Here is a 144,179-nt window from a genome sequence, read left to right on the forward strand (position 1 = left end):
CACTGCACCCTACTCTTATTGTTTATTTCGAAAACTCTCGTGGTCAGGTTCTACTATGCCTTCTTGCCATGGCGCCCTTCCTCAGCGGTACTGTGTCTCTTTCCCCGTGTACTTCAGTGATACGCGAGCCTAAATACATTGCCGGGAACCGCGTCCACCTGCTGCTGCTCATCGAATCGTGCTCAGAAATTGCGGAGAAATTGCAGAAAAGTGCTTCTGAACGTACTTTTTTTTTTTAATAATGTGTATAACTGCACTATAGCAACCATTACATACGCTGGTCCTCCATCGACAAGCTTGTTTATTGTTATTTATTTTCAAAGACGCGCCCCGTCGGTTTTCAGTGACAGTGTTAATTCCTCTTGTTTGCATTGATTTGGTTTATGGAGTTTAACGTCCCGAAAGTAACTCAGGCTTGATAGACGTCGCAGTGGAGGGCTCCGGAAATTTCGACTACATGTGTAGTTCTTTCACGTGCACTGACATCGCCAAGCAACATGGCCGCCTTGCTTTTTGCCTCCATCGAAAAGCGGCCGCCACAGCCAGGATTCGATCCCGCATCCTTGAGAACAGCAGTCGAGCGCCCTAACCACTGCGCTACCGCGGAGGGCCAGTTACTCGTTGCTGACACAGTACAAAGTTCAGAAACAAGATTTTGCTACGCATCGAAAGGTTAGACCATATCAGTATGTTGGCAAATGTATTTCCCAATATTCCACATTTCTCTCACAATTACTTAAAAAAAAACGCAGCCTGTTGGATCTTCTTCTTTTTTTTTTCTTTTTTTTTTTTTTTTTTTTTTTTTGTAGCGGTTTTGACCACTCGATGCAACCGCAGGAAAACCTTGAGAAGCAAATTTTCTAGACGTGTCGGAAGCTTAGACTATTTCTATCAACATTTGGATGAATTCTATGTCGGCTTCTTCGGGGGCGAGGAGGTGGAGCGACGATTATTGACGAAAGACAACTACGCTTTATATGAAGTTTATAAGTACACAAAACTTTACAATATTTACAGCACCTACAGCAAGGTTGGGAAAAACATGAATCTGGCTACCTCGGCCTAGCCGAAGAGGTCGCGCTAACCATAGCTCAGAACCGGTAGTGCTTAGAACACCCGACTGAGCTTTCAGGCTCCGTTTTTACGCGGGGTCAGGTCCATACTCGAATCTTAGCCATTCGCAGCAAGCATCAGCATGATTGCTTACTTGCTGCCTACCCCACCCCTTTTACTTTGCTAGTACTGATAATTCTCTCCCGAGACATATATACAAGCAAAAAGAGCAACAAAACAGTCATTGCGTTATGCATTGTAACGTACTGTAACGCATTGTACTCACTGTAAGTACGTTAAAACGGTATAGGACAAACAGAGACCATGGCCTCACGTCCGCGACTATCTTCAAAATAACGGCTTGAGGGGCTAATTGGTGCTGCATAATACCCAGAAATGTGGCGCAACAAACACAAACACAAGCGAAGAGACACAACACACGCACACACTACCAACTGTAATATGGATCTGAACACACACTTCCTCTTCACCACTCCTCTTCTTCTACACTCAAGTACATCTTCTCATCATCCTCTTCTTTGCCAAGGGGATAGTGGCACTTTCTTCCCCGCAGAACATTCCTCTAATTCAGGTAGTATGCATGCGACAAGGCACTGTCGCGTCTACGGAGGATTAAGTGCGGTAGTCGCCAGTCTCTTCCCTGTTCTTTATCACCGCATGTCTGTATGTGTGGGCTGGAGGCCGTTCTTCCGCAGCCTCTAACCAAACGGCTCTTCTTTTTGGCTTTGCCAAGGGAATGCATGAGAGTGGCCTCACATGAACAGCCATGAAAGGCATTCATTCGATCTATTGTCCCTCAGAAGTATTCTTCACTGTGTTCCCCAGCATTCAAATGCAGCGCTTCCTGCGATGTTGTTGGTTCTCGTTGTGGTCCCCATAGTAAATTCATAAAATAGAACCTTACCAGAAAACGTGTCTCCTTTCTGGCGCAGAAGTCGAATATGAGCATTTATGGTAACCATAAAACGGCTCCTAAACGACTTAAAATCTTATTCATTTTTAGAAATCAAAATCGCCTACCAAGCTAGGATGCACACGAAGAAGGGACACTTCCCTGAAACCTGTTATAGTCTATCACCGTCACGCAGTTTGTGCGTAATTTTTCAGCGCTCTTTGCTTTTGTTGGATGGCTCTCCGAGTCTCTATAGAACATCTATAGAAATGTAACATATAGAGCGAACTGGTTTTCGTCGTGGGTTTCTCCTTGAACAGTTTTTGCCCATTTATTTCGCGTTTTTCTCTTTTTGAGACAATAGCTGCATCGTCGAATCGCTTTGCTATTATATATATGTCCAGCTTTGTCGTAACCTACAGAGAGGAAGGTTTTCTTAACCCTATAATTTAATTTTGACACGTGGAAATGGAACGCTGACGTTTCACATTCTCGTGTCAATATGTTTGCACCCGATCCGGTGAGCTTTCGTCCAACTCTCGACTTCATAATTTAATTTTCTTTCTTTGGCTACATTTTGTTACCGCAGTCTGAACTCCTTCTGCTTGCGCGCAATATTATAGCTGTAAACCTTTTTTTTTTTTTTTTTTTTTTCGTTCAAAGAGAGTCTGGTACAGGTTATACGCCCTTCCTCAGCTCCCAGTGCCACGGGACCACAGTTCGGCAGCGACTGCTTCTTGCTCCTTCTGCATGCGGCTCACCTAGAGACGACGATGTATTTAGGCGCCATATCACAAGTGCCGAATTTTCGGTTACGGCATACTACAACGGGGACGTGGTTGGAACGGAGAAGTCCTATGGCCCGAGTTGCAAAGGAATCTCCCGCAAATGAATCGATTGTAGGCAGTTCGCGTGAGTCATGCAACTGTAGAGGTTCAAACTGACTCGCCGATCGCTAACAGCTGCGACGTCTCGATGCAGCGTCGCCTTTCTAGCGTGCTTCTTGACCTTTCAGTCTGTCGCGGTGGAAGAAACGCTCGCGAACAGTTGTGATTGCAACTATGTTAGTCACCACTGACTTACAAGCCATGCCGCAATACCTTTCCTACACGAGTGATGCGACGAACTGACGATATCGATGCCGCTGTATCGAATCATCAGTGCTCAGCGCCTGGGACACCTGCACAGAGTGCGTGAACGGAAGGCAGTGCAATGCGGCCTAAACATCCGCGCTGGCGGCAGCCGACTGGTTGCAAGGAACTTCTTGCTGGCACGCGCATGGTCGAATGGGCACTGCTTTGTTCCCAGTACGGATCTACAAGTCGAGCGCGGAACGCGCGTAGCACTGTTGACTTTCGCCGACACACGTAAGCAGATACACGCTACTCGTTCACATTAATGTTTGGTTTTGTGTTTACGGGGTTTAATGTCCCAAAGTGACTCGGGCTATGAGAGACGCCGTAGTGAAGGACTCCGGAAATTTCAACCACCTGGGGCTCTGACATCGCACAGAACAGGGGTGCCTTGCTTTTCGCCTCCATCGAAAAGCGGCCGCCGCAGCCGAGATTCAGTCCCGCATCCCTGAGCAAAGCAGTCGAGTGACCTAACCACTGCACCACCACGGTGGGGCTCGCAATAATGTATTAAGGTGCTGCCCTTACTGCAATGTGACTATATCTGTAGTATGGCAAACCAAAAAGCCCGATGTACGATGGATATCGTATTACAAGGTATTGTACAGCACTCCAGCGTTAAACTGTTATTCAAATTTGTTTCTGCACCGGGGGGGGGGGGGGGGGGGGGCAGCAACAGCGGCACGCAGCGACGGTTCAATAATTTGGGAGCTGTGTTCCCAGCATAAGGGTTAATCGTTGATAAACCGGACTAACCGAGACGGAGGAGGCTGTTTTAGAGAAAGGGTTCCCAACCACTGGCATCCATTACGTCTGTCATGTTGTGACTTTCCTCCTCAGAAGTATCCTACAAATGATGACGACCTCCCGGCAGCTCACATAAACAGCCTACGTATACTTACATCAATCTGCACTAAACTCCGCTTTCCGGAAGAAATCGGCGCTCAGCCTTCCGAGTCCCGCATCGCGCACGAGGCACGCGATGCGGGAGTCATTGGCCTTGGCGGTACGCGCCCTTTGTCCCCCGGTGTTGCAGAGGAGAGAAAAACGGATGCACCTGCTGCAGGGCTTCCCTCGCGCTTCTAGCGCTGGATGTGACGCGGGTGCGACGATTCGTCATGCGCGTCGCTTCCTACTGATTACCTCGAAACAGACGGAGCTCGTAGCTGCCGGCGCATTTGTTTATTGCGGGCCTTGCCCTTTCCCCGTTTCGCCGCAAGGAATCTCACAGCTGCGCTCTGTCTCTGTTCGCGCACAGCTACGCAATCGCGGCAGCTGGCGGCGCATTCGAATGCGAAGGAGGATGTTCGCCCCAGACGGCTCAGTTTATTCCGGAGAGTGGTTGGGTGGGGTGGGAAAGGCGCGTGGACAGAAACGAAGCTCCGCGCCACACATCTGGGTGTCTCCCGAGGCCCACTTCAGAAACTAACGAGAATTCAGGTCGCAATATACTAGCCTCTGATGAGCTCTAGCACAAAGGATTAGGTCGGTCCCAAGAGAGGAACGCGAAAATCTCTATCACACACACACACACACACACACACACACACACACACACACACACACACACACACACACACACACACACACACACACACACACACACACACACACACACACACACACACACACACACACACACACACACACACACACACACACACACACACACACACACACACACACACACACACACACACACACACACACACACACACACACACACACACACACACACACACACACACACACACACACACACACGCACACACGCACACACACACACACACACACACACAAATAGAACAGTGGGCACTCTAAACTTTCGGAGCAACTTCGATCAGTGTATTCTCCAATCGCGACCATCTCCGTGGGAAACGGCATTCTTGATAGCGGCGGCGATCTAAGCTGGGAAGTGTCGCATTTTCTATCACAGTGGCAGTTCAGTGGAACAGCAGCTCCACTTCCGTCTCCCCCACTTCCGTTCTCCATCATCTTTTGCTGTCGCCAGCCCTGGGAACTTCTGCTCTCGCTTCCAGCCCAGCTGGTACGGAGAGGTTGGGGACACCGGTTGTCGTTCTGTGCTAAGCATCTTCTTGATTCCGTGGTGCACTGTTTGAGGAGTCTTCATCAGATACAACGCAAACAGCCTCAGTGACCGAAGAACATGAAAACTGGTTTGCCTCAGAAAGCCGTTAGACAACGCTTGGTCTAATGCCGCCGAATGCTGGACGCCTGAGAACGAACGAAACTGTGTGCGGCAGCTCAGGTGCGGCCCTCGAGGGAATCTAAAGCAATTACTCGCCGCTCGCGAAAAGGCTTCAACAAATTTGTTCTTAAATTGTAGCATCTCTTTGAATTCAGGATTAATATTTTCTGGTATGCGGGCAATGTGAAAGTCGGTACGAGGTAAAGCGGTGAGAAAGGACATCATAGTAGGAACATGTGCTACTGCTTTCATCCAAGGTTGCGCCAATCTGCCGACGCATTGAAGAGAAGAAGGAAGGAGGCAGACTCAGTTCACCTTTCTGGCTCCAGAGGCGAACGCCATGCCGCTGTAGCGAAATGTAATTTGAATTTGAACGAATCCTCTTTCATTCTTTTTTCTATCCTAAACAGACAAAACACTGTTTGCAATTGCCGAAACACGTCATGCACAGCAGGTCCACTTGTATTTGTGCACATGCAGAACGACCAGTGATTTCGGCAGCATAAAACAGCGCACGGGGCAACAAAGTCGGGCATAAGTTGTGTTTTTTTTATAGCCTTGATTCTTATATCGATAACAGATTAATTACCATTACATTCATTAAATTGAGCTGGTAAAAAGTTTCTCGCCTTCTTAGCATCCTTTGTGCAGTCTTATGGCTTAAAACGATTTGTTAAGTCGTGCCGTGTTAAGACCGATTCACACGACGGTGTATTACATGGTCACACGTCACTACCATGTGAGGCACAGTGTCAGCCCTAGGGCGCCACGATTATCGACCCGATCCTGCCCTATTCGGGATCATGTGCACTATAATTGGACTCTGCGTGCCGGTAGCCCCGGCGCGCTACAATAGATAACTGTGCTCCAACTGTCGCCCCCATCAATTCCGGGCACGAGAGGCGCGTAGAAGCACAGTTACCAATTATTATAGTGCGCACTATCCTGACTGGACAGAGGCACCCCTGCATTTTGCAGTGCTGCAAATAGCTTCTAAAAATGGATATATTGGCTTTTTTCCGCGCGCACCTCAGGCTTTACTGACCTCCTCTGTTCAACTTCCTCCCTCCACACCCCTATTCCGAACAATCACTCTCACAAGCTGTTTACAGCACGGCGAAAGGCATGGGCCAGTCGGGATGATTGTGCGCACCCTTCTTGTGCTACTGCTCTCTTTTAAAATTTTCAGCAGAAAAGTTTTCACAATATTAGGGTGGGTTCATTTCCAAGCAGTAACTAAATGTGAGACACGTGAGTCATCTGTGTACACACTCTGACAGACCTTCTCCCTGCACTTGATCTACTTAACCTATGACAAAAGGACTCTGGTGAATCTAATCGCGTCTTCTCGTTCGATGCAATGGCTGGCTAGGACAATGCGCTCAGCGCATTTCCGAGAACCTAGAAGATGCAAGCACTACGTCGTTCGAGGAAAAGCACGTGTAGAAAACCCGTACCCCATTTGCGTTCGGCGAAACAGGCAAAAATGGCTGCCGAGGAGTATTCGCGCACGCGCAGGACGTTATTGGAAAAAGGTCCATTATTTCGTCACGTCCATGAAGCGAGAAATGTAGCGAACCCCTTTCACCATTTTCATTCCTGCGAAAATGGCGGCCCATTCACTTTTTGTATTTTGTAAAAATTGTGCAAAGCTCCCCCGGTCCTTTCTTGCTATCGCTCCCCTCTGTACTACTCCTCGATATTCTCTCCCTATCCCTTTTCTTTCCCGCCCTCCGCAGCCCGGGTCTTCGGGTGCATAAGATATTAGCAGTTGCGCGGCCGGCAACTCTTTTCTTTCCTTTTTGATTATTATTATTTCAATAAACCACTACCACCACCAAATGGGAACCGAGGAGGCTTCGCACGTGCGCAGTAGCCTCCCTGAAAAAAGAACCATTGTACATATCCATGCCTGGAAGGCGTACTACGAACTAATCTATCCCAAGCGCGGTAGGAGACGAAAGGGGACGAAAAGGCGCGAAAGTCGGCTCTTTCAAATTCTCTTTCGAGTAGCGAAGCGAGTCGCACTCCGGTGTGAGCACTCGGTGTCGAGCGGTGCCTGTAGCGGTGCGACGAAACTGTCGCGCGACCCTTCGCGACCTGCCACGCAGTGTGAATGCGCCTTTAATCAAGCCATACAAGCCAACGTGACGTGCCAGTGTGTGGCAGACAACTTTGTGTGGCTCTGTAGCGAATGCCACGCACAAAAGGGAAGCAATCAGTACCATTGCCGGACACAAATGATTATAAGCACTGTCTTCCTTTTCCTTCTTCCTTTTCTTACCTATAGAATCTGCCGCTTTGTTCAGGAGGCGAAAAAAAAAAAAATCAGCCCAGCGGGCAAAATAGCTGCAATCAGGTTATGAAGGTCATATGAATGGATGGAAGTTAAGAGTGGGCCCTTTGAAACGGGATGGTGATAGTCGTCACCACTCTCAAAACTTCTTTTTATGCTTCTTTAGGAAACCCTTAAGCTTTGTGGACTTTAGATGCAGACTTGGTACATTTTTAAGAACAATTTTTAATTCTGATTTAGCACCCTTACGTCCCCGCCCTGCCATTTAGCCACAATTCTTCCAAACACCCCTTGCTAACTTCTGCCGCAGAATACACGTTTCCTTTGCTGCCTCTAAACCTCAGGGCCTTGATGAGAATGAGTGTGCCCGCATCGACATCTGGATGTATACTGCCACACTCCAGTATAAGATGGTCAATTGTTTCTGCGCATCTACTGCACATAGCACAAGTTTTATCTTCTCGATTAAACTTATTTTTGGAGGTTAGTGTTCTAAGACATCCTTATTTACACCTTCAAAGAGAAGGCTGCTGCCCTTTTCTTTTCCTTCTTAATCTGCTTTTTCCATTTAATTATTAAAAGTTTGTTGACGCTCTCTTGACCTTGGAAAGATCTTAAAAATAACTTCTTACTTTCGGTGTATCGTGATTTTGCAATTATAGTAATTTGCTCCATTCCGTATCCTTTCAGGAAAACTAATTGATGCTCGTTACGCTTTAAAATTATCGCCTTTCTCGTAGCACATAATGCGTTGTGCAATCTTTTGCGAGACTACCGTCTTCTAAAGGGCACAAGGATAAATGAAGGTTTTTTTTTTTTTTTTTTAGAATACGGCAACTGCAACACGGATCGCAAATCTGGAGAAGCACCGGGGATAGCCTCAATCAGCTTACACAAGAGCCTTCTTACTGGGATTGAGCCATTCGAGACAGCTTTGGTTTCACCACCCTACTTCTTACCCGCGACTCTCGTGTAATCCTTTGATGGCCCCAACTACCCAATTGAAGACAAGTTCTTCTGACAAAACCTTGTTCAGCAGACTCAGTCCTCTTCCGCTCATTTTTCTTCTTTTCCTTTTTTTTTTTTTTTTCTTCACGCTTGTGCTTCGAAGATCAGACTTCATCGTTTTAGAAACGCATTTTTCGCAGAAAAGGCTAGTGATCGCAATGATCAGGGCGACAGTGGAGAACACCAAAGGAAGCCTGAGTTTCTCTCTTGCAAAAGTAAAAATGAACGTGTATAATGGACAAGAACAGACAGCGTTGAAAACGACACATTGCCAAGCAGCTGAAAATGAAAATGACCTCAACACAGGGACCAGATAGAGTTCGATTGCTGTAAATACAATGTCCAGCTCTATTAAAATAAAAATAACTGTTATACACAATTTTTTTATTTCGATTGTAAGCGTATGTTTCATCTTCCACACAACTCGAAAGTATAGCTGTGAATTGCAGAAAATTTCCAAATGTCGCGAATTTGAGCTGCGCGAATAAATTTTGCTGAACTGGGAAGATTTAGCTCGGATAATGCGGCAGTTATTATTTTTTTCTCCGATTCTTTCGCACTGCGGTAAGTGTACCTAAGTGCGTAAGTGCGTATATGCCGCAGCGTTTTCGAAAAAGGGTTTAATAATCCGCAGTGGTAGCAAAATTTATCACTTCGCTAAAGCCGCATGCACAGAATGGTCAAAGGGTGAATGAAAGATTATAACACCTAGATGAATACCACGCCGCGGTGGCTCAGTGGTTAGTGTGTTCGACTATCGAACCCGATGACGCCGACCCCGGCTGCGATGGCCGCTTTTCGATGGAGGCGAAAATCAAGGCGTTCGTGCAGTGTGCGATGTCAGTTCACACTAAAGAACCCCAGGTGGTCGAAATTTTCAGAATCCTCCACTATACGGCGTCACAGCCTGAGTCGCTTTGGAACGTTAAACCCTATTAACTCAACTAAATTAAACTATACAAAATAACGAAAATAAAAGCCAGAGAGAGAGAGATTTTTGTGAGAAATCGGAATATATATTCACGACGAAGACTTGAACTTGAAGTCGGCTATTGGGCTACATGAACTGTACTTTACATTATCTGCTTTTCTCAACCCGCCCAGCCTGTGTCAACAAGCACAGAGCCAAGAGGCTTTGTTTCTATGCTTTAGTCGTCTACTGAGCTCCTCCGAGTAACTAAGAAGCTCCTACCTTTCGGAGGTAGGAACTTCCCTCCTCCCCTTCAAGACATGTGGAGCTTTGCATAATACGTAACGATCGAGACACAGCACGTAAAAGTAAAGCGCTTCAATTCTAAACTTTTCATAAAGGCTGTGAAGGAAGGTAGATGCGTAAAGGGGGGGGGGGGGGGGGGGGGGAGAGGGGGTCGTGCAAATGTTTTCTGGCGCCCTGATCTCAATCAACGGTGCGTCGTCTAGCTGCACAGATGATGCCTTCTGTCATCCCCTCCCTCTTAATTCTTGGCATTCACGAGGGACTGGCGCGAGTTGCACACAGCGCAGGCACGACGTAGTGCGTTCGTGTCGGACGCCCTTTTGGAGGCAGAAAAACAGCGCAACTCATAATTCGCACCCATGCGCCCGGCTCGTGAGCTGCGCGCGTGCTTTTCGGAAGTCTCTCCCCACGCGCACGTATAAACTGTACGTCTGTGGTTCAGCGCTGCGTGTAGCTTCATCTGTTTCGCCTGTTCGAATGACTGTAACTTGACACCGGTAGATTTTTAATAGCCCACATCTTGTCTTGTTTTGGCTTTTGCTCGGCAGAGCCACTCCGAAATGAGAAAATGAGTAAAACGCGAAATGGCGGGAAAGGGCGGATCAGGGAGAGGTCGTGAACCTAGGATATTGAGCACCTGGCTGGTGAGAAAGAAGTAGCGCAACAAGTCAGCCCTGCAACCGTAGAATTAAGCAAGTTACAAATAGCAAGAAAGGTGGTAGCTGGGATCGAGCGAGAGATGTGCTGAAAACCTGACAGCGAACTATGACGAAAAGCTACTGATATACTATTGTTCTTATTTCGCGATTTCTGGCAACTTACTGCTAAAAAAACAAGGGATCAAAAGCGGCATTCAGCTTCTGACGACTTTTTATTTTTTAACTTTTCCTGTCAGCTGCGATACATCAAAACGAAATCGCTCCTGGGGATTAATAGGGAGCTCCTTTCGGCGTTTCTTGTGTATAAGGCCTCCCAGAAAGCAGGAATCAGAAAAGTGGAATTCGTTTATTCTCCTTTTCTGTTGGCTTTCGTTTTGGCATTGATTGCGTTTTTATTACCGCGCACGCGGGAAAATTGCGGCTTGTTTCATGAGATTAACTCAACATGTCAGTCGATTCACACGGTTCAGTTAGAATATTTACGACCTGTTTGGGCGAGTGCATTCGAGCATTCGCACATGATTGTGTGCGAGCCATCCGTCAGGGCGCCGAGGTGTGTTTGCATGTGTTCTAGACCCCGCTTTTGAAGCGCTTTCATACAAAAAAAAAAACAAACAAAAAAAAAACCAACCATGATACTTTTGCCAATGCTTTGTGGAGGGATGGACTAAACATTCATCCTCACCGCACTCGCGCGTTAGCCATGCAACGGTTCGCAGCAAGAAAACATCCAAAGAGTTTTTTTCCGCGCAATAGCAGCGAAGGGCTTTCGGCGTATTATCTCTCACGCGCTCGCACATCCGTGCGATTCCGAAAGAAACATTCAACAGGAAACCGGCAGCGGTGAGACCGCTAATGACGACGAGAGCTGTCTCTGTATGGAGCTTTCTTTCCGCTTGCCAAGCTTCACGACGGCTCTCCGACTCGGGCGCCATTGCTTCGTTGTGTCCCAGCCGATGATGGATCCCTTGTCGGGACCTCCTTGGTCGGGACCCTAGCTGGACGCCAGCCCAGTTGCGAACGGATCTGTCGTTAGAAGAATGGGAAGGGGGTCGTTTATGCCGCCCGCAGCGCCTCCTAGCTGTCTGTGACACAGCCATCATCCTTCATTCTTCGCAGTCTAGGTCCTAATGGAGGGGGGGGGGGGGGGGGGGGGGGGAAGGTGGCGCGCATTCTCCGACGTCGGCACCCAAAAAGTGGGTTGCCGCTGTTATTTCGTAAACCGCGTGAAAATATATCCGCGACCATTTGCGACGTCGCCGAGGCCGAGGAATCTCGAACGGCGAATAGATTGGAGGTAATGGCGGTCCTGACCCACTGAAGAAAAAAAAAATAACAAAGTCTGACTCTGATGCCTCTGCATGCTTTGTTCGGATAAAGCCGCCGAGTTGTGGTGTCTAGAGGAAAGCCCGGGTGCTTTTCCTTTATTTATTTATTTATTTATTTATTTATTTTTTTTAGAGAAAGACTTCTTTGATGCCACATGAAACGCTGCTTTTCTTCGGGGCGTAACAGTGCAAAACGTCACTGAAGTCGGTTTGAATTGCATTCACTAAACAACGCGGCACGTTGCTCACGTGGTTAGGGTACACCATATCTGAGACCAGAAGCACTGCGGAAGTACACGGAACTCGTGCCTCCAGCTCCATCCAGATGTATAGCTGCAGAGGCCATGTTCGAGCCCGGGTCCCCCGTCTCACTAGTCGAACGCCCCAACCGCTGCAAGTCCAACTTAAATGTACACACCTTTTAAGACAACTCTGGGGCATGGCAAGATACTAGGCAATTTTAGAGTAGGGGTCGTAAAATATATCATCATCATCAAAATGTTTTATTTTCACCGACCGATCTGTGACGTAAGCACAATGCGGTGGCGCTATTGTCGCCAGGCTGGGCCGACTGGGGGTTAAAAGTAGGGTTAGCGCCCATAGGAATACATGGAACCGAAAGATATCAAAGCAGTTTACTCATTTCACAGGGTACATATATGTAATGTCGTAATTTAGCACAGAGCAACCATGAACCTCGTAGAACAGATCGTGAAAGTATGAAATCTCATTACCGAGGCAAAGTATTTTTAAACATCGCGAAATGTATGGGTGTGCGAGTTTGGAGGGCGACCCATAACCGTTGAATGCCACCATTGAGTTGTCTACACTCGAATTAGGTTGGACCAGAGCTAGTAGGGCTCGAATTTTGATCAAATCAAATTTAGAGGACCAATTTTGGGGGTGTGGGAAAGCGTTTCCAGCACACCTGTCTTACACATACTTTCGTCGGACACCTTTCTCTCTCTCTTTTTTGCACTATGAGTCTATTAATGCTTACGCATCAATAAAATAACTGGCTCACGAGATAAAAAATAAACAAAAATTATGTAAAAAATTAAATTATGAAAAGTTTTTCTATAGGAACTATGAATAAAGACAAGAGAAAGCAACAAAGGAAGGTACACATGTCATCATCATCATCAGCCTGATTATACCCACTGCAGGGCGAAGGCCTCTCCCATATTTCTCCACTTAACCACATGTAGGCTTGCTTTATTAAGCAAGTCACAGAACGAACTGTGCAAGCACGGAACTCTTGCCGTAAACAAAGGTCCGGTTAAGAGAGCAATAAAAAGCGACCGTAGACGATATGCGGAACATGCCTCCAATCACGTAGTTAACTTTGCTTAGTCTGCATGATTTCAGCGATTGAAGCGACAAAAGCCATGAGAACAATGTATTTTTTTTTCTTGCTGACTGTGCATTGTTCCTGTCTGACGGTTGCTTGTCACGGTTACAAACTTAGTCATCTTTGCATACGTTGTGGCGCGAAAGGTCCTTGATCAGGGGCTGAATTACGCAGAGATGGCATTACATCACAAAAATTGTCACAAATGCGTCAATTTAGCGCCGCCCCGATTGTTAGATATGTCCTTCGACCAGAATGTAACAATCGGATCGGAGCGGGACTAATTTATCGGCTTGTTGCAGATGTGTGATCTGATCATTGTGTAATACGGTCAGAGGAGGAGCTGCGCTGGTTTATGAAGCTTGACGAAGTGGTACACTCCGCAGATCAGCGTCTGTCTGAAACAGTGGAGCAATGACTGAAACTATATACAACTGCACTGTTTAATTAAATTGCCCTGTTGATTCGCCGCAGTCTGTAAATTCTCTCTTGTAGCTGATTGTAACTCGTACTTAAGGGCTAGCAGGCTATGACGTGCATTCTTGGGCAAAAGTTTGCAGTGTGTAGATTGGCCTAAACCATTTTATTTATTCGTGGCTATTTCTCTTAAAGGTGTGACGTTCATGCATTCTCGTGCTTAGTAATGTAATGCGAATCCGGCGTATGCATACATTCTTTTTGTTAAAAACTCCATCAGATACGAAGTGGCCAATAAAAATGGTTGAACTTAAACTGAAAACCGCGGCGAGCTATGGAAGTTAAAACTCTATTCACGAATCAATGTCATATATCGATGAAAGGAATCCTCACCACGTGCCTTAACGTAAAACGAAACATTCCGAGAGATTCGAATCCTTTCTTCGCTTTTTCAGCGAGACCATGCGCAGTGATAGTTTCGCCAAGCATGCATCAGACATCAAATTAACGTAGCCGCACAGTTACAGAAGAACTTAACGTGGCAGCAGCGACATTTCATTCTTGGACAGGAAACTCGACTCTGCTTTCTGCCGGCTCTTATTTCTCATTTTCATCTCATTTTTCCTCTTTACGACCTATGCATGTTCTCATTTGGCTTTCACATCTCGGGGGGACGAACGGCACTTTCCGCAGTCGTCCACATATGCTGTGCGCAGCACTACATGGGAAGAAGAGGAAACTCAAGAGCAGTCCAGTTTGGGAACTCAGGAAGGGACACACATTGTCTTATCATGAGAGCGCAGCAGTCCCTTTTCCTTTGCTGCGAGGCAGGCAGAGCGGCACGACTGCAAACGGAAGCCAAAAGCGAGAGAGCTCCTCGCTCAGCTGTCCCGATAACAACGCAGCGCGAGAGTCTTGGCGTGCCTGCCAAAACGGCGGTGCCACGCCTGCGCCTCTGCGCCGTTCCCGCTGGTTTCGAAGAGTCACGTCACGTGATGCTGACGTCACGCTGGCTGAAACGACGGCGGCGGCGTTCGTTGGAAATCACGTGGTGTCGTGACGTTGAGGACGCTGGCATCCTTCCTCCTCCCTTCTTCCTCTCCTCCTCTCCGTCCTCGTCTCCTGTGGTGTGCGGCAGTTCGAGAGCGCTCTGGGTGCTCTGGTGGTGGGAGCGCCGTCGTTCGTTCCATTGCTGCTTCTGCGTGCTGGCGACGTCGAAGCGGCCGTGACTGATTCAGTGCCCGTGGAGGAACGATTGGACGACGCGCTCAGCCTGCTGGCAACCACAGTGCAGAAGATACGTCGTTTGCCCCGCGAGAAACTTGGTGGCGGCATTGCTTGGTCGCATCGTGTTGTACCCACCTCGCGCACGGAGGATTATTTGTGACCAGCTAGCGGCGCCAGCCGCTCAGGGTACGCCGTGAAGAAGTGGACCACGCCAGAAGCAGGATGTCGGGAATCAGCGACTGGCTCGGCAGCCGAATCCGGGTAGGTCGTTTTGTTGTTGCGTCCGCATTGCTTCTGCGCTGGGCGACTTCCGAGGAATGGCAAACACCGACGACAACAACGAGTTTGTTGAACGTGGCGACCACGACCTCTCATTCCGCGTCATGCTGTTCGGCTGGTGGCGCGCTCCGCGATGGACGGGGTTGTGTTGTCCCCGCATCTCATCTACAGCGCTTTGCCCTCGTGTTAAGTTTGCTTATGAAGGGGCTGGCGCTTGTCAATTGATGACCACGTCGTGTCGTGATGTGGAATGCGCTCACGTGCTGTAAGTTGTGCTACTCAGTTCCCTCTCGCCAAACAGTCGTTAGGCGTTGAAAGCGCTTGACCAGTGACCAAATCTCATTCTGCGTATCTTTTGGCGCTCCTGATTCCAGAGGGAACTTGCCGCCTGTCGAGCAGGGCTCTCGGAAAAGCTCCGGCAATAAAGTCTTGTTTGAAGTAAGCGGGACACTTGACATACTAGTCAATTCCTCCAACACAAGGACCCTCTAAATGTTGCTTGAAATTCGTGTCAATTTTATGATGTTAAAGAAATAATTAGCACTAACACTTGGACGAAGGTAACACATACGGCAATTGGCAAGTGCTTGTCAATTGTTGTGTGTGTTTTCTTCTATATTCGTCCAAGTGTTAGCGCTAATTTCCTTAATATGCGGAAACAACAAGCCCGACAACACACTCCTGAACTTTATGATGTTATTCCTTCGGAGTAGGTGTTCCATTCTTTAACTCCATTCCATCATTTAACTCGTGATGCGAGAGTCCATTTCGATGTGTCGCGCTAAACTTTTCGGCTACGTTGACAAAGCACCAGTTATGATACTGAAATAAAAAAACAAAACAAATACACGACGTTCCGGCTTCGAAATAACCATGTGTCGTTGCCAGGAATAGTTGGCGAGAGCCCACATGAATTAGTTTGGAGCAGCCAGCGGGGAACTGACATCGAACGTTTCTGCGGAAAAATAACAGCAGCGATCGTTTACGCTTCCGTCATTTCGGCGACGCAAGTGGCACCTGCGGGCACATTACGATAGACGTGCGGGTGTGTCGTTTGATATTCCCCTCAGCACGCAACCTGTGTCAACGCACGCGACTCCGGAGAAGTCGCGTTGCGTACTTCGTTTGTATCCAGAACACCTGCAGATACGCGTTGTTTTTACGTGGAAGTGGCACCACTGTCTTTACTTGTGACGAAATGCCGTAATATTTTGTGTGTCTGAAGAAAGTTTTCTGGCTTTGGCCCTCCGTTGTGAGTTTTCCGAGACTTTCCGTTCATGAGAGCCGACTCGGTTTGCCGGCCGACTTGGTTTGCCGGCCCTTAGCAGCAGGTTTTCTATGTGACGAGGAAAGCGGCCTCGCCTCTACAATCCACTGCCAGCTCCGCCATTATAAGCACGGTTGTCGTCATCGTACGCGGTGGCCAATTTCTTCGGTAGAGCCTTGGCAGGATGCATGTGTGTAGTCAAGTCTTCACTATACGTTACCCGACATTTTTCTGCGGCGCTGCTGAAACGTTTCATCATTAAGCCGTAGCGAAATGTAGTACACAAGACTATGCCAATCCATTACTTCACTTCTCTCTCTTGGTGGTCCGGAGCGTGCTGGTCGGACAACTGTTCTATCTTTTCTGGGAACGTGTTGACCGACCTTAAAATCCGAGGACAGATAGAGAAGGGAGCGGCGGCCTCTAAGCGAAGAACCAATATGCAAATCTGCGCAGATCCTTATCTTGTTTTGCCGAAGCATTCCTTCGACCAGTGCCCTGCCCACAGATCCGACTCTGTCGCAGTTGTGCGATTTGGGCTCGCTGTGAAACTGAACCACTGGTGCACGTTTTGGTTCGGGCGAAGAAAGTTGTGATTTTAGCAAATCAGCATTAATCGTTTCGGATTTCTCAACTACTCGGTGCCTAAAGTAGAAAGGACTTGCGTGCTTTGGCAGCTCGGTATGGATTCATGATATAATGCAGGGCTGCGCTTATAGTGCATCCGTACTTAGTTTGTCGCATTGAGTTAGCTCTTCGCAAATACTGTGAGGTTTACGTTTCTCAAAACTCGACACGTGTTGCCCGTTCTTGTCGAGAGACGCGCGCTTCACGTCATTTAGTTTCGTTTTTATTCTTAGGAATGGTGTCCTCCAACCACTTCGGAGATAAATTCTGTTGTGGAAATAACCGCCCGTGGGGGGGGGGGGGGGGGGGGGGGGGGGGGGGATCTAAGACCCCTTCCCAGCGCGATGTTTTTCTGGGAAATCAACGAACAACCAAATCTCTTCAACGAAAGAAACTTCGGGCATTCACTGCGCAATTACGACCACCCCTCTAAGCCTCGCCCAAAAATTACCCGCTGGAACTAACCAAAGGCAAGCTCGAAGGTTCAGCACACGAGTCTCGATGATGTGCACGGAACAATAATCCACGTTAAACGGCAGTAGCGGGTACGCCATTAGTCGCTCAGCATTTCACCGAGATCGCTAGATTCCCGCACAAAATTTCCCGGTAATCCCTGGCGCCGTCCGGCTTATGCCATGGGCTGACGTTTCACTGCATTCGGGCATTCGGGGACTTCGTCGAAGCGGCGGCGCCGGCAGCTATGAACAAGCGAGCGTGCCGCGGCCGCCGCTCATAACTGCGGCGGCAGAACCGGTTTCAAAGTTTTCTTTTCCCGCTTTGGTTTCTAAGCGCGCGCACCGAGGGACGCGGCGGTGCATATCGCCACCGCTTTTTTTGGCCAAGCCCGCAAAAGAGCAGGCAGTAGGCACTGTGCGCGAGACGAAGTAGCGCCGCGTCGGGCACCGTTACAAAATTCTTCAGCTCATTCAGGTGAAGTGTCCAGGAATTACATTCACGTGGCCTTTTTCAAAAGCACCGAATCATTCGCAGCGATAATGGTGATGCGCGGCTGCCCCTTTTATACTTGATGTAATTGGGTTTGTAACCGTCTACCCCCCCCCCCCCCCCCCCCCCCCCCCGCCGTAAGAAGAGGGAGAGGAGGCAAAGAATTCCACTAACTGCGTCCATAGCCAACCACGCCACTTAACGTCTTATATTTTTTCGGAATGACCACAGTTACTACCCAGCTGATACCGAAGTCGTCACTGATATGCGCACATATATATAGCAGCAAAGCTTGATATTTCGAAGGTACGAGCTCAGTTGAAGACTGTCCTCTTCGTGTTATAAAGATACCATTGATAGCTATGCTTGAAAACCGCGATACTCAGATCAACCTGTCTGGTCGGCTATGGTTGCCGATGCCAAGGTCATGGGTTCGATTCCGACCGGGTTGCTGCACTTCAATAGAGAGGGCATGCAAAGACGCCAGGGGTCTGACGTGAGGCTAGCCGAGTCGGCACACTCCATAGCGTCGTTTGCAAACCACAGTTGCTTAGCGCCAATTAATCGTGCGGTATGAGCGCAGTCTAGCGGCCGCTTCCACCTCACTCGTGGCTGGTTGGCTCGGTCACAGTATCGAAGAGAAAAAGGAAATTTGGGGCTAGAAACCTCCTCGCTTGCTTCCTCTCCCTCGAGGCCTTGGATGGCTGGCACGACACGGCGGTTAGCGTTTCCGGAGTAGCCAGGCGTTGCGTATTTTCCGTATTGTGTGTGTGGCAACAGCGACCGTGCCGGTCTGCGAACCCGACAGCAGAGGGTTGCATGGGAGCCTGTTTTTAAAACACTCGAGACGTGGCGGCAACGCGTGACGAACACCGCGTGCGTGTACGTCGCTGCCGTTGGTCGTCTCAACGCTCGAGCGAAATAATGAATTGAAAATAGAACCACTTCGAAAGCCGAGTAAGTTGAGGGGTAGTAACAATGTGTATAAGCCGGGACTCGGATCTATACCTTTACTTGCGGGCTCGATGTATGGGCCCCAGGTATTGAAGTTACAGGTAAAGCGGGACCTCATTAATACGCAAGACGTGGAATGAACCATAACGTAAGTTCGGATAAACCGAAAGGGCGAATTATCCGGTTTTCGCTGCATTCATTTGCTCCGAAATTGAAAGAGGTAGGTCCTTTGATTATCCGTTCGTGGTTTTTCGCTTACCCTCACTGCCGCCTGCTATTTGGCGGAAAACTTGCTGCAGATCGCCGATTGGAATGCGGCTTTAGTGAACGCGCCAAGCGGAGCGCCCAAGAAGCATTACAGGCTTATCTATTGACATAGTAGGATAAGAAAAACAGCAGTTGCTAACTATGGGCAGTGTGGTACGCGCCGCGCCGTGTTTACTACTCCGCTGAATAGTAAACAATCAGTTTTTAATATTTATGACAATACCAAACAATCCAGAGGCATTGTAATTGTTTTCTTTTTTTTTTTTTTTTTGCTCTGGCGGTTAGCTATTTATTTATGCAACCAGAAAAGTTAAACAACGGACTGCTTTCTGTCGCGGAGGAATTACTGCAGGCTTAATTGTGTGTGTAGGTTTGTGCATGTGTAGGCTACTGCAGACGTAAGTTCTATCCGACTAGAGCATGTGAATCTTCACCTGCGGGCTGATATACCCCCCCCCCCCCCCCTCATTTTTTTATTAATGTATCAGTTATGCCTGCAATAAAGGCATCATTTTAAGCAGTAAAACGATTAAATGAAAAAAAAAAAAAAAAGAATCTAAATTCAGACACAAAGCTAGAGAACTGCTTGCCAGGTGCCGTTAAGATGGCAATAATGTACAGTCGTGGAATGTTTTAGCGGGAACACGTGTCCCAGTGCAGGCAGCGCTGCCCAGCGTCCTCTACAAGGGACGTGAAGTGCGGAATTCGCGTAGCTATGACTGTTTTAGACTGGCGGATCCACTGCTTGATCACTGCTACGGGTTCTGTCGGCAACGCGTGGTGGTAACATAACAAAATACACTGAAGGGCTGTCTGGTCACCTTGATTAGTATATGCCAAATAGCGATATCTGACGGCGCTATCGAGCCAACAATGCAGATAGTTTCCCTTTATGGCTAGGGCGTGCCTCGCTGTAAGCGACGGGAACTAGAGGGGGCGCATACACACACACACAAAAAAAGGCACATGGTCTATATCGGCTATTTCTGCATCAGAATCGAAAAAAAAATATAAGTTCGGCATTTAGACGTTACGCTAAAATGTTTGTTGCCGGGCGTGCCTCCGCCGTGGTTCCGTTAGTGCATCTGTTCTTTCTCTTTTTAGCTGTTATCGCCACCGTAGGCAGTGAGCACGGGGGTTACCCAACATTCATGTGACCAAAAAATGAAAGCGAATGCTACCATTCGAGAAAGGTATCAATGCGAAAAATATGGCGCCGCTGCAGTGCAGTACTCTATATTTGTTCGAAGCAAGGCGGACAGGGCGCCGCCATGTTGAGAACGTTAACCACGCAAGTTCCACAAAAGCCGCGACGCAAACTGCGCTGTATTGCGTATAGTACGTACGACTCAGGGTTCGCGATTGCGTTCCGCGCAAATGCGCACTGCCATCCCCGCAAGCTCCTTCCGTACGTAAATCTCTTCCGTACGTAAATCTCTTGCGTACGTAAAGCTCTTGCGGACGCATGGCTGAAACTTCTAATCCGAAATGCCGAAAGTTGGGCTAGTTGGTTAAAGTTCATGACGGAAAATAGCGCGAAAAAATACACGAAGGACGGAAGGAAGACACGGACGGTAGCGCTTGTCCGATAGGTGGTGGTGGTGAAAACTTCTATTGTCCGGAAGAGGTGACACCGGAGTTCCGGTACCGCTCGCAGGCTTACAGGGAGCCCGATGTCACCCTAAGGGTGCAAGGTAGGGGTTAGTAGACGAAACGGTTTGCCGCTTCGGTTGCCAGACGGACAATGTTGGCCTGTGTCTCCGGGTCTTCGCTATGAAGCGCGGTCTCCCATGCTTCTGCGTCTTTGAATAAACTGTAGCCAGATGAATAAAACACTCGTGCGGTGATGATTAGAAGAACAGCTTAGCTGCCACTGTTTATTGTTGAGAACTCCGACTATTCATTGACATTGAAACTTCTTTTCGCGACTGCTAGGTTAAACTTTAAGGTCGTGTTCCGTTTTCTCGCTGCGCTTTACACTGATCGTCACTCGGCTGAAGTCCTGAGCCAGGGGATGCACTTCTGTTTCCACGTTAGGAATTGAGGACCATGCCGTGCGTTTCTTTTCCGCGAAAAGTTTTTATGAAGGCACTTTTTTTTTTTTGTATCGTGCCTTAAAACAGTACCATAGCAATCAATATATCGGCATATCCTGAAGATACATACTTATAGTTTTTCTGCTAGCTAAAGCAAAAGAGGAAAAAGGCCCCTCATTGATTTTCTGTAGCAGTCTTCGCCACCCTGTGCGAGTTGAGGACAAAGTTTCAACTTAAAGATTTGGCTATATGCTTCGAAAGGTGTAGGTCAACCCATCAATGGCGGCATTATAGAATATTCCACAGTTACATGATATTTAAGAAAAAAAAACAAAAACGCGCCCCATTGTTGTTCCATGACACTCTAAACTACAGGATGCGCGCAAAAGTAGAACATAGTTTAAAAGCGAGATTTTGCTACCAATTGGGAGGTTAGAATATTGTCATTAATATATTCATCCAGTATCTTAGTACAGTGTTCCGCAATTGCCTCCCTGTGAAAGTGATGCCTCGGAAAGCTGTACCTTTGATTACTTCGCTGCTTTCTTTTGCTGTGAACGTAAAAGTTCCCAAGAGTACTTTTGATTGTGGACTCAGAGACAGTCGGGCGGCGTAGATGATTAGCGAACCAGGACTAACTGATCACATTGTTGGTCAAAAGCCGCGCACGACATTAGTTCGGTTTAAGTAACAGAGCGCCGGCTTCGTTGCATTCCTTTGCGCCTTTGCGGCCATGACTGTCGCGCGGTACCTGAAGGCTTTAGTCGATTAGAGCTTCTGAAACTCGAGATTACTGCCGCTTGATATGCTTGCGCGCTTCTGTAACGTTCCTCGTACATAGTATTATAGTCAGCTTGCCTGACACTACCGCCTCGTCTGTTTTTTTTTTTTTTTCTTCTTTTTTTTTGTTTTTTTTTTCTCTCCTTTAATGCGATCCCTACTGCGCATGCCTAGTTAGGGCCTTGCAGGTGTATGCCAGGGAGAGCTGGGGGACTTCACTCGACTACAGCGTGTGTTCGACGAGCCAGTGGCGAAAGCTTTCAAGTCTGGGGTTCTGCTTGAGACGTTCCTTGCCTTCTCGCGATACTGCATGCTGCGCATACACTGATAGCTGTTGGCCAGCAGATACGTACGTGCCCTTGCTTATCATGAGACGAGCGTAAAGCACGCTCTTATCTTCGCGGAGATCATGGGCCACAAGTCCAGCCTCTCTACTGCCTCGATCGTGCCAGGGTGACCTTTAGAAGCCGCGGAAAAGTAAAATTGCCGTACTTTTCCTGTGCATTATGAGGGCATGTATTAGCACCACCTTTCATTGGTCCCCAAACTAACAGTAGTCAGACATGCCGGTAGAGTGATAATGACGTAATACAGATTAGGAAGGCGGAAGATTTTTCTGCACTGTTGTTAACATGCCTTTTTTTTTTTTTTTCCATGCATTCTTTCGCTAACAGCACCGAGTTAAACATCGGCACCGAACAGCGAACTGCTCTAGCGAGGATCATTTTTTTCTTTTTAGCTCAATCGTTAATGTTAATTGTGCACACAACGAAGCCGAAGCTTATGTTGTCGGCGTATATCGCTGACGCCCTTCTTCTGTTAGCACGCCTCTTGATGTGCGCTGCTGGTTTATTTTACTGTGGCACTCATTTACGTAACCTGCTCGCTTACGAAAGCGTGCTGTTTTGCCTACGAAAAAAACAGAAAGAAAAGCTGGTTCACACCAGAATAGGGTAGCTTGTTTTTCTGCCACGTGCTTGTGTGAAAGAGCAGTGCAAAAGTGTCAAGCCTTTCAAACTTGCTTGCATGCATCTTTTAAGAACGCGCCTCTGTTCTAAATATATGCCCTCACTTCTGCACCCCCCCGGCTTTTCACTGCTTTGGGCCTTGGCCCGCTCGCCTAGTAGCAGAGTTGTTATTATTACTCCATCCCCCACTGCAGCTGCCCCACTGTGGTTGACGCCTCGACACTTAGGAATAGAAGCAGTCTCGCGCTTGTCGTCCCGCGGTGAAGCTGCATTTCAAAGGCGTCCGTCTCGACAACGAGGAAATTAGAAACGTGAGTCGCGCTCGAGCACAGGCGGACGGTGCAATCTACAAGATGTATAAATTACGCCGATAGAAACGGTGACATAAAATACGCGAGGTCTTTTTAGAACGTACCGATACGCGTAAATACATGTATTTGTTTTCCTGGACCTTTCTGTTGTATACGGATACGGCTACTGATGCATGGTGGTCTCAGTATTGCGGTGTAATGTTTTGCAAGTACGTACGTACTGGAAATAATATTTTTGCACTTGCATAGCGCTGGGTGGTATCGAAACCCACACACCGAGAATTCTGGTCAGAAATAAGCGAATGGTTAAGAGTAATTGAGCTTGGATTCTAATCGGTAACGCCGCGTACAGAGCTACTTTTCCTACGTTCGTGTTGTGTGGCGGAAACGAAAGCGTATGCAGGCGTCGCCATCGAAAATGATCGAGTGCGGGTCGTGCTGTAATTATTTTATTTGAAGACCTGTCTCGTACATTAGGGCGAAATGGGCTCCTCCAGATGGCGGTTATTTTGTCCAGATCTTGACATGTTAACGGCTAGGGCGCACATCGTGACCCCCCCCCCCCCCTCCTCCATGCAGATATTGCCACATCATCATCATCATCTTGCCATCGTCGTTTTATGCGCTTCGGCCTGCAGGGCCTGCTTTCTTTGACACCGGTATCCTCTTTTTAATTCTATATCCAGCTGACTTTTTTTTTTTTGTTGTTCTAGGTAAAGATTCAACACCCTGCATTTTCCGGATATACTAACGTTTTTTTTTGTTTTTTTTTTTCACCAACGAAAAATGTATTTATGGCCGAGAAAATATAATTTAAAAACAGCCCCCAAAGTTGTGACCTAATGGTTACGGCGCTCAACTGCTGATCCCATGGATGCGGGATCGAATCCCGACTGCTGCAGCGGCCGCTTTTCGGAGGTTGCGAAATGCAAGGCGTCCGTGTGCACGTTGAAGAACCCCAGGTGGCCCCCAATTTCCGGAGCCCTCCACTACGGCGTATCTCATAACCTGAGTCGCTTTGAGACGTTAAACCCTACAAGAAGCAAACCGCAACTTAAAAATAATCTTGTATAGACGCTGAGAGGGACTAGTTGCAACAGCTCCTGGTTTCCGCCGTTTTGAAGTGAGTAGGTGCGGCATATCCTCCGGAATCTGCGATTATTCGGTGTCGACGCTCAAGGTTAGCCTGCGAGATCGGCCAGTGGGGACTATATATGGCAAATAATCGCAGTAGCCGCTTGCGCGCGAGCGACGCGAACTAGTTCACTTTTTGTATTTCGTAAATATATAATGTACCCGGATATGTAACAAAGCCAACTTGTATGCCATTTTAAACGACCACCTCCAGGTCCCGCCGTGCATGTGTCTCTTTGCTTTGATATACGCCTGCGTCGGGCGCAATGTTGCTTCGAAAGCAGTGATCTTGTTATAGCTAGAAGTGGGTGACCCTGTACAAAGCTCCTGTCCGTTCTTGCTATCGCTGCCCTCTGTACTTCTCCTCGCTATCCTCTCCCCATCGCTTTTCTTTCCCGCCGGACGCAGGTAGAGTGCTTAAGATGTCAGATTGCAGTTGCCGCGGCCGGCAGCATTCTTTCCCTCCCTTTTTGATTGTTTTCAATAAACCACTACCACCACTACTGTGTCACTGAAGCTCCGTTTTGGGGTGAGATAACTGAGAATTATATTCGTTGTTTCATCCAGGGCGCCTTTTGTTGGCAGACTTTTCGACCTCGTAATCAGTGCGTGCTTACACAAGCTGAGTGCAGGTGGCATAACTGATGCTGGATCTGTAATGATGATGTGAGGTAAAACTTTGAACGGGGTGGATGGGAAATGGGGAAGTGGAGACAAGGTTGGTCGGCTACCTTAGTCGAGGGCTTCGCTGTCTTTCGCTCGAATGCCGCTACGCCCGTTAATTTTGTTGTTGAAACTGAACACATATGCGCGCGGATGTAGCTTATCTTATCCCCGCGTTCTTCAGTTGCGCAGCGCGCTCGCCGCCTTGTTGACGCTGCAGGGCAGGATGTACTTGCATATTACATGCCACGATTGCGCGCACGTCTTTACTGTCCTCTTCTCCCTTATCTGCGGCGCACGCATCCCACAAAAGGTTCCGCCTATTTTTGCGGCGTTATCTATACGACTTCGCGGATTGTGCGCTGTTCTCGCAAGGTACTCTTCTTTGCGCGCAACGTTCCTCAGTGCGATCACACTGCCACGGAATGTAGCTTTTTCTTTTTTTGTAAACGATGGGGTTCCAGGGAAGAGTTCAAAATATTCCTAAAAATAGTGGCTTCGAAACAGCAGAAAAAAAAAAAAAATACTTCCAGGATCAAACTCACGGTCGCGAAGGACTCAGATTGCTTGAGTTACTAGAACTTTTCCTGATTGCACGGCTATCAATTGACTTAATTAACGCGCAGTCGGGTGATTAGTGCCAGTGGGGAGTTCGAGGCTGTAAACAAGACGATGCCACCAGTCTTCTAGAGCCCCAGAACATGGCGAATTCCTGCGTATTCTTGAGTGTATTATTTATTTCATTTTATTCAGAGTGCCCTTAAAGGCTCTCTTTCGAGGAGGGAGGTAAAAATACAACACACTGGTGACGAGCTAACACTGGAACTGAGAATTAACACAAGAAAAACAAATACAATGACGAACACAATGAAGAGATGTGAATCGCTATAAAGAAAAACCACTAAACAATGAATAACCACACTCGCTCCCTCGCATCTTCTTAACAGAGAGGGCAAGAAAGCATTAAAAGAATGCGGTGGCACCACATGGACTACATTCTGTCATGTAACATTGAAAGTGCGAAACAGTTCTTTAAATAAGTTTGGTTGCATCAGGTTCAGTAGCGATATGAGATGGCAAACAGTTCCACTCGTTGGTCGAAGCCCCACCGCGGTGGTGCAGTGGTAAGACGCCCGACTACTGTGCCGGAGTACCCGGGTTCGATCCCAACCGCGGCGGCTGCGTTTCGGTGGAGGCGAACCGAAGAGGCGTCCGTGTGCTGTGCGGTGTCAGCGAACGTTAATGATACCCAGGTGGTCGAAATTACTGCGCAGCCCTCCACTGCGGCTCCTCTTTTCACTTTCACTCCCACATCCCACCCTTTCCTTGCGGCGCGGTTCAGGTGTCCACAGAAACAAGTGTGACAGATACTGCGCCCTTTCCTTCCTGTGAATCAGTTATTATATTATTGATCGCATGTGGTATGAATGACTTGGAATAAAGTGGCGTGCGGCATGTGGCGCGCCTAACTTTGTTAGGATGATCACGGCGTGGGAAAATATTCGCGGATTCCTGAAAAAAAAAAAAAAAAATCTTCATGAAGCTATGGCTGGTGATAAACTTTGTGAAAAAGTGAAATACGGGCGTGTTTGCGGAGGGAAGATATAGTTCAGGCAATTTAGTGTGTGCTTTCAGTGCTGTGACGCTGGTGCGACATGAATAATCGGAATAGGTGAAGCGTACCGCACGGTTTTGGAAAGCTTCAATGTTATTTCTCTGAGGAAAGTTGTCGATTCCTAATTCCAGATGCGTACTCTACTTTAGGACGGATGCGTACTCTACTTTAGGACGGCGACCGCGCTTGTTCTCCGATTGCTGTACGCGCTGCTGCCGCCACCATTCGCAGCCACGTGTATACCCCCCCTCTTCTCTTGCGTGGCGGCGACGGTGTTCTTCGGTTGTCGAAGCGCCGGCTATGCATCAGCAGATCACGATACGATGCGTGCATCCCAAGAGCCACGTTGACTTGACTCGCTAGCGGCGTTAGCGGCATCAGTCAGTCGCTGCTATCTTTTCAGCGCGCAACGTTCCTATGGGTCCATGCGCTGCCTCCTGCGACCTCCCGATAACATAATTGCTCTCTTCCCTCCTCCAATGCCACCCCTGTGCAATCAGAGCGCCGGATCGATGACGGCGGATCTCGATATGTGCACCGCCTGAGCCGAAACGCATAGCCGGCGCCGTTCGCCACTGCCTTGCTCGAATTCTTTGCCTCAATCTATCAAGAGCTGGAACAGCTGATGAGCCGCGCACAAATTTCGCATGAGGAAATAACGTAATCGTCGACAATTTGTTTTTATTTTTGCTTTTGTTGCGAAAGCAATATTACGTCAGGTCTAACCGCTCATCGCTTTGTGCCGTGTCCGTGGTCCCCGAGCTGGCGCTGTGCCTAACAGAAGGAGAACAAGAACAAGAACGCTCGGTCACCCGCAGCTAATGCTTTCGCTCCATATTCGGTTCAGCAGCATTGAACCCTTCTAATTTTTCTTCATTTTCGCCGGCGACATTTCTCCTTCCTTTTAAACTCTCCTTGAACCTTCACGGCATAGTTTGGATGTCACCCTGCGCAAAATTCCTCGAGTCTACTTTGCCTTACTTCATAACTGATCAAAACTAGGCTGATGTTTCGTTGAAAGGGTACGAACAGCAAGAGTACGAAAAGCAAGGGGATGAGCGGTACGAAAAAAGGGTACGAAAAGCAAGGGGATGAGCTGCATGAGAGCGTGCGGGAAGAGTAAAGCATGGTTCGGGAAGATCGAAAAAAAGAACTATCATAGCTCGAAGCGGAAGGCCGGCCGTCTTATTTGGATCCCGGGAGATTTTGTTGCAAAACCTACTTGCTGAAATTCGCATAAAGTCATTGTTAATTTGCTCATTAAATGCTTGCTGTTCTTTGTCGTAGTTTCCTCTGGCGTCTGTCACTACCGTTCACCGCTGTGTGTACCCCCCCCCCCCCCCCCCCCCCCCCCCCCCTTTCTTCCGTGGCGGTGACCGCGCGTGTTCTCCGATTGCTGTGCGCGCTGCTGCCGCCACCGTTCGCCGCTGCGCCATTGTGTGCGGATCGAAAGGCAATGGCGAAAACAGGTGGTGGTTCTGGCACAGTGGGCAAGATGGAAGGAGGCCTTGCCCGTTTCTGGTACATGCCCAGCGAAGCCCAAGCCCGCGCATTCCTCCGGTCCGTCCGAAGGAAAACTGCTGGCCGCGGCACCTGAGCTGCGGCCGGTGGAAATGAAAAGGACAGGTAGAAGACAGGGAAAAAAAAAAAAAAAAAAAGGGAACGATAAAGAGAACAGATGCAGAGCTTTCTTGGCGTGTTACCTACATGGAGCAAATTTTCTTGAAAAGGTACAGAGGTAGACACGGGTGAAGGGAAGCAGGGTGCGCTAGGCCTTCCTGCGGCACGCTACCGACATGGGAAAAAAAAAAAAAAAAAAAAAAAAAAACTGAAAGAGGGGTAGGGAGTTGCTGGCGCAAAGCGTTCGCCGCAGGTGAGATGGAGCCTCGGGAACGGAACTTCGTGAATTGAAAAAAAAAAAAAAAAAAAAATAAAAAGTTACTTTCACTCAACGGTGCGGTGCGTTAGAGGCACCAATTAATCGTCATGCAGAACAGTTTGTAGCTGCCCTTTCCCCCTTCCCGTGGACCTCTGCACATTTTAAGCGTCCCATCGCCTGTCTTTCTTCCTTTCTTTTTCTTTCTTTCTTTCTTTCTTTCTTTCTTTCTTTCTTTCTTTCTTTCTTTCTTTCTTTCTTTCTTTCTTTCTTTCTTTCTTTCTTTCCTTCTTTCTTTCTTTCTTTTTTTCATTCCTGTGTAGGGCAACAACCCGGGCCATTGTTACATCGCGGCTTGTTTTTGCTGCGCCGGCGCTGGTCAGGTGCCTCGCTCGTAGTCGGGGCGTAAGTAAGCTTTGCGAAATGCATACAGAACACGGTGCAGTGCACTTCGGTTGGCAATCCCGGAAAGTCACGAGGGCTGACTAGTACGGTGCACGTGTGCGTGCGTGCGTGCGTGCGTTTGTGTGTGTGTGTATTGTCGTGACGCTGGGGCTACGTCGACCCGGCCTTCACTTGGTAGCGTGCAGAGACTCGGGGTTGAAGTAGGATTGAATCTTCGAAGTTGGTGAAATATGTACAAGCAGGTTTAATGGCACTTTGAGAAACTTATTTACAAGATTATTTACACGAAAAAGAAGGGTACATCAGCAAAATGGCAAGCGTTAAGAGTTCATAGCGAGAAGCGACTGGATGAGCCGTTTACCCAGGGCCCAGAGCGACATTTCGTGCTCTGCAGCGTCCTTAAAAACCCCCTATGTCCAGCCCCTCTCTGAAGATGCTGACCAACCAAATCCAGGGCACGCCCCTCAGGTATCGGCATCCAATCGAACACATCACTGCACTGATGGTCTGAAGCACTGACTGGTCCGGCATTCATTCGTTGGGCGTGATCACTTGTTGGCGGGAAAAGCTTGGGAACGGCGAGGAGAGGAGGTACATTTCTATTCTTCAGCAAAGAAACCACAGGCTGGTTCTGACAAGGGGTTTTACTTCTCAGAAACCCGAGTGCACGTGGCGCCGCATAGGGCTCCCAACATGGTCCCTTTTCGACAATTGCAAATCTTTCCTGCATTCCCGGGAAATCACTTAATGGCCGTATGAGTCATGCTCCTTTCTTGTCCTGCACGTCAGCGGACATGTCACTCTGTCGTCTCCTTTGGATAGGAGGCATTCATCACTGGAGGATAGCACTTCTCGACTGGAAGGGTGAACAAAAGAAAGAAAGCACTTCCTGCTATTTCCCTCAGGGGGACGTTTCTTTGTGTTTTTCCAGACGTTCTCTTGACAGGGTCAATTTGGCATTTGCAGGTTGTCCACAAAGCAAAACATGCTTACAAAACAGGATTCCTGGAAACAGGCTCACTTAGAGCCATTGGACCATCACCACATATTCACAAAACTTATCCATGCCCACAGGCGAACAATAGAGCGCGCAATTGCGGATGCTTGGTCGTAACAGCCTCCTCCCCCGCCAGAAGAGTCTCGGAGGGCAGCAGTCCCAGCTGCTGCATGAAGAGACGACTTAATGGCCTGCACGTGAACGCTTGAAGCTCGCTGTTGCTTGTCGCGTTGTCTTGATTGTTGTAGGCCAAATTGCTCGAGCTGTCTGAAACTCAACCACATGTCCAAGCAAGCACTCGGCTCCCGTCTGAAGAGACCAGGTTAAAAGAAAACTGCCATCGTTGTTCGAGAAAAGCCCACACTCAAGACGTTCAGGACCCACGTATGCCTAGAAAACCAAACGTGCTGCTTTACATAGTCACACATATACAAGCGCACGGAAAAAAAAAAAAAACCTGATTATCAATTTCGATACATGGTGAGGAACATCTCGGACCACTTAGAAAGAGCGGCTAAGCGCGTCCGCATTCCCATTTAACTTCCCCTTTTTGTATCTTATTTCAAAATTGTACTGCTGTAAAATCAAGCTCCACCTAAGAAGGCGACTGTTCTTCGATGTCGCAGTTTGCAGCCAAGCCAGGGGACAATGGTCCGTCTCTACGGTGAATTTGGCCCCTCCAAGATAGCACTGCAATTTTTGAATGGCCCATACAATGCAAGCGCACTCTTTCTCTGACGCGCAATAAGCCCTCTCTCTAGAACTCAGTTTTCTGCTCAGGTAGAGCACGGGGTGCTCATTACCGTCGTCATCTCTCTGGCAGAGAACAGCACCTAACCCTCGATCACTGGCATCACACTGGACCGTGAATTCTCGGGCATAGTCTGGAGCTCACAATACCGGACGACTAATCAGCACAGCCTTCAGGTTTACGAAGGAGGCTTCCTTTTGTTCGTCCCAGACTACATTTGTCGGTTCTGTCCTGCGGAGAGCGTCGGTCAGAGGGCTGGCCAAAGCTGAATAGTTAGGGATGTAGTGATTGTAGTATCCAGTCAGACCTAGGAATGCTCGAATTTCCGTCTTCGTGCTCGGCCGCGGATAGTCTGCTACCGCAGAAATCTTAATCTCGCTGGGTTTCCTGAAACCTTGACCTACATTGTGACCCAAGTAGTCCACGGTCGCCCTTGCCAGGCAACATTTCTCGGCCTTTACGGTTAGTCCAGCTTGACGCAAAAGGCTCAGTACAGCTCTTAGATGTACCCTATGGTCCGCCCATGAGTCGGAAAAAACCGCAATGTCATCTAAATAAGGCACCGCGAATGTTTCACACCCATTTAAAACCCTATCCATGAGTCGGGAAAAACAAAATGGAGCATTTTTGAGCCCGAAACTCATCATTGTTGGCTGGTAGCTGCCCGTCAGAGTGACGAAAGCCGCGTATCTGCTGGCGCGTTCAGTGAGCGGTACTTGCCAGTATCCTCGAGTAAGGTCCAGCGTAGTCACATATGCCGCTCTACTGACCTGTTCTACTCTCTCCTCAATATTCGGAATAGGATACACTTGATCCCTGGTGAGAGAATTTAGCTTTCGGTAGTCTACCACAGGCCTAGGGTCTTTACCTGGAGCTTCTACTAAGATCATAGGCGAAGCATAATCGCTTTCCGAGGGTTTTATTACTCCCAATTCCAGCATGCGAGTTACTTCCCTATCCAGAATTTCTCTTTGCCTTGGAGAAAATCGGTAGCACCTTGATCGCACTGGCACGTCTGAAGTCAGCTCAATATCGTGCTCAGTCAAATCAGTTCTGCCTGGCCTGTCCACGAAGCAGGCCTCAAACTCTGTTATTATCTCGCCCAGATCGGACAGCTGGGATTTCTTTAGTTCTCCTCTCTGCTCTGTCTTTTTGAGAAGCTCCTGAGCGTTGCTTCCTTTTCCGCTGAGGCAAATCAAGTTATCCCCCATCTCCTCGGGAAGGTTTAACGTTAGATTTACCACGGCTTCCCTCTGCACATAAGGCTTCATAAGATTGCAATGATAAATGCGCACTGCTTTACGCCTATCGGGGACTTTCACTGCGTAGTTAGTGTCAGAAAGCTCTGCAACGACTTTAGCAGGTCCTTCCCACTGTACTTCGAGCTTATTCTTGGGATCATTGGCTTGCTCCATAGCTAAGTCCTCTCGGGTTCCACTTAGAAGTCTCGTGAGATTATTAGACACTGGCGGCAAGAGGTTATTCTCAAGAACGCCCTCGTTCCGCGTCTCATCAAGCTCACTTTCAAGTTGACTTATCTGAGATGCCTCGCTCTCAAAGTTTTCTGACCTGCTATCTTCCGCATCTACCACTGTTTTAACTGCCGTTTCCTCCGCTGTGGAATTTTCTGGTATGAGCAATGTAGCTAGTTCTCGCGCCTTTGAACGTGTTAATGCTTGCACAACACTGTCTCCGAAAAGGATGCCCCTCTTTCGCAGTAGCATGTCCGATTTGTTGGAAAACAAATACGGATAGCACTTAGGCAGCTTTTCTGAAACGGCAGCCTCGGTTGTTAACTTGCCGAAAGGGCCCTCGATGACCACGTTCGCGATTGGCAAGCACACACTCTGTTCCTCCACTACCTGGCGGATCCATGCACACTGCCCTGTATAGTCGGAAGGCGACACATACGCCGGATGGACAACATCCATCGTTGCGGCCGAATCGCGCAGTACCTTGCAAGGCTTCCCGTTGACTACTAGGTCATGCAGGTAGGGTTCTAAAAGCTGCATATTTTCATCGCAGTCACTGACATACGAGAAAGCAAACTTTTCTTTCCGGCAGTTCACGGCAATGTGACCCTGCTCATTACACCTAAAGCATGTGAGCGGCTTCCTAGCCCCAAGCTTGTTCTTTGTGTTCTGCGCGTTGGTCACTTCCCCATTTTTCTCACTGCCGTCCTTTCTAGGGCGTTTGCCTGAAGAAGCCTTCCTTTCTTCGTTTGCAAATCTATCAAAGTGCCTTTTCTGACGGTTATTCACACTGAACTTGGGATTGTGGGGCCTATCCACTGCTGGGTTGCTGAATTGTCGGCGCGAAGCATACTCCTCAATACGTTCGGCAGCTTCAGTTGCCGACTTAATGTCGCCTCGGTCCTGTAACCAATTTCTTTCTTTTTCTGGGAGGCAGCTATAAAACTGCTCCAAAAGAATTCGCTCGACTACAGCGTCCCTATCACTGTAGGAATCAGTGCTCTTTAGCCACTCGCCCAAATTTACTCTTAAATTGTACAGGAATTCAGGGTAACTCTCGTCCCTGGACTTGCTAGCTTTCCGAAAACGTTGTCTGAACGCCTCGGCGCTAAGCCTATACTTTTTCAGAAGGCAAGCCTTGACCTTCTCGTAGTTGTCCGCGTCCTCCTTGCTAAGCCGCGCGACAACCTCCGCTGCCTCGCAGGGCAGAACCGTCAGTAATCTCTGAGACCACGTGTCTCGCTGGAAGGACAGTTTTTCGCATGTTCGCTCAAAGTTAACCAGATACAGACCGATATCCCCTGATATCACATATGGCTGCATGTACTTTGACATCTTGAAACCTGCCTCCTTGTTGAGAAGAGGTACCGCTAGCTGGGGACAATTGCCCGACCTCTTGCTCAACTCTAGTTCTAATTTCCGGAGCTCAACTTCTAGCTCCAGCCTTTTTGCTTCTCTCTCAATTTCACGCTTCTTTTCCTCTTTTTCCCTCTCAAGTTCACGCGCCTTTTCCTCTTTTTCCCGCTCTTTCTGCTGTCTGAGCTGCTCCTCCTTTTTTTGGGCGATGAGGTTCCATGCTTCACTGAGCTCCTCATCATCGGTTCCCAAATCAGTGATTGCCTTTATAATCAAAGGTTTTCGTGCCAAACCACTTTTATCAATTCCCAATTCCTCACACAATTGCAACAGTTCCGGTTTCTGCAGCTTTTGTAGGTCCATGATCGCTCCGAGTGTCGGCTACTTCCAAAACAACAGTGCAAACTACCAAACCTAAAGGCGTTTCAACACTTTTTACCAGTTCTAAAATCTAACCCTGTTCTAGAACCTGGTCCACATCAGAAGAAAAGCCAAGCACTCACCCACACATGCGATCGATGTTCCGAGCTGCCCTCTTGTTGGCCGATTGTTGCGCCTGCTTGTTGCTTGAGATGCCACCTCCGATCACCAGATGTTGTAGCTTGTAGATCCAGATCCCACCTCCAGTCATCAGATGTTGTGGCTTGTAGATTCAGATCCCACCGCTGCCACCAGTTGTCGTGACGCTGGGGCTACGTTGACCCGGCCTTCACTTGGTAGCGTGCAGAGACTCGGGGTTGAAGTAGGATTGAATCTTCGAAGTTGGTGAAATATGTACAAGCAGGTTTAATGGCACTTTGAGAAACTTATTTACAAGATTATTTACACGAAAAAGAAGGGTACATCAGCAAAATGACAAGCGTTAAGAGTTCATAGCGAGAAGCGACTGGATGAGCCGTTTACCCAGGGCCCAGAGCGACATTTCGTGCTCTGCAGCGTCCTTAAAAACCCCCTATGTCCAGCCCCTCTCTGAAGATGCTGACCAACCAAATCCAGGGCACGCCCCTCAGGTATCGGCATCCAATCGAACACATCACTGCACTGATGGTCTGAAGCACTGACTGGTCCGGCATTCATTCGTTGGGCGTGATCACTTGTTGGCGGGAAAAGCTTGGGAACGGCGAGGAGAGGAGGTACATTTCTATTCTTCAGCAAAGAAACCACAGGCTGGTTCTGACAAGGGGTTTTACTTCTCAGAAACCCGAGTGCACGTGGCGCCGCATAGGGCTCCCAACATGGTCCCTTTTCGACAATTGCAAATCTTTCCTGCATTCCCGGGAAATCACTTAATGGCCGTATGAGTCATGCTCCTTTCTTGTCCTGCACGTCAGCGGACATGTCACTCTGTCGTCTCCTTTGGATAGGAGGCATTCATCACTGGAGGATAGCACTTCTCGACTGGAAGGGTGAACAAAAGAAAGAAAGCACTTCCTGCTATTTCCCTCAGGGGGACGTTTCTTTGTGTTTTTCCAGACGTTCTCTTGACAGGGTCAATTTGGCATTTGCAGGTTGTCCACAAAGCAAAACATGCTTACAAAACAGGATTCCTGGAAACAGGCTCACTTAGAGCCATTGGACCATCACCACATATTCACAAAACTTATCCATGCCCACAGGCGAACAATAGAGCGCGCAATTGCGGATGCTTGGTCGTAACAGTATGTATGTATGTGTGTGTGTGTGTGTGTGTGTGTGTGTGTGTGTGTGTGTGTGTGTGTGTGTGCGTGTGTGTGTGTGTGTGTGTGTGTGTGTGTGTGTGTGTGTGTGCGTGTGTGTGTGTGTGTGCGCGCGCGCGCGCGCGCGCAAAGAGCGGATGATGTCACGAGGTACATGAGAGGAAGTGATTTGATGGATATTTGTGCAAGATTTATGATATATCTTGCGCATGAAACAGTGGTTCCAGTTTAGCCGCACTTCTAGCCTCTGCAGTTTAGCAACGTAATGGGTTAACCGTGCTTAGTCACGGCCATTCCCGGTCCTGTGCTCGAGACCAGGGGCTGTGCAGGGCCAGGCAAGAGGGCATGCTGTTGGGCAGCTGTGTATAGGAGTTTGCGCTACACCAAGTCCGCACTGCTTCATGATGTCAGCCCATGCTATCAGACACTTGTTGAAAGACATAATGTACGTAGAAAACTGCCGTTCTGCCGTTGGACGTTTCAGCGATAATAATAACAAATAATAAGACGATTTCATTTGAAGGAACCAGAAGCTACGGGATATTTTACTGTTCTATAGTAGAATAAAACGCACCGCTCAAATTCATGAAAAGTTTGTTGTGACATTGTGACAAGAAAAAGCATCACCCAAATGGTATTCAACGGTGTTCACATCATCCTCTCTTACAGGATGCCGTTCTAATCAATCAAGTACAGTCTTTGTCAGCAGCAAGGGGTTTTCTTCTAACCTCGCGACCCGGCTTCTGGAAACACTCGTGATTATTTGCAATACCCATGCTCGAGAAGGGTGGCAACGGCATTTCTCGTCACCTGCGAGAACGTGAACGCTGCAGACGAATAGCGAGCACTATTATAGGGCTTACAAGCAAACCCCTTGGGCTGTATATTCTTGACAAAAGACAAAGCCTTGCGGTAGTACACCAGCCCTTTTCGCTGTAGTCATCCATTGCTGAAAGCCCCGCTTGCGTAGTTAGGTTTCCACCCGTCCGGGCGTTCACGTGAATACGTACATACATAGATGCTGACTGCATTCGTCCAGCGCGCTTAAGTGGCAGGCGTGTGCAAAGAGGGGATCAGATTAAAAGGTTAAACATACAAACAGCGCGAAACACGCAGACGAAAGATTAGAAACAGACACCACAGGGGATCAGAGCTTGAAGGCGGGCAATAGTTGCTACGGTTTCTCAGGATTCATTATAGCACGATTCCAGAAACGAATACCGACAGAAAGGACACAGGACTGGTGCTGGGAAAAAGGGGATCAATCTGCGGTTAGCATTCTGAATTGATATGTTCTGTCACCGCTCCTGTGGTGGCAGTTATGAGCTGTGGGCCAGTAAACGGTCAGCAATTAAAGCACAAATTATGAGTGATAAATTTTATAATCATTGTCGCTCAAAAATATCCGCTGCTGAAGACAAGAAAGATAGCAATGTGCAATGTCGGCACATTCTCGAAAGTTCCCAGCCTCGCGTTCTCTGTACCGAAAACACGTAGTGCATAAGAAGCTTTCTCCTGTGACGTGTCACTACGTGCGCCTTGACGTCATGCGACCCAGAGAAACCCTGCTCGAAGGTTATGGACAAGGCTGTTGCACCCAAGTAATTAAGGCCGCTGTGGCGATGTTTCCAGTGCCGCTATACCGCCTGAATGGGGCGACGCATCAGCGGCTTCTCGTTTTGACTACTCGCTGCGTCTGTTGATGCCCTGTAGCCAGAGAATAATGAGGGCAGCGGGCACAGGTCGAGGGCGTTTCGCCTGCTGGCTAAACAACAAGAGATCGTTCCTTTTTTTATCTCACGATTTCTGCTAGAGCCCATAAAGCGTAGAAGAAAGTGATTTCAACAAGCCGCAGTCTCGTGCCGTTTCACGGTTCCTTAACCTTAGCAAATACAGAACTCCATATCAAGGCGCGACCAGACATATGCGTTCTATTTCTGGAGGTGAACGGCTTATGAGCTCGGCAGGAATCAACTGGGGCGTTGTGAAATTAAGAATCTACCTCCACTGCCTCTACTGCTTTCAGTAGCTTTTCATATTTCATCTGAATGTCACAAGTGGTTCAACGATCAGTGAAGCTTTCTAATTATTTTGATAAACTCTACGAGGGGAGTTACGCAAGCGGTGTTATGAAAGAGCGCTGGTTGCCGTCAAACGCTGCCACCCGGCTTCGCGGAGTCTCTGGTACGCGACGCTCTCCTGCGCAAGTGTTGGTGGGGGCGCTTGCATTGTCTGGATGGTCGGTGGTAAACAACGCACCCCGTTAAATGCCGGAGGGGAAGGGAGAGGGGCGTTGTTTCGGCGCGCGTGGCGGCCGTGCCGAACAGCGCTAGAACAAGGGCGGCCCGCGGCCATCCGGCCGCCCTTGTTGGCGGCGACCTCGATTGGGTCGTGTGCCGCGGACGTCCCAGTTGGCGGGACTTCCCCGCTCGGCCGTTGTCGGCGCACGAGCTGCGGGCTTTTCCTGCCGCGTGCGCGCTGCCCGATCGAGCGAAGCCGACGGCTTCGTGCATGAAAGAAGCCCCCTCCGCGCACGTCCTTACAGAATCCACGCGAGCTGTCGTCGCGTTGCGGCGAGCCTTTGTCACAGCCGGGCAGTTACGGCGACGATGCGCTTGAATGGCTGCGGTGGAAGTCGATCCTCCGAAGTACACAACGCAGCATGCTCGACCGTGGAGTACGTGTACGCTCCGGAATAGGGAAAGCAAAGTGAGCGGCTTCTAGATTCGAGGCCGCGTGCTCTTGCCCATGTCACTTATTTCCACTGGGCTTCGGAGAATGGACTCAAACACAAGATACACGCGCGACTTGCAATTGCGGCTTGTATTGCGCCTCATTGCTCGAAGTTTGTGACATGATGTCAATGTAGTTAGGTTGCTGAGCACGAGCTCGCTTATTCGACTTTGGTTAAGACCGATTCACACAACGGACCGTCGGTCCGCGGTTCCGGCGCCCTACAGTAGATAACTGTGCTCCTGCTGCCGCTCTCACTAAATCGGGGCGCGAGAGAAGCGCCGGAGCACAGTTACCTATTTTAGTGCGCACCATCTTGACTGAGCCGAAGCGCCCTGCCTTTCGCAGTGCTGTAAACGGCTTGTGAGATGCACTACAGTTGATTGTTCGGGATAGGGGTGCAGAGGGGGGAAGTTGCAAGAAGGGATCAGTAACGCCTGAGGTTAAAAAGGAATGCTTTTAGTGTGAAACAACTAGGAAACGGACGAGGACAGAAGACAAGACACGAAAGTCCTCGTCCGTTTCCTACTTGTTTTGCGCTAAAAGCATTCCTTTTCAACAATGAACCAACCCGGCCAGTAGAACGTTTTATTAAAAGCCTGAGGTGCAGCACTGCGATAGGTAATTGCGCTCCTACTCGCCTCTCGCGCCCCGAATGGTTTTGGGCGACAAAGGGAGCACAATTATCTATTATATATGCGCCAGGGAGACCGTAAGGTCACAATTATAGTACGCATGATCCTGAATGGGGCAGGACCCGGCCGACAGCGTGCCTCATATAGTAGGGACGTGTGAACACGTAATACGCGGTCCGCGGATATCCGTCGTGTGAATCGGCCTTCAGGGGAGGCGAAGTTCGAAAACGCCCGCACTCTGAAATTCCCGCGGGCTTTGGAGAACTCCAACTACAATATAGAACTCATTTTTAATGTAATAGCCTTAGGAGCCCCGTTCAACAAAAAACTCGGTGTAGTTGTTAGCAAGAAAATCTATTGGTCGAGAGTTTGTGACGTCACGCTCTAAATTCTGATTGAAAGTTCGCAACGTGACTAAACCGCTATGACGTGTAAGAGTGCAAAAATATTTGCGCTGAAAAGGAAATTTGTATAGTTAGATGGCAACCGAACCGGATACTTGTGCGTCTTGTGGTGAATAAAGAAATGTAAACTAAACGCTAAAAATAGCGTCCATATCTGCGAAGTGATATGTAAATAGGACCCCAGGCCGCTGAAGGGACCGACTAACTCTATCACATCATGCCCTTAGGGTGAAGCTTAAGTGGCCCCTGATTTTTTTTCCTCTGTTTATCGGGCTTCCTAAGGAAGAGACCAAATCCCGTGCTGGCAATTCATAGCGGCAGATCTAGTTCATGTTGCTGAGGCGTGAGATTACGGGAGTCTGGTGCGCGCCATTGAGCGCTTACCTTTCTCATTGTCGGCTTGTTATCGAATGAATGTCCGCAACGCTGACCGCGCATAGCTCTGCCACTTAGCTGGTTCTCCGAACGTGGCATTGCGGCGTCGCGATTAGGCAAGCGCAAGGTCACCATCTGCGCTTGAATGTTCGAGATTAAAATTACATCCGCTTCCTGTGTATTTTGGTGACACTTCATCGGAAGATTAAACACACCAGCGCGTCTCGCGTTATCAGTCTCGTGCTTCAGTTTCGCCGCGATTGCGGTGTCGGCACTGATATCGCGCGCACACTGTGTACGGATAAGCATTACGAGTAGTATGCGTATTCTTTCACATTGACCTCACACGAGAGAGATTTCTTTTTTGTTATTATTATTATTATTATTTTTTTCGGCACATCGTCTGAACCCTCTCAGGTGGCCATAGTGACGCTTTACGGCGCGCCGCCAATGTTGTATACGATGCTGCAGGCCTCGTCTGGGCGCCGTTCAGCGTATGCACGGCGGTGAAAGCGATCTGGGCATGTTCAGTATAGGACGCGCGCCTTGCAGATCACTAACGGATCGCGCTATGCTATCAATAACACTGTTGTCGATGAGAGCTCGATGGTTAATTGCTTCAGCACTTTCATAGGAAGGTTTTTCCTCCGCAGAACATCTTTCACGAACTGCGTTCGTATCCATCACGAGTGCACGCAAAGGGAGAAGACTAGCTCCGTGTTTGTCTTTTTTTTTTTTTTTTTTTTTTTTGTTCATTGGAGGCAGGTGCTGCCTGGCAAGGTGGCGAGCTTCCGGGGTGTGCCTTTCCTTTTCAAGACTAGCAGTGGAATCCGACTAGCTCATACCGCCTCGCGTTCTCCTTTTTGTGTGCTGTGCAGGGGATTGAATACGCAGTCTGTGAACGAGAGTTATTGAAGACGCAAGTCATCTTTCTGGTCCGCAGGTGGTGTCGTGCCACCTTTTGCACGTGTAGAGGAACCGCGGTCGTGGTTGAGTTTCAAATTAAGGGCGCGAGTTCAGTGGCACCGTGAATTCCCAGCGCAATGTGCTTGCTCTCCAGGAACATCTCGTTTAGGCCATGGGTCACGGATCACCCTTGGGCGTTCGTGTGGTGCAGCGTTGTGTCGCTAGGGGGTGAGGTTCTTGTGCGTGTGTAAAGGGAAGGGAGTTTTCGTCGTTTCTGCCTCATCCAGTTTCCTCTTGTGTCGATCGTAGGTCTTGGGGCCAGTCGATCGCGTAATTGCGAGCTTGCACGGGGTGTAGGTCAGGTGCGTTGATTTCAACAGCCTACAGTCCGGTGCCCGATTGAGGTGAGTTAGTTGGCCTCTACTTAGGGAAGGTTATTGTTGCCCTATGACCCCATCGCATCCAGGCTGCCCGTTATAATTGTTGTTTCATTCGTTGTATGCGAGTTGCTTGGAAGATTACGGCTTCGGCTACGCTAGCGTGCCGAGTTGGCAAGTAAGACTCTCTCGATGCCGTGGTGACATTGTGGTTCCGAAGGCTGGCGTCCTTTGCAATCAGAGATACTGAAATGTGCTACCCCTTTCTTTCTACTTCGTCTGTTGCGGGGTACATACGGTGGTGTGTGCCTACGTGATTTCGTTACCTATTGTCGTACTCTTTCATCTCGCTCCTCTAAAGCATGATGCACGGTATCAAGCAGTATAGATCCAATCTACTGGTCTGTCTTTGCGATCATTTTCGTGTGTTTGCCTTCGTGTTTCTGAATGAAAGATAACACTTTTATTGCTGGGCAGCGGGTAATCAGTGCGCCCAGGGTCGTTTGTTTCCGCGCTTAATTGTCCCTTCCGCTGTCTCCATTTCGCCCGAGCGCTGCAGCTTTTTCGGCCATAATTGACGTATATAACTTGCAAAGCTTGCCGCCATGTGCAATCTCTCTTGCTCTCTCGCTTTATTGATGAATGCTTATCGTGGCGGTGTCCTGACTTACGGAATCCGTCATGGAAACTCCGAAGCGTAGGAGGTGCAAGGCATAAGAGGACTGATTGTGACGACCGCTTGTCCTGCCCCTGACGTGCTGTATTTTAACGCTTTTAATTTTTACGCGAGAAAATTGTCCGACTTGTCAGCAACGAATCCCGGTGACATCACGGCCCCATGAACTCGCGCAAGAATTTCAATCGCCCCACAACGCTCACGTATGGGACGCGAGAAAATGAAAGAACATGGAATCGAAGCCCGCTGCATGTTTCACTTATTGTGAGCTGGGAGATCGAGCTTGAATGGCACAGCCAACAATGGCGTCGAGGAACCAACACAGCCCGTTAATGGTGATGGCTCACAAAGGAGGAAGTTCCATGAAACGGAGGGTGATGATGAATAATCACGATAGTTCACGATAAGTGCTCACAATATATTTAACTTAATTGATAACGTAATCAATTTCAATTACAAAAAATCTTCGTTTAGTGGGGGATTCGAACCAACGGCCATTGAATTTGTTTACAATCCTGACACGCTACCGACTAGGCCACAAGACACCTTTTTATTCTTTATTGCCAGTTCTCGACAAATTCAAAAGAACGCACAGGAAAGCATTTACATGCTGCCTACCGACTTGATGGAGGCTTTGTTACATAAAAATTCTATAAACGTTGTCAACAGTCCCAGCCGTGGAACCCATTATGGTGTACATGACTGCATTTTCAGTTCCTCTAAAATCCTCTGTACGCACTCCCGAAAATACATGCGCGCCGGCCGTGCATCGGGGTCGCAGTAATAACCAGGCATTCTCTACCGCCATGTATACAATGGAGGTCCATCAACATGATGTGGTCAAAAGGTGCTCCATCCTCGTTTTCCGGGGGCAGATACCGTATGCCATATAGGTCAGTAGGTAAATCTTGTTTGATAGCCCTTTGTAGGACATCCCAAAAATAAACCGCCTGCCAACAATGGATAAATATGAGGTTTATTGTTTAAGGCAGCTTACAGATGAGACAGTGCGAACCCCACGGAACTAGAAATCCCTTTTCCTCTTAAATGTTTTGACTGGCAAAGTTCCTGTGTGCAGCTTAAAGAAGGTCTTTGCTGCAGGCTGTACTTTTATTCTTTTAACCCTCTTTAGTACATCAGCTCCCGGGCGCCATTGTACAAGTACCTGTACAAAGGGACTGGAAAGATCACGTCACATAAATTGTTATAATACTTTTTCTTCCTCACTGTCTTCACAAGAAATCGTGAAAGCATAATCGAAGCTGTGTGCGAAGCGAAACTAATTGCAGTAAAGTGAACTGGACTATGTGCATTGGTCTATAGTATTGAGAATGGTCTTCTACTCCTGAATGTTTCGCTAACTTTACCTGGGTAACGACCGCAGGGAAGGGTGCCGTTAGAGTGTCATAGCGATAGTGACCCATATTGGAAAGGGCAAGCACAAGAAGATAGAAAGCGGCATACTTGTCTGTATTCGCCAGAGCAACAGTTTGCAACTTGTTCATGATAAGCAGCTATGGTATCATGTGATACAAGCGCTGCATTGTTCGAGAGTGAATGTGCAAAAGTTTCACCGCATCTTTGCTGTGTTTGTATGGTCATCAAATTGGGAAGCCGCTCGAACTTGTTAAGGTCTGTCACGGATGGTGGCCTTGGTTTATGGCATCTGTTTCTACGTCAGCTGGTTAGCAGGTTTTTTCTTTTTTCGCGAGGTCAGCGAACCTTTTTTTGCGCACCGTGTGGCAGTTGATGTCGTGTCGCACGTTGCCTGAGTTCGTTGGGGGAGCGGTAGCATACCCAGAAGATTGTGCGGTTTTTGGATAGAGGTTGCCGACAGTGTTCAATTTTTATTTGTACGGTTCTCGAGGAAGTACTTGTATGAGGTGAACTAGGCCACTAGGCACGCTTGGGCGGGGATCTATGTGTATGCCGTGCAGTCAGTGAACCTCGCAACAGTACCTGAGTAGTCTTAGGGCCCTTGGCTATAACTATAATCTGTTATGCTGGTGTTTCGCGTTAATGTAGCTCGTGTAGCACACATGCTCGAATGGTGCCTATGTATCCGGGCTCCTACTCTCTGGGCGCCGGCCGAGTGTTGTATGTTATGTATTAGTGTAGTGCGTAGGCGTATTCCCGCGTCGAAATTAAAGCTTTCTCGTATACGCAGGCCGCTCTGCCATTAGCGCATTCAGCCGCAAACGTGCGGGATTGACTCATCACGAGGGCGCAGACTCAAGCGACAGGAGGCAGGCATTAAAGGTGGCAGGCTCGATGTTCCCGCCGAGAGAAGCCAGCCTTGGTGTCGGAGGATGAGGGGGAAACGTCGTTCTTTGAATGTGTGCACCAAACGTGGCGCCGAGTGCGGCGACTCGCTCGAGAAAACGTTGCTCGCGCTCTTCGAGCAGCAGCGCCGTTATTTACTTGCGACGGTGCCAGGATCGCAAATGAATCCGGCGACCCGCCGTCTGGGACCGGGATTACGCTGTCACCTTCAGGAACGGCTCCTCTGATCTGCGACCCGCTCTGTCCAGAGGTTTTATAACTCGCACAGCCGGCGCACACGGATCGTTTACAGGATATCCCCTGACGGCCTTACACGATAACGGAGGAGAGGGGGGGGGGGGGGGGGGGGGGATCCTGCCCGTAGGAACTTTCATTAGTGACTCTGTCCGTACTCGTGGTTTTTTTGCTCGTTATGTGCGTTTAGTTCTTTCTGTTTCTTTCGGAGGGTAAGTGATTATTCACCATGCCGTCGTTTCCTCCTAGAAAGTAGTTTCCTCTCTCTCTCTCTCTCTCTCTCTCTCTCTCCAGTGGTGTCCGTGAAGACACTGCAGGAGCTTACAGTAACTTTGCAGTATAGGGCAGAACGCTGCACGAGCTTACTTTCAGGTGTTCTAATATACATTTTGGCCTACGGGGCCTACACATGTGTCCCCTGTAATCCCCCCCCCCCCTCCCCCTTCTTCCCCGCTGCGAAGCTGGGCGCTTGCAAAAGAAAGAAATGACAGGCTTCCACGAATGCTAACGTAAAACAGAGGCTTTAACTAGCGTAGTCCTCTTCGTCATAAGGAAGTACGCTGATTGTAGCTTGTAGTAAGATGAGGACGCGATATTTTCCTTGATGTGTGTCCAGTGTTCACGAGGTCTTCGAGATCGAATAGGATAAATGGTGGGGGTTGAGGTGGGGCATTGCGACGGATTTTTCTTGCCTTCTGTCTCCCATTTTCACTACGACACTACGAACCGAAGCCATTGCACGCCACCGAAGCCATCCGTCGCGTCGCTTCCTCATGACTTGCATCTGGCAGAAACTCTTCCTTCATCTGCCTGACGCATGCTTTCTCTCCCGGATAACATTGCCGTCGCGTCGCCTCTCCGCATGGCGACTCGAAACTCTCGACATCGACGCTTTCTGCGATTGCGCAACGAACGTAGCGGCCGAAATAACTGTCATGAACGACGGAAGACTGCTGCTCTAGGACTTCGTGTCGCAGGCCCCTGTCTCCCCCCCTGTTCCAGCTCTTCCAAAGGGCTCCGAGCGTTTCTAATTCCCCCGGGCACCTCTGTGGTTTGCTGCCACCAACCCTCCGTCTTCTTCCCCCCTCAGCGAAATGAAATTTGCTGCGCGTTGCTCGCCGCCGCAGACAAAGCAGCCCCTCGCTCGCTGGTTTCGCAACGCACCCAGTCTCCGTCGTAGTGAGGGGAGCAGCGCGCTGTCGCGTTTGCCCTCGCGGCGCGCTCGCTCCCGTTTTTTACCCCATCTGGGGCGCGCCTCTCGTACGCAGCTTGCATATAATAAAGGCGCCTGCCTCCGGGCGCGGTTATTCTTGCTTTCGCCTGGCAGAGTTGCGGCTCTGACGTCTCTGCAACTCGGTGCCAGGGTGGCGCGTTAATTGTTTTGAAAGTTGCGCGGGCTTCTGCCGCATTCCGTCGTGGTTCTCCGGGGCGTTCGCTCCCACTTTTATTCGCGAAAGGAAAAGAAAAGAATGACTCTAACCGCTGCCTCAGAATTCTTCCCTTTCGTTTTTTAAAAGTGAGATGTAATTCTGTAGACCCCTCTTTCCGCGTACAGCACAGCAGCGTCGCTGCTTGCGTTGGAAATAGTATTGTAATTCATGCGCGTGCAGGCTCTTTCTTCCTAAATTTCTGCACAGGTTTATCCGCGTGAAGGAAAGTAATGGAATGGAAATGCCGGTAGAGTAACGGTAGCTAAACGATGCACCTCTGCGAATGCCTTCTGCAGTGAATCACATCGTGAGCGTGCAGCTCCCTCTAACCACTACTTAACAGTTATGTGCCGTCAGGCTCAGGTACAGCCAGTTTTGGACCCTCTAACCAGTGCCGTATGCTTCCGTCTGCAGCGAGCTCCCCTGGCTGACTCACGCTCGTGTTGACTGCTGGCTCGCTGTTTGCGTGCCTTGCCGCTTGACAAACTAATTGAATTAGCAGACGACTCAACTGCGCGAGGCTTCGTAAATTCGAAGCGCTAGTTTCGTATCCCCGACGGCGTTCACCCAGTTTTGCGGTCTCGTGTCATTGTGCGCTTTGAGTGTGACCGCTCTTTCCCTGCCTCAACGAAGCGTCAGCGTGTGGCTGCTCTGCAGTCAGTGAATTGTTGCCGGTTGCTTCCGCCTTCGAATTTTTTTTTCCTACGCCTTTCTTTTGTTATCACCGGAATCAAGTATGTTACAAATGCGTGTCTGCTATTTGAAGTCGAAGTTGGACGAAAATTTGTTTGGAATGAACAGTTTGAATTAAGGGAGGTTTCCGAAAGCACACACGGTGTTAGGGTACCAAGCAAGTTCGAATTCGAGATTTCACTCGGCCCCTGTTAGTCTGCTGTTACAGAATAAAACGGTCTCTCTCGCTTTTCCCCTGTGCGCGCGTGCGTAATTCGTGTGCAATCGGAGAAAGGCACGGACCGGCCCAATCCGTTTCGCCAAGCCAAGGACAAACATGTTCCGATTGGAGGGAGCCCTGCTGAAGCTGTCATGTGCAATCTTCAATATACTAGCACTTCCTGCGCCTCTGGTTCGGAGTAGGTCGTTCGGGAGACGTCCGATTAGTAAACCGCCTCTTGGAGTACGTATGCGTCTCGGCGTTGTTTCTGCGGCTGCACAGTGAGCTACTTCAGTCGCTGTTCGAAATGGTTAAATTAATATAACGCTTATTATTTTTTCTTTTTGCTGCACGTTTTTTTGTTTTGTTTATTTAATGAGGCAAAAGGATTTTCTTCTCTGTTGCAAAATGAGCCCGTCATATCGCCGTTAAAGACTGTAAAAGCGTGAAATGCTATGAGATAGTTTCTTGTTGTGACAAGAAACTATTTCCCAGCATTTTTAAAGGCAATTTAATGATGCCATCACGGATTCATTTTGGGGCTGAGACGAAAATCCTATGGCTTCAGAACTTTGGACCAAGACTGTAGGTATCACCACGCAGTACTTGCCTGCTAGCGCTAAATAAATCATCAGTTTTCTTCTGTCACCAGTTAAATTCAACAGCTTAACGATGGCCATGATGTCATGGATCTATATATAGTGTGAGCATCTTTATTGTGAAGACTTAAAAAAATATTTCCCGCCGCACACTGGTTCGTTCGCGGTGAAACTGCGCACGGAGTTTGCACGTCGTGGTAATTTCGGACAACTAAAATAGCAGCGGTGGGGTCATCTGTTTGCAAATAAAACCACCAGGGCGAATTAGAGCTGAGGCGAGCATTGCATGGCTGTAGATGAAATGACGCATCCACTGCACTTTGGTGGCGACTGGTGTTCGCAGTTTTTGGTTCCTTGATATCGGCACTGGCAAATAAGTGTTTGCATGGTGCGCGCGGCCGAACAAAATAACAACCTTCGTCAAACCACGGCCGGACTCAAGCGGCGGCGGCGCGGTCAAACTTAGAGATAATGTTACAGTAGTGCAGAAGCTCCAATCGCATTTGCACTGCAAATGGGCCAGATGTTGAGGCGGGGGAATTTTTTTTTTTCTTCAAATCTTCACGATAAACATGCACAATTATGATGGAAATAACTTCTTCACTTGCAATTTCGCCTCTTGAGGCAGGCTAGGTTTTTCTGACCGACGAAGGTGCAATTATAGCGTAGTGTTTTCATCTCTTACGTGACCTTATACAATTTTTGCGTCACAAGCCGTCGCTCGACTGTAGAAAACGAATCATACGAGGAAAAAAGGTCATTTATAAATAACCGATACCAGCTTTGCATGTCCCTGCGCTATATCGACGTTTGCAGCTATTTCGACTTTTAACAAAACATTGCACGTGGACCAAATTTAGCATTTTGCTACATTTTTCACCCCTAACTCCTCATTGAGGAACGCAAACTTGCCGACAAGTTTTGCGTCCACTTTCTGGTGACACGAAATAACGTTGCATGCCGACAGCGCGGTATCGCGGGCGAACGACGCTGGGTTCTCGGCGCGGGGCGTCTCGTGACCGGGCCGCATGCAGGGCTGGCTCGGCAGCTTTTCCGACGGAGATCACGTGGCGGCTTCTTTCTCATCGTCGGCGACAGCGCGTGATGCGAGTCCGGAAGTGGTCGCGGTCGACATGGCGGTGGCAGATTGCCGTGAAACGTCGCGGACGAGTCTGATAATGCTTGTTGTTGTTGTGTCGCGAAACAAACGAACGGGGATGTGAATACGGCGGGGAGCTCTTGCTTTCATTAAAGCAGCATGCAGCCATTGAAAACCAAGAAAAGCATAGAGTTAATAAGTAAAGCAATGTGCATTGGGTGGAACGAAAACCTGGGTACGCGGACCACCATTCCGACATCGCGTCAAGAATTTTCATGCGCCGTCAATCTTTCATCAGTTTTTTTTTTTTTATTTTAATTGTACTGAGTGACGGGAGGAAGGGGCTCCATTTCCACCATCAACTAAATGAGTAAATGAAAGTTTCAAACTATTCGATTCCATGCTATCTAGTCCCGTTGTTGGCGCTTGGCTAAATTTTATGTTAATGGCGTCACTGTCGCTAAAATGTTTACTTCATGCTTGGAAAGGCAGTTCCGAGAAATGGTGGTAGAGATATCAAACTAGGATACACCAATGGAGGTAGGTTTTCCCATTCGGATTCGAGATATTCTTCTGCGGACAAACCGATTCCCTACCCGATTCCTCACAAGCACAGTTCGTGGGCGGCTAATGCTTTGGGCCTTTCCGCTTCCTGTCTGTCTTGGTTGCTGTCCTGAGTTCTAAGCAGTTTAATCTGCCTGCATTGATTCACCCAAAATGATAATATAGTTGAGACGAAAAAAAAAGGGGGGGGGGGGGGGTTACCGAAAGTGTTTTCGCGTTGTAATTTTGCTTCCTGAGGCGAGCTGACCGCTACATTTTCCCGTCCTCTTGCCTGTTTCATTTTCTAGCTACTCCGAGCTTTAGAAGTTAGTCACAAATGCAATTTCTCAGCTGGGAAGGATGGTCTTCTTGGAGTTTCTGTTAGATTCACCTACACTACGTGAACTAGGTGCGTAAAAGCGAGTCGAGTTGTTGTAACTGTAAATAGCTCGAGACGCGATGTATTCGTTGCAAGGTGTTATTGATGATTATATATATCATCGACAACGCTTTCCCTACAGCGCAAAAAAAAAAAAAAAGCACGGTTGCATACAGATCTCCACGAGCAATCGAAGCGATTCTTGTTGTAGTCCGTGGTTCTAACAACTTCCGTGCACCTTGCAGGAACTAGCGTGATGCAGCATGCGTGGCCAGCGTTGTAATCTGGCTAATTGCCAGAACGAACAAAGCAGATTGGGTAATTTTCCTGTCCATAGAGCCCGAGTTTTATAGCATTTACTTTTCCAATTTGCCAAGTCAGCCCGGGAGGCATTCGCGAGGGAACGAGTGGCCAGTGGGGAGAGGAACGCCGTCTTTTGTCCTTAAATGGTTGTGCAGGCGTCCATGAAGGTTGCATGAACAAAACTTCGTTTTAAGCAAAAGAGTTCGGGTCACGCGTATCCTTGGTCCTCGCACGGCTTCACTGCGCTCAAACGTTCATGACCTGAAGGCCTATGACGTACGTACGCCGGTTGCTAGGTCAACCGGATCCGTAGAGTGCAGCAGGGTCTCCCAGTTTTCCCAGGTGACGAGATGCTCTAGGGCCCGCTGGGCAGAGAGTCTAGATGTGGAGGGTGTTGGCGTGGGATTGTGTGACTAACAGAAAATAAGCTGAGAGGCAGAACCCAGAGTTACCGCTATTCAGCTTTGGCCGCGGCTTCGGGTATCTTGAAAACAACTGACGTTCGATCGATACATTTAGCGTGCTCAGTAGACATATATACTGGCTTGCCGAGCCCCCCATGCGCATTCATGGTCAATGGCCGAGTTGGGACAAGGTTTGGCCACTTCGCGTGCACAGGAGCGCCGGATGAAATACCTCTCTGTATCGGTAGCACATTTGTGCAGCGGCTACTTGGTCTGCGTGAGGAAAATAACGCCCCAATTTCCTGTTGTATCTCCTTGCACTTTAAACTTCACCCAAAGCCTGTAAAAAAGCGGCAGTTTGATCGACATAGTGTGCGGATTCCTTGGCACCTTGCGTCATGGAAAACGGCCGCCGCAGAGCAAAGCGGACACTCCTGTAAGCGCTTACTTTTCATCAGCAGACTACGTTCGTGGGGAGGGGGCCGTCATAGATGAAATATGAAGTCGCGTTCACCTGCTAGGGGTTTTATTTAGATCGGTGAGTCGGAGAAGTGATACAGCTTATTGCCCTCAAAAAGAATGGTAAATGGTAATGCGGGGAATTGGTGTGTGGTAACATATTTGTCTAAAATGCAGTTTAGTACTACTGCTACTATACTGCTACAACCGCTCTTCTTAAATGGCTGCACGTGAGCGCTAACTGGGCTCTAAAGCGCACCTAAAGTTTACGTCCTAAGGCTTCTCTATTACGTCCACTGCATCAGCGCCGCCTCTCTCTCCTGGCGGCCATTTCCGAACTACTGTCCGGGTCCGTCGCCTGCACCCATGTCCTGTCTAGTGCACGTGCTGCTCGCGCCCGCTGGCACCCTCTCCATCATTCTGTGTGCGTGCCGTCCTACTCGCCGCACGCGCACAAAATAAATGTTGCCGGTCGCTGCGAGTCTGACTGAAATTCCCCTGTGTTCAAAGAGGGGAGAAAGTTATTGTGCCGTGGGATGCGGAAACATTCCTCCTGGCTCTTTGTATTTAAAGCACACAACAGCAGCACGCTTGCAGTGTCTCTGAATGCCAGCCTTGCAAGCGCACTTGCCACGGCTTCTTGTAACCTGTTGCTTTTGAGGGCATGGCTATGAAGGCAAAAAAAAAAAAAAAATGTTCACGATGAAAATGTTTGGTCGCACAGTTTACAAAAAGGCCCCGCCCACACTCCCTCCAACTAGTAGCATGTATGTAGGCACATTTATTTACCGAAATTTTGCACGGAATCGTAACATTTAGAGAATAGGCATTTCCTTGTCATCGTTATTACTGAATGATGATCAAGTGTTCATGTGGTAGAATGCAGTTTCGAAAAAAAAAAAGTGATTTAAAGTCGCACCGTTTGCTTGCACATACAAGAGCAAGCGTATATATGAGTGCGATGGCTCCGCAAATAAATTACTTTGGAGATGCGCGTGCGCTTGCGATTGCATTCAAATAAATATAACCACTCAAATCAATGGTACGTACTTCTTATCCAAACTAAGAAAAAATTGTTAGCCATAAGCACGAAACTGTTAGGCTGATTTACTTGCGACACACATTTCGCCGTTACGGTAATGGAGTTTTCGTCCACAATTTGCTCCACGGAGTAGACAAGATCCACTAGCAGCTCGATCGAGGCCCCAAGGGCTGGATTGCGCAGAAACGTTCGCAAACACTTACAATGAATCGGAAGTCGGTTTGGGGAATTTCTTTTTGTGATGCCGCCTGTGTACTTCGTAACTCGGTCTGCGGGGCGGTTGGTTCGCACTAACGGTGATTCGTGCCAGCTTGACGCATCTCAGCATCTGTAGCAGTGGGATGAGCCATCGCAGAGGTAATGGGCCTTTCTCCAGTAACCTCAGCGCATGCGTAACATCACAGCGTGCGCACAACCTCCTAGTACGTCATTTTGCACAGCGAATGAAATTTTCTAGCTGGACCACGGACGGGGCTTAGCGCGGGTCAGTCACATTGCCCACGCGAATGCGCTTTTGTCCCCGCAGGCACCGGCCTGAAGTGCAAAAATTAAGCTGTCTGGCCTGCGCATACAAGATGATTGCCTGGCGGACGTGTCCACAGATGGTCACAACATAAAAACACCACCATATTCCTCATGTGTCCCACTGCGGCCCGATGTGCGAGATCACCGGAAGTTTGGAGCGCATGTGGGTCTTACAATATTAACTAATGCCCGTGTGGGCCGTGTCCGGAAATATTCGTGAAGATTTGTTAACAAAGCTTGGAAGCAGGCCGTCTATGAGAATCGCCAGTTCAATGTCGGTGGAATTACGTCTGCCGTAATTAATGTAATGCAACCGCGCACATTCATTGTAACGGAGGTGAATCTTGGCTGAGGTTGGTTATTCCATCATTTGCCGATACGGTTTCTGTCTTACGCATGGCAGGCGGCCGGGGCGGCTACCTCGCCGCAGCAGCCCCGATCTGTCGGATTGCGAGGCGAGGCATGCATCCGTGCTTCAGGCAAGACCCTCCTCTCGCTGGCAGGGCCGGTTGCTGCCTCCTTCGAGCGAGGGTGCGCGACCTCTTACGTGAAATAACCCGCAGCCCGTTTTCCAGGCCGCGCCAACGGCGTTGCTCACGATCGGGCTCGGAGCATCTGGGGGGGGGGGGGGTTTAGTCACACGGCTGGGCGATGGTCGGATATCGGATACCCTTTCCGTCGCGTCAAGACAGGAAGCCGAGGCAGCCGCGCAATCTGTCGCGCTCCTTTGAGTCATCGGACGTTTTATCCCGAGCGCTCTTGTCGACGCAGCCCCAGCTCTCGCCTCCTTTCTTAGCGCTGTTCTGCTTGTTGGATGATTGCGATAGTGAGCTCGGCCTCTGTGCCTCTGTGCACGTTGCTGCTGAAGCATTATTACCAGGCAGCGAAGGCGAAGATGTGGTAGCTGTATTCACTTCCGCGTAGGACGCCCTTTAATTCCGTAGACTAGTAAAGTCGATCTGTCACTTCCATTGGCTGAAAGACCTTCAGGGGTGGAAGCGCTGCTCTGTATGCTCCATTCTGCTCCAAACTGCTTTTCCTGCTCCATCCTGCTCCAAAGAGGAATAGTGCTCCAAAGCGTTTCCAAACCAGCTGCCTAAGTGTACTGACGTCAAATTTCGCCAAAGGCTGGTTTTTGCTGAACAGTGAATCACAGTATTGCCTGCAAAGAATGTGATCCAACCCGCCATAGTATTGTAGTACACTTGTAACCGTGAGAAGCACAGCAGGCTGATGACATGTTTTGAGTTGTACATCCTTGATTTGGGAGCTGCCATATTTGAAATGATGACTGCGTGCCGGCGGCAGAAGTACAACACATCTTATGCTGTGCCTAATACAAATAAACATTGGAGAAGCATATTTGAAGTTATAATAAATATTTATTTGCAAGTAAATTTAGAATGGGGTGCAAGACTGGAGGGAATTAATTGTGGAAAAACGCTGTTCATGTGGCATAACATCTCACAGTCTTTTAAATCACCTGTGGAGAGAGAAGTGATGCAGTTACTGAAAAATACCATGAGCAGTTAGAAAACTTGTTCAGCTGCATAAAACTATGAGTTCTGGTGCTTCTCCTGTGAAAGCAGGAAGGTACTCCACCATTGAGCCTGTTTATCAATAACAATTGTGCAAAGTCCTCGCCAAACAAAAAACATACTTGAATTGTTTAGGGGGTGCTGCATGAAAGGGTCCATTCATTAGAAACCATCTCAAGGGGGTTGGAAAATCGTACAGGGCTTATCGCCAACATGCTCTGAAATTGAGGAAGGGGCAGTGTCTTTCATGGAAAAAAACATCAGGAGCCACAGACTGATGGAGGAAAAGACTACCCTTGAGTGCAGTCTGTCCTCCTTTGGGGCACTACTGACCAGTGTCCAGGAATTTATCGGCTCGGGCATGGGATCGGAAGTGACGTGAACGAGATAGTGTGGATTCCAGACTAGTCGCAGTGCTTGAGCACATCAAAGTGGCAGACTCCATATTTCTCTGTCAAGCCAGATGAACAAATGCCAAATTTTTTCAGAAAATTTTTCATTGCATTTGCTACTAGTCTGTTTGCAATCATTGCTCAATCTGTTATTCTGTTATTTTAGACATTTATACATGATTTGGCAATTTCTGTTGTCACATATGCATACAGAGTCAACAAAGTATTGAACTTAGAATAAAAAGGAATCAAGGTGTTTGTTTTTCTATGTCAGGAATATAAAATTGCGAATCAAGGCATTTTGACCCCAGAAACCTGCTCTAAAAAATAACTCTAGTGCTCCAAAACTTGTTTTATTCCTCCAGAGCTGCTCCAAAATGGCGTTATTACTACTTCCTGAGCTGCTCCAAAATGCTCGAGCCTGCTTCCACCTCAGAACCTTGCTTTGGCCACACACTTCATGTGCACACACATAATTCCTGATTAGTAAACATGGTGCATGCTGATGAAAGCGTGATCTTAGAAGCAGTGTTTTACCCATACACCCTGGAGCTGTAGAAGACATCCCTTTAATTCATAATGATTGACCACCAAAAATGACTACACTCAACATCCCGCCCTCCACGCACGCACATGCACGCGCACACACACATACAGTTTCAATTACATCTTTATTTTCAAGAAAGAACTGGATGATCTCTTGGGCTAAATGCTACACAAAAGCTTGATGAGGCCTAATGAGACCATTTACATGGCTGCAGCATACAAAGAAAGCAGTGGAAATCTCACTTCTATCAATATCAAAGACAAGAAATGTGACAGAATAGAACAATAGTTATTTCAAATAATGTAACCAGCAATGAACTGAAAAGAAACCCATCGTAAAACAATGAAAATCTTATGCGATGCAAGATAAGCGAAATACACAGATCACAGGTGCACAAAAAAGCTTGTAATTGTTTTTTGTTCATTCCCGTAATTCAGGAGGAAACCCCTGCTGGACTAGTCAAAGTGGCATTTTCATCATGGTTTCTTCTTCTTCATCTTTTTTTTTTAATTATTATTGCAAGGTTGCAGTCTTTCCCCAATTTTACATGATAGCTCAAGGATCCCATATCAAAGAAAGATGCATCGATGAGCTGGCCATAAGCTGTAATTTGTGGTTGTTCGACAGGGTCATGGCGTACGACTTTGCACAGGACTTTCGAACATCCCACAATGATTGTATTAAATTTTACGAAACTGCATGGAATGAGTGACGTAAAATATGAAATAAAGGTAGCTGCATATCTAAAATCATCAAATTTTATTAAAAGAATTATATTTTATAAAAAATTATCAAATTTTATAAATCAATTGATTTCACTTAAAAAATTCATTTCTTAGGTGGGAGTTAGTACTCCCACCTTTCTTTCGTTTGTGAGCCACACATGCTCTTTGCGACACTGTGAAAGGTATAGTCCTCTCGTCCAAGAAGGATGCAGGAATACTGAAAATAACCCCTGAAGTATTTCAACATTTTTCATTTAAAACATGATAATTGAAACAAAGTGTATGGATCGGTATTTTTTAAAGTACACAGTGTTGTAGTCACTGGTAAAATAAACAAACCCCGTACGGGCAAAGCTCCGCGAAGGGCTGCTGTGAGGTAGTGATGTGCCATCGTTTGTCAACATGGCTGTCTAGTCGGTTGTGTTGCCTGTGTGATGCTCGTATCATGGCCATCTCGATTGGTGCTCGTACACAACTAGTACACTTTTTGTGGCACAAATGGAGCCTCCTGCCAAATTGATAGTGCGGCAGATGCCAAGAAACACAATTATGTAGTGCACACCATCCTAATTTGCAAGAATGGAAGCGTGGGCGAAGCGCCCGTCCTGTGTGTCTCGCAGTGTCCTTGTCTTTTTAGCGCTATGCACCAATCCATCCTAATTGGCCTAGGTAGCTCGTAGCTTTTATAATGCTGCAAACGGTTTGTGAGACAGAATATAGACCGCACAAGGCATGCTTGTGCGGCTTTGGAACAAGAGGGGTTGATATATGTATTGTGTTGTGCTTCACATTGAGCAGTATCTTATGGCTGCATACTAATGAGTCTGTGCGTAATTAGAGAGGACCACAGGTCGCAATCACATCACATTCTTAAGGCGGAGCTGAAGTGTCCCCATAATGTTTTGCATCATGTCAAATGCATAGCACCTTTATTGCAGCGACACTGACATGATTTGGAATGACCTCGTTCGTAAAGCACTTCTGTGCCACTTTAGGAAAATGCATATGTATACTCGCTCTCAACATAGAGTTTATGGAATATATGTGTTGTTAGTGGAAAACAATTTAATTTATTGCCACTGTTTGCACAGAGTTTGGATTAGATATATGCAGCTTATATTAGTGTGCAATGAAATCTCAAACACTCTGCTGTGGATACAAGTAATTTAAATTTTTCCACCTGTGTCGTGATCTTGTATACTGTGTATACATGTGTGTGTACGCACAGTCTCAGGTGTGCGAAGCAGCAGGCTCTGTGCCGTCAAACAACCTTCAAGGTCTTGCAGTCTTTTTCATGTAGACTGCTTCTTTGTTACAAATAACTTTTGCTTGCATGTCTATATATATAGTGCATACAAACTGACTTTGTTCAGTGAAACCTTGACAGGTTGACTTGTTATGTAACATTTTTGTCAGAGACATGCGCAGATTTCTTCATTAAGAGGGGACAAAGTTCCCACTTGTTCATGTCTTCACCCCCTCCCACATTTGGCTGTTAGTGGGCACCTCTGCCTCTTGAGTATGTGCGCCTATATGATTACAGTAGTCTTTGGTTTCACACCTTAATCAAATGAATCTTAGTGAAGTTGCTTTTTCTTTTGACACAAACTAATTGTGTGCAAATACCCCCCTCCCCTTTTTTCTTGTTTCCGCTGCAGGCAGGGATGTACTGCAGGTGAAATGTTGCTGCAAAATAGGAACCCTATTGTTCCGGCATCTGAAGAAAGCTAGACGTCGAAGCTAGTCCTATAGGTTGCTGAGATCAGCCAGCAAGCCAAACAGTCATCATGACAACTCTTTCCACTTCCATGCTTAGGCATGTCCTGTAAGTACCTTAACTTTTCTCCCTGCACCGGGTGCAAAATGGGGAAGAGCCAGTGACATTACAGCAGAGGAGGGGGATAGTAGACAAGGCACACTGTCAACAAATTTTCAGTTTCTTCTTCTTTTTTTTCTTTCTTTCTTTCTTTTTTTTTTTGTGGTTGCAGTGCCATGTCAAGCTTACAAGGTATATTTGCTGTAAGATGCCTTATAGTCGAAACTGCTATGAGGTTTTCCTGGAACTGGATTAACAGTGTGTAATATACCAGCGCATGCACAACAACCCGAGAGATAAAGCACAAATAAATAATTAAAATAAAACCAGCAGCAAAGAATTAGTAGGCTGCAATATTGACTAGCCAAAAGAATTAAAAAACAATTTTCTTCGGCAATTCTTACTTGCTTGATAGTTGGCTAAGTGCTTAGAACATAAAAATGACAGGAGTCTAGGAAAAGCAGTAAAGAAAAACCATTCATCACACTATCCATACCTGCCTGTGAGCAGACTTTTTCTATCATGCTCTAAGAGGGGTATTTTTTTTTAGAGTTCTGTCTTCATGCCATTTATCAGGGATATTAAGTTCCAACTAATCAACCATAAAACTTTAGTTGTTCATGCTAGCATATCTTGTCTACCTCTTACCATGTTGTTGCAACATTATTTCACTAGCTGTCACCATGTCTGCGGTGTGTGTTAGCCTCAACGTGCTTCCTGTTGTTGAATGTTTAGTTTATTTTGTAGAAGTATGGAAGAAAGTAGGAAAAGAAAAATCAACATACTGAGCTTTAGAATCTCGTTTTCTTGCCTTCGTCTTGTGAGCTTAACCTCTCAAATAATGCAACTTGTTGTTGTCAATCAACGGCCATAAATACGCAATTTGCATATTATTGACTGCACTTATGTATTTTTTTTTATTCCCATTGTGGTTTGCTCCGTAACTAAGGTATACATTTTGTCTGAAGCCACTCAACTCCATTGCAGATGTGCATCTATTTTGCTCGTCACTGTGTTCCCAACATCCTTCACCTTGGATGATGGACCAAATGTTTGTACAAAGCAAGAAACGTAAGTGCCTGCATTCTTGGTGTTCTATCGTGCATATTCTTATGCCTTTTGTATTTTAGCACTAGCGCAAAATGGACACAATAACATGCAATAGCTTTATCTTAATAAGAAAGCATTAAAACTGTCTCATCGTCATGGAAACCTGGTGTCGTCCAAGATGAAGTCACAGAACGTGGTTACAAAAAGAGACACCAAATACCAATAGTTGCATGATAGGATGATGACAGTTAATGGCAATATAGTGTATGTATGATAGTGATAGCAGATTCTTTTGATTTACCAGCATGTAGACTCCTTAGTGCCCCTGTTAAAATTTTTTTTTTCCGCTGCAGGTACCTTACCACTGTGCGAGTTTCGTACAACAAACCTTATCAAGTCCGTACCTACACGTGGTGTTTGGCATTCCCACCACGATGCTCCAAGTATAGGTTAGTATGCTCTGTTTGCAATGTTTTATGTGCTAGTGTATCCTGAAGTTTTTGTGGTTGCGTGCATTAAAGGAGCATAGACACCAAAACTGTACAGCATTTTTCTTCTTGTTAATGATGCATATGACATTCCTGTACATGAATCAACATGCAGTTTTTGCTTACGACCACTAAATAATTTATAATGGAGTTTTCTTTTCTCACAAGTTTCGGTTTTGGTTTCGGCAGCCAAGAAATAGCTGTGTCGTCACAACCAAATCCAAGTCACGCGTGGCATGAAAAAGCAGCGGTATAATCAATGACTCTTCACTTGTTGTGATCCCTCTCCATGAGACAGGTGGGCTTTAGTGTTGTAGTGAATTCAAACGACATGGCTGCAATTATATCGTTCTTTTTTTTCATCCTTCACATAATCCAGAATTGACTTTAATGCTGCAGCCATCGCTCTGCTGTTGAAACCGAAACAGATAAGAAAGGAAAATAATTGTAAATTTTTTTTCAGTCTTAGGCGAATATCATGTGGAGATCCATGTAAAGTAATGTCTTACGTATCATTACAAAGGATAAAATTGAACCCGAAAATTAGATGTCTACACTCATTTAAAATTATCTTCAGCTGTGGCTGTTGATATGTATGCTCTCCAAGAATAACTGTTAAACAACTTTGATGGCTTTTTTTCTTGCAGGATTGCTCACATGGTTGCTTACAAGACAGAAGTTAAGGAGAGCACTCGAACTGTCAAGGTCTGCTGCAAAGGTTTTGTGGAGACACCCGATGGGTCTCGGTGTTTGCGTAAGTTAGCCGGAAGCGCCTTTGTATAGATGTGAATTGTATTGAACAGGGACATCTTTGAAGCAAGTCTGTCTGGTTGGCCTTGTGAAACTCGGGGGGACTAACTAAAGACTGAAAGCAAAAATAAAAAAATATCCGTACCTACAACATCGAAATCTCTTAATGAAATGATGTTTGGTATTCCCTAAATGTTATACTTGCATAATGCATCTGTGAAGTGTATAGAAAACTGCCAAAAATTTATAGAATATTCATTGGTTTTGAGTTATAATGAGGGGTATATTTAGAAGGCTAATTGCAATGTTCAGTGCTCTGCCTTTTATTGTGCATAACGTCATAGTTTTGTGTTACCTCCAAAATGTATTGCTCTCCATAAAGGTTCTTGAGTGCATTATATGAATAGAAAGTGTGAGCAGATATGCATTTAAAGCATTTGAAAGCAGTCATATCTTCTTTTGTTTGGTACGTCTTGAGGCATTTATTAGTGGAAGTCTGTAGAGTAATTCTGAACCTGATTGAATTTGGTCTGAAACCTTGGCACACAGGCAGTTTTGTTTTTTGTTTTGATTGAGATAAAACCTCAGTGGACTGAGGGGAAACCTTTATGTAGTGTTGGTAAACACGATGGTGTGGCTCTGGAAATATAAGTGAGCCAATATATAATGTGTATTATTTCAGAGCCCCCATTTGTGTCTCACTATATGTTATATTTATTTTCATTTTATGTACAAGCATCTTTCTGTGCATTTGATTTGAACCTAAATTTAATGGAATTTGGGGTGCTGCGTGATTTCTGTAATTTATTTTCTCAAAGGACACTAGTTTTTGCATCCTGGATCAACGATGGCTAACTTCATTAAACTGAGAAGGGTTGTCCTAAATAGAGCTTAAGTAAACTTGAAAAAGATAAAAAAACTCTGTGAGACTATTTGCTGTGCTTTGGCATAGTGAAGTGGCAGCAACAGCTGCACCACTTCGTCTATATGTAAATAATAATTCTTTTATTGCACTGCTGAAATTGATAATCGATTAATAATTTTCTTAGTGGGCCATTGTGTCAAGTCATCGGGGCTGTCATTACTTCATGAATTATTATTGAATGGCCTAAAAAATTGCCTTTCGTCTTCCCCATCCCCTTTGCGTGCTTCAGCGCTTTGCAACGACCCATGCATTCACGGAACCTGCTCCAGTCCTGAAACCTGCGAGTGCCAACCAGGCTGGGGCGGCCCAACCTGCAATTTCTGTGAGTGCTTCATTCTTACCGAGTCCTGGCAGAGCAGCTTTGAAAGCATACTCACACTTTTGCATTCTGTCAGCTAAATTGTCAGCATTTACCCCAGGTGTACTAGCAAAGGCCTTTTATGAGATGAGTGCTGGTGGGAAAAAGTGCAGAACTTTTGAAGTTGCTGTGCAAACATTTCATTTTGTGCTTGAGCATTCCTTTCCTGTAATCCGCCCCGCATCGGGGGCCAACTGCACTGCTCAACACTTTGTTATAACGACTGTGTGCATCAGTTAACATTGCATCTAACACCCTTGCAAAAGTATTGCTCATGGTCTCTCTCTCTCTAATGTATAACTTCTGACATGCCAGATTGTTTTGTCTCGAGCGATGACTAAATTCGCAAATGACCTCTGGCATTTCTTCCCCCTACTCCTCCTCTCTCCCTCTTCTGCTGCAAACGTCAGTGATTTACTGTAAGTTTACTACTGATTTTATTCAAACTTTAGTACCAACAACTTGCCTCCATGTTTCTCGATGTTCTAAGAGAACTGCAGTGTCAAGCTTTAATAAAGATTCTTCTAAATTTGTACTTTAATCTGGGATAAATAATAGTTTATATCATGGAATACGCCTGCCATTATATAAGCTCTCTCCAGTTCTGTTTCTAAACCATCGCACAGCCAAACAGGCCTTCAAGTGAGTGAGCGAGCTTTTAAAAAGCTCAGAATCACTGAACAAGGATTCATACATCTCTTTTCATTTTTCTCTTCGCAAGTTATATTTTTTAGTCACTTGTTGGGGTTTTAAGGAATTTTGGGAAGTCTTGTGCTTTCCACTCAGGTTACTCATTGGAAGCTGTATAGTTTTCTATTGTACCCATATGGCTGTGCTTGAATGGATGCTAACGAGTAATTAGTAGTAATTACTGCCTTACAAATCTATTTAGTGTTAAGGGAATCTGAAAAACATTGGACCAACTTACTATTCATGCTTGGATCAGCATCAGCAGGCGGTTTTTTTTGAAGACACCTTTAGTGCCTACTGCTTTTAAAAGAACTAAATGCATTTTGAAATTTGCCTGCTTTTTCTCCTCGGCAGCATGCCCGGATGGCAAGTGGGGCAAGTCCTGTCACAGGGACTGCCCATGCAAGAATGGCGCCAGGTGCGATCCTGTCAGTGGGGCCTGTTCTTGCAAACCAGGTACGCTTTTCTCGTTTTCTTTTTTAATTCAACTGCTTTTCAGTGCAATTTAGTCGCTGTGAGCATCTTCTCCTGGTACAAGGTTCAGTGTGTCAGCCTGTGTGTAAAAAACAATTCGAAACCGAGTTATATGTGCCATATTATAATATATTTGATAAGATTAGGATTCAAAAATTGCCTGCAGGTGGTTATCTATGATGCTTATATCAACATTTCAGCTATGAAAGCTAGTGTTGTTTCATGAGATGCACCTCAATTAAGTTGCAGATATTCGTTCGTGGTTGCTGACCAGTGACTGTAATAACAACCTTGTAGTTGCTTGTTCCGAAGATCGTCTTGCGACATTCTCTTCGGTATGAGAAACAAGCAATTTGAGATTTCATCTGTCTTTTTTAAGTCACAAAAATGATTGAGGCACACAAAGAAATGCATTGGCATCGACAATCAGGCCCACTTTATTTAGTATGAGGGAAACACATTTCGTTCTTAACCCTTTGACTGTCGAATACTCCGAAAGAAAGCTCACCACTAGTGTTGAATTTTTTTGAAACGCTATGGGTTTAGCGCAGTACCCGTACGAAAAAAACAGTCAAAGGGTAATGATGACTGGAGACAGAAAGTTGGTAGCATACCCAAAATTTGACCAAATCATGTAAGGTTTTATTCAACGGGAGTGTTTTTTTAAATAGGTGATGTTGCGGGGCATAAGTTTTGTAGTGAATAAACTACCAGTTCATTTTTAAGAGCTCAAAAAAGAACAAGTCCACTTCGGACTTTTTGAACAGAACCGGAGCTTCGAATGCCTTGAATTGTTTCAGGTACCTTATTGACCTCTAACAGAATTAGTGCTATGGTAGGAACCACTGCTGCCTGGAGTTTATATCAAGTGCATGTTGCGTATATTCACACAGTTTCTTGGTCAGAGCCGTGGGTGAAATTGACCTTACCATAACTCCTGTTTAATGCCCCTTGTTCTCCTCCTCCCAGGTTGGCAAGGTCTTGCCTGTGATGAGCCTTGCGACAGTGGCAAGTACGGCTACGAATGTGGACAGGTGTGCCGCTGTGAGAACGGTGCGCTCTGTGACCACGTCTCTGGGGCCTGCACCTGTGCTCCCGGCTACAGGGGTCCCCTGTGAGTGCGCACCCCTTATACATGCTCTTGCGAGATTGCCCACGAGTGCCCATTCGTGAGAGTTGCAGAGCCAGAAATGTGTTCTTTTTCTTAAGCTGCCCATGTTTCCAATGCGAGCCGCTAAAACATTTCTGGCTCTGCAACTCTCACGAGTGCCCATTCGTGAGAGTTGCAGAGCCAGAAATGTTTTAGCGGCTCGCATTGGAAACATGGGCAGCTTAAGAAAAAGAACACACAACTCAGTGCAATGTTTGTTACCCTCGAGACCAAATTCAGTACTGCAAAAACAACTCCAGCTCATATTGGAGACTACTATTTTACTACAGACTATGAAGAACCATCTCAAGCTAGCCATATGCTAAACAGTTGCTGAAAATTGTTAAGATGATTGTCCCTGGGTTTTTTGGCAGCTCTGGTAGCAGCCTTGTGGGTTTCCATTTCGTTGTCTTGAGAGCATTGGTCAATAGGAATTTATTCTGTGCAGTCTTGGCATGCTCTGTATAGAAATATGAAGATGTGAAAATTTCTTCCCCAGTGTAAAATAAATCATGACAGAAGGGGAAAGCTATTGATTATACCGCGTCACAAGCATTCCATCATTTCTTAGCTGGAAGACATCAATGACTACTGCTCATGGCATAACAGTTTCAATGATCTGTACAAACCATTGTATTTTCCGGTGGTGGCACAGAGATCATATTGGCTGTTGTTAAAAAAAAAGGGGGGGCATCATTTTTTTCTTATTTTTAAGCAGCTTAAACACTTAGGCTGTTTGAAGGCGGTTCATGGCACGCGAATAAAGTGCCATAATTAATGTATTGATTAATATATGCATTTATTTGTTTTTATTGTTACACGTCCTCTTTGCAGGTGCCATGAACTCTGTCCATCTGGCACACACGGAGACCAGTGTTCGAGCAAGTGTAACTGTCAGAATGGTGGCACCTGTGACCCTGTCACCGGGCGCTGCTTCTGCCCAGAAGGGTGGACGGTAAGTCATATCACTCTGTGCATCCTGCACTTGTGTTTTTCTCATCATTCCTGGGTGGCCAGTCATTCGCCACCACTTGATCTCCTGTACTGCACACGCGGCAAAATATGAGAATAGTTTACGAGAACAGACGAGAACACATTTAAAATATGGGATCGCCCATTGCTCCTGTGGTGCAACGGGTTAGTGTAAAGCTTTTGAATTCGTAAGACAGTGGTGTAATACCAAGATGTTACTCCTTATCTGAGATTAAAAGTTACGTTTAGCATACCAAAATGAATGTTTGCCATTCTGACATTATGACTCATGGCGTTTAGAAAAAAAATATTAATTTCATTGCACCACCCAGGATGCATTGCATGACAGCTGACAGTGCAGTGTGTTATTTTTATGCATACTCATGCGTTTTCATGCATTAAATAACTTCCACCTTCATGAACATCTGGAATGCGTCATGAAAGTGGAAGTTATTTAATGGTGTTGTTGGCATTTGCTCCCGTCTGGATTTTTCTACCTGTCTGCTTTTCAGTCTTATTCTCCTTCTTTCTGACTGCTCTGAACACTCCAAAGCTGTTGCTTTTTTCCCCATTTTGGTTGCTTGCTATCCCAATAGGCCCTGCTGTGTGCGTGGTATTTCATGAACGACCGCAGTCTGAGATGTCCCAGAGGAAAAGCTGTTGTGCGACTTGTGATTCCAGCTGTGGCGTCTCTTCTTCCTAGGGTGCTGTGTGTGCGAATCCTTGCCCGGCCGGCTTCTATGGTACCAACTGCAGCCAGCGCTGCCATTGCTACAATGGGGCTCTGTGCGGACACCTGACTGGCGAGTGCATCTGCAGTCCGGGCTATGTGGGCGAACGGTGCCAGGACGAGTGCCCCGTTGGAACGTACGGCCTCAACTGCACCAAGGTACGACGACAGACGCACGAATGAATAGCTGTACTGACTATACAACTGGCCATACATTTTGGAGCAAGTGTAAACTGTTGACTCGGTAGCAGAGTAACCAGTAATTGTAATCGTCATTGCTGCCTGACCCATGGTGGTGATGCAGTGGTTAGAGCATGCGACTGTGTGTACCCAAGGATGCAGAATTGAATCTTGGCCACTGTGGCTGCTTTTTCATGTCACTGCACGTTAAAAGAACCCCAGGTGGTCCAAATTTTCAGAGCCCTCCACTATGGTGTCCCTCATTGGCTGAGTCTCCTTTGGGTCATTAAACCCCATGAGATAATAATAAAAAAGTCGCTCCTGCCTGTTGTGCAGTAGGTGATGTATTCTGTATGCGAGAAAATGTTGATAGTTTTCATTCCAGTTAAATATGTATAGCTATAACTGAGGAAATGTCTTAGTCATTTTCTTTGATGGGACAATTTTTGTGGATTTTTTAACTCCTCGGGAATGGCAGAATGGTAAAGGAACTCCGAGAACGACTAGCGGTTGGTCTGTGTTGAGAGAATACTGCATCAATAGTCACTAAGAGACCAAAATCCTCGAAAGCAGAGCTTTTTAAGCTATAAAATACCAGAATACCAGAGAAATGTTGTCACTCAGCTGCAGATTTCACTAGTAGAATGCTTGCGTTGGCGCCTTTTTTTTTTTTTTTTCGGATGTGGTTCACAGAGGTTATAGTGCACTGCCATTCACTTCAATATGTGACTCAATCAAATATGACAATCAATCAATATGGCAGTCAGTCAGGCATGAATGTAAGCAGAAAGAATGATAGAAACTTTTCTGACCTTCAGACAATTCTCATCAGGAGCAGTAATTGAATGGAGTTCTCAGTGTTCTTTAACCAGTTGCATCAAGGTCAGCTGAAGTGAACTGCATCGAGACTGAGAACATAGCGGCCATAATTATATGAGTAAACCTTATGTTGATTTGTAAATGTGATTTGGTGATTTCATGAAATTTCCTACATGCCCTACACTGCCCATTGATTTCACACAAGTACCATATTTTCCAGACTACAGTCCAGAAACAGTAAATGTTTAAAAGCTTAAACTTTTGCATGATGTGGACTTTCTGTGGTTGTAATGAAATGGGCAAGGCCACACAGTGCTGTTACTGTATGATAAGTTCAAGCCAATTCATGCGCATTTTCATCCTTCGCATGATTTAACGTTTTAAGATTTTTTTTTTTCATGACTGTAGAAGCCTAGCGTGGCTCTAAAAATAAAAATAAAAAATAAAAAAATAAGCATGACATGTCACCATGCTTAATTGCCTAGCCTGAAAACTGGTCTTCTAGACTGAATTACCTCTCTAGTTGGGTTGGAGGATGCACACCTCACGGTCAACTTTCCAAGAAGCCATCATCCTTGAAACCAAGCTCAGCCTCATGCCTTAAGTCAACTCTTTCTGCACCCTTTTGATGTCCTTCAAGATGCTGCAGTCCTTCCCTTTCTTCCTCGTCAAATACACAGGGCTTTAAAGCTTTATTAAATCAAATGACACCTTGCCCTCCATGAACTTGAGCTGGCTTCACAATCTCTGCACTTTTTAAAATAAAAAGGTTTTGATCTCACAGTTTGCTATAACCCACTCCAACATGCAAGCAAATGCTGACGGTGATATTTTAGAGTGGCTCTTTTTGGTACTTCGATGTGTGAGCGATTGCGCGAAGCATTAGTGAATAATTCCAGAAGGGATGAAGTAACAACAGGGGCACTGTAGTCCTCCTTGAAGAATGTCTGTGATGTCTGTGAAAAGATGAGAGTTTTGACAGAAGTACAGTAATGTCTCATTACAAGAGGCACTCAAGGGACCCGAAAAAAATCGTAAAAGTCTCGTAACCAAAAATTCTTACCAACTCATATGTGCAGCAGTTTAGATTCTCTTAACTTAATTCTGTTCCATATCAGTGACTTTTCTTGTTGCAATATGTCAGGAACGGAGAAGGAGTGCCTCCTCTTGACTGGGAAGTCAAAATGTCCTTATTATTTCCGCCACTGTCATCACATTCCTGTGGGACTGAATCAACAAGGACATTTTGACTTCTCAGTCAAGAGGAGGCACTCCTATTTGGTTCTTGACAGTGCAACGAAACAGGACACTGATAATATGGAACAGAATTTAGTTAAGAAAATCTAAACTTCCGCACACATGAGTTGGTACGAGTCAGCTGCATTGCATAAGCGTACCTGGATCAATTGTATCTCTTGAATAGTGAAGAAGTTACTTTAGGGACTTGCAAAAGTTGTCTTTAGTAACAGAGTGTCTCTTGTATGCAATGCTGTTAACATGGCAAATATACGAAAGCCAACCAAATCATTTTCAAGTGTCTCTTATAACCAAGTGTTTCTTGTAACCATGTCTCTTATAGCCGAGTGTTTCTTGTAACCATGTCTCTTATAGCAAGATTTTACTGTACAAAACTCAGTGTTGAGCGTACGGAAGCGTTGAAGTCAAACTGGGCAGCAGCAGAATTTAATGTTGATAAAAAAAAACAAAAATTCATGTATGTAGGCGGCTTTGTGGAAATATCTGACCGAAATCAGGGCTACTCCCCTGAACCATCAAGCGAGAAAAATTAATTTCTGCCAATATTCATTATTGCTGGCTATGCATTGGGCGCTGACCGTCTAAGGAAAAGCTTTTGAATTTTAAGCCGAAACTTGTACCTGCTAACTACACCGATGTGGACTATAGTGCAGAAAATATGGCATTTGTCACAACTTGCTCGTGTGCTAGGTTTAATACAACTAAACTTTCTGTCTTCAGGCTCCAGCAGGTTGGCTATATTATCTCCGATGTGCTGGGATGTTGTATGAAACTTCTAATGTTATTGTGCTTTTTCTGTGCATGTCTGCAGCAATGCGACTGTGAAAATGGTGCCGGTTGCAATGTTACCAACGGCCACTGCATTTGTCTTCCCGGCTTCACTGGGCCACGATGCGAAAGCAGAGGTAAGTTGGTAAAGTATTTTCAGTTCTGCTCAGAAAGCTTAACAAAACTGTTGCAGATGCGGATAGCACAGAAAAAACTAGGAAGAATAGCTTGCCTTCTTTGAAATTCACCCTGGGAAGACTGTCAGAATGCTAAAACGCTACAGTGTGTTAGTCGGTTCTTGGTCATTTTAGGCATTGTTTGGCTGTAGCAATTACAGCCACCGACCGAATTTTTTGACCCTCAAGGGGCTGAGATAGCGTTCGGAAAATCAGGCAGTCTGAAAAAATTTACGCAAAAAAAGTCACTTTATTTAGCGAGCGACTTGAAAAAGTGGTCAGTATGCTTCTACGGGGCGCTACGTTGCCGTACAAGTAATATATCTGTCACACTAGCAGATTTAATGTCATTCGAATTGAATGTCATTTGGTTTCTGTCGGTGCTACACAGTAAAATATGTCATTTGCAAATGGTGACAATTACAATCAGCTATAAAAGAATACTGCACTGAAGGAACATCAGTGCACATAAAAAGCATTTGAAATCACTGTGTAGCATTTTAAAGTTGATCAATGCATTTCTGTATGGTAATTCAAGTGAAAAACATTAGTTCTGGCTGTGTTGTAGCCTCTCGCTGTACACAGCCGAAAGCACCATCAGAGCTCAGATTAGTTCACTGCTAGTTGGCAGCACAGCCTCTGGCTCCTCACTGTCGGAGCCCGAGTCATCACTTTCAAGCACCTGGCAAACAATTGCATTGTCGGTGAGTTCAGCGCATAGCTGGCTGTCAGCGTTAGCAAACTGCTCCAGCGTCACTTCCATGGGAACGGCTCCTGCAGCGCACAAGTGCTCGATGAGATCAGCAGATGAAGACGGCTGATGGGATTCACTGGTGCTATCATCAGATGATGATGGCACTTCATCTCTGATCGCGAAACCTGCGTGGCGGAAGCAATTCGGCAGTGTCTCCTCGGTCACCGCCTTCCATGCATCTGAAAGCAAGCCTAGTGCAGACAACAAGTCAACACTGTAGGTTTTGCCGCTGTCCATGCATAACACCATGCGACTAAGCACGCGTGACCGATAGAGGTGCTTGAGTGTCTGGATAACGCCCGGCGTTAATGTCCGGCGATGTGGCGACTGACGGCTGTGCACGACGGCAGCATGGCAGAGCTTGGCAGAGCTGGCACTGGCGGGACGGTTCAGCAAGCGGTGCCTGCTATCGAGGCCATGACGATTTGACACGTGGGTTCGAGATTGCAGAAAACTAAAATAGCAGCGGCCAGAAAAGCAAAAAGGCATTGGTGTTGTGTGCGTTTTCGGTAGCTCTTGAGTCACGAATCGAGAGAAAAAGTCTGGAAAATCAAACGAGAAGGATTTCAAACGTCTCGAAAATTTGGTCTGAGTTATACATTGCCTCTATGGAGTGCGTGGTGGTGCCATGGCAAGTGCCGGACTTTTAGGCAGGTCTGGAAAATTGGGCGTCCGAAATATCGGTCGGCGACTGTAATGCTGGTTTCTTGAGTTGTTTAAGGGTAGAAATTTTTTGTGCCTTCTCATTTAGGTATATGTGTAGCAGTAGCAGTGCTAGTCCTTGTAATACAAAATGACATGCTCTGAGGTCGCTGTGCTTGTATAGCAAAATACGGAATGCTGGAAGCATTGCACGCAGTCAGGTGGAACCCTAGTGTGCAGTAGGAATAGAGATAGGTGTGCAAGAATAGGCATTCATTTTACCCCTTAATATTTAGAATGTGAAGGTGGCTTTAATGAACTTTCCTTTTCTTCGCTTCTGCAGCCTGCACAGATGAACTGTATGGACCAAAGTGCGAGCATGTGTGTCAGTGCGACAAAGACAATTCCATCATGTAAGTACTCCTTTGTGTTTTCCATTTAGTGCATGTTTAGTGCCTTCGAATAATAGACTGTAGGCATTTTTGGCTTTAAGCATTTCTTTGAACATCATAAACGAAAAAAAAAATTTGTTTATTGTTGAACACTATATTCTGGTGTACTCTGCTTGCCGTCATGCAATATCTGGCAAGCCGAGGCCCACTTGAATCATTCCTGTGGGTGGACATATGTGGTCAACGTGAACTGAAATTTCTTCTAGAGTCTTGGAGTGGTTTGTTTTGGTAATAAGGTTGCCACTGACTTGGTGCAGCTGGCCGGTGCAATGATTTTGTGAAGTTCGAGAATAAAAAACAAAGTCCATTCAGAAGCTTACGTCCAAGAGGATTTTAATTTGAGCTTTGAGCCACACTCCAGTATGGCAACCACACTAGGGAGCATGGCATCCATGCAAGCTCCTTCAATTTCGCTCTCTCTGGCTGTAGTGAGTTAACCACGGTCATAGATGTACGATTTGTCACCAAAGCATACAAATTGCTCTGCGTTTTCACGTCAGCTGTTTGAAATCGTGCAATTGTAAGCTGCATTTAACTAAGAGTTTGAAAAGCTTGTATCACATTGTGAGAAAGCCCGGATCGTTAGAAAGCAGCTGCATAATCCAGCCAGCAATTTGGGGTAAGTTTTTTTGTGGCATGGAACTGAAGATCATGTTGGCATCAGCATACCTGCCAACTCTTCCGAATTTTGATTACATCTCCTGATTGTACGGACACAGCCTCAAATCTCCCGAAAAGTAGCCGCTACAGCCCAACGTTTCTTTCTTCTTCTATTTGTCTAACTTTTTTTTTCCGCACGCTATAGCAATAAATTTATGATGTCCTATACTATAACCATGCCGGAAAGCAGCATGGGAGTAGTTAGTCACCAGCATGCACCTTGAATTGAGGTAGTGGCCGCCGGCACCACCACGAACGTGATCAACCGACGGGCGCTGCCATATTGGATTTTCCGGATTGGCTCGTCTCAGGCTGGCTCGCGCATTTTGCGATCCTTTCTTTATATACGATCCTGAGTGCGCTAGCCACAGTAGGCTTCCATTGGCTTTCTCAGGTCGTCGCGTGAAGTGCAGAACGCCGAACTACTCTTTGTGTTTCCCTGACTTGAAACGATTGATGGCACATTCGAAAGCCAAGGAGTACTGGCAAGTATTTCGGAAATGTTACATGACTGAGTTTCCATGCTTTGACAGTTCACGAAAAGGTGACAAGTGTGGATTCTGTACCACATGTGCCTGTGATGCGAGCATTTCGCACGGCGGCTAAAATGACATCTAGATACACATCGCTTCACAAAAGCGTGAGAACTATGTTCGTGCTGCAGAAGTGCCACCATCTGCAATTTCTTCCACAACAACGACGAAGACAGTGTAATCCGTGCAGAGTGCCCCTTCATTGGATTTCTTGTTGAACACAACCTGCCGCTAAGCGTGCACGCGGGACCGCTATTTTGGACGATGTTTCCGAAAATGTGACAAAAAATCCCCCCCCCCCCCTCCCCCTCCCCTCGCCGCAGCATTCCCCTGAAATTTAATGTTGCAAAGTTGGCAGGTATGCATCAGAGAGCTGCCTTTGGCTGCTCCAGATCACTTAATGCAGTTTGCTGCTAGTTGTTCTTTTGGATAAGCTGTTGCAGCACATGAGTGCTTATTGTGTGCATCCTGTTGATGATGGAAACCTAATTAAAGTTGTCATCATCACCGGCCAGATTGTACCCACTTCAGGGCGAAGGCATCTCCCATATTCCTCCAATAAACCAGGTCTTGTGCTAGCTGCATCCACTTGATCCCCACAATCTTCTCAATCTCATCCATCCACCCAACTTTCTGCAGCCCCCTACTAAGCTTTCCTTCCCTTGGAATCCAATTTTTTACCCTTAGCGACCACCGGTTGTCCTCTCTTTGCACTACATGTCCTGCCCATGCCCATTTCTTTTTCTTGATTTCCACTAGAATGTCATTAACTCGAGTTATTTTTCTCGTCTGATTAAGTTATTGGTTCTAAACTACCTTTTGAACCACTTCAAAGGTGGCTGAGATTAGATACACTATGAGCATGCATTCTTTTCCTCGTTTAACGTCGCTGGGGCTGTACCTGTGTCGGACAACCAGGTGTCACCCGTGGACGGGCCATTGCAAGTGCAAGCCGGGCTGGAACGGAGAGACCTGTTCCCGCCCCTGCATGCCGCTCTTCTATGGGGCCGAGTGTGCACTCACGTGCAGCTGTGAGAACGACGGCACCTGTGACCCTATCGATGGCACATGCGTCTGTGAACCGGGCTTCATTGGCTCCAAGTAGGTGGACGCTGGCATAGTTGCTCAGCTCGTGGCTCTGCTAACTAAGACAACATTTATTAAAGGCCCCATTGTCGAGAACCCAGTGTTGCTGGCATTGGCGTTGGCATTGTTGGCGTTGTGAGTGAAAAATCATGGGTATGGCTCTGAAGATGATAGTTGGCAGGTGAAATGGCTAGGCGTTGATAGGCTTGCAGGTTACTTGATTTCATGAGATCACATTACATGGCAGAAGCTCGGGGCTCTATTAGCTCTTATGAGACAGCTCTAAACAGCCGAGATTCATCCCGAGGCCACAGGCCAGTTTGTACGACTTCGTTAAAATATGTCTTGTACATCTGGTGGTCTTTCACATAACTTGGTAGCTTACAACTATATGCTAATGAGTGCGCAAAATAATGAAGACACAAATGAAGAGATTAATGACTAAATAAGTAGCAAAGTGTACATATGCTTATGATGATCCCCAAGGACAGCTGCTCGCAGGTGGGAGCCATTAGCGCTGCCAAGTCATATCTATACAGACTTAGTGGTCCTCCAAATTTCTAAATTTTAATTTACTAACTGTACAATTTTGTATATATTCTTAGTAAATTGATTTATTGATTGAACAAAGTTTCCTTAATTTGTATGAAGTATTAATTAATTTGATTGGTAACCATAATAAGCGCATATGCTTGTAACTCCTGTAACATTAATACTGTAGACTCTCAGTAAAGTGGTTACGACGCTCGACTACTGTTCCCAAGGACGCGGGATCGAATCCCGGCCTCGGCGGCAGCTTTTCGATGGAGGTGAAAAGCAAGGCGTCCGTGTGCTGTACGGTGTCAGTGCACGTTAAAGAACCCCAGGTGGTCGAAATTTCCGGAGTCCTCCACTACGGCGTCTCTCATAGCCTGAGTTGCTTTGGGACGTTAAACCCCACAAACCAACCAACCAACTAAAGTATAATCTCGATGATGCAATCGCATGAATTTCAATATATGGATTTGTGAGATTCTCCGGCTTAGGTGTATTGTGTACAGTGCGGAGAAATTCGGTGATGTGTTGAACCCTCTTCCGCGTGGCTACGACAAATACATAAGCTGCGATCGGCACCTGATTCCACTAAGTGTGTAGCCGACGCATTGCCTACACCATAAGCATATTTGCACAAGCAACTTGCACTTTTTGCTGTTGTTTTAATATTTTTCACAACCCAGAGAGCTTGGTGTGTCATAAGATTTCACTTCTGATTTTACATTCTAAGGGACCAAAAATTAACTCTTGGATTTCGAATTAGGAAGCGTCTTTTTGTTTAGTTTGTGTTGGCAGTTTTAGAGCAGTATTAGTTCAAAAGAATCGAATGCAAATAAAGCAACTTAAAATGAACAAGAGTCAGCCGAGTATAATAAATAATATTTCATCTATTCTTGGCATTCACAGCCAAAGCATGGTTCTTCTCTGCAAATTTTAAACTACAACTTTAATATTATTATTATTTTTTTTTTTTTTTTGCATTGTTTCTACCAGTTGTTAATTTCATAAGTATTTTCTTGTAGTGCTGTTCTGTCGAACTGGAATTTGTATGTGGCAACTGAACTGTATCTGTAAACAGACCTATAAAAGTGTAGAGCAGTAGTTTTCACTCTGGGTTTTGGTAAAGCTTGAAGTGTTTTGAAGTGCATTTTGTGCCCAGCTCCTCCAGGAACTGGAATGACAGTGACTGGACAAATAGTTATTATAGTGCAGTTTTTTGGGCCTCACTTGATCTTGCAAAACTAGCCTGTGACATCAGAACCTTTATTGGGCAACCTAAAACTAAAATTAAAACCACATAGCAGAAGAAAAATCATAAATATTTGCAGAACGAGGTTGAATTTCACGTGGTGATGCATATTTACTAATTTCTTATGCATGATTCTGAAGCAGAAATGCAGTAAGAAGAATTTGATGTCTTTAAGCTGTTAAAGATCCCTGGTGGCTGGAACGAATTTGGATCCTTCTATTACGGCCACTACAGCGTGCTTCGGCGGCCCACGTGTTGTGTCTGGAATTTAACAGTGCACGCAGTCACTATTTATGGTTTTTGGGCATTTTTGAGGGGCTGCACATCTGCATGTCTTTTTCTTTTCTTTGTTTGCATGTAGGGCAGGAAGGAACAGAAACTGAGATGCACAGGGGGGCCGAGCATCTTTGGTTTACTCGGTTTGTGTTCTCCAAAGCTTTAAAAAGATTGAGAATTCTTAATGCAATATAGTGGGTGTGATTGGCACGTACAGTATAGCAGCAGAAGCTGCCATCTTAAAAGCAGTTTGTCCAACTTTTGGTATGTGCCATCGTGAGCTGATGAAATGCTGGCCTGAGTGAAATGCTCGCCCTCTTTAAGCAGCTTTATGCTGCTAAGGGCCTAAGGTGGCCATCTACTATAGTAGAAGAATACTCAGCAGTGCAGGTGTTTTCCCGAGGGCTCCTGCGAGCTGCTTTCTCTGAAATTTATGCTCATCATCAGTGCAGAGAACATTTCAAGATTGCTGACTGTGCTTGAGAAGTCTTTGAATCCTTTAGAGCTCAGCAAAGCCTTGGGTAGAGGCTACTAGCTGGTTTGACATCTTTCATTCAATCCTTGTACTGGGTTATACAGCACAGGACCAGAAAAGGAACATGTTTACAACTAGGCGCGCCAACATGCGAACATATGACCTGTTTTTTGTTATGTTTTGTGTAAATTCATACAAGCACAAAGGCCTTGAAGGCTTGTTTGCTTGTACAGGGTCGTCCACTCTTAGTTGGAACACGAGAGGACATGGCATGCACTCTTCGAAATGCCATTATATCTGTCGCAGCCTCGCATCTTAGTGAAGAGGCAGGTGACATGAAGCAGCAGCTTTATACATAAGCCACTTTGCCTCGATACGCGGCTGCGACAAATGCAGTGGCATTTTGAAGAGCGCATGCCACGCGCTCGCTTGTTCAAATAGAGTGGGCGACCGTGTTTGATATGAGCTCAAAATAATAGCATTCTCGCTTTTTATTTTGAGAGTTCTTCTGTCACTGCTTGTTTTACCTAGGACTATTGTGACCATGTACATTTGCCTATACTATTGCAGCTGCAGTGAGCGTTGCCCTGCTGGCAAGTTCGGCACCAACTGCTCCCAGAACTGCAGCTGCGAGAACAATGGGATCTGCTCACACGTCAACGGCCTTTGTCAGTGTCCTCCAGGTACAGGCTTGCTTTCTCTGGCCGTACAGTACGCTCATTACTAACTTGTTGCAGCCACCATTCAGCAGCAACAATTCTGGGCAATATGAATTCTGCTTCTGCATGCTCTCGCGCCAGCAGAGTACAATAGCACTTGGTACTACTGTCACCCGAGCCCACTGTTTGCAGGCGACCTCCAAATGGACATGTCCAAATGGGCAGGGCTTAAATAGGACATGTTTTTGAGAAAACAGCAAATGCCTCCTTCGTCTTTGTTCATGTTACAATCAAACCCTGCTGCATCAAGTGGAGAGGAAATTACGGAGTAGGACACAGCCTTTCTTGCTATGCAGTGGGGCATAGTCTCTGCTTACAGTAATTAGTTTTTCTCCTAAAACATAGTATGTTGTGAATATTCAATGCTTAAGGCTTGTTTCTAACACAACTTACAATTTTTCGCGCTCGAAAGCGAGAAAAAAAGAAAGTTGATTGCAACAAATTTGCTAGGTGTCTAGGGACAAGAAGTTTCCATAGATGGCATCAGCTGCCCCAGTGACGGTGTGAACGCACTACTGAAAGAGAAACAATGCAGTAGGCAGTCTTGCACACTAATGCGTTTGAATTGCTCGGCGGAATGATGCAGTTATGGATGCTCATCCCCCATGGACTTCCTTTCATTGCGGGGAAAAGCTGCCATTGAGTATGAATGTATTTAAATGTTGTTTGGCAGAGTGCCCCCGACTTCACAGTTTTCTCCATCTTTGTTTTGTGGGTTGCACCCCATTCTTTATGTTGCATCCATCAGTAGTGATAAAGGAGCACCGGGACCACTCCCTTCAATTTGTTCTCTTGGTAAAAGTCAGTTGCTTGGTTATCTTGGTTATGTTGACGTTTCTTTGGCAGTGAAAGGTGCATTTGTCACTGGTCACATTGGCAATTTTTCTTTCCGGCACTCGTTTCACCCACCATTATTTGTTTTAGACGTGTGAGATCAAAAACATAAAAACTTGGCAATCTCAAAGTAAATGGCAACATGGCTAAGTCTTGGAGATTTTTAGTGGCAAACGAACAATACTAACATAGGCAGTGATACCTGTATTTTGTGTTCTTGGTTTTTTCTAACTTGTAAAAGCTGTCTTTTGGGTGGAAGTAGCTATGTTTTCATTGTAAGGCTCTACATGCCAGCTAAGTTTGTATCCAAAGATAAATTTGGTTGTGCAAGCATATCAGGTTTTCAGTTTGAAAGCTTTTTCCTCTCCTGTTAAGTATTTAAAATTAAAACCTCTGGTTCTAGTTATCCCAACTTCATTTAGTCAATTTTTGTCAGTTACCTTGTCTGTCCTTTTTTAGGGAGCTCTTTCGTATGCTATATTTAGGTACACTAAGCTTTGAGGTGCGCTTTTACATGTTCCTCCAGGTTATGCCAAGTCTCGGTGCAATGAGCTGTGCCCCGTGGGGACCTACGGCCTCAACTGCCAGAGCAAGTGCAAGTGCAAGCACGGAGCAGCCTGCAACCCAGTGACCGGAGAGTGCACCTGCTCACCTGGATACCTGGGAGAATTCTGCGAGCTCAAATGCGACGTGAGCCCCGAGCATTTCTTATTTGAAACTCCAACTATTCAAATTAGAAACTCCAACTGTTCATGGTTACCTCCCTGGCGAAAATTTTGCAAGTGGTACCATTTTGCAAGTGGTACCACATCTGAGTTGAAAAACTCAAGTGGAATTGCAACAGAATTACATATGCTTTTATGGAAGTCAAGACAAGCGCAGAATAAGCACATATACAAAACACAAGAAAGAAGTCAGACGTTAGTACCATCAGTATGCATGCTTCCACTCGGAAAACTTTGGTGAGTACAGTTTAGCAGGTTAAATTATATAAGAAGCAGGTTAGAGCTGCCATTTTGTCAAAGATGCAAATTTATATGTCTGACTTCGGTGAGGCGACTTCAATGCCCACTTCCGTTCACTTGGGACCACTTCAATTCCCACTTCATATTTTCACCTGGGCTGCAACTGCTTTCAGTGAAATCCTTATGATATGAACACTGACATTAATTTTGGCCTGATACAAATTTGTGAAATGCTGCGGCTGCAGTGCATTATGTACAGGGTGCCGAAATTGAGGCTTCAAATACTCTTTACTCAACACGCTACAGATGGCGCAAACTGCACCACAACCACATCTGCAAGCACTTGGTGCCGGCCATGCAGTATGCACTATGAGTGCCAAGCAGTAGTGCGTGGCTGTAAATAAACCCATTGACATTGATCAGATTTGCGTGAATACATTTCTAGTTCTCCTTCACGTGTAATTTGCTAATTTTCTGAGGACACAAATTTTGGCTGATACGAATGTTCCTTCTAACCACGTGAGATTCGTATTCAGAGAATGTGCCGTAAAGCTATATACATAAATGCAGCCAACCCTCGATAATTCTGATTTCATAGAGACGAGCAAATTGTTCAACTGGCATGGATTTTGAATTGGAAACGCTCTCCTGATAATGTTACAGCTGCTGAAGCTCTTAAATTTTTTGCACAATGCTGCATATCCACTTACTTAGGGTAACAGTTCTGTGAACACATTGCAAGTATAGTAAAAATGCCATATTGAAGCAAAACGTTTGACCTCCCTTGGCTTTTGCTTAGAATGAAGAAATCCAGGTTGGAATAAAGTAAAAACGATAAAAGAAAAGCTGGCATTGACTGTTACATGAGGCTCTTTTATGTAGGTCTAGTGGTACAAAGATGTGAGTTAGAACAAATCAGCTAAGTATTCATAATAAGTGAGTGCTAATTAATGGGAGATGACTGTAATGCAATATTATAACATTGTACAGAAATTTCTGTCAGCAAGGGTGATTTTTTTGTGCAGAAAAATAACAGACCCTTGTTAAAAGGATGACTGCACCAAATACTTTGCACGGTATGCAAACTGGGCGGATCATTATCGCATTTGTTCCAGCTGCCTTTAGGCTCTGCTCGTTGGTCCCAAGTTACAGCTGTGCAATCCACACTGGCGTGCGAGTAAAATTTTTTCGAGTTTGGAGGAGCAGCTGTTTGTTGTACGCACAGCATAGCTAGCTTCCTGACCTTGCATTGTTTTTTTTCCCCCTTTTCACGGCTACCCCGTCAGCATGGGAGATATGGACTGAACTGCGAGAACAAGTGCAAGTGTAACTGGGAGCATTCTCTCGGATGTGACCACGTTTCTGGGAAATGCATCTGTGCACCTGGCATCAAAGGTGAGTGCAGTTGACTACTTTGTTTTTGCTTACTAGTCACTTGTCATCTTTTGCCTTCTAGTAGCACGCTGCAGTTTAAATGCTGTTTCTGCGTACTCTGTTTTCATTTAGTTGCGTTGTCGCTGCATGTTCGCACAGCTAATTTCTGGTCGGTTTGGTTTATGTGGTTTGCCGTCCCAAAGCGACTCAAGCTACGTGAGACGCCGTAGTGGAAGGCTACGGAGTAATTTTGACCACCTGGGGCTCTTCAGCGTGCACTGACATTGCACAGCACACGGACTCCTTGCTGTGCCTAACAGTGCACTTCAGGATCCTCATTGTGGCACATTTTTACCTAAAAAATGTGATTACAGAACAAATTGTTTTATGCTGGGTATTGCTCGGTGCTACTTGCTACCATGTTCTTCATATCAATCTTTTAGCACCATGAAGCTGATTCACTTTTTTTTTTTTGTGCTCTGTTATAGTATTATGGTTTTATGAGTGTGGTTTTATCATAACCATATAGCAGGCAACGTCAGTGAACAGCATTTTAGTGCCAGCTTTATTGATAAAACTTCTTTGCAAAATGATCTTTGCTATGCATCTGTGTCACAGTCATTTAGCAACATCTGTTCATGCTTTTTTGTTAGCAGGAAGCCCATGTTGATGGGCTCTGAATTTGAGCATTATTTTCTCCAGTAGTAGTCCGCTATGTTTAGGGGGATTCTTCAAGGTAGAGTAGATTTGAAAGAAGGGAGTCTCTTGCTGCTAGTTGTTACCTGTTCGGCATTTTCATGTTAGCGGCTACCGGTCCGGGTCAACTTATTTTGCAGAACGACTGTCATAAAAATGTTTTGGTGGCCCTCGTGTGATGGTTAGACCGGAACAAAGTTTTCTTCAGACTGTGAGAAATTCCTGCAACAGCTGCTTAGTTTTTCTGCGTAGACACTAGCTGTGCTTGTGGGGGGTGCTGATGAGCTTCCTTATTATTCTGGCATTGCCAACTGCTTACATATGGCTTTAGTTACGCACAACGAAGGCATGATTTTTGGTTGACCTAACGTCACTGCACAATCTTGTTTGCGTTCTTGCACTGGTGTTTGTCTCGCCACTGCTCCATATTCTCGTAACTATGTAATGCCACAGTTGCTTTCTTGGTCGTTGCTCAGTCACTCTAGGCTAGCTCGTTGATCCCTCTCCACTTCGTGTTAAGTGTACGCGGTCACATATTTTTCCCTTGCAGGTGTGTCCTGTGAGAGCCAGTGCCCTCGCGGCCAGTGGGGTGCCTCGTGTGAAAACTCGTGCGACTGCAAGAACAACTCCTCGTGCAACCCCGAGACTGGCGTCTGCATCTGTGAACGCGGTTGGACGGGCAAAGACTGCAGTGAACGTGAGTCTCCCTCTATTTTGTGTTGTGTGTCGTGCTTGCACAACGCCTGAACCTCCAAAGGACGCTGAGGACAATACATTGTTTTCGGGTGCAAGAACAGACAGTTTTCTTTTTTTCACTAGGTTGATGCGTGCTTGGTGGTATTAGGCGCATTTATTGCTGAGGAAATTAAAGTTGAAAATCTTCTCAATATCACAACATTGGTAACCAACAGGAGTCTCTGACTAGCATTCAGAAGTTGGTTTGGTTTGGTGTATGGGGTTTAGTGTTCCAAAGCGACTCTGGTTATGAGAGACGTCGTAATGGAGGCTTCTGAAAATTTCGACCACCTGGGGTTCTTTAACGTGCACTGACATTGTACAGCACATGGGCACCTTGTACTTCGCCTCCATAGAAAATGGCTGCTGTGGTTAGGATTCAGAAATGATGGGCTGTGTAGTGTAGCTTGTGAGAGCTGGACATAAAAATGGACCTTGACATTACTGCACAGCTCTACGGCTGGTGGTGATGCACTTATATTTTATTTTCTGTCCAATTCTATCTTGTGAAGCCTCGTTTGAGGAGGAAAAAAGCCTCGTCATTAGAAAGCGTTATTCTTTAGTACAGACCACCTTCAACAGGTCCTCAATATTCCTTTAAAGATACATCGATGGGAAATATTAAACTTAGCCAGGCAGATAAATTATTTTCAGGGTACACTACCAGCAATTTTACTGTGAGGAAAGGTGGCTGCAATGAATATTCTGAAACCCTTACATATAGTGCAAGCATGAAAAATTAAGTGTGACGTCCTAGCTATGATGCCATATCAATCGGAACAAGTAGAGGAGCCACTTTCAACGCAACATGGGCCTCATTGCGGGGGTGCAGTGGTTACGGCGCTCGGCTACTATGCCCAAAGATGGGGGATCGAATCCTTGCTGCGTCGGCCGCTTTTCGATGGAGGCGAAAAGCAAGGTGTCCGTGTGCTGTGCGATATCAGTGCACATTAAAGAACCCCAGGTGGTCGAAATTTCCGGAGCCCTCTACTACGGCATCTCTCATAGTCTGAGTTGCTTTGGGATATTAGGCCTCATAAATCAAACCAAATGCAACAGCAATATGGATTAAAGCCACAATCAGTTCACTGATTACAGGAAAAATGGAGTTCGCTGTCGCGCTGGCAGGCCATGGCCTTTGCCGCCAGGTGGATGCTCTCTGCTGTCTTGGCTGCATCGCCTGTGTCTGCGTCTCATGCATTGCGCGTGTGTGCGGTAGAAATAGGCTGTGTGGGTAGAATTGCACCGAAATGCTGTGTGGGTAGAATGACCTAGAATTGCACAGAAGTGTGTGCTTTGTTGAAAAATTAAATATAAATTTGATACAGTATTCCATATACCAGTTTATTTGCAGAAGGCGAACATACCTTAAACTGGGTAAAGCTGTCATATCCCTGCTGAATATAGTATACTCTCATTAACTCTGCCTTCAAGGGACAAGAAAAAAAAAAAATGTCACGAGTTAAAAATTTAAATTCTTGAGTAGGCCTGAAAAACTGCCGAAAACTGTTTTCGTTGCAGTATTTCATGTGACGAACACCTGCATAATGGTTGTCTGCCCTTGAATTGAAACAGAAGGGAGAACATTCCCCCCCCCCCTCCGTTTTATCAAGTGCTTTTCTGGGAAGGCCCTCTTTTCAAAAGGGAAGGTCCCTCTTCACAAAATGGCCCCGTTGGGTTTTGAGGATGCTTCGCTGCACAATCAACGCACTCAAGCATTGCGGTAAAGCGTGCAATGCAGTGGAACTGCGGTGAATATGTTCGTTGCATCCAATAATTTTCGAATATATAAAAAAAATTCCAAACACCAGTTCTTTGAATACGAACCAATATATTCGACTCGTATTTGAAATTTCGAACGTTTGCAGACCCTTACTTATTAATGTAACAAACAGTGCACGAGTTGTTGATACTGTTTTATGACACATAAAAGAAAACTAAGTCACACCCACTTAGTTCCATTTTCCATTGTTTTTTTGCAAGTTCAAACTTGCTCTTGCATACAAATTTTTTATTTAGGCAATATGCAGTAAAAGCTCTTTAATTCGAAATCTGTGAGGACACTAAGCCAGTTTTATTTAATTAATTTCAGTCTAATGAAAGCGAGCAGAAAGAGATTTGTTCAGTACCTGAACGACACGGTGAATATTTATTAGCAAAGAGAAAAAATGGCAATCACCTTCTGCCTTTTCTGTTTGAGGCCTGCAGTCGTTACTCCACTTCCCAGTGCACGAACAGAGTTCTCTTCCCCCTCTTCAAAGCTGAAGAAGGGCCATGTGGCATTCAATGCTTCTATCATTTTCGTAGACACCAGATGCATCGGACAATGTTCCTCTTCATCGTCCCTGCCTCTTCTGCAGCAGCCCACTCACCAGTTACCTGGGCAATAATGTCATTGTCTGTTCACTGTCAGTCATTGTCAGTGTCAGGACTACTAAGTGATCAGCAAAGCAGATGTCTTGAATTAAGAAAGCCACAGGCACGAGTTCTTGAGCTCAGTTGTCGCCACTCTCCTGCATACCGTATTTGCACGATTGCAACACACCCCCGATTGTAACGCGCAGTAATATTTAACACCTGGAAACCACGAAAATAACTTGCCGCGATTCTACCGCGCACAAGAAATAATGCAGTGAACAAGCGTCTGAAAATTGCTTGAAACATTTAATGGAACAAAATTGGCGCACGCAAACACAATCATGAGACGTGGACGTCATAGGCTACTCGCCATCAGAAAGACAGCTCTTTCTCGCTGTTCACCGACCACAAAAGGTCATCTTGTGTACGCATGACCATTGCTAGCGGGAAGGTCTTCTATGCGCCGTGAATCCATCTCGCAATGTCCCCGGGCGTTGCTTTTTTGATATTGCGTAAGGGCTTGCTCATAGAGCCAGTCGCTGTACGCTGCGCACATGGCGTGCAAGCAATCCTTTACGTGCTTATTTAAGCCATGATACCATGATTTAAGCAACACAACTTGTGCAAAAAACAGGTGACTTACCAGAAGCCTCCATGCCGGAAGCTTGCTGTGACTGATGCCAATGTGGCTGGCTATGGTTTATTGAGCTGCTGCTTTTCGAGTTTTGAGATTTTTCGGTTTTGAGTCCGATTGTAACGCGCTTGTATTTTTAAGCGCTTATTTTCGGAAAAAAAGGTGCACGTTAGAATTGTGTGGTACTTCCAGCAGCAAAGGCACAGTGGCGGAAACGATTTGCAATCATATGCTGCCATACATGGTCCAACATGCACATTGGAATGAGCAGTGTAATACTGTAGCTTTGCTTTCTGCCCATGCACAAAATCATCTGCTCTAGCTTGTGAAATCTGTAAAAACACCGTGTTTTTCATGACTCCCTGGACTCTCTGCTGGGCTGCTGTTATGTTTGCAGGTAGAAAGACCAACGCTGACCTTGTGCGCTGCTCAGTTCCATTCTCCAGCTGAACTTCAGTAACCTTGATGTCGGCGGCATATTCTTTCAGCAGCTTCTGAATAGTCTTAAAGCAAACAGGGCGGGGCTTGTGTGGGCCTTCCCATCTAGAAAAAATCGCACCTTTCATCACAGGCCATGTCTGCAGTGACCAACATTGTGATGTATTTTTGCACTGTTTACTGCCAGCACAGCTGTCCCCTTTACAAGTTATGCTTTCAGCTGCAGTCTCTTTAGCACTGAATATATCATGTAGTGAGTAGCTGTCCAGATACCGCTGCAGGGTACCACTTCGCATTGTCAGACACTTTTACACATCCACTTCCTTCGCTTTGCCAGGCAAAAGCCAGAAGACGAACTGATGTCTTTCCTTGAAGCAGCGAAACCATCCCTTGGAGGCGATAAGTACTTGGAGAAATCAGCCTTTTTTGGCTTGATACCTCTCACATCTTTAATCATCCACGTGATCACAATGATCTGAAGTGCAGGGTGCTTATCCGGTTGTAGTGTTCCTCAACTGCTTGCAAAATTATCAGCTTCACATGCATCCTAGATACCATATTCACTCGAATGTAATGCTACCGCAGATGTAACACAAAGGGAGAATTTGCATATTACTCAGTGGGAAAAATAAAACCACGAATATAATACGAGATAAGCACTTGAAGTATCTTTGATAGACAGTGTTGCCCTTGCAGTCTCATCAAAAACGCTCATTCGTCGTCGTCATTGGAGGCCAAGTTCTCAGAAACCGAGTCTTTCTTTTCACTATTATCTTCCCAGATGATGTCGTCGGAAGACTTTGCAATCAGGCTCACATTTAAAAATCACCTCCTGCTGCATCGACCACCCACGTATGGTAGATAAGTGAATGTTTAGCCATCGAGCTTCCACAGAATTTCCGATTTTGTTTATCAGAATATCTGTCTTTTTGAAGTGAGCATTGCACTGTGCACGGCGCGTTGCCGTCATGCAAAATGCGATAACATTAGAAATGGCCGCTCTAGTCCACTGTGAAAGATGTGGCATGGTAAAAGGTGACAGTATGATCCTGAGCCTACGAGCAAAAACGCAATGATTTGGCTGATGTGGCTGGTACCCACGTTGCCAACATAAATCGTAAAACCGCGGAAATCGAAACCGAGTGGTGACGGATTCAATATGGCTGCACCCCGGTGCTGCTTTGGGCCAACCGAATACAGTCGAACCCGGATATATCGAACTCGAAGGGGATCGCGAAATAGTTCGATATATCGATAATTCGATATACAGAAATCGGCTTGTGACGGTACTTTCGATGCGAAAAAACGATACCGTATTTGTCGCGTAATCAACCCACTCGCATAATGAACCCACCCTCCACTTTTGCACCCGAGAATTTGCAAAAAAAAAAAAAGCGTAAAGGCCAGCTCGCTCACATGCAAGCGATTGAGCAATCTCAGCGACGAGCGGCAGCGACAGAGCGAAAAATTTCAAACTTGTTGGAACTGCGTCCCTCTCGCCGCTCGAGCCACCGCGTCAGCTCAAAACAAGGCTTGTGTCGCCACGGCAGAAATCGCGAGCGTTTTCGCTCGCATGTCGATGGCGCGCGTCACTCCGTTTCGGTGGTCTCATCCACAGCTCAATTCTTGGCAGCGTGCCAAGATGCTGCACAGCGATAATGTCCGGGCGCGTTTATCTTTTGATAGCTCCTGCAGTGACGGGGAGCGAATTTGGCAGAGTGCCCGTGATGGCTTGATTGCATTGCACAGGCCACCCCGCGCTTAGGGCGGGCATCATGATCGCAGCAGCTGACTGTGTGTTTTCGTCGATTCATACATGCAAGATAAACGACTCCCGAAAAAAAAAAAAAAAAAAAACTGCCTCCGTTTAACGTCCGAACAGCACGATAAGAAAGGATGACTCTAAAAAAAAAAAAAAAAAAAAACAGAGCTGTCGTTTCTTAAAGTCCACAGGCGCCATAGCCACGTCAGCCGCTGCGCGCAGAGGCATGGAGGGCTCGCAACACACGCTGGAGAAAGCGTCCGACGTCTGTCTGAAAACGGGCTTAGCTGGCTTGGCGCATGTGTAGTGCGTGCTGAAGGAGAGAGATAGCTCTGCAAAAGGATGGGCACACCCACGCACATGACTTGCAAATGTCATATGTTGGCGCACGGGAAACGATAACTGCAGATGCGTGCGCCTTTGGGGAATGGGCGCGGCGCTGCCCAGACCAGCCGTCGCCGAACTGTTCCTTCTCATTCCTTCCGCGCATGGCTTGAAAACGTCACGCGGCAAACGGCCAAGTGTGATGCAATCATCTTTGGGGAAGGCACACTTTTCAGTGCGTGGTGCGGAGTTCGATATGTCGAACAGCCGGTGAAATTAAGTTCGATATATGACGCGGCTTTCCTATACTTTTACATGGGATTTTCAAGGGGATATTCCGTGAGTTCGATATAACCAAAATTCAATATATTCGGGTTCGATATAACCGGGTTCGACGGTAGCAATATTCAATTATAACGTGAGGGTAGACTTTAAGAGCCAAAATCTTGAAAAAAAAGCTCATGCTACATTCGAGTAAATACGGTAACGTCCTTTTGCAGATGTAATCCGACAGCATGTTTCTTGATGTGCAATGCTTCTTCATACAATTTTTAATTTGCTGGCTTTTCTTTTATCCACTTCAAGAAAAATTGCAACTTCCTCCATTACTGCCTCAGTGCATTCCTTTCCCTGTAAGCACGTGTTACAGCTTGCAGACACGAGCTCAAAGGCAAGTAGCATAACAGAGCATGTGCACTGGCACAACAATGAAAGTGCAACATGTCACACCATACTCCACATGAGCCGCAGCTGCTGCATGAAGAAACTAATCTGCGTTTGCTCTAGCCTTACAGCCGACACTGCCAATGGCCAGGGCAATTTGATGATCGTACCACATATTTTTCAGCCGCGGAGGTTTCTAATGGTGGTTTTCAGCCGTGATGGTTGGTGGCATTCGGTTCAAATTGTCAGGGGAAACACTATCTTTTGAATGACTTAACTAGTAGTACTACTCATAGATGTTTATGTACAGTGGACCATAGCACAACTACCAGTTCATATGATTGAAATTTCCAACAAAGGCAATCTAAATTCATTAATAGAAGCTGAATAGCTTTCTTCATGGGCTGTGTTTATGAAAGCTTGCACTCTTTCCCTCTGCAGTTTTATGTCTTTGGTTTCCATTTTAATTTTTAATGGTTTTCTGATTCTTAAATATTCTGCTAGCTAATAGATAGCTTACCAGATGCCCTTTAAGCAAATAGTTTATTTCTGATGGTACAAGACTTGTGTTTGAAATGATATTGCAGAGTAGAGTTAATTTCTAGCAGGTTGCATTTCAACTAGTCAAAAACAGGAGTGTCAGACAAGTAAAATGGGCTTGTCATTTTGTGATTAAATTAAGAGAGCACTTAATCATTGAGCCTATGAGCTTAAATTGAGGATAAGGTAGCGAGATACTCTAGCTGGAATGTTAAGAGGCAGGAAATAGAGCAGAGTGGATCAGGGAAAAAACAATCCAAGTCAAAACGAAGAAGAAATGGGCATGGGCAGGGCACACAGTGTGAAGGAAGGATAACTGATGGAAGCAGGCCAGATTCCAAGAGAAGGCAAGGTTAAGGGCGGCAGAATATTAGGTCAGTGGATGAGATTAAGGATAATTAACTTGGCGGCACCTGGCTCATGATCGGGTTACAATTGGAGAAATAAATATGGTACTAGTGGCTTTTGCTCTGCAGCAGGCATGGTTGGGGCTCGACAGAAAGGAAAAGAACACAATAAAGCAGGCACTGCTCTACGAACAAAAAATTTAATTCTCGTAGATTTTCTTGGTTTTTTTGTTCTCCTGTTCTGGTTAGGTAACACTGCTTGCATTGAGCCACACATGCTCATGTGTTGTTCCAAGTGCACACGTTGAGCCATTTGGTGGCCTCAACTTGAGCGTCATTTGCCACACCTACATCTTCATCCTCGATGTTGCTTGGTCTTCTTCACATGATCTGTATCACTAATATGAATGCGGTTGTACTGTATATTCACGCTTAACATTGGCCTTGGCAGCTTTTTGCATTTGCACCGTCTGGCCTCTCGCAGCATGCCCTGCCGGCTCCTTTGGCCAGAACTGCTCGGAAGTGTGTGTCCCGTGCATGCACAGCAATGGCCGCCCCTGCAACCACATTACCGGCAAGTGCCAGTGCAGTGCCGGCTACATGGGCCTGCGGTGCAGCGAGTGTGAGTCGCCCGTTTTCCACTAACCTCTCTCAACGCTTCATCTCCTCCTGATATGCTGCTAGTAGAACTTTAATGAAGAACCTAAACCTTGGTGAAATAAAATTGACGGCAGAATAGCGAGCTGGGAAAAGGAAGATGTTACATATAACATGAAAAGACTAGGAGAGAAAGCAGAATGCGTCAAGGAATAAATGCAATTTAAATATACCTTAGCTGAAATCGAGACGGGATGGGTGCAGTCAGAGCATGTAATATGAGAGTATGAAGTAACAATAAAAATGCTGCTTGCAACTTCTGCATTAATGCTTTCTTTTCAGTGCTTTCTTCACCACCTCCTCTCTCTCTCCTTTTTTCCAGCTTGCCCAGTGGATAGGTGGGGTGACAATTGTGCTCAGAAATGCAGGTGCCAGAATGGCGGCGAGTGCAACTCGGTAACGGGTGCCTGCCTCTGCATGCCTGGTTGGCAGGGCGATAACTGCACCACACGTGAGTGCCTCTCTCGTTGGCATTGTGAAGCTTGCAAGCGCTAAAGGTGGATTTGCACGACCGATGACGTCGTAGACGAATCTGTGATGTCATGTCCAGTCACGAGACCATCTGCGTGCCGAAAGCATTCACACGACGAATGAAAACAGCCGATCGCGAATTAAAAAGCATCCCCCTTTCGTGTCTTTTTTTTTTTTTTTTTTTGCCATGGATACAAGTATGGTGGCCTGAACTTGTGACATCAAGCCACGTGACGCACGGTTCATTCTCGATATCTCTAATTTGATTTGATCTATTGCACGAATTAAGGAACAGAAAATGCTGGTTGAACTGAAATCATTTGGTCAGTGTTACTTCCATACCTGTCTGTAACAAGCTTCAAAAGGTTGTCAGAGTCCACTACAGGCAGAAATGTCCCTTCAGTTTTCATTTGATATCTCCGAGATAAAATAAGCCTTTTTTATGCGAGAGAAAAGAAAGGGCCTGTGGGTGGGGTGGAATTATTACTCATGTAAAAACTATATACTGTATACACGCATGTAATGGCCGCACTTTTTTTTCTGAGATTGGGGTGAAAATCAGGGGGTGCGGTGATTACATAAGAAAAAAGACAGCGAAAAAAATTATTTGCGGTGGTACCTGCCTTTATTATTGTCCTGAGGACATCTTGGGAGCACTATCGCCGTACACATTTTTCGTCAACGCCGAACTTTCGTGCAGCCGCTCTTTTTCCTTCTTCTTTCGCGTGGTGAATCACTTTCAGCTTAAAGTGAGTGGTATAACTAACGTATTTTCCCATCGAGGAAAAAGAAAATTTTCAGCTCACGAGCGCAGAACAAATCAGGGCAGCGATGCGTTCCGATTGCGAGATCACACGTGATATGCTTCGGGCGATCGAGGAAATGGCTGTAAAACGGAGGAGCGAACAGACTTGGATTGGATTGGATTGGATTTGCTGGCCTCACCCTTTGTAACGGGCGTGAGTGAGTGAGTGAGTGAAGAACTTTATTAAGTATATTTAAGGGAGGGGGATGGTAGGTGGGTCCCTAGTCCGGGACTCCAGCGGCTGCCGCTGCTACCCGCGCACGTGTCACGATGGCCCGTTGGGCCTCTAGTCCAGAGCTGGATAGGGCAGCCTCCCACCCCTCAATTGTTGGCACTGCATTCGGATCATCTGGAGGATTGTGTGGGCAGGTCCACACCATGTGGTGCAGGCCTGCCTTTTCCCCGCAATATTTGCATTTGGGGTCGCAGAACCCGGGGTGTATTGTGTTTAAACGGGCTGGTGTGTTATATGTACCTGTCTGTAGGCGTCGCCGTCTAACTTCCTCCGCTTTGGAGAGCCCCTTGGCTGGGGGTGGATATTTTCTGCGAGAGAGTCTGCAGTGCTGTAACCTCTCCGCATACGTCGCCAGAGGGCCGGGATAGGGCGGTGTGGAGGATGGAGGGGTCGAGTCCCGGGGGAGGAGAGCTCGGGCAGCGGCGTGGGCGCACTCGTTCCCTTCCACGCCTTGATGTCCCGGTGTCCAGACGAGGCATTTGTCTTGTTCGGGGTGTCCATAATTTTTTTTTTTTTTTTTAATATTCTGGCAGCCTGGCGGGCATCGCTGTGGCTAGGAGCGCCCCCTTTGTAACGGAGGTGGTGGCCGCTGCCCCCATGCTCGACTTTTTTTTCCTCAAATATTTTGTTCTTAATTTTTATTGGCAATTCTACTTCTAACCTTACGCTTCATTTTGGCTTTCACTTGATTTTTGGGCCCCACCTGGCGGCAGTAACCACAAAACGTTCCGTATTTCTTGCACCGCACAGTAGACGGCACTGCCCAACTTCCTGAAACTCATGGTGCGGCTTTTACTCAGGAAATTTTTTAAAAGTTCTTTTTCCCAATTTCCTTTCTAAAGTTCGGGGTGCGGCCATTACATGCGTGCGGCCATTACACGCGTGTATACGATATTTATGCCACCAGCACATTGCGTTACAGTTACGTTTATGCGAAATTAGTTTCTTTTTCGCTTTGGCTGTGTGGGAGTTCATATCACTCTGCATCATTTTCGTTGGCAGCAAATAGCTTTGCTGAGCAAAATTATTCGACACATCACTGGATCACATTCAGTGACAAACAGCTTCACTGCTACAACCTAAAGGAAGGTTTTAAAGACATCACATTGCTTTACTTCATGAAGACTGGGATTCAGATCTTCGTGCTGTCCCTCTCCCATGCCTCTGCCCCCACACTCTTTTTTGGCTTCTCCTTTTATTCTAGTTCCACGACTTAACCAACTGTCTTCTTATTTTTTTTTTTAAATCTATATCAAAATGGAGATTTTTATCCTAAATTTCATAAAATGGTAATATGCTTTATCTAAGGCACAAAAAAACACCATAGAAATTTTATTTGCTACAACAATCTTTGGTTAGTACATTTCTGTTCCTTGAAAAGAGGCATTACAAAGTAATGGTTGAAGAGAAAGGGAACATTTCTTCGGAGATTAAATACTGTCATGTAGTATTAAAATCAGGCCGGTAGTGAGGAAAGCACAGGAAGGCTTGTAAAAAAAAAAAAAAAAACTTCATTGGGCTGACTTGTCCCCGCAATGAATTGTGCAATCCAGCGGTGGAAGTAGCGATAAGCATGTTCGACAGTCGTCGAACTACAGAGTGCCTACTGCTCTCTGTTGATAAGGAGCGAAAGGTGACCAACAATCCAGAACATCGTCAAAGCTGCTACACATGGCTTCGATCATGTAAAATAAATCTGGCACATTTCGCATTACAAAAAAAATGATAAAGGTGCATCCCAGTGTCACTGAGCATGGACAAACATGCAGAACAAAGCTTAACAGCAGCATCAATATGTACTGTGAATGATCATTAAGATCAGAGGGCTTTCTGACACCATCTGTACCATACGCTGTTTTTTCTTCGATTCTGTTCAGTGAGTCTTCTTGATCTCTATCTACGAATGCACTTCTAAAAAGGTAATTGCTGTCATTTGACTCAAAGATCAAAACATGCCGGATAGTTTGCCATCACTTTCACTGAGATCTCTGGCTTCTCTGGCATCATTGCTCTTGTGATCCACCGTGTTCTTGTGCACATGGAAATGTTTTACCGTTCAGTCAAAAGAAACTGGCAGCCTTTGAGCACACATGCTGTGCATTAGATTAACCCTACGAGCATTAAATGAAAAAAAGGGTAGGCATAGAAGTGACTATGAACTCGTGGCAGAACAGTACTGTCTGTCAAAGTCTGTTAAAGTGTGAACACTCCTCACGAATCATTTGGCATATGTATTAATGACATTTAGCGCATGCCGATGAACTCCATGGTGCACAGATATAATTTAACAGTTTTGTTGCTAACATGACTGCAGAAAACTAGAATTAGCACTTTGTTTTTCATTTTCTTTGAAGAGTTTGGTTGTGTCAGGCGAAACTGGTGGATAAAAGGAAACATTGCAATTCTCCTCCCTTCTTTCGTGTCGTTGCAGCCTGCACCAATGGGACATATGGATTCAACTGCACCCAGAAATGCACGTGTCAGAATGGCGGCCTTTGTCGGGCCAGTGATGGCAAATGCAGGTGCAAGCCTGGCTGGATGGGTTCCCGTTGCACAGAGAGTGAGTTCAATTTTACTGCCCGAGATGCATTTGACACGTCTTTTTTGTTTAATTGTTGTTTACAGTAAGTTACAAAGCATAGAAGGGCAAGGAAAAAGTATTGCAGAACATTTGACAGAATCATTCCTTTTTTTAAAAAGAGAAGCAGTCCAAAGCCTTTTGGCAGCTGGACTGTTAATCCCAGATATGTCCATTGTAGATCCAAATGCCTTGTTCTTGGATATTTGTAGTGGACATGCATAGGTCTGTAATGTTTGTCTCTGGATGTAAAATTAATATGTGGATTATTCATTCCGAGACCCCCGCCATAGTGGTGCAGTGGTTAGGGCACTCAACTACTGTGCCCAAGGATGCGGGATCGAATCCCGGTTGCGGCGGCCGCTTTTCGATGGAGGCAAAAAGCTAGGCGCCCGTGGGCTGTGTGATGTCAGTGCACGTTAAAGAACCCCAGGTGGTCTAAATTTCCGGCGTCCCTACTATGGCGTCTCTCATAGCCTGAGTCGCTTTGGGACGTTAAACCCCACAAACCAAGCCATTCCGAGGCATTGTCTTTTTTTTTTGTCATGAATGTGCACAGTATTGGCACAGAACTGCTACTGCCTTAAAAACACAATTTGCTGTAACCTGCAATTGTTGAGCTGTGCGAGAAGTAACTGCAGTGACCCCTGTGGCACACAGATGTTCTTTGACTGGATACGAGATTCGAAGCAGTAAATAAGTAGAGCTGGGAAGGTAAAGCACTTGCAAGTGAAATACCGTAGGAGTGTATGCTCAGTGGCAAGCCCTAGCTATGTGCCTTTGGATCTCTTGTGACAACTTTAAAAGCTTCCTGGAGGAAAATTCATTTAACATCGCTTAAGAATAGCTAGATATTTTTATCTTGAGCTCTAGACACTGACTCAGTTCTGAAAATACAATGTGGTAACTACATTACATGCATTGCTTGTATAATTTTTCTGCGTGAACAAACCTATATTTGATTAAATAATAGTGGAATATTGCAATCTGCGCTGCATGTGACTAACCTGAGGGAGCTCATCCTCTGGTAAACATTGTGCACACATATTGCACATTGTATGCTCAAGTAAATGCTCGCAGTCTGTAAATTCATATAGAGTGCTTTTATTGTTCACATCGCTTGTTGCTATGCCGTAATCCAATTCATTTCTCTCCTGGACAATGCTGGGTTGCTGTAAGGATATGGGGTGATAGGGATCCCTAGCATCTCTTGCGTAGGGATCCTGTAGGGATGCTGTAGTGATCATCTGGATAAAGCTGGGTTGCTGTAGGGGTATTGAGAGGGTGGCTGCAAAAGCTGCGTTAATAATTGATGTGCTAACAGCAGCCAGTAGAGAATGCTTTGAATTTGTGATGCAGCCTATGCACTGCTTCAATAGATGCGTTAATGAAATCCTCTGATGAAAATGCTTTTTTCTTCCTTCCCTAGTCTGTGCTGAAGGCTTCTATGGAGACCACTGCATGCAGTCGTGTGACTGCAAAGAGAACTTTGTGTGCAGCCCTGTGTCTGGCTGCGTGTGCCGTTATGGGTTCACAGGAGAACACTGCAATGTCCGTGAGTTACTCTCTGCAGGCTACCTTGACTCGTTTTTTTCCCCGTTGTTCTGTAGTTATTTCTGCTTGCCGTTTTGGTTTGGTTTCGGAACTTTCAATTAAAGTCTTCTTTACGACTTGACTTCTTTTTTTTTCTTTTCTGTGGCCAGGTCTTGTGGACAGAAGCGTGATGTACTTTGAAGAGGAGCCAAAGTCCAACTCTGGAATTGTAGTCGGCACCTGTGTGGCCATTCTGCTGGTGGCAGTCATTGTCATTTGTGTCGTGTTCTACTACAGAAGAAGGGTCAACCATCTCAAGAATGAGCTGGCCTATGTGACGTGAGTCTGCCCCTCAGCTTGGTTCACTGTGAAAGGACCTTCTTTTAAAGAACATGGTGTTTTGCTTGGATAACTGCAGTAAACTACTACAGATATATCGAATATATCGAACCCAGATATATCAGATTTTGGTTATATCGAACTCACGGAATATTTCCTTGAAAATCCCATGCAAAAGTATAGGAAAGCCGCGTCATATATCGAATTCAATTTCACCAGTCGTTCGACATATCGAACTCCGCACCACGCACTCGAAAGTGTGCCTTCCCCAAAGACGATCACATCACCCTCAACCGTTTGCCGCGTGACGTTTTCAAGCATGCGCGGAAGGAATGAGAGGGGACAGTTCGGCAACGGCTGGTCTAGGGCAGCGCCGCGCCCATTCCCCAAAGGCGCGTGCATCTGCGGTTATCGTTTCCCGCATGCCAGCACGTGACGTTTACAAGCCATGTAGCTATCTCTCTCTCCTTCCTCGTACCCGGCCTTCGTTTGCAGTAGCACGCGCTACGCATGCACCAAACCAGCTCAGCTCATTTTCAGACAGGACGTCGGACGGTTTCTCCAACCTGTGTTGTGAACCCTCTGCGCGCAGCGGCTGACGTGGCTATGGCGCCTGCGGAAGCGGCAGATATCTCTCTCTCTCTTTTTTTTTTGCGAGAGTCGTCCATTCTTATCGCTGTGCTGCACGCACGGTGTAGCGTAAGATATGGATGCAGACGTTAAGAAGCGGCAGGTTTTCTTGTTTTTGTTTTTTTGCGAGAGTCGTTTATCCTTTCATGTATGAATCAACAAAAGCACACGGTCAGCTGCGATCATGACACCAGCTTTTAGCATTTTTTGCTTCAAACAGCATTTGCAGCTGTCATGCTTTCCAATGATTTTGTTGCAGTGGACTACACCCGCCCCAAGCGCGCCGTGATAAATCGAACCAGGCTTATGCATTCAAGCCATCACCGGCACTCTGCCAAGTTCGCTCCCCTTCACCGCAGAAGCTATCAGAAGATAAACACACTGTGAGCAGCATCTTGGCATGCTGCCAAAAAATGAGGTGTGAATGAGGCCAGGCGCGCTATTGACATACAAGCGAACTCGCAATTTCTACCGCGGCGACACAGAAATCTTGTTTTGAGCTGCCGCGGTGGCTCAAGCAGCGAGAGGGACGCAGTTTCAACAAGTTGGAAAGTTGGAAATTTTTCGCTCTGTCGCTGCCGCTCGCTTGCAAGTGAACGAGCTGGCCCTAATGCTTTTTTTTTTTTTAAATTCTCGGGTGCAAAAGTGGAGGGTGGGTTTATTATGCGAATGGGTTGATTACGCGACTAATACGGTATCATTTTTTCGAATCGTAAGTGCCGCCATAAGCCGATTTCTGTATATCAAATTATCGATATATCTAACTACAGTCAAACCCGGTTATAACGAACAGCGTGACTTTCCGAGATTTGTTTGATATATCAAATATTTTTTTATAGCCGAACCCACTTTTAGCTAATTTTAGCGAATTTCAGCACCTAGTTCGCTATACAGGATATCGCGAAGTCAGCAAAAACGTGCTAATAAAAGTAATGCCACGGCACTGACCATGCATAATCTGCTTCAAAAGCAATTTATTCAGCAATCTGCATTCACTTGCAAAAGGCGGTTATTTTAGATTGCACAGAGCGCCTAGCAACATCAACTTGAATTGCATTTTCAAGACGTGATAAAATGTCAACCAACTCAAGTCCACTTCCTTTTATGTCGGCACAGTAGCGGCGCAGCACATTTGTTGCGGAAAGTGCTTCAGCAAAAGTAGGGCGAGGGCGGTCGTCTTCTGGCGGTGGCTCCTCGTCTTCCATGTCTCCGGGCGCCAGCACATCAGCAACGATTTCTGAATCCAGCGGGCTTGCCGTCACGGCTACCTCATTATCCACCGCCACAAAATCTTCCAAGCAGACTTCTTTTGGCACAGCGTCAGGAACGCGGGCAAGTTCTTCCCAAAGAGTGGCCAACTCTTCATAGTCTTCAGCTGCACTCGCGGCGCTGGTGGCTTCGGCATCCGTCTGGCAGAGTCCGGCATGCCGAAAACAGTTCTTGATTGTGTCGCGTGTGATGTCTTGCCAGGCGCGGTTCATCATCTGGATTGCGCCTAACAGGTTTATCTTCAGATCTCATTCATCCGCGGTTTCACCAGGAGTCGTTCAACTATGCGCTTTCTGTATCCTTGCTTGAACGCACGTATAATCCCCTGATCTAGAGGCTGCAACACTGCAGTCGCGTTTGGCGGCAGAAAACAGAGTTCAATGTTCCTGAGTGAGATGCCACAATGGTGGGCCGAACAGTTGTCCAGCAGCAAGCAAATCTTGCGTCCGCTCAGCGCAAGCTCATCGTCCCAGTCACGCAGCCACGACTCGAACAATGCCCTGGTCATCCAGGCTTTGCTGTTGGAGAGGTACGTGACCGGCAGCGAAGCACGTCCCCGAAGGCACATGGGCGACTTGAACTTCCCAATGACAAGTGGGCTCAACTTAGATGAGCCGTCCATGTTCGCCGTAAGAAGTACAGTCACATGTGCTTTGTTAAGTTTGCCGCCATGGCACTTCTCATTTTTAAGTGCCAGGGTTCTACTAGGCAGCATCTGACAGAACAAGGCGGTCTCATCCGTGTTAAATATGTCGCACGGCTTGTACTTCTTTTTTACTTCATTCCAAATGTCATCTATCCGTTTGTTGGCACTGTCCGTGTCAACTGCCTGCCTCTCTCCAGCAACCACCTTTCCTGTTATAGCATAGCGGTCCTTGAATCTCTGCAGCCATCCACTGCCCCCCACAAATCCTTCAACATTCAAAACGCAGGCGAAATCTCTTGCCTTTTGTTGCAGCATGGGGCCACTGACAGGAAGATTCCGTGCACGCACATCCACGAACCATGCATACAAGGATTTCTCCAGTTCGTCGTAGGCTGGCTTCCGGATGCGTCGGCCATCAGCATTCGGTCGTACGCGAGCATTTTCCCGAATGGCAGCTTTGTTTTTGAGGATCGTGCTCAGCATGCTCTTCGCGATCCCGTAGTGCGCAGCGACATCTGATTTTTTTTCTCCACGCTCGACACGGCGAAGAATCTCCACTTTGTCGCAAAGCGGCAGACCTTGCCGCTTCTTCGTCGTCATTCTGAAGCACCGAACGCACGAACACCGCAGGTACTACGCTTGTTCGGATTCTTGAGCGCACTTGTACACCACAGCAACACACGACGCGACGACAAAGAAAGTACGGAAGAGATCGTAGAGTGCACATGCACACCGCAGCAACACACGACACGACGACAAAGAAAGTATGGAGGATAAAAAAAAGGAGTGCGATTGATAGGCTCTCCTCTCCCGCGTCCTGAAACCAGCTCTGTCCGGTTTCTCCTCGTTCACGATTGGCCTGGAGCAGCAAGCACGTACCTTGATCACGTGGTAAGCAGTTGCAGATAGGAGCGCACCCTCAAAAAACTCGGCGTTGAGGAGAAAGAGATCAGGGGAGGATGCGCCGAGGCAGCAGAGAAGGGCTGAGGGGCTGCTCGGCGTAGCTCGACTCGTACGGCACTTGCCCTTTCTAAGTTCGTGCTCTCCAAAGCAATCCCTCGCCCCTGAGGAGACAGTTGAACGCGCTGAATCTCCCTTTCCTCCCATTTCCAACAAGAATCGCTTCTCTCTCCAGAGCAATTCATCGTGGTGACGCTGCCCGGCCAGCCGGCCAGCCTGGCTTCCGGCGCGCCCGCGCACGTGGGTGTTCATCAGTCACATGCACTCAAGTTCGCTGTAACCAATGTACAGTTCGTTATAGAAATTACATTTGTCATGAATAATTCTAAGACAGCTTCGAGTGTTCGATATAAAGGATAATTCGCTCTAGCCGGGTTCTTTATAAACGGGTTTGACTGTATTTCGCGATCCCCTTCGAATTCGATATATACAGGTTTCACTGTAATTGAAAAGAAGCCAATAGGCAGTGAAAGGCAGGAACTTTAACTTCATGATGGCGATCAATGGGAAGTTAGTAGCGGAACCATTTTCAACCTCAATGATGATTGAAAACTAGAAAAGGCAAGCACATGCTGCCTCTTGGATGCAAATCCACTACTTCTTTATGCGACGTGCGGTGCTCAGCCAACTAAGTTACTGTAGTGATTGTGGAGGCCTCTAATTTCGAGGGTAATTAAGTTGCATGTAAGCTATAACTTAACCATGAGGTTGGTCACCAGCTTAACCCTCGAACACAACAGCAGATGAATGTGCTTTTATACTGCAAGCGCTCCATAGAACGTGATTGAATTGGGTGGATGGTAGCTGTACGAGAACCCTCTTATGTTTCTCATGTTAAAGGGGGGAGGCGGCTCTTTAGGACAAAAAAATTGCGAAAAAAATCGATTTTTCAGAAATAAATTTTTCGAAATCTGCAATTGTTTTTCTACCAGTCTGTGAATTTTCTGACCTCTGGAGTCAATATTTACGCGGTAAAATGAGTAGAAAAACATATATCCACGCTCGCTTTGAGGAAATTTTCGCGCAAGGACAGTTCTTTTTCTGCGGCACGCTATCGTCGTCTACTGAAACGATCGGCGCTATCTTGGTCTCATTTGAGAGAGCTGCTTTTCGTTTTCAATTTCGCGCCATTGCTGTTACTTTGCGCGTATTGGATGAAAAAAATGCCGCCAATGACCAGCCGAAACACACGACGCTATTCGCTAGGCGGTGCATGTGACTGAAGCTCGCTATCTTATTGGTTGACGCGCCCTGCGTCGTCTGCTGGGAGCGTCAGCGACGCACAAGCGGTAGCCATCTTGCCAAAGTGCGTTCGTCGGAGTGGAGCGCTCTGGAATGATGTCGACGCCGGCGCCGAAGTTCCGTGTTTCTCACAAGTACAGGAAGAAGCTAAAAAAATCGCTGGTTAGTAACATGAAGAGCGCCGTGGACACCCCGAGAGCCGTGGAAACCTCGACCGCCCTGTATATGCCTCCGCCAGCGGATCGGGAAGTGCCGACCCGGATAGGCCTAACGGCGGCGCCGACTGCGGAAACCTCTTCGGACAGCGGTCACGTTCATCGCGATATTCCGATGCTACAAACTTGTGACATAAAAGAAAGGGACAGGAAAGCCCAAGAGAAGATTCAACAGATGGCAGCAGCTGCAGCAACGGAGCGCAAGACAGAGAGCGCAAGGAAAAAAGCTTGAAGTGCTGAAGAGGGTTGACGAAAACCCTAAGAAGAAGCGTGTCGACTTAGCAAAAGAGCTAGGGTTGGCACCGTCGATGCTCTGCACCATTGTTGGGCAGCGAGATGCCATCTTGAAGAATGTGCAGCACTTCGGTGCGAATGTGAAGCAGGCTAAAACAGCGACCCATGTCAAGCTGGAAGAGGTTCTGCTGACTTGGTTCCGCGAAGTGACAGCGGCCGGCGTCAACGTGGACGGCAAGGTGCTACGTGAAAAAGCCGACACCGTCGCGCTTTCGCTTGGAATTGAAAATTTCCAAGCGTCTGGGGGATGGCTGCACCGGTTTAAGGAGCGGCACGGACTTGTCTACCGGGTCGTCTCAGGTGAAGGCAAGAAAGTGGACCAGTCAGCTGTAGATGAGTGGCTGAACACGCTGCCGGCGCTGATTTCGGAGTACGCGCCACGCGACATATTTAATGCCGACGAGGCGGGCCTCTTTTTCTACCTTCAACCGGAAAGAAGTTTGTGCATAAAAGGGCCAGAAAAGCAAGGAGAGAGTAACAGTACTCTTTTGCAGCAACTCGGATGGATCCGAGAAACTCCAGCTTACCGTCATAGGTAAGTCGAAGAAACCGAGGTGTTTCCGGTCGGCAGGGCGTTTGCCTCTCTTTTACAAAGGTAACCGAAAGCCGTGGGTGACTGGAGATTTTTTCCGCGAGTTCTTGACAAGCTTTGATCGGAAAATGGCGTTAAGAAACCGGAAAATTTTGCTTTTCGTGGACCAGTGCTCTGCCCACCCAAAGGAAATGACATTCAATAACGTGAAAGTCAGGTTCCTGCCGGCGAACACTACCAGCCATCTTCAGCCACTGGACGCTGGGATAATTAGAAACGTGAAACATCATTTCAGAGGACTTCTAGTGACGCGTTTGCTGGCGAAAATTGACCATAAAGAAGCAAACTTGCGGATCAGTCTCTTAGATGCTTTGCACTTTCTAGCCATGTCGTGGGATAGTGTAACTTCAGACACTATCTCGAACTGTTTTAGAAAGTGCGGATTTGCCATCGGACTTGATGTGGCTTCGGCAGGAGATTGTCAAGAGCCAGATGAAGACCTCACGATTGATGACTGGGACAATCTGGAAACTGAAGCTTCGGCTCAGGACTTGGTTACCGCGGATGACAACGTCGCGACCTGTGGGCTGAGGTCTACTGAAGACTTGGTCAACGAAGCGAATGATTGCGAAAATGAGCCTGACAGCGATGGTGACGCTTATGACGAGTGTGATCAGCCGCTGTCAACGGCAGATACTCTTCACGCTTTGGACGTTCTGCGCCGCACCGTAAGTGCCGGCAGCGTGAGCGACAAAATTGCAGCACGGTTTTATGCCTTTCAGGCGGAGCTTGTCCGCGACATCAACAGCAAAAAAGTGCAGACAAGCATTACGGACTTTTTTGGCCGCAAGTAGTTCGCCATAATAAAGTTTGGTTCATTTTCAATTCATTCTCATGTGGAAGTTTACTTATTTTGGATCATACGAATTCGGGATGATACGAATATTTTGCGTGCTTCCTTGGAATTCGTATCATCGAGATTCTACTACATGAAAGGTTTAAGACATCCAAAGCTCTGTCAAGTGTCGGTAATTGAAGTGTGCAGGATGTAGGTCACTTTAGGGTAAATTCTTTTCCTTGCAGGTACACGGCTGACCCGAGGCCTCCACCAGGTAAGCATTCTGAAATTTATTGTGGTCATGTGTGTGCTTGCTTGCATGCTTCGTTGGGTTTGTTCTTTTTGGCTTTCGCATGGCTTGGCATGGCTGTTTATGGCAGGGTTTCTTTTTCTTTTATTTTTTGCTAATATTTCTGGCATTCCTCACTTGGTTGGGTGGTTTTTCACTGTTTGTTGTGGTCGTTCTGTGTAGATCGGCGTCACTTTGACAATCCTGTGTATGCTTTCCAAGCTGTTCAATTGGACGGTGCGCTCAACAATGCGTCGGGAGCCTCCAACATCAAGCACATTCACAATGATCTCAACTGCACCAAGAGCAACATTGAAAAAGCTAAGCTGGGTTACTGCGAAGACGACGAGGACTCGCACAGCGTCAAAGGTACCGCTTCCAGAGCTTGGCATTGTCTAGATTGTTACCAGAGAGCACTTGGAATATCTTGTTTGCACAAGGAAAGTGTGTACGAAAAGTGGGTGAAGGGCTAAAAGTTTTTATCTAGATACTCGGAAATCCAGAATCATATGAAGTCGTCAACTTACGCATTTCTTTTTTTCTGAAGGCATGCTGTTGGCAGATTGAGAATGCTTTGCAGCTGTTCATTCTTCCTCTATGTTCCCCTCTTTCTCTAAAGTGCGGCGGTGCACTACAGTAGCTACCTGCGTAAACACTCTTTGGGCTATTTTCTATGTCATTTCTCCACATAGGAGCCTGCGGAGGCAATGACTATGAAAGCAACTGCAAGGACTTTGACTTCAAGCCCAACATCTACCAGAGCATAGAGGACCTCAAGTCATATGTGGACAAAAAGGAGCCCTTCTATGATGAAGTCAAGGACAAGGGAGACATCAGCAACATGACTGTTCCTGTCTGCCATGACACACGGCAACTTGCAGGCCGGTCGAGCAGCGGTGAGTGTTCACATTAACAGCACTGAATTGTCATTGTCATCATCATCATCATTAGCAGTAGCAATGTTTGGTTTAGTTTGTGGGGTTTATCGTCCCAAAGCGACTCAGGCTATGAGAGACGGCGTAGTGGAGGACTTCAGAAATTTCGACCACCTGGGGTTCTTTAACGTGCACTGACATCGCACAGCACACGGGCGCCTTGCTTTTCGCCTCCATCGAAAAGCGGCCGCCGAGGCCGAGATTCAATCCGGCGTCCTTGGAAAAAGTAGTCGAGCGCCGTAACCACTGTCAATCAGCTATCTGAAACATTGCCGAGTTTATATGTCCACTTTTGTTCCAGCCCTCAATTCAGAGGTTGCAACTGTGTGGCGACAGATGATGTGTGTGTCCTGTTATGCCAGCCTGCTTTAAATTGTACTGGAACGATAAAACAAAAAAATTGCGTTCAATTTATCTTACCAGGCCAAATGTGAAGTATGTACGCTAACTTATTGTGTTTCGCTTCGCTTTCTGTTCAAGACTAGGATTTCAGTTTTCAAGATCAGGCTTCAGGCAGAGATTGAAGTCGGTGGTTGAGGCCTTTGGTTGGCAGCACCTTATAAAATTTTGGAACCAATTAAACACACCTTAAGAAGGCAATGCAATAGGGGTATGTTCTGAATTTGTTGTGTATGGATGGAAATAGATGACGATGACGAAATGCAATGCACAGCTTGAGAGAGTAGCTGTAAACACATGAGGCAACTGTCTGAAGCAACAGCATAATGCTCTCGTGTAGTAGCGAGCAAAAATGATCTGCTTGCATCGTAGCATTATCTAAGCCTAGTCGCAGCCATATTTAATTTTTTTTCAAGGTCAGTGGCTTCAGACCCTCAATCATGTTTTTTTTTCAAGATTGGGAGCCTCAATAGTGCTCGTACACTAAAATTCATACAAACAGTGCAATGTCTGCACACTGCAATGTTTCTTGTCGTGCTTATCGAGTGACAGCTTTTCGTGGTTACGTTATAGGTTTTGTGTTATAAAACTTTGTTTTAACCAGGCTGTACAAATGTCCTTACATGGCCTAGGAGCAACGTGCCTTATTTGGCATCCAAGAGGCCTGGAAGGTTTATTCATATCAATCTTCTAACACAATCTAACATAAGGGGTCTCTTAGATAATGAGCTGGACATGCACTCAAAGACCATGCTGGCGCATTTGTACAGCTTAATTAAGGCGGAGCTTTATATCTACATTATGAGTATGCGTGAGATAATAGAGACACAGATTAAGAGACTTGTGATTAAAAAAGTAGGAGCTTAAGTGTCCTCCCTATGTTTTATTACAATGTGGAGATGAAATTTGTGGAGATGAACAACAGACAGACGGGTCGTCGGGTCTCCACAAATATATTTTGGCAGGACCCGCTGTGCCAGGCGAGAACGGGACAGCGAACCGCCGGCATTCAGTCCTTCTGCCACGTAGCACTAACTGCGCGTGCTTGACAGGCGTGCTGAGGCTGTCGTCTTCTTCGTCGAGACGACGATGGCATGCCATAATGCTTGCCATAACATTAATGATTTTAATGCGGAAGTTAATACTAATTGCTAAAGTGGTTGGTATCCACTTGCAATATATGTATTGAAATGTTTAAAAGCAGAAGGAAGCATGTATGGGATTAATTTAAAGATGTGAGCAAATTCAACATGTTGGTAGCAGCATTTCTTTCAAGAAGAGGGCAGAGTTGGGCTGGTTGGTTCATGTTGGAAGGGAATGGTGAAAACAGCGCTTTTCTGTCCCGTCTGTAAGCTCCATTTTCATTGTTCGCTTCCAGCATTTCCTTTTTTGGAGTAATGGAACATGCACATTTAAGACTCACCTATTTAGATGGAGCTTACTGGGCACTTTCAAAATGCAGCGTCTGGTGATATCTATTGACATCTAGTGGCATGAAGGTTAATTGATCCTACTTACTTCTGTCTCTTGGGGAGCCAGGTTATATAAAGTATTGAATTTTTGCTCTGTTAAACGAAGGCTATACAAATCAGATCCATTGCCTGGTTCTGCTGTCACATTTTTTGCTAAATGCAGTACAGAGAGCTAGTGCCCCTCTGTACGGCTGTCGGTTCCCTCTGTAGGATTTGCAAGATAATTTTTTAACTGCCTGGTTATATTTCTGTCTCTAGTAAAACTTTCTGACGGGCTAGTTTGTACATGAACACAGGAAAAGTGTTATGTCCTATCGTCTCTCCTTTCCTTGCGTTTGTTTATTGAGCACTCAGCATTTCTTAGAGAACATGAGTCTCTGCTTCCTCACAAAACTTTTAGTCCGTAGGTCATCTGTAGACTGTCAGCTGTAATATTTGTGAGGGTTATGTGTATAGAACTTGGTGTGCAACACTGCACACCAATACAAGCATGGCTACCTTTTAATGGTGCAGTTTTAAGTAGTACCCACTGCATTTAAATGCCATCATAGCTGAGAATTTTTGGGTGCAAAAGCTTTGTTCTATATTTGAAACATCCTTTGGGCATCTTCGCTGTATCAAAGGAATTATCACGTTCAGTCAATCAGTTTGTTATGAAAGATGCAGTAGTTAATGCGGTAGTTTCAGTGAACATAAGTAAGAGGGCTCTTGCTTTGGTATTTTCATCGACTGAAACGATAGTAATTTTTACTTTTGGTACGCTGTTGCTTCCAAATATTTCTACATTAACTTATACAATAACCTCAACCTTCTGTAATTGCAAGCTTTCCCTGTTTATGCTCTTGTGTGCAGATGCTGATGGCTACGATCACCTGGAATACAACAGGCCAAAGACTGAAGCAAAGCCAAACTACTTTAGACTTGACAGCACGCTTCCCAAGAAGAAGACCTAAATGTGACAACATCCTGTCACCTTTTATGAAACCAAGGACACTGAAAGTGCTCATGTGTACGTGTCTGCTGCCACAGACTGTGATTCTGCTTCCTTGGACTCCATCATCAGAAAAAAAAGGAATATGACCCCTGTTTCTCGAAGTTTTGTGGCAGTTCGCATTCAGCATAACCATGGTTTTCCAATTGGACCAGCCTCCCACATTTCTAGAGAGCTTATGTCTACATTTTGTGCGTGTTTGAGTCGCAACAGTTGCTGTCTATTACAAACCCTGCTCCCTTTATTACTTTGGCTGTTCATTCAAATTTACTATGAAGTTTGTGATAGTAAGCTCGGAATGTATTACAGCCTTGCTATGAGATTTCTTTATTTCTTGCTTTGCGGGCTACTTTTATCACTGTTTATTATAGGTATATCACTGTTAGCAGTGTTATTCTACACTGCTGCTGAAGTGCACCTTTGATTGCTATATGAATGGGCACTCGCAGCGGACGGTGCCTGTCCAGATCGAAAGCATTGCAGCAGTCTGTGTACCCCTGCAATTGACTGTTTCACCTCTACACAGATCTCTGCACTCCCTTACTACGTTGTTTATTTGAATGCTGCAGAACTTCGTGTCAGTATACCAGCTGGTCAGGTATGCTCGCTATTTTATGTTGTTTTAGCCTAGTAATTTAACGCCTCCAAGCTGCTGTTACAACAGCGGACACCTTTTAACGAATTGTGTTCATTGTGTTTGTTCTTTTTTTAACTGGCTAGCTTCACAGAGCTGGGCTCTTTATTACGTAATAATTGGTCTTGAGGTCAAATTCCAGTTTATGGATACAGTGCAGCTTTTAAACAATTTGACTTGGCTTCAGATTAAGATACTCCAGCTGCCTGAAAAGATTCATCTATGCCGAATAGTATAAACTGTGGATGCTCAGTGATTTGGTTCCGCGTCATTGATTTCATTGTGGATGATATGCTTTTCTCTTCTCCTGTGCTCTACAATCGCCACTGTGAACTCATGTTGCCATTTACGGCAGAGCGCCCGTTTAGGCTGGAACCCCATGCGTGGCGCGAGCATCAAACACACATCATTGTGGTTAAGGGTGAACATGTTGAGTGAAAATTCCGAGACCTGCATGCACTTGAAAGAGACTTTGTTTGCCCTGATCAGTGACTTCTGCACACTGCAGTGTCTTAGTGCTGTCCTTTCTACGCGTGACATATTATGAAGCTGAATGGATGGGACAAATTTGTTTGCCGTAATCGAATGAGTCTTTGCACAGCCGGGTTTTGGTCCTAGTGGTATCTGGCTGGTGTGCTGTGCATTAGCAGTGCTAAGCGCTGCATACCTCGTAAGGCAACCAACTGCTTAATAGGGAAGTTAAGTTGAGGAAACATGGAGAGACAAGCAGAAGTATCAATGCTGGCACTGTAAGAGGGTGCGTTTTGTAAACTCTTGCACTCGCCCTAACCTGTGAGAGCGGTCTATGACTCCCACGAAGAAATCCACACTGTGGCTTCTTTTATTTCTTGAGATGTTGTTTTAATCTATTTTTACCACTTCTTTACGAAATGAATCGCCGAGGTTCCATGGTATATTTATGCCGTCTTGTACATACACCTTCTTTCTCTACTAGATGTCAAAAACCCTGTGCTTAGATCCCCAAGTGCTGTTGGACATTGAAAAGTGATCGAGCATAATAATGGTGTCACAATTTGAACATATGTAATACATGTAAAAATGTAAATATCCCCATGTCTGAATGTAGGTAATAAAAAGAACAAAATTATCAACCATTCTATTTTGCTGATTTTATGATCTGCTCGTCCTGTGTATCTTTTATGAGGATGTTAACGTTAGCTGCCTGTTCTAGAGAGCTCTAAGAAGTACCCTGTGAACTGTATTTTATCGCTCAAGGGTATGAGCATCGTAGAAACGTATCATAGGTGTAGAGTAAACAAAGAAACATATATGCACTTTTTGTCGCATCTGATAATGACTGTAGGTTTGGCAGTGAACAAGTTTAAATGGTATACAGTTGATTCCTATTGTCATGAACTCTATTATGACAGAGGGTATGATACAGTTGATCTCAAATATATCCTACTCTAAAGAGATTGCAAATTAGTTTAATATATCAAAAGTTCGACATATAAAATGTGGCTCAGATGAGTGGCATAGAGTTGGTGCATGAATTACACATTAACAGCACTTGAAAAAGAAAAGATGGAGAAAGACACTAAGTCGAGCGATCATCTTTGTCTTTTTCTTCGCCCTCTTTTTGTGAAACCATTTCGATCTGTCATAAAAACTGATAATGGATAAGCTTATCTGCAACCTGGAGGCAAAAATATTATGCACGTCCCATGGTCATGAAGTGCCAGGTGAAAATGCCCAAATGGGATTCTTAATGTTCCCACTTCAATGGTTCATTGACCCATTCCCTGTAGCTGTTTGAAATGAACTGCCCTTGTAGCATGAACATTTCTTTTGCTAAACCTTTTGTGTATCATTCGTTTTTTAACCTTTCTGAAAAGTTACAGAAAAAAATATTAAGAGTAAAAGCTTTGAAACGTTAACAGAGTTCCAAAAGTTAACGAAAGCACATGCAACCTACGGTAAAGTGTTTGTGTCACCCTAGTGAACCATGCAGATTTACCTATGAGAACACAGCTTTAAACTTAGCAAGAGGCTCATAACTAACAAATGCAATACCCATATAACTTACATGATGAACCTTACACATACATTCAAACTATTACCATGTGCTCAAGCTTATATAATCCTTCATAAAGGGTGTCTCAAAGGTGTTCGTAGGGAAAGTTTCATAAGCAAACCTTTCTCGTTCATTTTTGGGGCTATTTATGCACTTGATAGTGAGGTAATGCAAAAGGTGTAGATAAGAAATTCTGTTAAAGATACTATTACCATACAAACACTGCACTTAACTGAACAGCAAAACAAACCCGCCAGGCAAAGACCGTTGCTAGGATTCGGTTAGTTAGATTGGCTTCATTGCACGACACTGAGTGCAACGAATTGCGCTGTCCTTTCTACGTGATAGCTAGCGGAGTCGTGAAAAAAGTAAGCAGCGAAGGGTACTTTTACACAAAACACGTTCACTCCATTACGCGTCTTTACAACGCTAGCGTTGCTTACATGCTCCTGAGGCCGCTATGGCTGAAAAAAGCATGAATTGGAAACAAGGACGGAGAAAGAACGACAAGGGCAGGCGCTAACTCGCAACTAAGGTTTATTCGAGAAAGGCATGTGAGTAAATAGGAGTGCAATTGAAAAAAAAACAAAAAACAAAAAACCCTAAAATGTCCAAAAAGACACAAAAGGCGACAATCTCTATTTTACACCCATTTGAAGAACCACAGGTATATCAGATTATCTTTCAAGCCCAAGCGATGCGGTTAAATATTTGAATTCTCTTTCAGTCAAACAAACGGATATTTGACTGACGCAGTTTTCACTGTTGAAACGCATGTGAAATGCTTCCATGATCTCTCGAACAGATTGTTCACGGTGTTTAAAAAGAATTGTGGTTTTCTCAAACAGCAGTGTGCTCTGTATCTTTTTTTCCTTGTCATTAGTTTTACATGTGCGGCAATGTTTCGGCAAGCTGTTAGGGAGTCCCCACCTAATAATGCTTTTACAAAAGGTGATGACTGTAACTTGCTTTGATCATGAAGACAGGAGTTGGCCCAACGAGCAAGACGACCAGGCTGATTAGACCATTTTACGACCCTCGGAGAAACCGGTTTGACTGGGCTGTTGGGGGGGGGGGTCGTCAAATCTTTTCTTTGCTACGGAAGCAGCCCAGTGCCTCAATATGGCAGCGCCTTTCACCTTGTCACATATAAGAGGCCCAATACAGAGGCTTTTTGCGAAAGCAAAGAAGATGACAGCGAAAGGGAGTACGTGGACTAACAAGGATTAAGAGGAAGAAGTAGTTGGTGACATGGCAAGTGCTGATCGGTGAACGGAAGACAATGAAGACGACGATAAGGCTGACATGTATCAGCGAGGAAGTTATAAAAAGGCGCGATATGAAGAGGCAAGGGGGTGGAAGCCAGAGAAGCGAAGGCTCCGGGAGGTGAGGGACACATTGGTTGGGAGTGAGCAACGCTGGCTGCTGTACCGGTGTCCTCATGTTCTATGGCAACGCACCGTAGACTTCCTGCTGTTCTCGAGCCGGATCCGGGGTTTTAGCTACTACTCAGCATGTATCCGCGTTGATACATGTCAGCCTTATCGTCGTCTTCATCGTCTTCCGTTCATCAATCAGCGCTTGCCATGTCACCGGCTACTTCTTCATCTTCTTAATCCTTCGTTGGTCCACATACTCCCTTTCGCTGTCGTCTTCTTTGCTTTCGCAACACGCCTCTGTATTTGGCCTCTTACAATTGTGACACACCCTTCCGTAAAATCAACAGCGGGCGAGCGAAGCCGAAGCACCATTCGTGGATCGAGGTGGGGGTGGCAGGGAAGTAAGCATCGGCGAGGGCATATATATAGGTGGCAGAGATGTAGTGCGCCGTGACTGTTGAAGAGCATCGTCATAAAGAAGCAGAGGGAAGCGCCGCAGTGATCTGTAACTGAGTCGCACAGTGGATTGATGGAGGAACCACACGGGGGGCTAAGCGATTGACAGCAAGAAGGTTATATGGCGGGCAGAGTCGCGAATGATGTCCTCGAGCTCAGGGAACAACGGCTGGTCAAAGCAGCGTTGGTACAAGGGTGATCCCAAAATAAAGGTCTCCAGTTCTTTTATAAATCGAAACAAATGTTATTTTAAGCAATTTACAAATCACTTCAAATGCAGACCATTCTACTTTTCTACGTAATCGCCGTTGCGATCTATGCATTTTTGCAGACGCTGGGGCAGTTTTTGTATGCCCATGTTATACCATCTCGCCGCTACGCATCCCAAAACACAGTTGCCGTGACTTTGCCGGCAGACTGTCCGCTTGAATTTTCCCGACTTGGGCGCGCAGCCATCTTAGTTTGATGGTGGCGCCCCGTATGGGCCAAACTGGGAAAGTCCGCTCCGGCTCCTCTTGACGCCATCTTGGGCTGTGCTGTGCGCGTTGATGCTGCGATGCGGTAGTGTAAAAGTGTTGTTTCGCGCTGCTCATGAAATCTATCCGACACCTTAGTGCTATTTTGTGCTTTTTTTGAGCGCGCCAGCAAACCGTATACCATCCGTTTGGCATGGCGGCAGCTGTTGGAAACAGCACTAGCGGCCGGGGCGACCGCGAAGGACTGCGCTCCGCTTCCGCAGGCCGACCTCGTCAGAGTTAACTGTGAGGATGTATCTGTTGTATCTTTCACGATACATGCATTTTCAATTATATTGTATAATCGCAATGATAACTCTACGCACAAACACAGAGCAGATGAACGTACGGGCAGCTGCCGAACGCGGAATACAGGTATGCTACGAAAGATGCTTTCCAGTCATCGCTGCATTGATTTAACGTGAAGTGCGTCGACCCATTTCGATATGCTATCGAGCTGTCCTGCTTCAAAAATGTATACTTTCAAGTTAAATCACGGTCAGCACATAAAAGAAGGAGTGCTTAAAGTATCATTCGTCGACGTTTTTATGCAGCCTTGATGTTCGCCCTGCGGTGCAACAACATCGTATCCCCGTCCCGTACGTCGTAGCAGCATCGTTTGCACGACGTATTGTTGAGCAAAACATCGAAAAACGTGCGCTCTCAGCTGCATCATGAACGAAGACGACAAATTCGCAGCACGAAAGCGGCGCTGCCCGCTGACGCGGCGGACGACGGCACTCTCGCCGACCGCTACAACATACCATGCTTAAATGTGAAAACATGCAACCACCGGAGGGCCTGCAGATTACCAATTCGGAACAGTGGGAGGCCGCATTGCTTAGCTCTGGTCCAGGCCGGCAATTAACACGCCAGGCCTGGGTCAAGGAGGTCGTCGAACGCCATCGAGCGGCGACCAACCTGGGGCGGCTTGAGGAGAAGCGTCCTCCCACGAACAAAGAACACATCAATTTCTCCTCAATAAAGTTTCCTCCTCGTCCTAGTCGTCGCTAGGCCTAAATCATTTCGCATCGAAGGCACATCCGATGGTGCACTTTGTAATTGCTCAGCGCTAGAGTAAATGGTCTTTCATGGAACTGCCTTACTGCAGATCCCATTGAATCAGTAAATTTCGGCGAAGCCTTAGCGGCAATGTGTTGCGAAACTTGTTGGTATTGCAATCATTGCCGCATTCGGACTGTCGTTGCATGCTTCCCGCATACGCTCTTGGCAACCGTCTTGCGATTTCTTTGATTGCTTGTGCAGAGTGTATATGGGTCACAATTCCGCAAGAAAGATTTTTTTTTTTTTTTTGCTGTCGGCTTATTGTTTAAGTGAAGAACATATTTTAGCGCCCTCTTCTTGCTCTGGCGGATGAGATCCACCGTATCGTTTGCGCGGAGGGCTTGCGGGAGTCACGATCGACATGCCCGGCGTGCGTGTTTACAACGGCGGAGGAAGTAAAATGGGCATAATATTCGTGAGTCCGTCATTGGTACTATAGTCTGTCTAGCATACGCAAACCGTTTATAGGCGAATTAAATCAGGATACACTAGAAAGCGGCGGAGCAGAAACACATCACAGCCGCACTCGGACTGTCGTTGCATGCTTCCCGCATACGCTCTCGGCAATCGTCTTGCGATTTATTTGATTGTTTGTGCAGTCTACAATCAGGCATTGCTGTCCCGATGACATTACCACTAAAAGGGGTGATAATAAAGTTATTTAAGTCTCTGAAACGACAATATACCGAGGTGCAAGGCCGCTCTGCTGTGCATGAAGCGTGCGAGTGCACAGCCAACTCGGTACTGGCAAAAATGGGCAGGCACAAGGAATCTGGTTAGGAAGTATTTTCCTCCTCTCTTACGTGCTCTCGGTAAAACGGTCTATAGCTGAGGCAGACAGAGAACGGTCGGATGACTCTTACTGGCTCTTGACGGCCCCACAGGGGGGGGGGGGGGGGGGGGACAGCTCTTGCAGGCTCTCCTTTCCAGGTAGCTCTACTGCAGCCGAGCTACCTACTGCTACCTGAGCTCTACTGCAGGGGGGGCTTGTCCGCCCAGCCGGGCGCCTACAAACACGCTCTGAAAAAAAGGGGGGGGGGGGGGGGAGGGGGTGGTAAGGTTGATGTGTGCTCTCCGGATATTGCACGCCGTACGCGCGTATATGCGCGCGAGTGAGCTAGCTGCCTTTAATGCACATTTTCGCCTAATTTGCCATTGCTGCTGGAAGCTGGTCGCAGTGTCACGTCTATAGCGAGACCAACTAGCGCACACAACCTAACACCACGTCCAGCACGATCTGTTCGAAGCAGCCATGGCAAATTAAGCGACAAAGTGCATTAAACGGAGCTTGAGGGAGCTCTCTCGCATACGCGCGCAATGCATGCACCTCGCTTAATTTTGTGAACAGCTAGCGTTCACAGGAGCGATAAGAAAGTGCGTAAATACACGACTGAACTTCTGCGCATCTTTTATTAAAAATTTGCACGTGAACTAGAAGGGGATAAGCACCTGGAGCACCGAATGGCAGTCGGTTACTGAAACAGTCCCTGCTGGGTATTAATAGTCACATACTTCTTAGAATCCTCGTCCAGCTCCACTTGCTGATATGCGTCTTGAAGGTCCAACTTCGAAAACAACATGCCTCCTGCCAGCTGCGCCCAGATTTCCTCGATCCGTGGCACTAGATATGTCTCAATATCGGCTGCTCGGTTGACTGTGACCTTGAAGTCTTCGCACAGCCTAATTTTCCCGTCCTTCTTCAAAACGGGCACCTGCGGTGCCGCCCATTCTGATGTCCGCACTGGTTTGATATCTTCTCTCTGCAGCCTTTGTAGCTCTTGGGTCACCATGTCTTGCAGGACAAATGGTACTGGCCGCGGCCTGAAGAACCGTGGCTGCGCATCCTCGGGTACTCTCATCTTGGCTTTCACTCCTGAAAACTGTACGAGACCTTCGGCGAACACATTAGGGAACCGACCTATCCAGTCCTGTATATCGTCGACTGCGTTAACGTTGAGCAGGTTCTCAAGCGACATGCCAAAATCTTTTGCCCAGTTTCTGACTAATAGGGCCCGTGAACCAGCTCTGATGATGAACAATGGCAGTTGTGCAACCTTTCCTCCAAATTTTCCAAGCACTGACGCTTTCCCCGCGACCGCGGACTGGTGTCCAAAGTAGCCTCTTAACTCGAGATCAGACTTCTCCATAGCCATCCTCGGAAAACGTCTCGTGAATTCCGCCTCGTCCGTCACCGAGTAGACTGCTCCTGTGTCGACTTCCATGCGTATCGACTGACCACTGACGCTAACCATAGCGTAAATAGGTGGGGCTCTCGGCTCAAGGACGTTCACACTGTCTGGCTGTGGCCTGACGGCGGTGTTCGCTGGTCTGCTCTCCAGTAACCACAGATTACCGACGCCCGGTTCTCTATTCTCGTCTTCGGGTGGCGTATATACCGGGTCTACGGCCATCACTCCGCGGCGAGGTCGATATCTGGCCGGTCCTGCTCCTTGCTACCTGTTCTGTTCCGCGCCTCGCAGACTTGTCCCAGGTTCCTGTCCGCCCGTGCATTTTTTTGCTACGTGACCTTTCTTCTGGCAAGCAAAACACGTTGGGCCTTCCGCCGCAGCAATGACAATCACTGTCCGCCTCGCCACCTTTCGATACGCGGTGAACGTTCACCTCCTGAGTCTGCCCGGTCATCATTTTGGCGCCCGAAATGGCAGCTTCCATGCTATAGTGATGATTTTGACCGTGCCGTCCAGCATCAGCTCTGACTCTTCCAGCAGCCGTCGTCGCATTGCATCATCCCGAATACCATGCACGATCCGGTCCCTCAAGTTGTTCTCCAGTCCCCCTTCAAAATCACACAAATCCGCCAACTTACGCAGTTCGGCAACGAACTCCTTGACTGGTTCTCCGTCCCGTTGAGCTCGGCAGTGAAAACGATAGAGTTGTACGATCGCTGACGGTTTAGGCACGTAATGGTTGGTCAGCAACTGGATGCTCTCGGTGAGGGGAACGTCATTTGGCCATCGGGATGCCAGTAAGCGACGAAGCAGTGAATAAGTCGGCTTTCCGCATGAGCTGAGAAACACAGCACGCTTCTTGTCCTCCGGGTGCTGTTGGCGATGAAGGACTGTTCAAGAAGCCCCACGTACTCCTCCCATTCCGCTCCTTCGCCAGCAAACGGCTCCAACTTCGACATCATGGTCGACATTACTGCGGTTACTCCTCGTCGCCAGTTGTTACAGGTGTAATACACTTTTATTATCCTCAACTACATGGCGGTCAGCATGGCGGTTGTCCAACCAGCCCTAGCCCTAACCCAAACACATGGAACACAGCACACCAGACACTGCATGAGACACCGCGTCCAGTCCAGTCTAAGCCCCCGTCCAGTCTGCCTTCTGCACGCCACGTAGATGTCCACTCCGTGCCGCTGGTTACCGACACAACACCTCGGCGGTGCTAGTTACCACCACAATATTAACCACCCGAAAAAAATCCTAGTTGGAACAACAAGCATAAGCTAGCAACTTTTACTAGCTGTTTTATTACTGTTTACTCGAGAATTTCATCAAGTGGTAATATTTAGCCTTATAGAATGCACCGCGAGTATTAAATCCTCATAAGACAAATCAATAAGCCTTGTTTGGGACGTTGCTCAGTAGGGCATGCATCGCTTCACAACGCGTAAACAGACAGGCAGTGGCGCTGAGAAATCAATTCTCAGAAATGTATTGGATTGAAATGACTCGTTTATTTGACGGCTAGGTGTGCCTTCTCTATAACCGAAATGGCGCTTATAACCAGTGGGGAGAGCGTTTCACTGTTCAGTACTTGACGTTCAGAATCCAGTAAATCTCAATCAGAGCAGTAACGCCTGGAGGTCAACAATGTCAACCTTCAGATCTTCAAAGATGGCAGAATGTTTTTGGACTAATATATTCCCATCTTCGAATACAAGAGTGGGGTAGACATCCTGAAAGGCAGCATCCATGAAAATGTAGTTCGTTGAGCCCAATACAAGACAAGAAAAATTCTAGAGGGCACTTTGGACCGCTAAAGTGCGACGAAGCGAAAGCCATTATAGCGCGGTGGATCGTGTATAGCCCTCCACTACGGCACCTCTATCTCCCGAAAGCAAGGTGAAAAGCAAGGCGCCCGTGTGCTGTGCGATGTCAGTGCACGTTAAAGAACCCCAGGTAATCAAAATTTCCGGAGTCCTCCACTACGGCGTCTCTCATAGCCTGAGTCGTTTTGGGACGTTAAACCCCACAAACCAAACCAAACCAATCTACTTTCACTTCCATCTTCCTCCTTTCTTTTAAGGCGTGGTACATGTGTCTGCGGAGAATTGTGACTGCCCCGCCGGGGGGGTGCAGTGGTAATACGGCCGACTACTGTGCTGGAGTACCCGGGTTCGAACCTGACCCCGGCGGCTGCGTTTCGATGGAGGCGAAACGAAAAGGCGTCCATGTGCTGTGCGATGTCAGCGCACGTTAAAGATCCCCAGGTGGTCGAAATTCCTCCGTAGCCCTCCACTACGGCTCCTCTTTCTCTATTTCCACTTTAACTCCCACCTTCCTCCCTTCCCTTACGGCGCGGTTCAGGTTTCCACAGAAATAAGTGTGACAGATACTGCGCCTTTCCCTTCCTGCGAACCAATTGTTATTAATTGTTATTATTGTGACAGATACTGCGCCTGTTCAATCCTGTAATTCAATTTCAAACGCCGCTGCTGCCTACTTAACGCCTCCTACACACCTAGGTCTGCTTCTGTTTGCTGTGTGGTGGAGGAGGAGAAAGACATTTAATAACTCGAAATGAGTATGTACATGAGGTTTGATTGGAATAACCCTTAAGGGGCTTGTCCTCACAAGCACTAAGTGGAGTCCCTAGTACGGGACCCCATTGGCGTCGGCCGCTGCCCGGGCGCGCTCCACCAAGGCCTTTTGGGCCTGTAGGTCAGAGCAGCCAAGCAGGGTCTCCCGGGTGGGGTTGGGGTTAGGGGAGATAGCAGTATTGGATGGGCAGGCCCACACCATGTGGTAGATATCGGAAGACTTCTCCGCACAGTGCGGACAGCTGCCCGAGAAAGGGTCAAAGTGTTTTAGAGCAGCCGGGCACAGCAAAGTATATATAGTATAAAGACGGAGCAGAAGCCGCTCCTCCGCCTTTGAGAGGTCTTTATATGTAGTGAAGAACAATATATTTAAAAGAGTAGGTAGGAGTGAATTGTAATTCTTGATTTTTCGGGTTGGAGAGGAACGCCTGGTGAGAAAGCGCGCGGGCGGCGGCGTCAGCTGCCTCATTTCCCTCAAGTCCCATGTGTGCAAGAGCTCAAACAATATTCCGGCGGGCAGTGTCCCCGGTATATACGCAGTTTTGTAGAAGGCGGTAGGCTAGGTACCGTACCCAGCCTTGCTCGACGTTCCGACAGGCCCCTCGCGAATAGGAAATTATCGTTTTTGAAGTGGAATGAGATGTAGCCAACGCAATGGCGACCTCCTCTGCGTGTGTTATGTCCCGAGCCCGAAAAGTAAGCCTGTCGACTGCCTTTGACTGGTGAACGACTGGTGTGGCGTTCGAAGGAGCGGCAAATGAAAGGCGCCGCACGGACGCCTGGATCGGAAGCCCGGTGGGGTCAGCTTCCTATATGCATGAATTGCCTGGTGACGTCGTGATCTGTCGTGATGGTAGGTGCCGGTGTAAACTTTATTGGCCATTAAAATGCAGGTGGGGGCACAGCCCCCCCTTATGGCCTTGCGCGGGCCTCCCTCAAAAATGGTGGTGTGCCAGACCCTGGTGGGCCAGCCTGTTAGTGGCACTGGTGATCGTGAGTCGTTTCGACATGAGCTGTTCCCACTAAGCAAGTGACACCCCTGGGTAGGGAAGGTGCCGGTATGTGGAACATGTGAGTAGTTCATGAAGGAAATCTGCTGGCTTGCCGCATAGTCGGCAGGAGGCGCAGAAAAGATCGGGGAAACATCCTTGCATGCATGGCTATCGGGTATGGGACTGTACGAGTTCCCGCCGCCAGAAAGTTTATTGCACGTTGGATAGCGATGGGTGACAAGGTGTGCATATCTGTCTATTGCAGCGATAGTATTCAAGAATGTCTCTGAAGTTAAGCAGACACTCCCCATCAACGGAGGCGACGTGGTGCTCTCCCGTCCGGAGGGTGAGATCTCGGGCGAGGGCGCGTGCCAATTTGTTTCCGGGTGGTCCCGCATGGGCTGGCGCCCAGATGAGCGCGTTATACTTTCCAGTTGGGGTTCAACGCCTGAGTACGCATGGCGCTGGCTGGTCGAGAGATGCGTCCAGAGCCAAAATTTATGATGGCTGTTTGAGAGTCGGATATAATTTTGGTCGATAGCCGCCTCCTCAGCCGTGGTTATAGATGAGGTGTAAATAGTTCCTGCGGTGGACAGGGCAGCCGTCGCTGCGAACAGCCACTATCGCTGCCCGTGCGCCTGATGTATATAGCGAGACATCAGTGTATACCATATTGGGATCTTCTCGATACAGTCTGCGCAGTGCCAATGCCCGGACCTTCCTGCGTTTTTCATCGCGTTTTGGATGCATGTGCTTTGGGAGGGGGAGGGGGGGGGGGCGGGTATCTGGAGTGCAGCTCGTGTGGGAGTGCGGATTGGGCCAGTGCCGGATATTCCACTGACGGGTGATAGGTGAAGCGACTGCAGAAGAGCTCGTCCAGCAGGGTTTCGTGTGAGTCTGGCTAGTTGTGCCGCTTTTGTTGCTTCACAAAGTTCCTCGAAAGTGTTGTGCATTCCTAATCGTATAGAGGCACTCTGTGGAAGCGCTCGGAGGAAGGCTAAAGAGGCACGCATGCTACTCCTAATCAGGCCATGTAAGCGTTCCCTATCTTTCGCTAGGAGGGGGACGTATGGTAGTGCGTATGTGATTCTGCTGGTAATGTAAGCCTATGTAAGTCGAATCGTGTTTGATCCCCGTAAGTCTTTTTTCCTGTGTGCCACACGTTTGATTAGCCTGATAGTCTGTTAAGTATGCGTTTTGATGATTTGAATTGTATCAGAATGAGATCCGTGCGTCGTGAGAAACATGCCTAGTACGCGATGTTTGGGACTATGGGAACTGATCCTGTGCCCAAATTGAGCTTAATATTTGGTGGTGTGCCAGACGTTCGGTAAGGTTTGTATACGAAAAGTGCTGATGTTGTAGGGGAGCTTGATAGCCCTCTCTCATTTACATAAGTGGAAATTATATTTAGCTCTGTTTCTAAATGGTGATCTATCTCCGCGTCACTATCTCAGTATGTACAGAGTGTAATGTCATCGGCATAAAAGCTGCAGTGCAGGTTGGGTATCGAATCAAGTAATTTGGGTAACCACAACATAGCTATATTAAAGAGGGTCGGAGAGAGGACCGCTCCCTGTGGAGTACCTCGTACACCGAAGGAAATGTCGCTCGAAATCTCGAATGAAGTTGACATTCGTCTTCCAACAGCAAGGATTTGAAGGTTCGTTAAGATACCCGCATGGGTAATTTGATCAAAGGCCCTGTTTATGTCTAACGCCAATATGGCTTTGGTGTCCTTCGTTTTGGATTCTAATATATGATGCTGTAGTTGTAAGAAAATGTCCTGTGCAGCCAAACCTGATCTGAAATCGAACATACTGGTAGGCAAGAGCTCATTATCTTCCAAGTAGTTGCTCAGTCGCGTCTGAACAACATGCTCGAAGAGTTTGGCTACGCATGAAGTAAGTGAGATGGGTCTGAGATAAGTCTGGTGGAGCGTTTTTCTTGGCTTTGGAATAAAAATAACTTTCTCTGTTTTCCACTGAGGCGGTAGGAAGCCATTTTGTCAGCAGTCATTAAAACAGGCTGTTAGGGCTTGAATGGAGGGGGAGTCCAGATTTCGTAGTGCCCTGTCCGTGATCCTGTCCAGTCCTGGGGTGGAGGACGTGTTCAGATTTTAATGCTCTGCCCATACTTCAGCCTCCGTAATGGGCCGGTCTAAGAGTGAGTTTGGGCCGTCTTAGTAGTTGGGAAGCGTTTGAGATGGGAATGGTGGAAGGTAGAGGTCTTTAAGTTCTCGTAGGAGATCTTGCGGTTTGACTGTGCTGGCGTGAATGAGTTTAGTGAGGTTGTCTCTATTTTGTTTTTGATTTTGTCGGGTCTAGGAGGTGTCTGAAGAGGCGCCATGTCTGGGAGAGACGCATGTTTCCATTGAGACGAGTGCATATTGTTTCCCACTTTTGTCTCTTTAGGGCGGCTGCATGTTTTTCTATTTCTGCATTTAGTCTGCAAAGTCTTCTTTTAAAAGTTCGGTTCCATCATTGCGTATGCCAATGGCGCTCGAGCCCTGTATTGGCCTCACACAAACGGGGGAGGCGTGCGTCTACCACTTCGCTGGGGCAGTCCTGTGGGGTAGAGCGAGTTGCAGCTCGTATATCTGTTCTAGTTTGGTGGTCCATGCCCCTATGTCTGGATGGATGGGTGCACTCTTGTTTCGGCCTTATCTAAGATTCCCATTTCGTGGTAGTTGCGTGCTTAGGAAAGCGTAATTTCAATAATATAGTGATGCTGCCTAAAGTTTTCGTAAGTGTTACACCATTTGGCGTCAGGAATTAAGTGCGAAAATGTAACATCTGGTGTGGTGTCCTTGCTCACACTTGTGCCCATATGGGTGGAGTGATCCGGGTCAATGAGAAGAGTGAATCCTTCTTGCTGCGCAGCTAGCAAGACTCGGCATCTCTTGGGACTGTCAGTAGGGTACCCCATGCTGTGTGTGGGGCGTTAAGTCCCCTAGAATTAACAGGGGTTGTTATCGCGCGAGTTGTTTGATCGCTGAAAAAATGCGGTTGAAGTTTGGAAGGCCTCGTTTAGGGAGGCTATAAATATTGAGAATACAGAGACTGGGATTTTGGGTACCTGGGAACGAGCACAATGCTGCTGACGGGAAGAGCGTACACCACTGTACGGGACATGTTTGCTTAAAGAGAAAGGCTACGTTGTGTGGCGCATCCGATGACGGCAGATGGGGCATATATTCCGGAAGTTTAATGCTATTAACGGGTTCGTGTAGCGCCAAGATGTCCGGGGCCGAAGCACGTTGCAACAACTGTTGTACGATCCCTCTCGTTCTCCATAAACCCTGGCAGTTTCAATACCAGACCGCGTAACGGTTAAGAGGGCGCCATCATGTGGGACCGATGGGAGTGCCTGCTGCGTTATGCATGGTCGGAGTCTGACATATGCTCAGTTTAGGGGGATCCTGCTATTCTGATGCTTTTGTTTTCCACCTACGATAGAGGTGACTATCAAAGGCAGCCAAATGCTCTTCTATTTCCAGTAATATGTGAGCTGTTCATTCTATATGCTCGAAGGTTGTAGAGATATGACTGAACATTTGGTCAATTTATTTGCGAAAGCGTTGCTTTAGCTTAGTTACTGCTATATGTTAAATACCTTTGACTAAGTGAGCTTCTAGCCGAGCACATAATGTTTTCAAGGCGATCTGTTACTATTTGGAGGTCTGTGTCCGAGAGAGTTACCCCTTTTATAGTGCTGTTGGTTGGGGAAGGTAGTGATACTACTTCGGGCTCAGAGTCCACATTCATTAGTGAAGCTGTGAGGTTTTCGTTGCTTTGAGGAGTTGTGTCTAGTTGGTTTAGTGAGACAGGATAGCTAGGGGGGATAGGAGTGGGGGAGAGAGTGAGGAAGGAGGGGGTGTCTCCCCAGAGGTGGCACTTAGCTTTCAACAAGGTTGATGACTGGGCACGTTGGTATGAGTTCATACTTAACCAGCCAAAAGACGAGACACAGAATCAAAGAGGGGACAGGACAAGGCTGGACTATCAACTGAATGTTTATGATCGGAAGAAAACAACGAAGACTCCTTCCGAAAAGCTCGCGCACAACCCAACCGGTGGAATGCAAGACATTGGGAAGAAGATGAAGACGAAGATACAAAGCCAATTCAAAGTCAAGGCCTAACTAACGACTTTTCTAAAAGGTCAAATTCCTTACAATGAAGGCTAACCGACGCCTTAGCCACACACTTGTCCTCGGCTTTAGCAATGTAAAATGCCTCAACCAACTCCCTGCAGAGTTGATTACCATTGCTGTAAACTACACCCGTATTATTGAAGTCAGGCGCACAAAGGGACGGGTCATGCTTCGACTTACACTCTCGGGATTGCACATGTAGCGCAAGATTGGAACTCGCCTTCCCTCCCAGAGAATTAGAGTGTTCCGTCAGGCGCACATTTAGACATCTGCCTGTCTGCCCGTAGTAGCACCGGCCACAATTCAACGGAATGCGGTAGACCACATTCTTTCTGCAGGTGGTGAACTTTTTCTTATGAGACACTGCACAACGAAAACTATCACGAGGTACACTGTCGAGCCCCTTTCTAACTCTAGCACACAAGCCTCCTATCTTGTTTCTCGCTGTAAATACAACGTCAACGTCGTACCTTGCCGCCAGTTTCTTAAGTCGGTGAGAAACGCCGTGGAGGTAAGGTATCGCAGCCACCTTATTTCGTCGCGTCGCCACACCAACGTCACCCTGCACCGTTTTACTCTTCCTCAATCGCGTTAAAACACGTTCTGACAGACGAGCGAGATGGATAGTTGGAAAGCCTGCCGCCAACAACTTCGAAATTTGTTTTGAAAAAGCATCTTCGACACGGTGATAGCAAGATTTACGTAATGCGGACTTGATGCATGCGACCGCCAACCCATCCTTTACCAACCTCGAGTGGTCCGATTCAAAGCTAAGCAGAGGCTTCCCTGACCTGGGGCTGTAGCTCCAACACACGTGATTGTTTTCAAAGCACAAGTCCAAATCCAGAAACTGTATATGGTGATCTTTTGGAAACTCATACGTAAAAGACAGACCCTGACCTTGCTCTTTGAACATTCGTAACACATCTTGCGCCAAACTATCGAAACCATCCTTATTCAAGAAAATAAGGTAGTCATCAACGTAGCGAAACGCTACTATATACCGATGGCGTCCAAATCTGGCTTCAATGCGGTGTCCACTTTAGACAGAAAAATGTCGCTGAGCACAGGAGCGACCTGCGAGCCAATGCATACCCCTGACTTCTGGATGTACGTGCTGCCTTGCCAACAGACGAAAGTGGAACTAAGGTAAAAGGATAACAGCTCCAAGAAACTAGCAACCGATATACCGCACGCATTAATGAATGCCAGCTCATCATTATCAACAGTAATGCAGTCTTGCACACGCCTTAGAAGTCCGTCCTGCGGCAAAGAATAATATAAGTCCTCCACATCAAATGCTCATTCGTCTTCATCTTCTTCCCAATGTCTTGCATTCCACCGATTGGGTTGTGCGCGAGCTTTTCGGAAGGAGTCTTCGTTGTTTTCTTCCGATCATAAACATTCAGTTGATAGTCCAGCCTTGTCCTGTCCCCTCTTTGATTCTGTGTCTCGTCTTTTGGCTGGTTAAGTATGAGCACTTAGCTTTGCTTCAATTAGGGCGATGCGTTGGATGAGAACAGAGTTTTCTTGCTGTAGCTGCTGGTATGCTGTGTACTGCGGCGTTGAGCTTTGTTGCATCGTTCAGTACGCAGGTGGAGTAAAGTCTGTGGGCGACTACAGCACTTTCTGCGTGTAGGTGTCCTGTTTGTTGTTCAAGGGGGAACCTATGGGGCTCTGCTGTTGTTCGGTGAGGGTGGGCCATGAAGACGGATGTTGGTCAATTTGGTTCGGGGCTTGCTTCGGGGGTGGCTGAGGCCTCGTTGGGCCCGGGCGACGGGCCTTGCAGGGTCCTGTGCCTGTGAGGTGTGGCTCGTTGCAATGGATACATTTCGGTGTGCACGGAAGGTCGCTGCTTGGATGTTGTACCCCACATCTGGGACATAGATGGGTCTTGGGTTTGGGACAAACATCGTATCGGCGACCCGTTTGCCTGCAGTTCATGCAAGAGTCCGGGCTGCCTCTGTAAGGGATGCACCTGAAGACGGTGGCCATGTAATTGATGGCATAAGGAACGTCATCTGCGTCACATCTTATCGGTATTGAGTTAGATTTGCCCAATCGTCGCGCGGCCAAGGTGTGATATGCTGGGTTTCCTTGCGTGACGTACTTGATTTCCTCGGTCGTCTCCTTGTAGTAGGCGTTCGCAATAATCACTCCTCTAGCGGGGTCCGGAGGTGGTGCCGCATAAGCTGTGCATTCGTACTGCTTGCCATCGAGCAACAGGTGGGTCACTTCCGTCAGGTGTTGGACGCTCTCGATGTGCATCGTGGCTACGGTGAATGTGTTGTTTATTGGGTGGATTCGAAGGCAGCGTCCGCTGGCAGAGGCTTGGCTTGTTGGGCTTGAACAGCTGCACGTAGCTTCGTTCTGGGCATGGTAGAAAAGAGGATCTCGCTTCGCAGACGGAAGACAACTCTGACTGCCTCTAAAGGCAAAAGCGGTAATCTTCTGTTGCATTGCGAGACGAGGAAGGAAGCGCGTGTAATTGGTGGCGCCTGTCGCGGTGCCGCACAGGCGTTTTGCGTCATGGTCGCGATGGAGAGCGGGGCGTTCCTGGTGTTTTGGTTAGCGTTCCCCGTAGTGCCGGGCGTCTCAAACGATAGAGGGGGAATCGCTGCCGTCACTTGCCTTGCTGTACGCGTCTTGTACGAGCGGTGCAGTGTGGAGATCCACTCGCTGGACTGCAGTTCTTGTTCTGGGATGGTGCGTCCCTCCACGGGGACGTTCATGGTGATGCCAGGCTCACCGGCCTGGCGTGATAGCTAGACTGCCGTCAAGCTTAACGATGTGGCGTTCCCTGGCTGCATAGAACCATGCCGGAATCCAAAACAGGATGAGTTTTGGCTCACAGCTGGCCTTGGTCACTGGTGGCGTATCGCTCTTCAAAGATCACTTGGTTGACCGCTGTGAAGGAAATTTCTCAGAAAACACACATTTCATTGCGTGCCTCTTGTCGAACACAATCAGCATTTCATTGAGCGCATCAAAGTTCATCGGCGTTCTATAATTCGTTTACAGGAAATAAGAGGCGCAGTATCTGTTGTTGTTGTTGTGGCTGTAGGAAGAAGGAAAAGAAAATGCACTGGCCTGCTACTGGCTCTGTAGCTGAGCCACCTCCGCTGGTCGTTTCCTGGCTACATCTAGACGGTGTGACTTTTCTTTCTTTTTACCAGGATGGATAGTGAGTGCCTCAGCTGTTGTTGTTGTCGTGGCTGTAGGAAGAAGGAAAAGAAAATGCACGGGCCTGCTACTGGCTCTGTAGCTGAGCCCCCTCCGCTGCCTCGTGCAGACAGAAGAGAAAAAAAAACATATATTTATAGGAAGGGAAAGACGCGGTAATTGTCTCACTTGGTTTCTGTGGACACCGCAACCGCGCCGTAAGGGAAGGGAGGAAGGTGGGAGTGAAAGTGGAAAAGAGAAGCCGTAGTGGAGGGCTACGGCATAATTTCGACCACCTGTGTATCTGTAACGTGCGCTGACATCGCACAGCACACGGACACCTCTTCGTTTCACCTCCATCGAAACGCAGCCACCGAGGTCGGGTTCGAACCCGGGTACTCCGGCACAGTAGTCGGGCGTCTTACCACTGCAGTCGAGTTCTTCTAGCGCGGCGCCAAAAAATGCACGCTGCCTTGATAACGCTAGATATAGCCAAGGCCTATGATAGCGTTGAGCATAGCATTCTATTGCAAAAATTAAAATCTCTTCAGTTTCCACATTATTTAGTAGCCTGGATATCCGAATTCCTCCAAAACCGAGAGTTTTACTGTGCATTAAATGGCGTCCATTCTGGCAGATATAAGCAAGCCAGGGGAGTGCCGCAAGGAGCAGTCCTTTCACCAGTCCTTTTCAATATACTACTCAGCTCAATACCTGTTAATCATGACGTTCGCACTTACGTATATGCTGATGATATTGCGTTTTTTGCAACTGCATCGGATATTCAATCCCTTTATCTCCACTTGCAAACGTACCTAAACTCTATTGAGAATTGGTTGTGTGGCTTGCATCTCACATTAAATGTCAACAAAAGCGCAGTCCTCGTATTTAATATAAAAGATTCTGTAAGTCTGTCTGTAATGTATCAGCAACAAATAATACCACAGGTTAAATCATTAAAGTATTTAGGGGTCACTTATGATGATAATCTTTCATGGCAGCCCCACATTAACCATACTGCTACGAAAGGGGCTCGGGCCGTGGGCATGTTGCGCCGAATTAGTCGTCCCAGGTCTGGAATGCGGAGAGATGTCCTTTTAATGATTTATGTTATGTATGTGCGTCCAATTTTAGAGTTCGGTTCAGTCTTATTTTCTGGATCAGCAGCTTATAAAATTCGACCGCTTGTTCTTTTGGAGCGAGAAGCGCTTCGTTTGTGTATGGGACTTCCAAAATTTGTTGCCAACAATGTGCTCTACCTTGAAGCCCGGATTCCACCCTTGATATATAGATTACAAATTCTAACCGTTGAGACGTACTTAAGGATATATGAATCAGAGTTTCACCGATCTATGTCTATTTTTTGCTGTCAACCGACCTCCTTTTTCGGTGTCCATTGGTCTAAATTTCACACCCCGCAGGTTGTTATGGTAAAAAATTTGCTGGACCCCTTAAATGTTTCCCTTCCTAGTATTCTACCCATACAAACCATCGGTTCATCTATTAAAATTGTCTTTGACGACATATTCCCGAATAATGCTAAAAACTTATCATCCGTTATTCTAAACGGATTATTAGAAGATCATTTAAGAAGTCTTTCTGCTAGTTTAGTTGTAGCTACTGACGCATCTCAAAGTAATGAAAAGGCGGCAGTGGGTATATATTGTCCACATTTAGACTGGTCTTTTTCTGTCCGGCTTCCGGACTTCACCCCAATTTTTGAGGCGGAGTTTCTGGCGGTGGTACTCGCTCTACGTAAATTAGACTCCTCTTTTTTTAAAGTGGCAGTAATTTCCGACTCTCTATCATTGTGTTCATCTCTCTCTTCGTCGGTGGATTCTGCAATAGTAAAAACCTTTGTCTCCCTGATCCCAAAACATTTGAAAATTGTACATATGGTATGGGTACCAGGCCACAGCAATGTGGATTTAAATGAATATGCTGACAATTTAGCAAAAGAGTCCCTTAATGGCCCCGTATTATCTATCCTTCCGGCGACCGCGTACATCACCGCAGCGAGGTTTCGAAGAAACGTTCTATTAAATATGAAAAACGGACATCTTTTAAGATCTGAGGACTACCTGCATCTAAATTATTCTTGGAATAGAAAATTATGTCATTCACGGCAACTTGAGATTTCACTAACAAGGCTGCGATGCCGCATCCCACCTTTAAATTTCTATCTTCACAGGTCTGGTTTGGCAATGTCTCCCGTCTGCGCATTTTGCGGTGAACAAGAAACATTACATCACTTTTTGTTGTTTTGCCGCCGCTTTACTACGCTGAGAAAACAGTTGATGGAAAGGCCATTGCAACAGCTTGGCCTTAGTTTAAGCAGCCCGACATTGTTATCATTTGGCGCCACCATCCTTGGGCACAGTCACAAGTCTATTTTTACCGCCATGCAAAATTTTTTACTGCACTCAAATCGTTTTCCTTGCTAAATATTAAAACATCACTTGTCCTACAAATATAGTGTCAATCTCCCGTGAGTGTTACCACTTTTCATATTATATTTCACTTATTTTCCATTTTGTTTCGTTTCCTCTACCCCTCAAATTATTATTAATATATATATATATATATATATATATATATATATATATATATATATATATATATTTCTTTTTATGCAAGTATATTAAAAAAAAATATTCTTTGCTACCCAATTCTTGGCCGATCCCCCTCTGTGGGTATGTGCCATAAGTTATTTGGACAACAACAACAACAACAACAACCTCCGCTGACTCGTGCATACAGAAGAGATAATAGAGAAGAAAGAAAAGGAAGAGGGAAAGAAAGACGCGCGCCGCAACTACAGCCGTCGTCCACCACTAGCGCTGGCGTGTACAATGACGGCCTACAACAGATAACAATTCGGTGCCAGGCTAGCCCCCGCCGCAAGCGGCGGTGACCCACCTGACCCAGCCCCGCAGTATGTCACTCGTAGAATCCCGCTATCATCTTCACGCTATCATCCTCACGGTAGACAAGGGGAATTATGAAGAGCGTTTCACGATCCGGGGCAATCTATATTTAAGCATAGAGAATGAGGATGAGGCTCCATTTGACGTAATTGTGCTGATGGGCCTTCACTGTATATAGCGCTCCAGGATGGCAGGCTATCACTGTGACAGGGATGCAAGACCTGCTCGAATTTATTTTCGAGAGGGTATGGAGTGGTTTATTGCCATTCAAAAAGTGGTTGCAGAACTTCCTGAATGGCTCTCAAGGGTAGAGCTTTTGCTGTCGCTGCGGGAGTTTTAATGCGACGAGGCCAGTCTAACGCTGGCTGATCACGACATTCATTCATGCACATTGCCTTGTGTGTCGTTTTTCAGGTTTTGATCCGAGTTTCCTTTGGCGTTATGTCGTGTGCCAAAGCCATGCAATAAAAAAAAAACATTTCCTGGGGTTTAGCTTTAGTTAAGCCCATTAGGTTGCGAAAGCAATAATAGCATGGACTACGCTATAGTTCAGCTCGTAATGTAGCCGTTGTTGCCGTTCTTCTTCTGTTTCCTAAACGCGTCATTGCCGCCTATCCTACCTTCTTGACTGCTGAGTGAACACGTCGACAAAGAGTCTTCACTGTTCAAAGCGTCCATTACATTCCATTCGGAGTCGTCACCGGTTGAGGACGATTCAAGAGAAGCGCGATCCGCTCGTCTAGCTGCATCGTAAGCGCGCCGTCGAGCGAGACGCTGTTCCCGTTCATCTGTCTCTGTAGCCCGCTGTCGTTTCCTGGCTACATCTAGACGGTGTGACTTTTCTTTCTTTTTACCAGGATGGATAGTGAGTGCCTCAGCTGTTGTTGTTGTCGTGGCTGTAGGAAGAAGGAAAAGAAAATGCACGGGCCTGCTACTGGCTCTGTAGCTGAGCCCCCTCCGCTGCCTCGTGCAGACAGAAGAGAAAAAAAAACATATATTTATAGGAAGGGGAAGACGCGGTAATTGTCTCACTTGGTTTCTGTGGACACCGCAACCGCGCCGTAAGGGAAGGGAGGAAGGTGGGAGTGAAAGTGGAAAAGAGAAGCCGTAGTGGAGGGCTACGGCGTAATTTCGACCACCTGTGTATCTGTAACGTGCGCTGACATCGCACAGCACACGGACACCTCTTCGTTTCACCTCCATCGAAACGCAGCCACCGAGGTCGGGTTCGAACCCGGGTACTCCGGCACAGTAGTCGGGCGTCTTACCACTGCACCACCCCGGCGGGGCAGACAGAAGCGAAAATAGAGAGGAAAGAAAAGGAAGAGGGAGAGAAAGACGCGCGCCGCAACAACAGCTGTCGTCTACCACCAAAGCGGTTGTTGCGGCGCATGTCTTTCTCTCCCTCTTCCTTTTTTTTTCTTCTCTATTTTTTCTCTTAAGTCTGCAACATCGGCCGTTGTCTACCACCAAAGCGGTGAAGGGACTTCTCCCCTGATGGGGCTGGGGCAGGTAGGTAACCCCTGCTTGCGGCGGGGGCTAGCCTGCCACCGAAGTTTTATCTGTTCAAGGCCGTCATTGCACCCGCCACCGCTTCGGTGGTGGTGGTGACTATGGTTTATTTTTGGGGAGGGGGTACTGGTCACGTCTTATGTTAGCCATCTTTGTGGCATCACTCTTGGTGACCAGGGGGAAGGGGAAGTTGGGATTAGGGGAAGGTTGGGGAGGGGAAGGTTGCTGGCGCCGCCTATGTCGCCGCCATTTGAGCACGAAGCACTATGGGCCCATGCAGGCCTACAGAACAGAGCTGAGGCCAGACTCCTCCAGAAAAATCAGGAGGAGCCGGTGAGCAGAAAGTTGGTTCCGAGCTGGGAAGAGCAATTGCCCTTCCGTATCAGCAGGGAGACCAAGATTCCGATAGCCATTCAGAAGTTTCTGGCGATGGCCAGCGGAGGCTGGACACACGAGGAGCAAGTGTCCCAGTGTGCCAGTATTGCCGCAAGAGGGACAGGCTGGGCTGGGAGCTCGGCCACAGGCATACATGCGGGACGGAGTCCACGTGCAGCCTATTCGAAGTCGTAGGAGGAGGGATTTGTCCTTCCGTGAAAGTTTGTCAGAGAGCCGTTGGAGATGCTCACCAGCGGCAATACGACGGTCAGGATGGAAAGACCTTACCGACCTTCTCAAGAGGGGTCTTGAAAAGTCAAAAGGTGTGACAGCCTCAGTGACTGGGGCGCCGTTGTCGTGCGCCGCTTTGGCCAAGGCATCCGCCTCTTCATTGCCCTGGACTCCAGTATGTCCTGGAACCCAATGTAGGGCCAGTTGATACCCCGAGTCTTGAAGGGCTAGGAGACGGGCTCGGAGAATGTTCACCGAGAGGTTGGTGCCGTGGTAGATAGTCAGAAGCTGCAGAGCAGATCTGGAGTCGCACAGAACATTCACAGGTCCAGGAGGGACACTGGAAGCGATGAACTGTGCGGCTAGGTGTAGACCGGCCAGCTCAGCAGCTGTTGAACTGGCAGGGAATGACAGGCGGCAGGACCTAGACTGGTCTAGCTGCGGTGCTGTCATGGCAGCAGCTGCTTGGAAGGTAGCGGGTCGAACCGAGCCATCCGTAAAGAGGAGTGTAGATTCTCTACACTCCTCAAGGAGGGCTGCAGTTGTCTGCTGGAAGGCAGCTACAGGGGTGTGACGCTTGGTGTGACCATCCGTATCCAAAAAGACAGGAATTGGGGGTCGATTGGGTGGAGGGGGTAGGACTGAGAAACCTGGGACAGGACCGATGATTTCTCTGTACACTGTATACAGCTTACCCATACGAGAATGGGATTTGCTGTGCAGCCGTGCTAGGAGTGAGGCACCATCTGGAGCATGGCTGAGACGATCAATGTGAGTGAGTCCCCTCTGGGCGAGGAGAAGATCCAGAGGGTAGATACCAGCTTCCGCAAGGGTAGCGGGAATCTGTGAGGATTGAGGGACTCCGAGGAATCTTCTAATCCAACGCCTTCGAATCGTGTCGAGACGAATGACTCGAGTCGACCGAAGGGAGACGAAGGGAAGGGCATATAGGATGACCGATGTCGCCGCTGCCTCGAAGAGCTTGATTGCCCAAGTGGAGGAGCAACCATTGCCATTTGCAAGGAGACGCTGGACTGCTCTTCCCACACGATCAAGATGGGGAATGAGGGCTTTGTCAGCTGGGATCCAGGTGAGACGGTCGTCAATTGTTAGACCTAGGTATTTCACCTGGCGTTTCCATGGAAGAGGGGTTCCTTCGATATGCAAAGTTGCAAGACGGCGGGAACTCCGTGCTCCTCTGGGATGGTAGACGAGGGCCTCAGACTTAGTAGCCGAGAGGGTCAATCCCTTAGATGATAGGAAGTACTGGACGCCGTCCAGTGCCTGTTGCATAGCCTTCCTAGCGGAGACAATACGTCTCTTTGGAGCTCGGATCCAGAGGGCTATGTCATCTGCATAGATGGAGCAGGAAACTTTGTGGATTCTGATCTGCTGAACGAACTTTGGCAGGCCAGCTAGGACGAGGTTGAACAGCCAAGGACTGAGAACTGATCCTTGGGGAACCCCAGATGTGACAGGACGAGGAGAGCTAAGTGTTTGCCCAACTCGAACTTGGAAGGTGCGATTGGAGAGGAATGCCGAGACAAAGCCACGCAGTTTCCCAGTCACTCCAAGGGCATCCAGAGCCTGCTCAATGATGGTATGGGGCCGGTTGTCAAAAGCGGACTGGACATCCAGAAGGACCAGGAAGACAACATCGCCCGCATATTTGGCTTCCTCAAGGGTGGAGACCACATCTGCTATAGAGTCTGCAGTACAGCGGTGCTTCCGAAATCCTGTCTGCATCTCTGGAAGGAAGTTGGTTGCTCTGGCGATCCATGTGAGTCGTTCCAGGGCAATGAACTCCATGGTCTTGCAGGCAGCAGATGTGAGAGATACAGGACGGTAGGAGGATAGTTGTTTAGCCGGCTTACGGGGCTTAAGGATGGGAACAACGATGGCATTTCTCCAGTTGTCCGGTAGTATGCTGCTGTCCCATGTGTCGTTGAAGACTGCGAGGAGGCGCTTCTTCTCCGGGGCATCTAGATTACGGAGCATCTGGAGTGTAAGTCCGTCAGCGCCAGGAGCTGATTTCTTCTTCGAGCGGTTGAGGGCACGTTGAAGCTCATGAGGGGCAATGGGTTCATTGCAGAGGGCAGAGATGGTCTGTGCCAAAGCTGCTGGTGGTGAAGGGGTAGCCCGAAGGGGCGAAGGGGGATTCGCCACTGGAAGTCCAGCGGATGGGGGGGCGTGGCTGACTTGGAAAGGAAGTCGGCAAGTTGCTCTGCCAAGTCTTGAAAGGAAATGCCTCTTGCGATGGCTGCTCCCAGGACAGGTTGTCGATTGGAGGCAACCTGCAAAAGGGATTTGAGGATGCGCCAGGCAGCAGAGGACTGTCTGGCTGACTGTATGGACTGGCAAATGCTGGCCCAGCTTTCCCGGGAACGACGATTGGCCTGCCGACGGCAGCAAGCATCGATCCTGCGGAAGGCCTTCCAATGTTCTGGATGGTGGGTGCGCTCGGCCACTCGCTCAGCCCTTCGTCTGGAGGCCCTAAGTCCGAGTAGACGTAGGTCCGGGACTGGTGCATGTAGTGGTACTGCGCAGGTGATTGTGGAGTTCTTGGCGCAGCGTCCAAGAAAATCCAGGAAGTCACCTGCAAGTGGGATGTCTTTAACTCGTTCTCTGAACTCGGCCCATTTGGTAATGGGGTAGAGCTTTTCCCTCCTCCTACCCCTCATAGAGGGGTTAAGGAAGATGGGAAAATGATCCAAGCCCAAAGAGTCAGGAGCTCTGGTCCACGAATAGTGGCAGGCATCAGAGATGAGAGCCAGGTCGATGAAAGAAGATCGTCCTGGCCGAATGAAGGTTGGGGAGGTAGGCTGTAGGAAACGAAGGCCAGCCGCGTTGATGGCGTCCAAGAGCTTTTTGCCTCGGGTGGTGCTGGACTGGTTGCCCCATGCCCTGTGGTGGGAGTTGAAATCCCCGCAGATAAGGACATCCTTACCTAGACGGGAATGAAGGGCAATGAGGCAGGAGGGGTCCCAAGGAACTCCTGGAGGGACATATACTGAAGCAACTGTGGTGTCCGTGTCACCCATACGGACGCGCACGGCACAGATCTCCAGTTGTCCTAGGTCAGGTTGGGCAACATCCATCAGTGTGTGGGGAATGTCACTCCTCACATAGATGGCTGTGCGGGGCCTGTGTTGTGGATGCAAAGGATCCAGGCAGGGGGCATCATTGCAGTCCTGGTTGGAGCAGCATGAGCGGCCAGAGTACCCGGTGAATCCTGGTAGTCGGAGGTTCTCCGCTGGGACTCGGGTCTCCTGTAAAGCAAAGACATCAAACTCCAGAGATTTCTGGAGGATTAGATCTTTGAGGTCCGCGTGTCGTACTCGCAGGGAGTTGGTATTCCACTGCAAGACACGCGGTCTCCTGGGAACAGGGTTGCGTCTGTCCTATGTCTGGCCATGATGGCGAGTGGTAGGGCTCCCAGTAATGAGAGCAGCAGCTTCTCCCAATCGGCGAGCGCCAGAGTTGGGTGGGAGCTGGGTCATGAGCGCTTGGACAGCAAGTCGTAGCGCTTCGGTTACCGAAGTGAGTGTGGCTTGGATATCCACCGCCACAGGTTGCGCTCCCTAGCTGGTACACTGGGGTGCTTGGGACTCCGTGACTGGAGGGCCTTTGAGTAGGATTCGAACTGGGTAGACCCAGACCCAGTGGGCTGAAGAGGGCGGAGCTCGTTGAGCACTTGCCGCCGATCTTCAGGTGTTGTTGTCTTGCGGAGAGCCGTGGTTAGCTGCTGTTGGTGTCGCCACTTGGGACACGAGGGATCAGCAGCCCGGTGCCGACCTCCGCAATGAAAACACTTGGGAGTGCTAGAAGTGCACTTCCGAGTGTGGTGTGATCCGCCGCAGATGGAGCAGCGATCAGGCCTGGTGCAAGCGGCGGAGACATGATTAAAGGCTCCGCAGCGGGTGCACTGGAGGGGACGAGCTTTCAGTGGCCGAACAGCAAACTTCATCCCGTTGATGTAGACATGGTTAGGTGGAGGGGCAGCGAAGCGGACGGAGACAGGGTGGCCTCGACGACGGACGCCGAGTATCTCAACATCAGCCTCAATGCCCTCGGCAATGTCCTGTTCCCGGACCTCGCGATCGACGCCGAAGATAGTGCCCACATGGAAGTCCATGCGGGAAGCCTCGAACGAGCGAACGGGAATATCGAGGAGGGACTTGAGGGTCAGGAGGTGATCGCGGGCTTCTTGCGATGACACATCAGCAGCCACGATGTTTCGTTTCCGGTTGAGCCGGACCTCGATGACCCCCGGCTGGCCATACAGATAGGCACTCATGTGTTCCTTGATGGTTGCCCTGAAAGAAGTGTTCTTCTCTCGAGGGGTGAACAGCACCGTGGCCACACGAGTAACCTTGGGGCGGTTGATTCGGCGTGTGACCGTAGTCCAACCACCGGTATCCCGATCGTGATCAGGAGCCGGATGGTTGGAGCGGGAAGGCTGTTGTGCCGTGATGGAGTTGTTAGCCTGGTCCTGAGTTAAATCAGAGGAGGTAAACCAGGGAACCTCAGGAGGCAAACCGGAGGATGGTAGGGCAGCAGTCTTGACAGAATCTTGATGTTCAAGATCCTCGCCTAAGGCTGCAAAGGAGTTATGCAGAGTTACTTCACCTTGGGAAGTGAGCTCTTGCGAGGGTCCGGAGGAACGAGGCTTGCGGAGGCGGCTCGCAGTTGCGAGTACCTCGTCCAGTGCCTTGAGCTGGGAGGCAAGGTCTTCTTTTCCAGCTGGAAAGGTAGTAGATGAAGTGTTGCTCTCACCAGATATGACAGCCTCGAGTGCCTGGAGAGACGCCTCTGGCTGTCCGGTAGGGAGCAAAATAGGTGATCGGCACGAGTCGGACGACACGGCTGTCGCAGCGGCATCGTCGGTGACCTTGCGCTGTTGGCGCTTGGCCTTTCCTTTGCGCTGAGGCTTGGGAGGTGGGTTGTCGGCAGGATCCTTCAGGAATTGCGCCGCTCTCAACCGGGTCACAGGGGGAGATGGGCTGCGGCTACCGGTCGGAGATGAAGAGACCTGGGGCGGTGGAGGCCCTGAGGCAGGAGGGGGGACAAGGTTGCGACGGGACTCCTCAATGGAGGGGGTCGTCAGTAACCGAAGACTGTCGTAGAAGTCTTCAAGTTGTCCCCGGACATGGCCCTCGATGTCGGCACGAAAGGATGCCGGATCTCGGCCGAGGCTGCGAGTACGGCGGCGGACCGGTTGGGGACCGCCGCGGCGAGCGGTATGTTGCTCCATAGCAACAAAAACCTGAAAAACTACAAGCGAGAAAAGCGGCCGAAACCGCAAATTAGTGCGCTTAAGCTCACCTTGAAAGCGACGGTAGGACGAAGAGTTGGTCCCAGCTGCAAGGCGGGACCATGCAGCCGGAAGCCCGGCACAACCCCGAAGGGGCCGGCGGCGGCGAGGCGCTTCCTCAGTGGACCACGGTGAAAATCCGAGTGGTGGAATTCTCGGTGATTAATCCAGGTGGAAATCCACAGAGGGAGCACACAGGGGCCCCGCGGCACTCGCACAACACACGCGCAACACGCCACAAGCACAGAGGAGGCTTCCGAGGCAGCGCGTAGTTGAGGAGCACGGCCGGGAACCGAGCGGCGCGACGAGCGCGCGCGTACTCGTCGGAGCGAGCCGCGCACGCGTCCGAACGCGCCGAGAGCTGGAGGCGAAATGCGGCGACCAGGGTTGCCAGGTCCAAAAAACGAAAAGTAGCCACCAAAATGGGAAAAGTAGCCAGAAAGTAGCCAACCAGAAGAAGAGCAATAAAAGGTAGCCAAAAAGGAGCCATGGGGCCATGCATGGGGCAGTAAATAGAGCGCTCACTGCAAAAAGACCACCAAAAAAATTCGTTTAATAGTCGTTTTATTCCAACGCTCGTGAAGAAACAAATGCCAGTTGCATCTTATAGCAACTAAATCACGCAGAGAAGTTTTCTGAAAAAAAAAAAAAAAAGCTGGCTGCGTAACACGGCGATATTATATAAACAGACATAAAACTAAACTGACCAGATTGACAAGTGTTATCAAAAACTTCTCTGTGATGATTAGAAACAGTATAAAATGCATAAAATTATGTCCACGAAAATGTAAGTATAAAATGTTAGTGGAGTTGGACGTCTCGAACAATGGCTACAAAAGGAGAATACGACGAAACGAAACTGCAACCACTCAGGTACGGTGTTCAGGCCTGCCGTAAATAGTTGAGTTGACCTTCTCAATCATGGTTTGGATTTATCAAGGATACGGCCAATGTGCAGGGGGTGTTCACATGATCACACACACTTCTTTTTGATCATGACTACTAAACGTTGGACGGGAACCTTCGGTTTTTCAAGTATAATATTACATTATCGAGAGGCGTTTACCTTGCCTAGAGATATAGAAATCATTCTTTCATAGGTATACCGAGTATATTCGTAAGTTCCTTGACACCAGTGCCCAATAATGTTCGGCGAATTGCGGTCAATGAATGGTTGTCCGCGCTCATTCATCGCATTGAAAGTGCGCAACTGTTTTATTCAGTGAACAAACTAGAGGTCAAAAGCCACTTTCACACTGATGAGACAAACCTATGGACGGAAGATGCACTCATGACAAATTTATTGTCAGTGGGTGCACGCTAAATAAGACCTACTGCACGCAGATATGCACGGGCAAAGAAAAACATTTCGAAGCAGTTCGTGGTAAGCCTAGCTAGTGTGTTAGTTCGGTTGTTGTGATGTTTATCTAAGTTTGGCTAGCTAGCATAATGCGTTTACACTTGCCCCTTAGTTGGCCATCTATAATGCAAAGTTCCGCTTTAAGTGCAGTTAAATAATTAGCACTAAATAATTCGGTTTGATAACTAGCACAACTCATTTGCATTCAACCTAAGCTTTCGAAAGGTATATGACTCGATGCTATAATGCAAAGGGTGGTTTTGATTGCATATAGCTCACTAACGCAAATATGGATCGCTAATTCAGAGCATTTGGATTCATCCTAAGCTTTTCAGCGGTATATGACTTGATCGTCTAGCTCGAAGTTTGGTTTTATACAAAATTAACTCATCAATGCAGATTAATGAGGATCGCTAACTACCACAGTGCCCTTACACTTGGCCTAAGCTTCCCAACGGGATATGACTCGATGCTGCAGCGCAAATTTGGGTTTCAAGTGCGATTTACTAAATATTTAATTTGGCCCGTAGTTGGTCAAAATAAGTGTATAATTAACCAATGATCCAAACTCAAGGTTTATCACGTGACATATAATATGCTTTGCCAAGCTAGCTTGAAAGTAGCGAAATAGACTAAGCGACCGCTTTGACTTTCTCTGATCTTAAAGTTTAAAGCACCAGCCTGGGTCTCGTTTTGCGAAGTTTTACCGCGGTGATGGAGTTCACGCTCAAAAAAAAAAAAAAGTACAAAGTCAGAGGCAGTACTAGATCCTGGAGCGCAGACCTGGCCCAAAAACGCGCGCTTCACTGATTGCTGTAGCCGGCCGGCGGGCTCCAGGGAGAAAAAGCATGTCGTGCGCAGAGCTCACAGCCGCCGCACCACCTTAGCCGCGCGAGGAGAATTGAGGAGGAAAGCGCGGCGCGGAGGAGAGTGTCGCTACTTTCAAATTATCAAGGGGTTTTGGTGGATGGATGTTAAGAGCGTCCCCTTTGAAACAGGGTGGAGACAGTCGTCACCATGCACAGTTGGTTGTATTGCAGCGCTACCGTTGATAGATTTGCTATCTGTCTGTCTATAAGTGAGCATCCTGAACAGTGCGCAAACGGGCTCGTTGGAATAGGCGAACATTTTTCAAAAGTAGCCAGAAAGTAGCCAAGTAGCCAACCTAAATTTTTTGTCGCCAGGCGGCTCAGAAAGTAGCCAATTTGGCGTAAAGTAGCCAAGTCTGGCAACCCTGGCGGCGACCACGGGAGCGCACGAAATCGAAGGGAGCGAGCGACGGAGGTCCGCTCTCGCTCTGTTGTTGCGGCGCGCGTCTTTCTCTCCCTCTTGCTTTTCTTTCTCCTCTATTTTCTCTTCTGTCTGCACGAGGCAGCGGAGGTGGCTCAGCTACAGAGCCAGTAGCAGGCCCGTGCCACAACAAAAACAACAACCAAAGCGGTGGCAGGTGCAATGACGGCCTACAACAGATAAAAATTCGGTGGGAGGCTAGCCCCCGCCGCAAGCGGCGGCGACCGCCCTGTCCCAGCCCCATCAAGGGAGTACTAACAGATACTATCACTGCACCACCCCGGCGGGGCGAGGTTCCTAGAAAGCCTCGCTCCAAGCCGGAGCCTCGAGTGAAACGAAAAATTAATTTCTTAGATGTCTCTGAAGACGAGAATGACGAAAGCCTACCCTTCCTCTCCTATCATTTGCTTCTCATTGTTTGCCTTTCATCGGCGTTCGTTGTAGGGCTAAATATAATTATAATTGCTTTACAGGAAATAATAATAATAATAATTGGTTCATAGGCAGGGAAAGGCGCAGTATCTGTCACACTTGCTCTGTAGACCTGAACCGCGCCATAGGGGAAGGAAGGAAGTTAGGAGTGAAAGCGGAAAGAGCGAAAGGGGGAGCCGTAGTGGGAGGGCTACGGAGTAATTTCGACCACCTGGGGATCTTTAACGTTCGCTGACATCGCACAGCACACGGACGCCACTTCGTTTCACCTCCATCGAAACGCAGTCGCCGTGGGCGGGTTCGAACCCGGGAACTCCGGCACAGTAGTCGGGCGTCTTACCACTGCACCACCACGGCGGGAAAGGCACAGTTTCTGTCACACTCTCTCCAAGAAGTGTGCGTTTGGACGGTACACCATATCGCTTCTGTGCCCCGCCGGGGTGGTGCAGTGGTAAGACGCCCAACTACTGTGCCGGAGTACCTGGGTTCGAACCCGACGTTGGCGGCTGCGTTTCGATGGAGGCGAAACGAAGAGGCGCCGTGGGCTGTGCGATGTCAGCGCACGTTAAAGATCCCCAGGTGGTCGAAATTACTCCGTAGCCCTCCCACTACGGCTCCCCCTTTCTCTCTTTCCACTTTCACTCCTAACTTCCTTCCTTCCCTTACGGCGCGGTTGAGGTGTCCACAGAGAGCAAGTGAGACAGTTGTCATGCGTTTCCCTACCTATAAATCAATCAATCAATCAATTAATCAATCAATATCGCTTCTGTCGCGAGGCGTTCCTTGCCGCACGTTTAGGATTGCAGATGGCAGGAACGCTAGTCAAAATGAAACTTCTGGTTGGTCGCTTCGAATTTGGCGGCTGGTGACGTCACTTCTCTGTCGACCAGTCAGGTGGGCCGCTCGCGCGCACCTTTTTTATCGTTTGTATTCATCGAACGCACTAACGAGAGATATGTTCACAGCTCTGTTGTATTGTGATAACTTCTGACTACAAACCATGGGAAGCGCGCGCGGAACCAGCATCGTTTTCCATAGTTATGAATGATCAGTATCGAGGTCAGAGGCGCACTCTTCAGTATTCAGTACTAATAACGCGAGAGCTCCTAAAGCGCCCATAACACACACAAAAAAAATGTCCTCTTTTCAGCGCCTTTGAAGGAAATGGGACATACCTCGATCTGGTCGCAATGTGCTGCATCTTGAAAAATCTGTCGCTTTTAAGGCCACCAGGACATCTCCTTGTCCTCGCCGCTGACGAAGTATCTTCCATTTATTCAATCGACGTGGCATTAGATTTCGGACGAAGAGACTGCTTTTCTGAAAAAAAAAAATGCGCGCACAAAACAGATTGATTGATTTATAGGAAGGGAAATGCACGGTAACTGTCTCACTTGTTTCGTGTGGACACCTCAACCAAGCCGTAAGGAAAGGGAGGAAGGTGGGGGTGAAAGTGGAAGGAGAGAAAGAGAAGCCGTAGTGGAGGGCTTCGAAGTAATTTCGACCACCTGGGGATCTTTAACATGCGCTGACATCGCACAGCACACGGACGCCTCTTCGTTTCGCCTCCATCGAAACGCAGCCGCCGAGGTCGGGTGCGAACCCGGATACTGCGGCACAGTAGCCGGGCGTCTTACCACTGCATCACCCCGGCGGGGCAGACACAAAACAGACGAGCAAGGAAGGAGCCATTGCGGATGGTGCGAAAATACAGCCTTGGCAGATGACGTAGTTCCTATCCCGAAGTGGCTTGATCACGGCACAACGGAATTTTTTTGAAGGCCCGCCTTTACAGCTGGAGGTTTTTTATTTTTAACATTTGTTTTTATTCTCAACTACGCGTTCGGAATGCTAGAGCGACCGCTCGCGTTCCCGAGTTGCGCCGGCGCCAGGCGTGAAGGGGGTAGGAAGATGCGGTATATACTATGCTAGGTCGAAATCTGAGCGCCTTTATTCCTCCCTTCTCCAAACCTGCGCTGACTGAGAAGCCTCGGCACCACGGCACGGCGCGGACGCCCGCGCATGGCGCGCGCAAGTGCCTTCTGCGCGGTCGTGCGGAGGCCCCAGACTCCAGATCCATGGCTGCCCGGGCAGCACTGGGAAAATACAGTCTCTCTCACGAACGATAACAATAAGGTTCATGGAAGGGAAAGACGCAGTATCTGTCACACTTGCTCTGACGACACCTGACCGCGCCGTATGAGAAGGGAGGAAGGGAGAGTCAAATTGGAAAGAGAGAAAGAGGTGCCTAGTGGAGGGCTAGCTCACAGTGTGTAAACATCTGTACTTCCCCTGTAAGCGAAAAACCACGATACATTTCGCTGTAGTGATGTGCAGCCATTAACAGGAACGCTGTCGTCTTTATCCAGCCGTTGCAGCTTTTTGACGTTCTGTCATCTTTACCGCATGTTGAGGAAAACCAACTCTAAACGCTCTGAACTTTGCTGCTTTTTCCTTCTGAACATTTTTCTTTGCTTCCTGTCGCAAAATACATGTTGCTGTCGTTGTTGCGACTGAAGGCAGAAGGAAAAGAAATTGCACGGGCCTGCTACTGGCTCTCTAGCTGAGCCACCTCCGCTGCCTCGTGCGGACAGACGAGAAAATAGAGAAGAAAGAAAAAGGGGAAAGAAAGACGCGCGCCCCATCAGCCGTCGTCCACCACCGAAACGGTAGCGGGTGCAATGACAGCACTGAATGACAGCCTATAACATATAAAAATTCTGTGGCAGGCTAGCCCCCGCCGCAAGCGGCAGTGACCTACCAGTCCCAGCTCCGTAGGGGCCAGGAGGCCAGGAGCAGCCACCCTCCACCCCTCCTCCCCTGACGCAGACGGCAATATCAACGCCTCCTATAACTTGGCAATATGCCCGTGAAAGGTCGCCCAATGAGCTGCTCTGGTGCTTTGTCATGTGACCAATGCGGTGGGCCAATAAACGCGCCGCTGGTTGTGGCGGCTTCGGGGAGCTCCCCTGGGCCCTGTCCGCGTCCGATTTCTTTGTGTGTGCGGCGCGCGCTTGTGGGCAGTGTCGCTGCGTGACCGAGGTGTTTTGGATTGCTCGGTGTCTCAGTGTGCGCGCCATGTACTGCGTCACGAATGGAACGAGTATTGTGTCTTGTTCGGCGTCGCTTTGTACTATCGTGATTGTGTTTTAATTGTGGACAGGACCCCGTCAGCGTTGGTTGCATGCGTCGTTCATGGCGTCGGGCTATCAGCAAAATTACCGTTTGGACCTGCACGGTGGCGGCGTGATAGCAAGATAAGGAAGTGGCGACTTCGACCCTTCAAGGTGTTCGACTATTTGGAGCACACGTGCGTTGGTGAGTCAAGTGTTTTAGTCCACTTGTTTAGTCTTAGTCACGAGTACGCTGCCATCTTGACAGGCCATTAATCGGCGTGTAGTTCACTTCGTGTGGTATCATTGTTTGTAGTTTTTATTCGGTAGTCGTGCTGCCGGAGCGAAATGTTATACATTTCAACAGCACTGTTAGCTCACCGCAACTAGGACAGCGCTGATCATGACCTTTACTGTATAGAATAAACGCCCATAATCGCTGGCTTTCGCGCGTTTTCTTGAGACGCGTAGTTGTAGTTGTAAGCTGCGGAACGCTTGTCGTGCGGTCGTCGTGAAGTAATCTTCGCCCGCTTCCCAGCGGCAAAAGCTCATCTGATGGTATAAACCTGGCTCAGTATTGATTACGAATTCGGGCACAGTTTCATGTAAGAAATATGCACAGGCGCGGACATAAGTAAACTCGGCATGCTTTCCTGTTCCAACTGCAGTCGCGCCTTTTCTATCGTGTATAAAAATACATTACTTTTCTACTAGAGTGGCTGCTAACTGCCAGCACATGTAGCTGCCGATATTAAGCCTGTGCGGCATGAATGTTAGAAGGCACCATGTGCTCCATTTATTTCTTTTCGAGCTTTTACGTTTCGTCAGCTGTAGTAAAACGAACTTTGCAAAGCACCGCGGACCACGCCGCGGCGTCACCGTACAGTGTGTGCTGTGGACAGCAGAGGGGAAGCCGGAGCATTTTTCTGGCAGGTAAGTGAGTGGGATAATGCGTGCCAGTGATCCTTTTGGGAGAGCATGTAAAATCTACTGTGCTGTCGGCGGGTTGCTGGTTAACGCCCGGATAGCGACTGTCGGTTGCGGGCGGCGTGTTGATTAGCATTGCTTTTGGGCGTCCGACAGGACGCTTGCCGAGTGTCGCCTGTAAGTACGCTGTTTGTGTGCAGTTTTTTGAAGCGAAAAGCTTCACTACGACTGTCGGAGCCGAGCTTCGTGTATGCCATGACGTCACACCAAGGCTAGGGAGCCTAGATGTGCCGCGGCGCCCGGCTTAGGGTGGTGACATCTCATGCCTGGGTTGCCTGTTTTGGCCAAAAACGACCTTCAAGCTTGATGAGCCGCGATTTTGGTGCCCAGCCTACGAGTGGCACGCTTTGTATATATAAAACCACACTGGTGTAAAAGGAGAATCCGTCCGTATTAGTTGATTAGGAACCTTGTGTCTTTTTTGAGAGAATCACAACTTTATAAAAATATTCAAAAAGACATTTATTAGCAGGAAATATCGTTTGCCGACGCATTGTTTTAATGCATAGCTTTACTTGGCTGATAAGCATCGTGTGCAGAAACATGTACTGTTGTGCCTGGCCAAAGCCGCCTAGAAATTCAGCCGGACGCCAAACTTCTTCGGCGAACGCCTCCTTCACAAACTTGGATACTTCTCTGCAAAGCACCAATGCACTGGAGGCGAGCCGTACCAAAGGCACAGAAGCGACGTGTTTTAACATGCGCTGAACGTCCACACAGCACGGCGCGCCGTGGCCCTGACGGTGAATCCCTTCTCGCCCTCGCGGCATATTTGAAGCGAGAGCGCAGCAAGCTCTCCCATTGGCCCTGCGAAAGTGCTGCCGTCGGATTGGACCATTTTGAGCGTCAACGGTTCTCAGCAACGGAGTCTCAAGTGCTTCCGTTCGAGACTCCGAGTGTGTGAGTTCGTCACTAGCGTCCATCGGGAGCAGTTCGCCCCCTGACAGTGCGGACGCGGCGGAATCTCCCCGGCCGTCGCTGCGCGAGAACAGTCGCGTATGGCTATGTTAGCTTTCGGCCCCAGAGCCGATCTTGTTGTGTAAATACATGTAAATAGTGTATAAAGCCTTTTCTTCATCTCACCAACGCCGACTCGGATTCATCGCTACCGCCCAGGAAGCTGACAGCCCTCGTTCACGAAACGGGTGACGAGCGCTGCGTTACCAGCTCCTTGGCACAACCCTGTTGACGGTGGGCTACTGTGTGATAACCCCACCGGCACAACATTGATGGCAGCTGCGGGATTGACCGGCGTCAGGCACCTCGGCGCGGTGAGTACCTGAAGTTTCCCTCAAACGCCAGACTTCTCTAACACACAGGGTAGCTTAGAGAAAGGCTGAGCGTAGCATTGTGTTAACCTTGCGTGTTTCAAGCCTACAGGAAGTGTTTTGAAACCCAGGGGATGCTGAGAAGGGAATCAGTGTGAGAAAGGCTTGCGCATCTCTTGCTAGGAGCGAGATAGCGAACGTATAGTACACTATTCTAAAAAGGCAAACAACAAGAGGCCGGTAATAGATGGAGAGTTACAAGGTCAGAGAACTTCTCCAAATTTGTGATGAGTTGGGCATCGATTTGGGCTCAGCGAAAAGAAAAAAGGATATTCTTGAGATCATGCAGGCAGAGGAAGTGACGGTTGAGGAAGCCGCAGAGGCCTGGGATGATATTCAAGAGAGAAAAGGGAAGGAGGAAGCCAAAAGGCTAGAACTCCAAAAGCGCGATGAACGTCGCGAGAAAGAAGATGCCCGCGTATGGCAACTGATGCAGCTGGAGGTTTCAGTACATAGAATGAGCGTGGAAAAGATTAAAGCTTTTAATGCCATTCATTGTAACGGTTCAATACCGCGAGACTGTCCACCACCGTTCCTCATCGCCGAGGATATGGCAGTGTATTTGGCAGACTTCGAGAATGTCTGCAGAAGTAAACGTTTCGAGAGAGATAGTTGGACGCAGAAGTTGGTAGCTCTTCTCTCCGCTGAAGCGTCGGAAGAAATCAAGCGATTGGTTGGCGACCGCTTGAAAAATTACGATGAACTAAAAAAGTCATTGCTGATACGATATGAGATAACGCCTCAGGATCTTCGGAAAAGATATGAGCGCGAGAAACATTGTAACAAGGCATACTTTGATTTGGCCTATCAGTTGAAAGCCGCTGTAAGCGAATGGCTAGAAAGTCAGGAAGTCTCAGAGCAAATTGTGCTTGCACCAGAGAATGAGACACAACTTGGGGAAGCGGCCGAGCAAAGCGACCGCAGCAGCGAGTTGATCGAGCCTCGAACAGAAGTGGTTACCTTGGTCGAGCCACTGGCAGCTGAGACGGTTGGAGCCGACTCCATCGGCGAGAAATCCGCAGTGACACCGTCCTGCACGCATTCCCACGTAGCTGTAAGCACTCCACCAATCGAGAGTGGGGAATTGGCAGTAAATCAACCGCCTGACAACTCAGAAGCAGCAGTTGTACAGCGTGGCGGAGATGTAGTCAGGCTAGGAGATGACAAATTGGCGCTGTCCGAGATCAGCGTTGTCGTAGATCATCACTCGCGGAAAAACGAAGTGGCGCTCATGGAAACTGCGCAGCCCACGAGTGGTGAACAGCTGAGGCAGACCCATGACGCTGACGCTGTCAAGAACCACACCTGTGAAGTCGACAGCGAGCGACTAGACAGGAGCCATGAATCTTCCTGTCCTGACGCGCTCAATTGTATTGGCGAAAACAACCTTGGAGCGAACATGGACCTCACGCGATCCGAAACGCCCCAGCTGTCGGACGAACGTGATCGTGCGCCGGTTAGCGCTGAGCGATGCGGCACACCGGCAGATCAGTGTAACTTGAGAGGCGAGCCCGCAGAGGATATGCCTAGCTCGGGGGCTGGCGTGAGCGAGCCTTGTCCTTGTTCGGACGCGACTGGCAGTGAGTCATGCGCTGCTGGCCGCGATGCAGGCGCGGCGCCGCACTCCGACGACGTCGGCGCCATACCCGCTCCGGTTACAGGCAGCTTGAAAGAGCTGGCACCAAAAGAAAGAAAGCAAAAACTCAAGTGCCGCCGCCGAAACGAGCGGAAAGGCAGGTGCATGAAAGAATGCTCTCATCGAAAGGTGAGGAAACGCAAACGATCGCGAAAGGAAAAGCGGCGATCCCAACGGCGCAAATGCACCCGTGCTGAGAAAATGCGCGATTGGTGCGCAAAGCGTAAGGAACGAGACAGATCGTTCAACAAAGCGAGTAACTTGTGCTCGTATGTTCTTTCACGCACAAAGTGGAAAGAAAGGTCTCGCAGAGAAATGGACAGCCGAGGCTGTGGCGGAGGGAGGAGAGCCAAACCGCCCGAATACTGCTACGCGTTCTGCCGCTTGCGGAAAAGAGCAGCAAAATGCGAACTCAGATGCTTTGAGTTATGCATTCAAAACATAGCTACCTTCGACGAGCGTTTCGTCGCTAACGGTAATGTTCTAGGCAGATCGGGGCAAAATTGAATGACCTCCTTACTTCCTCAGTTGTGGTTTGTGGTCTAAGTGATTTCAAGGAGACTTTTTCCATTACTGATTATTAATCATCTTTGCTATTTAATGTATCCTTAATGCGCAAAATTGTTGTTTGAACCTTGTGCACTGCATCCTATACACTTGTCTCTTGTTGTAGTGGGAGCAAAAAGGGGACAACAATTTAGCTAATTGAATTTGAAATTTTGCCTCTGTCTGGTGTTTGACGGGTGACCGAGGGTACTTGCTTGTGTTGGGTGTTGCCTGTTGTTGGTCGGTTTCGCAAGCCGCAGAACAGTCTACCGTT

At 47.4% G+C, this 144,179-nt stretch overlaps 1 protein-coding gene across 2 annotated transcripts; it reads left to right on the top strand.

Moving 5' to 3' along the window:
- The first annotated feature begins 14,687 nt into the window (after positions 1-14,687).
- Positions 14,688-105,426, top strand: LOC146186784 (uncharacterized). Of its 2 annotated transcripts, none has more exons than XM_084607405.1 (26): positions 14,688-15,071; positions 56,348-56,514; positions 57,493-57,576; positions 57,909-58,004; positions 58,691-58,797; positions 59,948-60,040; positions 61,121-61,222; positions 62,210-62,354; positions 63,225-63,345; positions 64,066-64,251; positions 67,160-67,253; positions 69,032-69,101; positions 71,252-71,434; positions 74,524-74,636; positions 76,033-76,196; positions 77,758-77,866; positions 79,092-79,238; positions 86,827-86,964; positions 87,322-87,450; positions 90,942-91,070; positions 92,518-92,643; positions 92,792-92,960; positions 99,832-99,860; positions 100,059-100,244; positions 100,568-100,771; positions 103,534-105,426. In XM_084607405.1, the coding sequence occupies exons 2-26, from the start codon at positions 56,477-56,479 to the stop codon at positions 103,632-103,634; spliced, it is 3,063 nt and encodes a 1,020-aa protein (XP_084463531.1). In that variant the 5' UTR covers positions 14,688-15,071; positions 56,348-56,476; the 3' UTR covers positions 103,635-105,426. The 2 variants fall into 2 exon arrangements, with proteins under 2 accessions (XP_084463531.1, XP_084463532.1); XM_084607406.1 differs by having other exon boundaries at positions 100,098-100,244.
- Positions 105,427-144,179: the final 38,753 nt, after the last annotated feature.

This window comes from Amblyomma maculatum, chromosome 6 (assembly GCF_055883805.1).
Source record: "Amblyomma maculatum isolate TAMU_Amacu chromosome 6, ASM5588380v1, whole genome shotgun sequence".
Lineage (NCBI taxonomy): Eukaryota > Metazoa > Arthropoda > Arachnida > Ixodida > Ixodidae > Amblyomma > Amblyomma maculatum.

Excerpts from the sequence above, each read along its gene's own strand:
- LOC146186784 (XM_084607405.1), top strand. The coding sequence starts at position 56,477 with ATGACAACTCTTTCCACTTCCATGCTTAGGCATGTCCT. Across the intron at positions 58,005-58,690 it reads CCACGATGCTCCAAGTATAG|GATTGCTCACATGGTTGCTT; the intron begins GTTAGTATGCTC and ends TTTTTCTTGCAG. Across the intron at positions 100,245-100,567 it reads GGACTCGCACAGCGTCAAAG|GAGCCTGCGGAGGCAATGAC; the intron begins GTACCGCTTCCA and ends TTCTCCACATAG.